Genomic DNA, 121,896 nt, shown 5'->3' with positions numbered 1-121,896 from the left:
ACTGTTTCTCATACAATCCATTTCCTTCTGTGGTTTGTGCAGGTCATCCACACAGCAACAGAGGAAAGAAAAACTATCTAAAATGAGGAAATGTGAATGTAAAGCCATAACAACTGAAAGTGGACCTAGGGGCGTGTGTCATAGCTGAAATGACTTTAAAAAAACAAAACAAAAACACAAGATTAAATTTTTTTGACTAGGTGTCAAGTTGACAATATCCCTTCTATTAACTGCTTCGAAAGAGAGGAACTTTGAGGAAGAAAACCCCTTCAGTCCTTTTTTACAACACACAAATTAATGGAAAGAGAGAAGCCAGGGACTAAGTGTCACAGTATATTAATTGTTAATGGGAGAGATCCTGCAATCATTTACTAAAACCTACTTCAAAAAAGGCCACAAACAGCAAGCCTTTGAACGAGTCTCATCTAATCTTGTTCCATGAACACTAGAGTGAAATTATACTTTCTGTGCATTATGTTTGGAGCCTGTTATTAAGGTTTAATTGCATCTCATTTCAATGTGTTGCTATATGTCAAAACATCACTAAATAAATATGATCTGACAGGTGACAAAAAGCACCAAAGATACCCATTTGCTGTTATATCATCCAAGTTAATGTTAGCCAACAGGTGCAGATGATATTTTCTACACTTGCCTTAAAATTAATTTGCATCATGGGAAGAAGGTGAAGCAAAGTATTGTTCCAGTCCATAGTGATGAGGGAATTAACAGCTGCTGACTCCAAGCACTGCAGTGTTTTGTATTTATCTTGGGACATGCTCACTTTAGAGCCCAGAACTTGAGCAATTGCTGTAGGGTGAAAGGGAAAAGATCATACATAATGAAGAGACAGTTTGCAAATAACAAAGATTTCCATTGTTGTTTCTGAGACATTCCTGATCATCTCACTGATTCAGTGATTACCATTACAAAAATCCACACTTGCCAACAAAGCTATTTTATATTCTAAAATATATAGAGGAGAACTGTGATAACTGTTGACAAACACTGATTGCTGTACTGTAGCTTCAGAATTATTCCAGGGAGAGGAGTAGTAAAAGTATGTTAATAGGTTACAAATCATACTGCCTCAATAATATATTGCTGTTCAAGGGAGCAAACTAATATTTCTTTCTAAGACGCTAGAACTTGGTACAGTTCTGAAGAAGGGACAAACGACCCATGTTAATGATGGCCTGAATTTCAGTGAGAGAAATTCTGGTATCAATGACTTTGAAAATCTTTTTAAAAGTACAAATGTTGCATGGCTGTCTGCTCTAGAAAGTACAGTCAGGTAAACACTGTGCTGATTTAAGCCTGGGGCACAACAGGTTTCCTTAAAGACAGAAAATAGCAGAAAGAGGCAGTTAGTTGCTGAGAATGTTTTTAATAAATTGTTCATTTGTATGACTTGCTTCCATTTTACAGGGAAATACATATCACCCTTGGAAATAAGTGTTAATAGAACTGAAGTTTAAAAATAATTACATTTCCTTCACTGTGTCACTAATAGCACTTGAGATTATTAAAATTGAAAACAAGTTTTATAATCTCACCAGTGATGCTGGGGTTTTTTGGTTTTATTTTTAAGTAAACTATTGGCACTTCTCTTGGTATGGCTAAATTAATTAGATTGCTGAGTTTCACTTCCTGTGTGTAGCTACTTTATGCATTCTATGCAATGGCACAACATGGTTTGGTTAAGTTTGCAAACACGGCAGATGAATGTTTCAATCAAACTTGTTTTTAGTTGAAATTTTAAAAAAAAACTTACTGATATTTAAAAAAATTAGTATTAGATTTTTAAATTTACTATCTTTTAGGGCTGTCAAGCGATTAAAAAAATTAATCACGATTAATTGCACTGTTAAACAATAACAGAATCACTTTTTGGTGATACTGTAAATGAGAAGCTGGCAGCATTATCTCCCATAAATGTAAACACACTTGTTTGTCTTAGCAATTGGCTGACAAGAAGTAGGAATGAGTGGACTCCTAGGCTGTAAAGTTTTACATTGTTTTGTTTTTGAGTGCAGTTGGGAGGGAGAAATCTGTTTTTGTAAGTTGTACTTACATTGTAAAAAGATTGCATTATGGTACTTATATGAGGTGAACTGAAAAACTATTTCTTTTGTTTATCATTTTTACAGTGCAAATATTTGTAATAAAAATATAAAAAGTGAGCTCAGTACACTTTGAATTCTGTGTTGTAATTTAAGTCAATATATTTTAAAATGTAGAAAAACATCCAAAAATAGTTAATAAATTCCAGTTGGTATTCTATTGTTTAACAGTAAAATTAATCACGATTAATCTTTTTTAGTTAATCGTGTGAGTTAACTGCGATTAATTGACAGCCATACTTTCTTCTGCTATCCACAAAATCTAAATGTTGAGCCTAAGCTACCTTCGTGCATACTTTAAGAAAAAGCTCATTTTACATTCATTCAGAGATGCATATATTCATTTTGATTTGATATGTCCATTTACATACCTAGAAAGACCTTTTCTTTTCCAATGGAATAGGTTCCACAGACGACCAATGTACGTGGGTTTAGAGTTACTGTCTCAAAGGCAGTGTTGACAGCAAACTGGATAACCTCTTGTTGAGAAGGAAAAGTATATTCAGGGCTGCAATATCTAATAAATGGAAATTGGATATGAATATGTAATAGAGCATAACACAGGCGGCATCCTACTTTATAAGTAGGCTTTGTCAGAAACTGCACACAACGACATAAGGAAGAGACAGCCAAGTTATTCGTCAATATCAATTCAACTTATTATTTACTTCTTAAAAATCATGGTGGCATATGGTAATTTTTTAAAAATTAAACTTTAATCTTTTTCAATAAATACATTTTAAGTTATTCTACGCACACTCTTTTGTATATGCACATTTAAGAACACTGCCAATATTCACGCATCTGACACAATGACTACTGAAATCTTTCCCTCTTTTGAGAACTATTTTTATAAAGCTGGATGTTTGTGTCACATACTAATTACATCCATAGCTCTTTTATTTTTTGGCATGCACATAGTTGTCATATAAGGCATTATTCATTCACAGTAATAGAATATGGGTCAGAAAATAAAAGTATTGCAACTGGGCATTAGTCATCATGTACTGAAAGAGTTTCATGTGGATGAATCAAAGAAAGGTCTAACGAAAAATTGGACAAATGACTCCAACATTTAGCAGCCTTTCATTGTTTGAATGTTTGTTTCTTGCATTAAGGGCCTGACCCATATAAAGCCAGTTTCAATTTTATAAACCTCTGCTTTTACAGGGACAAATGGCACCCACAATTGAATAACACATGATTAATTTGGCCATCTCAAATGAATATTGCAAAAACCTTTATGCCACACATAATTATTATATCTCTATTTATATAAAGTCAACAGACATTATATAAATGGCTTTTTAACAAATACCATATTTCTTTACATACCACTCATCAGAGTTAAGTGAGTATCAAAACACGTTACTCATATTATTAATTTAGATATAAAGTACTATTATTGGACACACAGTTGTTGTTGGGACAGGGAAAGAAGGATATACTAGCTTACGTGGTATCCAAGTACAGAGTGTGAATCTTTCGACTGATCAGAAGAGGACAATGCTTCATAGAAGGATCTGCCCTGAAGTCCCCAGTGTGTAGCATGACATTTCCATTGGGAAGGCAAAAAAGGATCATTGTGGCACCTGGACAACTAGGGGGAAAAAAACAATGCAACATATTCTTACTTCCAAAGTGGCATCCATTACCACACGAACTATACTGCTTTCAAGCAGTAGTGGGGATAAAGCATGGTAAATCACAGATAGCCAGCCCCACGCACTGGCAGATTGAGACCGAGAAACTCCTGCGTTCTAATGCTAGCTATGCCACCTACTTGTCTCGTGACCATAAACAAGTCACCACCTCTCAAGTGTCTCAGTTTCCCCATCTGAAAAAACTGGATGATATTAACTGCCCACAGTACTGTTGGGAGATTAATAATCTACACAGGATTTTGAAGTTGTGAAGTGCTACTTAAGTGCAAAGTTTCCAATTCCAATTCCAGTGAAGCTAAAAAAATAAACCGCTGTTTAAGTCCTATTAATAGACTACAATTTTTAGGTTAGATGGACAATGGGAGAACAACTACACCTAAACAACTAATAAAGCATGGGCTGCCTCTTGTGTTGATCAGTCTTTCAGCACGTGTGGCCCAAATGATGTTCCAGGCCCATCTTTTTATGTTTATCGGTCTCTCTGTTCCAATATGAATTTTAAAACGGCAGGCTGGGGAAAGAAGAGGCATTGTTATGATTTAGGAAAAATAGAAATTGAATAATTGTAGGTGCCATCTTCAGTGCTGTGGGAGTTGGTGCAATATTTGCTTTTTAAGTTCTTTAAAAACTTTACAGATTTTAAACCTTATCCTGTATCCCGAATTTAGTGTTGGGTAGATACCATTCCCTGTTTGCTACGATTGCAATGAGTCCATTGCTACTCATGCAGCTCCTCACCAAAGTTAGTTTGTTTTGCAGGGCAGACACTCAGACTGGGCAGCCAAAATAGGAGTATTTTGTACATGAGTCATATACAGAAGTTAAAAAAAGAGGAAGCACTGGCCACAGATCATAGCTTAGAAGACAGAGATGGTAAGTGCTCCAAAAACTTGAACTTTATACCTATAGTTTATATTCCTTTTAAAATGAATGGGGCAGGAAAAGCTGAAAAATGTCCAAATTACATAAGCTGCAAGGCTTCTTTCATTCCCAACAAGCATTTTCAAAGGACTTTGAAGAAATCTTATCTCTCAAACTATAAACAAGGCCTAAGATAAGTATTATTCAAACCAGCTGTAACAGAATTCTGCATTTAAATTTATATACTAAAAAGAGAGGACTTTAATTCCAATACACAACTAAAGTGCCAAGAGGCAAAATGATCAGAACTCAGGATTGAAAGCCAGGATCTACTGAATTCTAATCCTGATATTGCCACAGATTGTCTACATGGCCTTGGGCAGTTAAGGTCTGGCCCTGCACCACTGAATTCAATAAAAGCTTTGGCAAAGATTTCAATGGGAGCAAGATCAGGTATTTTTAGAGACGAATTTTCAAACTTTCAAATGATTTTTGTGTCCAGCTTGAGACCCCGTGGGCCTGATTTTCACTATCTGAAGCTCCCATTGTCATCAGCACATTGTAAAGTTCTTAACATCTCTGAAAATAAGGCCCAGTGCGCCTCACACTGGGCACTAAGAATCTGGACCACTTTGGAAATCCTAATCCTAAAATCTTGCTGTGCTTCTATTTTCTTACGTACTTCAGAGAGGTGTTCTAAGTATCAAATCAGGATTAATGTCTGTAAAGAAATGTGAAAATTAAAGCACTTTGTATCACTAGCATCTAGATATCTTGGTGATGAGCTCATTACAAATGCACAAAATATTTTCAGGGTAAAATTTTCAAAGGAGTCTAATTCCCATTCTTAAAAGTAACTTGGCACTTAGAAGACTAAGTCTCATTGGCATTCAATGAGATTTACCCTCCTATGTCCTTAACTCACCTTTGAAAACAACATTTATGCTCCTAAAACACTTAAGCACTTTAAAAAAATGTATCCTTAGACTTCTAGATCCACTGAAGCCAAAAAATCATGAAGGTATAAACCTTTTCTAAACAATAACTTATCTTTGACATTCACTATTTTCAAATGATATATATAATTCAGCTGCAAAGATACATACTGATTGGCATCAAGCAAGACCACTTTGATTCCATTCACTGTACACTCTGTATCCATTGGCAATGTATGGACATACTGTTCTTGCACTCGAAGTTTACTCTTCACCAAGTTGCCAGTTATCTGCAAAAGAGAAAGAGTTTAGTACTGAGGGCTGGTTCACACTACATAGTTAGGTTGACATAAGGCAGCGTATGTTGACCAGATTATGTCAGTGTCTACGTTATAGTCTTCCTCCTGCCGATGTAAGTACCCTACTACATTGACATCATAAGCCTTATATCTCTCATGGAGGTGGAGTTATGTTGGCGTAGTCGGGGCGACACAGTATCTGTGTAGACACTGCATCCCTTACATTGGCGTCTTGTCAATTTCAGGGTAGGAGAATGGACCCTGCCCCCAGCTGGGAGCCAGAGCAAGAAACCCTGGCAGCTTCCAACCCTGCTCCCAGATGGGAGCCAAGATGTGAAATTGACAAGGCTGCCTAGCTCCCAGTGGGGAGCAAGCCGAAAAGCTGGGGCAGATGGACCCGGCTCCCCAGGGGTGAGAAGCCCTGGGCAGCTTCCCATGGCTCCTGGCAGGGAGGGGAGAAGCCTCAGGAGGCTTCCACTAGGGAACAGAAGCAGGGGGCAGTGTACCGGGAGCCCAGGAGCCTGTGGGGCAGCCAGGCTCCCTATAGGGAGCTGCCAGCAGAACTGAGAGACGGGGCTCTCAGCTCCCCACACTGCCCTTCTTAGGTCGGTGGAAGCACTCCTGGTGAGGACACACACCATCAACCCAAGGAGGGTAGTGTGGACATGCACCATAGCAGTAATTACTGTGGTGGCTGTAAGTCGACCTATATTAGGTCGACTTACATTTCTAGTGTAGACATACCCTGAGACAACAAAAAGACCACATCAACCCCATGTGCTTTACCTGATAATTAATGTAGAAAGACAAAGAAAAACATCTAAATATTTCAAGGGAAAACAATTAATAGAAACCAAGTTCACTTTTTCTGTGCTTAGGTGTTATTTTTTAAAAGTCATTTTTCTAATGGTGCCAGCAAGTAAAAACCCAAGCATAAATACCACACAGTATGACTAGAGTTATGGCAAGGACCATTACAAACAGAGGTGGCATCTCTGGTGTTTAGAGCCTGAGACTTGGAGTCAGAAACCCCTAAGTTCCATTCCTGTCTCTACAACAGACTTTCTGCCTGCTTGCAGGAAAAGTAATGTTTATGCCTCCACATCCCAGTCTCTATACTTGTTTATATCAGAGGGATGGTGCGTAAGATTCTTTAAAGATATAAGCATTGTGGAATTTCTAAATATTATTTAATTTCATTAGATTATATTGTAAATATTTAGAAAGATCTCAAAGCCACAGAGCACAATGTGTGCATTATGAAAGATTATGGCTCCAACACTGGCCTGGGCTCCAGCCTCTTATAATCTGCTATATCTGGGTTACAGAAACTCCTGGCAGGGGGAGAGCCTCTAGTCCCCTTAGGTATTTCCTTGCAGCTGACTCAAGAAAGAGGCTCTAATAAGGCTTTTCTTACATCTGTCTGATCCATCACTACTATAACAGCTCTTTGGGGTTGTTAGCAACTGGGGCTAGTTACAGCAGCCTCTGGGATACTGGCCTGATACAGAATCACCTCATGAGGGAGCGAAAGGTTCCTTTACCCAGATTAGCCATGCCAAATGCTCCTCAGCCACAGCAGAGATTCTGGTTCTATATCCATAGAAACTGAACACTGTATTCTTTTGGTTTTCATTCATAGTTGCATATTGATTTGGTAATTATCAAGTAACCCTAGGAAATCTTACCTTATTACAATAGATTGGAAATGTAAATTTTTTTGTTAGGCCAGTATAATGATCGGAATGGAAATGAGTGAGGAAATAGGCTACGCAGCCTTCGATTTCTCCATACTGAAATGCATCAACTGTAAAACCAGTTCCTACAACATAAATACAACAGGAGCAAATCAATTAATATGCATCGAGTAGCTACAGCCAGTTACTGGTTAGATTCTCTTTTATTTTAAGTAGAAAATGCATTAAAAAAAAAAAAGGAGTATGTGAGAACAAATGCAGCTTGCAGACATAAGCATTATTCAAACAGAGGGAAAGAGATAGTTTCACTGATTAAAATCATAATTAAGCAAAGTAAACAATCTTCAAATACAAACATTGACATATTCCTCCTACATAAATACCTGGTGTTCATCTGTATTCAAAATGGCATTTCTGAAACGCTTACACAGTGCAAGCTTCCCAAAGCACGGACTATGTATATCACTTCCAATCTGCACCATGCCAGTTCCATACATATAACACTCTTGCTAAATGTTACTACTATTAGCAGGCAACTGACCTGGGTTCTTAAAAAAATCTCTATCTGCTGATGGTTATATATCATAGATTTGGTATTATATATTTAAATGAATTATTATTTCTCATGATAAATGAGATGTAAGGAGTCTTTCCTATTCTCTGCAAATGAGAAATCAATAATGCAAAAAAAAAAACTATCAAATTTATTGGTACACTTTTTTTTAAATTTGGTTATATATTCTAAAAATCGCCAAAAATTTTATACAGTTGCTTCCACGCCATTCAACCCATTAATATGTATCCATCTGAAAAGTACATCTCCAAGTTATTTGAAAACATTAAAGAAAATAAATTCAGAAATATTTCACATACAACTGATGTGGTTCAAAACAAAAGCTAGACAGGCAGCCAAGGAAACTGACAATTATATTGTAGATATGAGGCCTAATCCTCCAGACTGATACATGTAGAGGATCCTCAGGACTTAACTGACATCATGGGGCTCCATACAAGCTTAAGGGTCTACCTGCATGCATCAGGTTGCTGGATCAAGGTCCCGGACAGTAGGCTATATGCTTACTACATTTACTACTCCAACTCCCATCTTCCTTGTATCTTTATCCAGGATTCCAGAATCAAAAAGCACAACTAAGATGATCCTCTGTTGGTGATCTGAAATCTGTGATGTTTAAACTTTTCAAACTATTGATCAGTCTTCCTTATACTTTGAATAGTTATTTTAGGAGATTTTGGTAAATTCTGAGCTGTTTCTTTAACTTTAGAAAGTGTTTTTTAAGAACACTACTAATTAACACTGGAGAATATCATTCTAGTGTAATACTATACCTTAAACACAAAATGAAGCTCAACTGTGATTACTTTATTATAGACCAAGTACACAAGAGTGAGGAACATTTTGTTCTATAAATGGCTATTAGCCACCCTTTCTTATGGCTTAAAAATAAGTTATGTAAAAGTTACAACTGATGAATTAGACAAGACAAACATTAGTTGAGAGATTTGAAAAGATACCAACAGGATTTAGGAGCATAAGTCTCACTTTCAATGGTGCTCCTAAGTCCCTGAGATGCTTTTGAAAATCTCCCCTTTAGGCTACCTGCCCCGTAAAACATAATTTAAGTCAAAAAGTTTGTTTTTCTAGCAGTATCTTTAAAAGATTATATTTTTACAACATTATATCCTTCTTTCATTGCTGCTCACTTATAGAATGAGCCGCTGTAATATTGTAAATATCTATGGCTCTGATCCCTATTAACTTTAAAGGGGGTCCATGCAAGTGGAAATCATTAAAGGATAGGGGCCTAAAAGGTTTTCACAATGAAACAGAATAAAAAAGCCTTGTATTAAAATGGGAAAAAAAGCTATATCCACTACACAGTTCTAAATTCAACCATTACAATTAAAAGTCACAATTACTTCTCACCTGGTATCTTCTTATAAAAGGGACACTTTTTGTTTTTTATTCCTTCTTCTGTAGAAGATGATTCTCTAAATCTTTTTCTCCAATTTCGCTTCACACCAGATGTTGTATCTACACAGACTCCATTTTTATTTGAACTTTCTGTGACCGCATCTATGTCCCCCACAGATCCTTCAGCTTTCCTCTTTTGTTGTCTAGGCCTCTTTCCATTGGGAGTTATAGGACTTGAGGCTTGTGTTCCCTCACCAAAATGTTTCTTTCCTTTGTTCTCTTCTTTTGTTTTGAGTTTTAACCCAAAGAAAACACCAATGTCCATTTGTTTCAGTTCTTTGGCTGAAATAGATTTGGCTTTCATATTTGCAACAGAAACAGATGACAGTGTTGGAGAGACCGTACTGGGAAGGGGTACAGCCACTGTATTATGAAGACTTCCTTCTTCCTCTATTACTGGCTGTGAACTCTTCTGGTATAATGTAGTTCCACTTGTGTTAGTAGTCATCTTATTTCTATTGATTAGGAAGTTACTAGGTTCCTTCAAAACTTCACTTTGCCTTGACAGAAAAGATCTACCACCTTCTTCTTTGACTTTCAAGGGCAATGATGGATCACTCACAGCCAAGTCTGCATAATCCAAATGGCAAGCATTAAAATCTTTTAGCTCCAAATTACCTGTATTAGAAACAGAGGCACTGAATGTTGGCCAATCAAATTCCTTTTTAGTTTTATCATAATTAAGGGAAAGAGAGGATTGTGCAGTTAGTGCCCCTTGTGGGTGTTTTAACTGATTAGCAGCACTTCCTGAATTAGAGAACATGTTGTTCATGTGCTCCTGAGAAACAGGCTCAACACAACCATCTAAACTACTCAGTCCATTCAATTCTTCACAAGGTTTGTTTTGTATTATGAAATCACCTATTTTAAGGCAGCTATACCTGTGTACTTGCTGAAGTGGAGAACAATCCAATTTAGTAAACAACATACAGCTAGATTCTTCCTTTTTCGTGCTCTCATCTTCAGAGTTCTGGGTGTGAAATAATCTCTTTTGTGAATGTTTTACTTTCTTCTCCTCCTCCTCTTCCTCCTTCTCTGTTTCCTCTTCATTTTCCTCATCAGTATTAAGTGGAGAGTAGGAAATTTCACAGTCACTGAAGTCAGCTTCTGGAAGTAGCAGCTTTAATTGATCAGAATCATTCTGACTATCCAGATCTCCACTAGCTTCGCTTCCTTGAGAAAATGGAAAATCCAAAGACTCAAGCTGGCCATTATCATCTGCAGACTGTGTAAGCAGAAGTGTCTGTTGGGGCTTTAGAATGTTTGTGGAAGACACAGTATTTACCTTGGTTACATTTGGAGATTTTGCTTGTGTTGAACTCTGTATCACCAATGTATGATCCTCATTTAGGGCATTTCTTACATTCCTGGTCAGTTTTTCCTGCTGTGAGGTTCCATTCACAAGGCCTGAGAAACAGCTTGAGTTAGTAGCATCAGAGCATGTGAACTTTCTCTCTGGGCTATATGTTGAAGAGCTGACAAGACAATCCCCTGCTCTGCTTGTAGCAAGAATGAAATGGGTATAGCGCTTGTAGTGCGATGGAATGCTAGAAGTGCATAGTAGACCATCAGGACACTCTAAGGAAACAAACAGAATAACACACTCTTGATATCTTGTCAAAAGGCATTTTTAGCACAAACACATACAGTGATTTTTATATTAATGTTATGGCATAACTGTTAAAAGCTTTCCTTTATAAATAGAGTCGTCTGAGGCCAGAGCCAGGCCTGAGCTATTCTGAAACACATCAACCTGACATTCTACCTCATAGTTGTCAGCTGGGATACAATGAACTTTTTAAAATGCTATTGAAACTATTCACAGAAATAAGTGTTTTTATGTTCAACTTTATGAAATAGTCAGTAGCTGTCTCTCTTTTTTTGTTTAACATTGTCACTGAATGTTGAGGTCCATATCTTACTAACCTAATCCTTTTGAGAATTTTAGGATCAGTGGCTAAATCAGTGCCAAACAGCAAGATTCTACAGCTGTTACTTTAAAGCTGGAAGTAAGGTGGCACATATATCTGCCTACAGTTAAAACTATAGAAAAACTAAGGGCTCCATTTTCATAAAACAACAGTGACTTCAAACATCCCTTCAATAAAAGACAAAGATATAAGAAAAGGAGCAGCCTTTACTTTAAGTTTCCTGGCTGTGTATTTCCTGTTTTTCAAACAAAAAGAGAGATATTAAAATCACGGATTAGGTTCCCGGAAGACTTACAAGGTCTCCACACACCCATGAAAGCACTGCATATCATCACATAGAACTGTGTGTTAGAGGGTCCCAGTTCCCTTGCTCCTATTTCTCTCCCATACTAAAATAAGTCTGTGATCTCTTGTGTTCTCACAGCAGACCCAGTCAATACAGGATTGTTAAAGTACACAGACCCTGAGACTAGAGTTGAAATATATCAGCACCATGGTGTCTTTGGTAGACCGAGCATTCAAATCTTGATTTCAACTTCCAAGTTTTGTAATGTATCAGAGGGGTAGCCATGTTAGTCTGAATCTGTAAGAAGCAACAGAAAGTCCTGTGGCACCTTATAGACTAACAGACATATTGAGCATAAGCTTTCGTGGGTGAATACCCACTTCATCAGACACAATACAAAGTGGGTATTCTATACTACTAAATCTGACCTAAATTTCAAGCAACTTTCTTTGAATAACCTTTAAAATCTATTTGAATGGGCTATTTCTCCTCAACAGAGCCTTACCTTTTTCAGTGGATCCTTGAGTGTCCAAACATTCAGTAACATGCCACTGAGGTGTCTGGGCTAACAGTAAAGAGAAAGGCATCTGGCAGCTTGGGCAGTATCCATCATAAACTGGCCTTGCATTTGGCGTGGTTTGTTTTTTGTTACAAGTCCTGCTTCGCTTTATTGGCGTAGTTACACTTTCCTGGGACTGCACAATATGGTCACCTTTAGATAGATTTAAGTTCTGGTCAGGGTTTATAAGTGGTTGAATACATTTCTGTCTTGGTTCCTGTTCACTTTTCTTGGACTTGTCCTTGTTTTCAAATGCTTTTTTATTACTTCTACCTCCACTTCCTTTTGATTTGCACTTCCCATCATTTGCTTTCTGCACAGCTGTAATGTTCACTAAATTATTATTTTGATATACTGACTTTGGTTTCCGAATGGATTTGTACTCCCAAATATCTTCTTCCAACCCGTCGTTTTCAGACATGGCAAAATAGCAACACATCAAATATTTTCCTCAGCTTTACACAGTAGTGTTTCAATTTTCCTAAGTCTGAAGTTTGTTCCTTTAATACTTTTTCTTTTTAATTTCCCTAGACCTAAAGCTGAAAGGCACTTGAACTCCATTTGAAATATCACATTGGGCCACAAACTAGATAGCCATCACAGATGGATCTGAAAGGCCATGACCTCCAGTTTTAAAAGAACGCAGGGGAGGGTTGTATATTTTAATGTTCTGGTTAAATCAAATCAAAGTGGATCATAGATGTACTTATTTGTAGAAGGAGCCATTAGCTGCAGTTACTGTTATTCCACTGGAGCACTGTAGATAATCACAGCCTCTGGAAAGCCTGGTTAGGGATTGCAAATCCACATCTGACAGAGATTCCTTTCAGGGCCTTGTGGGCCTGAAAGGTGGGAGCTTGAAAACAAATGAGATTTTAATATGTATGTGGTTGTCTACAGAACAAAAGCAGTAGGAGGTGATAGACTGAGAGGCTTTATGGAGCAGATCCAACTCCTGCTGCAGTTAGTGGCAAATCTTCCATTGACTTTAAGGGGACTTGGATGAGGTCCTGCCTTTAGCCCCCTCACACATCACATTTGTAGTTTTCTGCCTCAAAGGCACCTCCGGGCTCAGATGGACAGCACCTCAGTGGAGGGGCTGAAAACTGATCCAGTGGGAGGAGACATCCCCCATCCAGGCCAAGGCTGGGGGTCTGGAACACCTAGGATGATCAGATAGCAAGTGTGAAAAATCTGGACACTACTTTTTCTGAGAGGGGATGGGGGTGTACCATTGCATATATAAAGTAAATCCCCTAATCAGGGGTGGATTAACATCCAGGCTCATGGACCCAGGGTCCTCAGCCAATTCCCCCCGGCACCAGAACCTGGGTAGAAAGAGAAGACCATGGCACTGGAACTGTGGCCCTGCCCCCTACTCTTCTTCCCTCCAAGGCCACGCCCCCTGGTCAGGCCAGAAGCTGGAGCCAGGAAGTGGCAAGAGCCACCCAGGGATCCCAAGACCCTCCACTTGTCTAAGCAGGGGCCAGAATTCCCAAGAGCAGCCCTTGGCCTGTGTACCCACCCCCCAGGCATGCTGTTGCCAGTGGGACCCAGGGGCAGGAGTTCTGGTACAGCCTGCCCCCACCACAGAGCCTGTCGACAAGCTCTGGGGGGAAAGGAGGCCCTACCAGGAGGAGGAGGGGAGCCCTGGGAAAGTCACAGGCAGGGAGGGCTCCTGCTGCTACTAACCCAGCCTCAGCAGCCACTGCACACCTGGGCTCACTGAGTGCCTGTGCAGGCTCCCGCTGGCAGGCTGCCCACACCAGCTGCTGTCTGGGCTTTGTGCCTGAGGCAGCAACCATGTGTGGCACTACTCCTCCTGTCACCTTTTGCCCGAGGCTTGCAACTGGGGGTGCTGCCCCCCCCCAGACTGCACCTATGCCACCATGGCGCTGTGCCAACCTGAGGCTACAACGCCCACGTTAACAAGTGGGCGGGCATGGCCCCCTTGGGTCTCCCCCCAGTCCTGGGACTCAGGGTGTGGGGGGCCCAACCGTTCCTGGTGCCCAGGGCCCCAATAAATCGTAATCAACCTCTGCCCCTGATGGCGGGATGTCTGGTGTCCCTGGGCACAGCCCCTCCGCCCACAGCCTGGCCCACTTCTACGGGAACAGCCGCCCCACTGCCACAGGGGCCGAAGCCCCAAAGTACTTGTCCCGACAGGGGTCAAACCTCGCACCCACCCCTGGGTTCTCCCCCTCCCACAGCCGCTGCAACAGACCTTCCACTCCCTTCCGGCAGCGTCACCCTATCCGCTGCCGCACATTCCATTACACTGTATTGCTCCGTTTTCCGCCTCTCGCAAAGGGAAGGGGGACTCAATAATAATATTCGAGATCATTTTAATCCTTGCGTTTTTCACGTTGCTTCCATCATTTTTTTTGTCAATAACTGGCTGACCAAATGCGCTGCGTCGAATCTGCTAAGACAAAACAACCACTCTAGGATTTTTTTTTGTTGTTTGAAGAATATGCTACTGGGAATATGAAGGGTGTTTTTATCTTTTCAAAAATCAAACGTTTGTTTTGCTTTAAAATATATGAATGTTATTATTTTAAATTCATGATTTTTTAAAGAAAAGTCCCCCGTTTGATGTTGTTCCTATCGTTCGAAGAAATGGAAGGTGTGGGTGTCGAATATGCTGAACGTAAAAGGCAGGTTAGTAAACACTGTCTATTCCTCGAGAGCCGGACGCGCTGGGAGACAACATGGCGGCGGGTGGCGGCCTCCCAGGGCTCCTGCCTGCCCAGACCCAGCTGGAGTATGCCCTGCTGGACGCCCTCACCGCTCAGGAGAAGGACAACCTGGTCTACCAGTACCTGAGCAAGGTGGACAGCTGGGAGCAGGACCTCAAAGTCCCCGACTTTGGAGGAGGTGGGTGATAGGCGAGGGCTGGGCCCTTCCCCAGGCGAGGGCTGGGCCCTTCCCTCGGACTGCGGGGCGGTAGGGTGGCACCCTACTATAGCGCGACATCGACAGGCAGCTCTGGGTTGTTGTCATTTCCCTTCCCCCTCCCCCCAGTTTGCCTCTGGCACGTGCCATCACGGCCCTGGGAATCGCACCCAGAGACTTCGGCCGATGTAAGAAAATCAGTTGCCAAGATTCATTCTCTGGGTGTACAGGACTCGGAGATAAGAAGCCCTGAGTTCTAACCTCACTCCTTTCTGTATTCTCCAAGAGGCGGGTGGTATGTGAGCGTCAGTGGCAGAGGACTAGATGATAGGAAACTCTGAGTATTCATCTCTCTTCTCTCTCCGTCTAGTTCTGTCTTTTTTCCTGATCATGAGCAGTTTTGCTTAACGTTGTGGCCTCCGTTTTCCTCGCTGTAGAATAAAGACAAGTCTCCAGGAATAAAAAGTTAAGCAAACACAATGGCATTGCCTTGAGATAAAAATGCACTAGACTTTAGTGTTGCCAGCTCTCACAATTTTATTGTCAGTATTTAAATGTTTGGTGTTTTTTTTTAAGCCCTAGCTGCTGGAATCAGATTATTAATTGAGAATCTTAGATTTTCATTAAAAAGTATGAATTTTTTTTCACCCTCATGGTTGCAAGAAATGTGAATCAAAGGCTCCAGTCAAAAAGTAAATAAACAGAACACCGTTAAAAATTATTTTTAACCACTCTGATGATTTTGTGGGGAGGGGTCTTCCCCATTGTTTTTAATGCTGGGGGTTGGTTATCTGGTGCATTATGTGTCTACACTTCCCTGTGTGTTTACAGTGTCCTTGACTTAATAACAGTCAAGAAATAGTAGGGTAGGTAGTATAATTATCCTCATGTTTAAGTGGGAACAGAACCCAGGAGGCTGGGTCTAAAATCCCTTGCTCTAATAACTTATCCTAACTTCTTTATTAATTCAAATAAATGTTTGTTACCTTTTTTTGACACTTGTGTATCTTTAGAGACAAAATGTAAAAAAAACAAACAAAAGAAAAACAACCCAGTGGAATTAAAATGTTTTTACTGGTATTCATGTCTTTGATACTGAAGACTTAAACTTCAATAAAATAGTAAGTGTTAAATACTGTAGCAAGAAAGACACTTATCTGTTAAATTGTTTTTCTCCAGGATCTCCTCTGATCTTCTCCCTAAATGCCCCATTTTGTGTTAGTTGCCATCCCAGTCAAAAAGGAAGCAGCTCCAAGTTTTCAAACTGTGGTGAAACATATTAAAAATTGTAGCCTTGGTTGTTTGCAAGACAGCAGATCTTAAAACATCTCTTCAAATCTTTACTTGTTCATTTGTTGTAACAAGTACTAATGGCTGGGTAAAATATCATTAGAGCACTGATACTCAGACTGAGTCTTGCAAACCACAGGTGACTATTTAATGTGTCTCCAGTGGCTCTTTGCAGCACATAATATTAAAACACTCTGTGATTTAATTATTAACCAGTCTGTTATTAACCAGTCAGGATGCTTTTGCTATGCTTATTAACCAATTGTAACTGATAGAATAATATTACTTGGCCATACATTTTGCTGTGAGAATAATATATAAAAACTAAATATTTTCCCTGTCATACTGTTTAAATATTACTATATAGTAAATGAAACAATGAATTCACTCTACTGTGTCTCTTTTGATTAACGTTGATTGCTAACTTGGCTCCTGAACTACTGCATTAGAGTTTTCGTCATTATGGTAAGGATCAGCAAGTAGATCTTTATACGTGGGCTAGTAATTTTTCAGATGCTTTTGCAAAACTGCATATGCTGGTCCCTAAATATCCTTTGGCTGACTTAAAGATAATATTAATAGCCACATAATAGTATTGTTCGCTAACCAGGAAACTGTTGGAGCGTCTGTGACTTTTATTATTTTGAATAGAAAACATAAGAAAGGCATTACTGGGTCAGACCAAGGGTCCATCTAGCCCAGTATCCTATCTTCTGCCAGTGGCCAATGCCAGATGTTTCAGGGGGAATGAACAGAACAGGACAGTTATCGAGTGATCCATCCCCTGCCATCCAGTCCCAGCATCTGGCAGTCAGAGGCTTAGCCACCTTGGCTAATAGCCATTGATGGACCTAACCCCATGAATTTACCCAGTTATACTTTTGGCATTCACGATATCTCCTGGCAACGAGTTCAACTGATTGACTGGGATTTAAAGTACTTCCTTTTGTTTGTTAAATCTGCTCCCTCTTAATTTCATTGGGTGAACCCTGGTTCTTGTGTTGCATGAAGGGATAAATAACACTTCCTTATTCACTTCCTCCACACCATTCATGATTTTTATAGGGTTTTTTTTTTCCTATCCCGCCTTAGTCATCTCTTTTTCAAGGTGAACAGTCCTAGTCTTTTTAATCTCTCTTCACGTGGAAGATGATCCATGCCCCTAATCTCTCGCTCGCGCTCTCTCTCTCTTTTTTTTTTTTAAACTGTTCTCTGTACCTTTTCCAATTCTAATACATTTTTTGAGCTGGAACAACCAGAATTGGACCCAATATTCAAGGTGTGGACATACCATGGATTTTTATGATATTTACTTTCTTATTTTCTATCCCTTTCCTGTTTTTTCTATAATAGATTTAAGGACTGCTTCAGGATTTTTCCCAAATCCTAAAGGACGATGTCATATTCGTGCCCTGATGTTCTATTTACAGTATTTAAATGAAAACCGCTTCATGCCTGTCCATCTGATACCAAACTAAAGCAAAATTCTTTACTTTGATCTCCATGGCAGATATTCAAGATACCATTATTGTCAATGGGAGCTCTCATGTAGTGAGGGCAACTGTCAAACCATCTTTTGTTCAGCTTTGAGAGGAGACTTTAGTCCTGTATAATTTAAGCTCCAATTTTAGGTTGTTCTTTTTCCCCCCATTTCCACGTTTTCCCTCTGTTGTATGTGTTGAGACAATTTGACAGATTATCCCCAGATCTTTCTCAGATCTTAGATTAGGAACTGGGCTACCTTAAAAGAAAATAAGAATAAAGAAGTTTTTTAGCAGTTTAATTATTTATAAAACGACCTGTTTCCATCTCTAGTATATCTCATACGGTACCCATATTTTGTCCTTGTTGATCACTGTGACCACCTCACTGAATCCTTCCTGAGCTTCCCCTGTTACATTGCATCAAGTTCTTGTTCTCAGTTTAACGACAGTTCACAACTTTTCCTCTCCCTACTTGTCTTTGATCTTTTTTTATGTTGTTTACACCCCACGTACCAAGTCAGAGATACCAGCCTCACATGCTGGTGTGTCAGGTTCTCACAGGTATGCTTCTGTACCGTTTTCAATGTTGCCTTTTATGCATCAAAGCTTAAATAGCTTAAATACTGCAAGAGGGTTTACCTACACAGAGCCATACTGACTCAGTGGGGTTTTCTGGGGTTAGAGGGGTCCATCCGTATAGTAGGGTTTCCAACTTTCGAATTGCACGAAACCAAACACCCTTGCCCCGCCCCTCCATCGCTTGCTGTTCCCCACCCTCACTCAGTTTCACTGGGCTGGGGCATGGGATTGGGATGCAGAAGGGGGTGAAGGCTCCAGCTGGGGGTGCAGGCTCTGGGGTGGGGCCAGGAATTAGGGGTTCTGGGGTGAGAGGGGTCTCTGGACTGGGGGTTAGGTGCGGGATGAGATGCAGGCTCTGAGAGGGAGTTTGGGTGTGAGGGGGTTTCGACCTGGGGTAAGAGGGTGGGGTCTGGGAGGCAGTTTGGCTGTGGGACGGAGCTCAGGGCTGGGGCAGAGCTGGTGCTGGGGGCGGGGTCAGCACTTCCTTCATCACACCTGCGCCTAGGGGCCTGGAGGGACATGCCAGCTGCTTCCAGGGAGCCACTCAGAGCTGGGCAGGACTTTTAATAGCCCTGAGCCACCAGGGTCCCGTTTCGACCAGCACCGGACACCTGGCAACCTTACCATATGGAGGAGTTTGCAGGGTTGAGGCCTAAATGTATAAAATGGAAAAAAGCAGCATTGGATAGGTTAAAATTAAATTATCCGTCCTGGGAGTGCATTTGATTTGTGACTAATGAGGCAATATGAGCTGCTAGCTAGATTTAGGATTCTTGGATTCCATTCTCAGCTCTGCCACTTATGTGCAAGCTCATCTTCGACTAGTCACTCGTAGGTAAATTCTGCTCCCCTGTGCTTTTTGTCAGGGCCTGAAAAGCAGCACAAATAAATAGCAGATGTTTTCTATTTCATGCATATTTGTATCCAATTCATGAAAGATACTTTAACTCCAGTGAGAGCAGGAGAAATGCCATAAAGTATAAATCTCGTTCTGTTGCAGGATTTTTAATAATCTAGTAGTGTAAATAGACTATTCGTAACTTATGTGAATAAGTGCCATTAATGTTACCAGTGCTGTAAATATGTATCTAAGCCCCAGTCTTTCTCTTAGTGAAGTAAAAGACATAACTTCTGTTGACTTCAATAGCAAAATTGTCCTCGGGCCTATGGGCTGAGGAGAGTCTAGTCTGTTGAAACAGTCATAAAACGGAATTTTCAGAAGTGCCGAAGTGGCTTGGGAACACAAGTCTCATTCAAAAATATAATAGAATTTATTTTCTTAAATCACTTCAGCTCTCTTGAAAATCCCACCCACATATTGATCTTTAGTATTTTCAAAAGAAGCGTTTTCTACTGTTTAGAGCATATGATTGTGAGATAGGATTTCTATTCCTAGCTTTGTTACTGACTTCCAATCTCACCTTGTGAAGTCACTTTCTATTGGAATAGTAGTTCTTTTATTATTGGAAATGAGTATGCAAACAGGTATTTATAGCTGTAATTTAATATTGTTACAGTAAATTTAAGAGGGAACAAAAACAGAAACATAACACAGGTTATTGAAATATTCTTTCAGTAAGAGATTTTACATCTTTATAAGACATTAAGAACAAAGTTCAGCAGGGTACTTAATTTACTAACATCAATTATTTATAATGTTCCTTGCATTGATGTAAATACAGATATGTTATCTATATGACTTTCTCATGGGGTTGAGTTTTGCAAATCCTCTGGCTTATATTCAGTTCACTGCTGAAGGAGAAGTAACATTCAAGTCTATCTTGTTTATTCCCACCACAGCTCCACGGGGCTTATTTGATGAATATGGATCCAAAAAGAGTGATTACATTAAGTTGTATGTCACTGATGATTTCCATGATATGATGCCTAAATATCTTAAACTTTGTCAAGGGTGTTGTGGACTCTGATGATCTTCCTCTCAATGTATCCTGTGGAACCCGCCAGCAGCATAAATTGCTAAAGGTTATTAGGAAGAAACTGATTCATAAAACTCTTGACATGATCAGGAAGATTGCTTAAGAAAAATACAGTGATACATTTTGGAAAGAGTTTGGTACTAACATAAAACTTGGAGTAATTGAGGATCATTCCAACCACCTGTTCAGAAAAAAATGTTTCTAAGGTTTATCTGTGATTATCATTAGCTTAAGTTAGATTTCTAACTGTACACTGTTCTAATGTTCCTTTTAAATAATTAATTATAAAAAAATACAGATCATGAAAACATGTTTACCATCTCTAAGATTTTTGGCTTGCCTTTCTGTTTGCATAGAAAGATATGTTTTTAAATTTTACTGAAGTACCAAGAATGTTGAACACTGTCATCTGTTCTTTCATTCTTTAATTAACTGAGTGCCTCTGTTTTCTAAATTCCAGATTTAGAGTGGCTGAACACTGAAGGGCCCATTTCTCTGTACCAGGACCTCTGTGGAAAAGTGGTGGTTTTGGATTTCTTCACTTACTGCTGCATCAACTGCATACACCTGCTGCCTGACCTCCATGCGTTAGAGCACAAATACTGTGATAAAGGTATCAGCACTTTAGTTTGCTTGGAATAAAATTTCCTGGCAGTGTTACAGATGGAGTAGCTGAGTCACTTCGTTGCTGGTTACTAAACACTTGGCAAGACTTCAGTGATGTCTAAAAGTACCTTCTAATCTATGGTAGCCTAAAAATAGGAGGACTGTATATAATCTCACAACACTTCTAAAAGGGGTTAAATTTGGCAGTTGTTGCATCTGTGTGTTTAGAAAAGCAAAATTAATACATAAAAGTCCAAGTCTGCTACTCTCATAAATAGGGCTGTTTGTAGAATAAGGTACTACTCAATGTGAGTAAGGGTGCAAGAACTGGGCCCTGAATTTCTAGACGTATGTGATCCGCTGAATTTGCTTTCAAGGCTTCATAGGTTAAAAAGAAAAAAAAATGATTTTTTTGTAGGTGAGGTTCCCTACCTGCTCTGATCAGAGTGTACGTACGTTGTGTATGATCTACACTTACACATTTCCTGGGGTTTGGTTTTATTAGTAACTGCAATAACAATAAAACAGAAACCCGAGCTAAAGTTTTCCCCCAAGTTCGGCTGTTCCTATGGTTTTTCCTGCAGGACCTCCTCATCTCCACTTCTATCCTCTTTGATCCAGAGACCCATTTCAATTCTTATAAGAACATAAGAACGACCATACTGGGTCAGACCAAAGGTCCATCTAGCCCAATATCTGTCTGCCGGCAGTGGCCAATGCCAGGTGCCCCAGAGGGAGTGAACCTAACAGGTAATGATCGAGTGCTCTCTCTCATGCCATCCATCTCCATCCTCTGACGAACAGAGGCTAGGGACACCATTCCTTACCCATCCTGGCTAATAGCCATTTATGGACCTAACCACCATGAATGTATCCAGTTCTCTTTTAAACACTGTTATAGTCCAGCCTTCACAACCTCCTCAGGTAAGGAGTTCCACAGGTTGACTGTGTGCTGAGTGAAGAAGAACTTCCTTATGGGAATGAGTAAATAACTTTTCCTTATCCACTTTCTCCACATCACTCATGATTTTATATACCTCTATCATATCCCCCCTTAGTCTCCTCTTTTCCAAGCTGAAGAGTCCTAACCTCTTTAATCTTTCCTCATATGGGACTCTCTCCAAACCCCTAATCATTTTAGTTGCCCTTTTCTGAACCTTTTCTAGTGCTAGAATATCATTTTTGAAGTGAGGAGACCACATCTGTACACAGTATTTGAGATGTGGACGTACCATGGATTTATATAAGGGCAATAATATATTCTCAGTCTTATTCTCTATCTCCTTTTTAATGATTCCTAACATCCTGTTTGCTTTTTTGACTGCCTCTGCACACTGCGTGGACATCTTCAGAGAACTATCCACGATGGCTCCAAGATCTTTTTCCTGACCTGTTGTAGCTAAATTAGCTCCCATCATATTGTATGTGTAGTTGGGGTTATTTTTTCCAATGTGCATTACTTTACATTTATCCACATTAAATTTCATTTGCCATTTTGTTGCCCAATCGCTTAGTTTTGTGAGATCTTTTTGAAGTTCTTCACAGTCTGCTTTGGTCTTAACTATCTTGAGTAGTTTAGTATCATCTGCAAACTTTGCCGCCTCACTGTTTACCCCTTTCTCCAGATCATTTATGAATAAATTGAATAAATTTAATTCTTCCTCCTTAAATTCTGGTTGGAGACAAAATCTGCCTATCTTTCATGACTAGGGTAGACAGGTAATATCTTTTATTGGACCAACTTCTGTTTGGTGGGAGAGACAAGCTTTCGAGCTACATAGATGGGTAGTAATTGCCCACCATCTTTATGCAAAATTCTGATCTGACATCAGGCTGAGTCAGAAGAGGAGAATTGCATTCTTATGCAGGGTCCTAAATGCTTCTAACCTGTAATGGACACTTTATGACATATTGGAAAGTTATTTTCTTCTGATGAGATGAGAGGGATTGAAACTAATTTCATTCTTCAACTCTTTGTTACAAACCATGATGATTTGTTATGTTTTAACCCTCCCATGCACTTCTCTTATTAGCTGTCTTGTTGATATATAACTTTATTGCATTGTTTACTTCAGTTAGAGCTACTAAAACTTCGCTAGTTTTGCATAAAGTACTGTTATTTATATGCTGTAATAAATAGCCCTTTTTAAGAGACTTAAAAAGAGAAGTTCCATGTCCTGAAGAGTGTATAGCTTATTTTGGAGAAATACAATACTTGGGACAATGGTTGAGATGCAAGAAGTTGTGCAGAAGTTGCCAGTGAGGAAATACTGTAACCGCAATTTGTGAGAGAAGCAAACTTTAGGTGGGACAGGGGAAGTGATTGACACACAGAAAATGGACTGTACCGGAGTGGCAGGAAAGGTTTAAGCAAAAAGCGCTATGTATTTGTGTGAATAGTATATCTTTTCTTCTTTTGCTTCTAGCCTTAGTTTTATCTATATGGCATTGACTCTTAGAGTTCCACTCTATTCCAGTCTGTCTTGAAGCAGTTCCTTGGAAACTCTGCAGCTAATCAAATCGTTTTGAATGAAATCCATCAATCCATCTAGTTTTTGTGTCTTCCAACTCTTCTGTTACCCTCCACTCCTAAGTTGAACACCCTGTTTCCTATATATTCTTCTGATCTTCTTTTCACATGCCTAAAACATCTACGCTTTTCTGTAACTGATACCACCTTCACACTTGCCCTAATCATTCTGAATGTGATTCATCTTTGTAACTCCAAGTATCTGTCATTTCCATTGTATTCAAGATCTGCTCCTGTCACTTCCTCTGTGCGTTCAGAGCCATTCAAAAGTGCAGGCCTAATTAGTGTCTTGTAGACCTGACTTTTCAATTGATAGGCATTCTTTATTGCAGATCATCTCTCTCCATTTCTTTCCTATTCTGCTTATTATAAGTTCATTGTTAAGTTCACCATTATCCTGTACGCTTGAAGCTAGGTACTTGTACTGCTGTACCTTTGTTAGTGCCTGGCCTCCCCAGACGTAGTTTCATTGTTTTCTTGCAAGGTATCATGAGATCTACAGACCATATATTCTCTTTCATTTTTGCTGATTTTCATGCCATTTCTTTCAAGAGTGCCCTCTGAATTCTTTCAGTCTTCCACTTCCTCTTTGCTCTCCTCCATGAGCACTACATCATCTGCAAAAAGCATGCACCAAGGTGCCCCTTTTTTAATGTTTTCTGTAAGTGCATCAGGCATCAATGTGAATAAAAAAAAGGCTTAAGTACCGAGTCTTGATGTTCTCTGACTCTTAGTCAAAACTGTTTACTTTGTCTTCTCACTGTGGTAACAGGACCGTCAGACATGTTCTGAAAGAGTCTGATACAGCCTTCCTGTATCTGATTCATTCTCATGCATCACTGGGATGACTTCTCTCAGAACGTGGTCTTAAGTCTTCTCAGGATCAATGAATGCTGTGTGCAGGGTTTTCCTCGTCTCTCCATATTTTTCCACAAGCAGTCTTATTGCAAAGATAGCATCCAGTGTTGACTTGCCTGACATGAGTCAAATCTGATTGTCCTGACCTCGAGTTCTCTTTGAAGTCTTTTATCAATAACTTTTTCCCAGAACTTCATCATGTGGCTCGTGAGTTTAATGCTGCAGTAGTTACTACATTCTTGTATGTAGCCTTTTCTCTTAAATATTGGTAGTAATTTAATATTTTTGTTCATGCATCTTCTTAGTCCTCGTGATGCTATGAAACAGTTTTGTCAATATGTTCAGACCTACTTGCCCCAAGCACTTGGATACATCTAACTGGTATGCTACTGGGGCTGAGAGGTCTCATGTTTCATATTGCTCAATGCCTCTGCAACTCCTATGATTGGTGCCACCAGATTCTGTCTTGATTTTATCGTTTGGCATGCTTCTCAGATTCTCTTCATTCATAATCGGTTTCAAGTTATTTTTCTACTGTTCATTAATCTGTTTCTCATTGATCAACGTATTGCCACTTTCATCTTTAGTGACTTTGATCTCACTGATGTCTTCAGTTTTCTTATTGCAGATCTTTGCCATTCTGTGTATTTTTCTAAACCCTCCTTCATTTCAAGATGGCTATATATGCCTCCCATGGCTTTAGGCTTAGTGGCTACCACCCCTTTTTTTGTTGTCTTTTTGGATGTTTTACATTGCTGAAAATCCTGCTGTTGGAGCCTCATTTGTCAAAGTTTAAAACACTTCTTATTTTCTGTCACAGCCTCTTGAACTTCTCATTCCACCACCAGATCTCACTGGGGAAAAAAGGCTTTTGCTTTTGTTTCACAAATAGGCTTTTTGCGTGTTCTTAAATTTTGCTTGCAATATGATTCCACCATTAATTCTGTTTGGTAAAATTATATTAAATATTTGAAATTCATGGCTTTATATTAGCATGCTAGGGTCCTTAGCACTCGGCTGAATGCCAAGTTGGGGAATTTTTCTGTTTTGTTTTTTTCTGATTATAATACATTTCCTAGCACTGTGCCTATCACAGTGAATGTTGGTGCTACTACAATATAAACAATACAGTACTCAAGGTGAGAGATTTCTTAAGTCAGAGAACAAGGGGTTTAGTAGTGGTGACAGTGAAGGGTGTGTGTGTGTGTGTGTGTGTGTGTATCAAACAGGAAAGTGACTCAAGACTTAGTGATCACTTGGATAAGGAGATAAGAACCAAGAGAAATGTCACAGTTTGTGAACCTGGAGAGATGAATGTTCAGTAGAATAAGGCTGGAGAAAGAAGGAAAATAAAATAGGTTAGTTATTCCAACTTATGTAAAATATCCATCTAACATAAAAATGCAGTAAAAAGTGTGAAGAAAGCTTGGTTTTAAAATAGAAGTTTTTTAACAGATGTTTTGTTTTCCAAATCTATATATATCAGGCTTTAAAAGCATATATCACTTAAAGTTCAGGAGGTTTTAAACTCCATTGTGTCCCTACAGCCAGCCAGCCACCCGCCCACTCTCAACTACTCCCCTCCGAGCTCTTAGGATGAGCACAACTCCTTTCATGCTTTACCTTCTAGTGGAAAACCTGAGTCAGGAGTTCGATATGATCTCAGTTTTAGCTTTCTCTTCTAGAAAATAAAACTTTAACAATGCACACCTGCAAGTGTAACTGTTGAACTTAGAAAGCAGGTGTGTGCTTCAAAAAGAAGAAAAAAAAAGTTTTACAAGGCCTTCTTTGGCCATACTGTTCTCCTTTCACCAGAAACCTGGGATATTTTTTAAGTTACACTGTTTCAGTATGTTTCCTAAAATAATCTAAGATTGACTGCAGGCTAACCAAATTGTTGAATGCAATGATTGGGCCTTCAGGGATTAAGGAATTGGGGAATGGGTCTGAAATAGGAGTTCAGGAAGAGCTCTAGACAGCTTCAAGAAGTCAGAGTTGGACACGAAAAGATTTTTTAAAACAATGAAAAAATTTGAGGCAGATGGTACGGTGTGTTTCTACTTTTCTCCTAAATTCTTTTTAAACATTCCCTCTGAAAAGATATGTCCAGTAAAATGGAAATAATATTTTAAGAAGAATGCTAAGATAGGATTAGGGTATTGATGTAGTGCTTCGATGGGCTGATGTTCAGTGTATAAGAAGAACCTTAGAAATGTAGATATAATACCATACATGCCTAAGAGTCCCAAACCACTTTGCAAACTATACACATACAGCATCACTGAAATGATGGAGGATGTCAGCCTGGTGGACAACTTGTTTCGCAGTAGAAAGGGTAGGGGAAGTTTTGGCCAGACACTAGGAGAAACTTCTGTTCTGTCAAAAAGAGATTGCTTCTGATTACTATTAACCAGGTGTGGGTTATTCCAGAGTTTGCAGCCTTGACACCCCAATAGACATTCCTGGGGCACATCCTGCTCTTTTAAAACGCATGTATCAGCAACTTCAACACAATTCTTATCAGGAAGGATGCGGCGTCAAGCTGCCTTTTCTGAGGTACCCAAAACTCCCCCCCGCGCCCCCTGCCTTGGTCATGCTGAGATTGCTGAATGACCAATTTACAGCTTGCTGACTAGGCTGCCTTTAACAATAAGCCATAGTGGTTTCAGGCACTTTACTGGTTTGCCAAAGTCTCCTCGTACACCACCCCAGAGCCTGCACCTCACTCCCCCACCGCAGCACGGAGCCCCCTCCTGCTCCCTGAACTCATGTCTGGCCCCAGCCCAGAGCCCGCACCCCCCACACACACACACCTGTGACGGTGCTGTCCATGGGAGCCAGCTGAGGTCACTCAATCAGGGTGAACTGCAAACAAAACAGAGCAGACAAACCCCAAATGCTGTTGGTTATTTCAATACTTAGATTTACCAACCAGCACAAAACAGCTTCTATAGTACCTCACTGGTTACTTAGAAATCCAAACAACGCAGTTTCCTTTAAGTGCCCAGCCTCAGGCCTCCGTCCAGACACACCTGTCAGATATGATGATGATTCCTGAAAATCTTATCTCATCATTTAAAAGAAAAGGTTCTTCCAATCCCAAAGGATCAGCCACATAATCAGGTTCAATTATAACTTAGATCTTACCCAAAATACACGCTACAGCCAATTCTTATTAACTAAGCTAAAATTTATTTAAAAAGAAAAAAGAGAGAGTTGATTAAAAGATCAATATACATACAGACTTGAATTCAATTCTTGAGGTTCAGATGCATAGCAGAGATGAGCTTGTAGTTGCCAAAAGTCCTTTTAGAAATAGTCCATAGGTTATAGTCCAATTTCCATATTCACGATGGCTCCAGTCAGTGACTGGGGATCTCAATCCTTGTGGCTTAAGATTTCCCCCTCTTGAAATCCAAAGCAGATCTGAGATGAAGAAGGATCGTGTCCCAGGCTTCTTATACAATAGGCTTAACTCCTTCTCCCAAACATCCTGGCAATTAGCAGAGAGTAATTTATCCGTTAAACAGTTCAGATACAGGTTACCACAACCTTCAAAGAGACACATAAACAATAATACTATTTCACTCAAGTATCATCTTAAATGTTAATATTCCTTTTTTGATCTTTGAATTAAAACTATAGCAATAGACAAGACTTGTTTGCTTACATCACAAGACCTGAGCAAACATCTGCCCTTCTACCTCTAACAATGCAGACTTGCTCCAGTCCTTAAAGTTCACCCATGGGTCAGGTCAGTCGTTGAGTTGAGTTAACTCTTTCTGGCCCTGTCACCTTTCAGTGAGTTATTAGATTACACTCATAACATCACAACACCCCAACCCCAATTTTGTGAGCATTCATGGCCCGCCATACGATGTCTGTTCCCAGATGTGGCCCTTGGGCCATAAAGTTTGCCCACTCCTGAGATAGGCAGACCGGAAGCGAGAAACTTGCTGTCCGAAGGGGAGCAGTGATGACTAGGGATATTGGGTTAGGGGAAGGAGAGCTGTTCCCAGAGAAGGGATGGAAAAGGTGACACAACAGCGAGGGTGGGAGGGCTGCTGCAGGTTGGAGGTGAGAATGAGAAGAAATAGCTGAATATATCTGTCTCCCATTCCTTATTTTGTAAGACTGAAAATACTTGGTGTTTCTGTGGCTTAATGTATGATTTGGATATTTGAAGTCACACTGCCTTTTCCCTTCTGCTTTACTATGTACTGGAAACGTGCCTTAATGGCATGGGAGTATCTTTTTCCTAATTATTGTATTGTACACTAACTTCAGAGTATTTTTTGACATTCTAACATTTATTTTACGATCGCATGGTGCCAGTACCATCTTAGAGTACAACAGTATGATGCCAGAATGATGGAACTTTAGCAGTATGCTGCTGTGACATGAGATGCCTGAACACAAGAAGCTGTTGTTTTAGGATGATCAGAAATATCAAATCTGTCTACATGCACATACACACTTTTATTATCTGGCCCCTCAATAGGTTTGTTTCATAATAAAGTTCACTTTGCATTGGTCTAAATGCTACCCAGGATTTTTATCTGATATGTTCTTGCTCGTATCTGCAGCAGCACTATTTCTGTTTTCCAAGTGGCATTCAGTCTGTTATTTTAAACCCTGGGGCGTATTTAGTTCATGTTATCGGTAGACCAGAAATTGCCTGTTGGATTTCTATAAGAAGAAATACTTTTTAATATTCAAAAACAGGTTGGCAGAGGCCCAAATTTGTGTTTTTGTATAATCCTTGAAACCAAGGTTTTAATCGGGGATATATTAAAATGGCAACACATTCATCAATTCACACAATAATGTGCACAATTTAGATTAAATTTGCTTTTAAAAAAAATCATCTCCTCTGGGCTCACATATTGTAGGTTATATTTAAATCCAATGCAGATTAAAAATCATTAAAATAACTAACTTCCTTAGGTTCCTACCACAAAACCAGCAAATTACGTCATTTAAAATCATGAAGGCAGGAACTGTGTAGCAAAAATAGCAACTTTAGCTTGGCAGCCATCTTTATAGAGCAAATCCAGTGAGCAGTAGCAGTAAAAAATGCATTGTAGCAGAAAATTACTTTTCCTTGAACAGGAGACAGAAAACCATATTGTATTTCTATATGCTGAGTTCATTTTTTGTAGCTAGAAGGGAAGGAATTGCCTTTTATATCTCATAGTACATTAAAAAGGGGGAGCAGTTATGTTCTCTCATTATTTATATGGCACCATAATTGTCCATGACACTGTAGAGTGGATGGGATGTGCTCAGTTGTTACCAGAATCATTCTTCAAAGAGAGAGACCCTACAAAATAATACAAAATGTACTAAAGAGTGGAATTTTAATGCTTTGCATGCTAAATGGGTCCTTAGAATGTTTGAATTAGGAAGTGGGGCGAGCTGGATGTACATTAACCATAATTCCAGATGTTTTGAATGCTGGGAAGAAAACATGAGATTAGTATTTACTTTAGGGGGAATTCTGTGCCACTGTGCAATGCAGAATTTTGCAGAAATTAATGTGAACGCAGAATTTCTTCCTCCTCTCCCCCCTCCCCCAAAATGGGCCGCAGAGATGTTGGCCGCGACTAGGGGCCCCTGGACATGGCAGACCCCAGCTCATAAATAAAAGACAAGGCCAGGGGAAGTGGATGAGAATGGGAGGGTTTCCAGCAGTTGCCGTTCCCAGCACGTCCTGAAGGAAGGTGACCATGGCGTGCAGGAAACTCCCTGCAAACCCAGGACCCAGCATCAGGCTGTTTCTCCCTCTGGATCCCCTGGATTCTAGGAGAGTAGGATCTGTGAATGTCTTGGCTGGAGGCAGCCTGCAGCTGAGCTCTGGAGCATAGAGGATATGAGTGTCTGGGCTGGGGAGGGGGCCCCTGCAGCTGGCCTCTGGGGGGTAGGTGGTGAGAGTGTGTGTGTGGGCTAGCGGGGTGACCCTGCAATTGTGCTCTGTGGAGGAAGGAGAGAGTGTGTGTGTCGGGGGGGCTGCAGTTGGGCTCTGGGGAGGGGGTGTGAGTGTCTGGGCTGGGGTGTTGGCCTTGCAGTTGAGCTCTGGAGGGTGTGTGTGTCTCTGGCCCCCCAGCTGGGATCGGGGGTGAGGGGGGCAGAGAAGCAGGAACTGGGTTGTCATAGGGGTTTCTTTAACTCTTTACTGCTAGGGACGGGTTTGTGTGTCTATTGTTGCAGACACACCTGCTGACAGGTACTGTGAAAAAAATTACCAAAATAATTGAAACTGGCATGGTTAGATAATGTTATTTTGACAAAATGTGCAGCGTATTGCAGAATTTTTAATTTTTTTTTATGCAGAATTCCCCCGGGAGTAAGTGTTGGAAGAGACAAAGGAAATGGTTAGGACGGCAGCTTAGGTAGGAGTGTATAGTGAAGCAGTGAGCGGATACAAAGATGATGGGGAGTTGCAGACACTGTAGAAACTTTCAACATGAGGAGGAGGAGAAGCTTGAAGTTTATTGGCTCACGCTTTTCCTCTACATAAAGATACTTAAGAAATGTAGGAGACAAGGCCAGAGCCGTACGAAAAGTTGATGATTTTGGCAGCTTTGTTTAAGATTCACTAGAGCAGGGCAGCCCATAGGAGGAGATGTTGCAGTTTTCGAGCCAGAATAGAAGGGCACTGACTGCTATTTTGACAATAAGACTAAAGAAGACAAGATGAATTTGAGATGTTATAGAGGAAATAGTGGCAAGATTTGACAAGGACATGAATGTAAGATGTAACAGGAAGGAGAACGATCAAAGATTGCACCATGGTTGTGGGTAACAGGAAGGATGGTATTGCTGGCAGGAAAAATGAGGAAGAGAATGAGTTTGAGAGAAAAGAGTAACTTCCTTTAATTCAGTGGTTCTCAAACTTTTGTACTGGTGACCCCTTTCACACAGCAAGCCTCTGAGTGCGACCCCCTCCCTTTCTAAATTAAAAACATTTTTAAATATATTTAACACCATTATAAATGCAGGAGGCAAAGCGTGGTTTGGGATGGAAGCTGACAGCTCTTGACCCCCCCCATGTAATAACCTCACGACCCCCTGAGGGGTCCCGCCCTCCAGTTTGAGACATACTGGACCAAATTCACTGTTGGTGTAATTTCATTGACTTAATTAAACTTGCTCCCATTTATGTCGGTAGTGAATTTGTTCATTAGATTGAAGGTGGTGGCAAGACATCGAAGAAGAGTGATCACAGAGGGCAGATGGAGATGTAGAACTGGACAGAGATCACAGATGGATAAATATTTGAGAATAATTATTGTAGAGGTAATAGCTGAATCAGTAAAAGCTGATCACATAAGTTAAGGATATAAGTGTAGAGGAAGAAAAGGCAAGGACCTAGAATGGAAACCTGTAGAATTTCAGCTAAGACACCTTTAGTAATACTCTTTTTTGCTACTGATACTGAATTGTACCTAATTTTGATTTCTATCGAAATGACAGTGCTATTCTGTTGAGAGTATTATTAATGGAAACTCTGTAAATTTCTTGTAGATATTACAATGTTTGAGTGAGAATTTGTCCAACATTATTTTTTAACCACAACCTAAAATACAAAACAATTCAAAGCTCTTTTATTCTACTACATGAGGGCTCTGAAGTGCATTGCAGAAATCAAATTGAAAGGAAAATCCGATAGTTGCCACTGTCTTAAAAAACTTGTTTTTAGGATTCAGTTTATTAATACAAGGCATGTTGTGTATTTACAGTTTCATTTATGATGATATTCTGTCAACACTGTATGACAGAAGGGAAAGGAAACATTCTTTGGAGATTTTCCATATGGGATGCTGAAAGGTTGGCTTAACTTGTGTAAAGATTTTAAAAAATCAGTCTGTCATTATAAAGTCTAAACTAAGCTTGTTTTTTTCACAAGGAAAGATTGATTTAATCCTTAGCATACGTATTTCAGTGTCTTGGACCTACAGCGCTATATACAGAAAGTCAGTTTTCAGACATTATCTGAAAGTCTCATTGCTTAGTGGTTTTAAACAGTTCTGTGTTTTTCCACATCTTAAAATTATTACATTAATTTGTGATTATTCAAACAGTTTTTTAAAAAGACTGACAACTACACAAGCGTTCACCTTTGCAGAAATTACTTTAACACAGTAAAGAGCAGTACTTTGATTTAATGCCTAGTTTATCTGTATTATTTTCCGGTTTGTTTCATATTGATTAACATACTGTACAAATTATACACAGGCTAATTGTAAAGATTTCCTAGGCATACACTGTATTAAAAGTGGCCTGGAAGAATTGATCAGACACACAGTTATCTATGAATATTTGAAGACTATGTTCAGTACTCAAGAGTTTTTAGTATGGTACAAAAAGGGTTATAATGGAGTAAGCAGTTGAAATCACAAAAAGGAAAACTAGGCTGAAAAAACTCCTAATGATAAGATCTGTTGTACTGTTGAATAGTCACCTATGATAAGTGTGGGAAACCCTATTATATGAGACATTTAAAGTAAGACTGGACAACGTACTAGAAAACATCTGAAGAATGGCTATATTGGATCAGGCCAGTGGTCTGTCCAGCCCCATATCCTGTCTTCTGACAGTAGCCAATGCCAGATGCTTCAGAGGGAATGAATAGAACAGGGCACTTATCGAGTCCATCCATCCCCATTGAAGGAAACTACCTTGCAATGGCAAGTAGAAGGAGTAGGGCTCTGATTCTGAAATCAGATCTGTGCAGTTAGACACTTACCCAGTAGGACTTCCCATGAGCGTATATCAACACTGCAGCTGGGAGCACCCAGCTCAGGTAGACAGATATGCTAGCCCTGTACTACCTAGCACACTAAAAATAACTCTGTGGATGTTGTCTCAGGGCAGTGGCTTGGGCTGGCCACCCTAGTTCAATCCCTAGCAGTCTGATGGGCTTGGACTGAAGCGGCTAGCCCAAGTCACCGCCTGCTACAACATCCACACTTACTTTTAGTATAGTAGTTTGAGCAGAGCTAGCACAAGAGTTTGCTTACCCAGGCAGGGAGGCACGCTCCCAGTTGCAGTGTTTACATTGCTACTGACTTCAGTATACGCGGACTAAAAACTTAAAAATGTGTGTCAGTGGAGTCCACTAAATTCCCTTCTCCCACCTACCCAGAAACATGTACTTTACAAAATATTCCCCACTGCCATGTACTCTTTCATTATTTACTATCACTCCACCTGATTTACCACCACTGCATAATGCAGTTATACTATAAGAAGCAGAGTGACATCTATATTCAGGTTGAATAAACATTTCTATTCAGAGAGAGAGTTTTTGTTTCCTTAACACTTTCCCTTTTACCTGTTAGGCTGAAATTTTGGCAGGTGTTCAGGGTTCAAGAACTTCTTAAAATCTGAGCCAAAATTTTCAACTATTTTCCAGAATGAAATATTTTTTTCATTATTTTTAAAAAAAACATGCAAGCTTAGAAACGTGAAATCTTGGCAGGGTGTTGATGTCTTGGTCGCTAATGTGCCTTTGGGTGACCTGGTGATTTGTCAATGGTATAAGAGTTTAAAAACATGTTTGTGTGTTTTGTGCATGCGCAAGCATGCTTGATTGATTGTTACACAGTATATTCACAAGGAGAGAGAGAGAGAGAGAGGAGATGCGGGAAGGGCAAAAGCCTTTCAGCTTCTGTTTTTCCCCCACCCCACCCCATCCATGGCTCCCACCCAAGCACTATAGGAGGTCTTCATACTCTTGAGCTATAATCCCAGTCGGACAAATTTACTCAGGTCCTTCAGATTAGGAGTCCCATCTGGTGAACCACAGAGAATTCACCTGAGAAGCAAGCTGCTTAGTAATCGAAGTTGGTAGCTCTGCTCTTGAGGTGACTTCATTTGCCACTTTCTCCCTCTCCCTGCTCCTGTTTATACATGGCTAGGAGTGTGGATAAGGAGAGCCTTGAATCTGAAGGCTCAGCACAGAGACGCTCGACTTCCTGAATGCTACTATCTCCTAAAGGAATAATACAAATTGGCAGTGGTGTGCCTGGAATCTCTGGTGTAATAAACTTTTTCTGTATGCATGGTAAAAAGAAAAGTTGACATCAGATGAAGAAAAGAATACAAAAAAATTGTCAATTCTCTTGAATTTGACCCTTCGTGCTGCACTCTGGCGAGGGATGGGTGGATGGGGAGTGTACTGTGCACAGCCTGCAATGGAGCAGGGAGTGGCTCCTAGAATGGACAGTGGGGACTGGTCAGTGCCCCAGGGTAGGGGGTTCCCTGATCCTCCACTGCAAAACAGCACACCCAGAGCCCTCCACCGGCAATCAAGTTGGAGAGGATAGCTCAATGCACGGTGGTTCCCAATACTTCCCAGTGCAAAATAGCAGCATGCACATACTCCACTGCCTGCAAGGCAGATGCTGAGGAAAGGAGGAGGAAGCCTTCCAGCTGTGCCTCTGCTGCTCTCCCAACCCCAGCTTCCCCTCCTCCCCCCAAAAATCCGTCTCCCCAAACTCTTCCTACACATGCTCTCCATGCAGGCTCTATCAGGGAGGCCAAGTGAATGGAGTTGTTTGCCCTGGAGCTGCACTGAAGGGCTAGGGTTCGAAGGGGAGTGGAAAGATGCAGTTTGAGGGGGACAGTGCCCCTACATGCCCCCCAATCTCTTCTCTTTGGATGTGACATCACAACGTGACCAATGTTGCTCTTATGTGGTGGATATGTTGCTGTTACTAAGTGGACAATTCACAGGAGGGAAAAGTCTTCCATGGGGAAATGTTACTCGTAAACGGCGGTTGCTCTTACAAGATGTTGCTGCAAATTAGCATCTACTGTACTTGAATACTGAGGTTGAGAGATTCCAGATGTTATTTATGGTTCCAGAACACTTACACTATCCAGAAGCATGAGTGATCTTGGAAAAGTACTGGCAATATTATGCTTTGCTAAGGTTTTCCATTGTATTAAAAATTCTGATTTCTTATCAAGTGGTAGCTTTATACAACTGCCTAGTTGATGTAGCTTTGCTCCATTCAAGAAAAGGAATGGGAGATTAAATGGGATTATAGCTGTGAGCAGCTCAATCTGGGAAACGGACTAATTCCAGAATTTAGTGTGGGATGTGGTTCAGACAATCTGATCTGTTCCTCTCAGATCTGTAAGGTTAGGAAGAACAGAGCTTATGAATTATTTATGTATAACATAAAAATATAGTTATAGCTAATAGCACTCTAGGACTTTGCTAGGAAAGATTAGGAAATATCATTATGTCACATACACAGTTAAATTTCTTTAATATAACAGCATAATCTCTCCCCAAAACACAATATAAAACCTTAACTAGGATGTACCACTGTCCCACAAACTAAATACTACAGATAGTACTGTGCTTTCATTTCTTTTATGTTATATATATATATATATATATATATAAAGTTGTGTCCTGCAATTTAAAAGAAATGATACATAATAAAGGTACGCAATGAATCTTGGACACTAATATCGATTAATCCTTCTGAGACAGTTCTGGTTTCTCCTTGCCAAAATATGATAAATAGAAAATTAAATAGTCTCTGCTTTGTTCCTTGGAAGATTGCTAAAAGGAGAAGTGAAGCTTCTTCCTCTTACTTTCTGGCAGGAGAGGAGCAGCGTCCATAAGTGCCAAGCATAATAAAACTAAGTAAATTTTAACCTTTGTCACGAAAAGGAAATTAACTAGAAATTAAGAATTGCTTTGAATTTTATGAAAGCAGAGAAAAAGTAGTCAAGGAACTTGAGGAAGGTGACTAGCTGATTGTTTCCATCTTATTTATGGATGCCCTAGGTTGGCTGCTGGTATACATTACTTGAATTATAATAATACTATTCACTTATATGGAACCTTTTCTCTTAGGCTATCAAGGCTGTTATCCTCTCTTTTTCTTATGGGGAAAATCAGAGCAGTTTGGGTTTTTTAGCTGATTTCTATGACTCTGTTAATCCTCCCTAAAATGAAATACGTGAAAAGTTTCATATCTGGCTTGTTGTAATGTGCTTCTAATGTTTTTGTTGAAACATTGAATGCTGTAGTAACTCAATCTCCCATTATTTCATGATAACTTTCAAATAATTATTTATATTCTACTTACTAGTTCCAGATTTCTGTGGTAAGTTTGATTACCAGTTTTAGAATGTAGTTTTCCATTACTGTATTTTTCTAAAGGAGAAAAGCTGTGCAGTAGAATTAAATGTAATATGTTGATGAGACGGATGCTTGAGAAAATTTTAAATTTCAGTGGAACCATTAGCATCTCCATATTATTACTTGTGAAGGGGTCCAAGCAAATCAAGAACATTTTTGATGCACTAAATCTTAACCAGCTTGGGAAATAATAGCATCTAAACTTTACTGAAATCTTACTTGTAAACCACAGTACTTAGTATTAATGGATAGGTTGTGCAGCCATTATTGTATTCAGCTGTGATCTTTATTTTATTTAACTTATATCACACTTCTTTCACTTTGTAATGAAATCAGACATGTCGTGATTTAGCATTGTACTTTGTTTTTAATCTCTTATTCAAACTCTTATTTGGATGCAGGCATGTTTCAATGCAAGACTCTTTTATTTTTTCTTTCAGATGGTCTTCTTGTTGTTGGTGTCCATTCAGCGAAGTTTCCAAACGAAAAGGTTCTCAATAACATTAAAAGTGCTGTTCTTAGATATAACATTACTCACCCTGTTGTAAATGATGCTGATGCAACACTTTGGCATGAGCTGGAAGTGTCTTGCTGGCCAACTCTGGTCATTCTTGGGCCTCGTGGAAATATGCTGTTTTCTCTTGTTGGAGAGGGACACAAAGATCAATTATTTTTATTTACTTCTATTGCTCTAAAGTTCTACAAAGAGAAAGGACAAATCACAGATCACAAAATTGGAATAAAATTGTACAAAGACTCTCTACCTTCTTCTCCCTTGCTGTTTCCTGGCAAAGTGACTGTAGACAATTCAGGAGATAGACTCGTGATAGCAGATACCGGACATCACAGGATTTTGGTTGTCAGGAAAAATGGGCAAATCCTACACACCATTGGAGGTAAGATTTACAGAAATTTCTCAGAATCATGTTATTTTAGAGCATAGGCTCTTCAGAGAAGTCTGTGCATTCTTTGTGTTCAGCGCTCAGCATATTGTAGACATTTGAAACTAATTACTGATTTTTTTTCAACTATTTTGTTTAAGCATTTTGCTTAAAACTCCCCTTTAAATATTTTTTTGGATAGTAAAATAACTTTTAGAACAAATCTATGTGAGAGACTCCATGAATACACTTGTATTCATGTTTCTAATTGCCTCATGTTTCTAATTGTTTCAGTAATTTTGACATTTTTATATTAATTTCAACATGCAGTATAGATAGCAGAGTATAGAATCTGCACAGACAATGACTAGTTATAGATCGCTTTGTGTACATGGTGCTGTACATCTACAAAGCAGGTACTGTGTCGCTCCTTCCCTGACACCATAAAGACAGAATCCGCTGCAAGGGGGTGGGTGAGCCAGGGAGATGAGGCGAGACACGAACACCTCACTCAGTCCACTGACAATGCAATGCTGACGAACCCTTTCTTATTAGTGGGATCCTGGGGCCAGCTGCTAACTAGGGATTCCCTAGGAGCATTGCTCTTTAACAATCTAATGACGTGTCTGCAACAAATTAATTGAAGTCTTGTACTGTTGTATAGGAACCTGAAAGTCTAGAAATTGACAAGAAACAATTGTCAAAGCAAGAATGCAAAAGTGAGAATTAAACTATATATTTAAATTTATTTGCTAAGATAGCCTGGGTAGCAAAGGCACTTTTTAATGTCTCTTTAAAAGTGTTCGGCTTTCTCTTTTGTTCACCACACAGACCTAATCATTCTTCTGCACCACTTATATGCTTTTTTTGTTATAATCTTACACAAAAAAAAGTGAGTAGTGATTGCATCTCATAGGTTCTTTGGTCATAACTATATTAAGCATATTCCTGTTATAACAGCCCAATTATAAGCCATCCTGCTGACAACCACTATTGACAAATTTTGCTATGGGTCTGATGCGAAACCCTTAAAGTTAAGGGAAAGTTTCCAATTAACATCAGTGAGTTTTGGACAAGGCCCTCTGTGTGTATATATGGATTATTTCAGTTCATCTGCCATTTAATAACACCTGCTTCATTGTAGGATGTTTCAGTTATTAAAACAATGCCAGCAATACTACAGTTTTTAAAACAGGAACCTTATTAGTTGAATGACAGCAGATTAAGTATGCAGAACATAATTGTTCAAGTAAAAAATCTAATCAGGACACCAGCGTTAGCACCTTCCACAGCAGCAGAGGTGTTATGTGAATTCTTATGGCATCTCTAACTGCAAAGTATTCCTTAATATGATGTTGGGTTAGCCATTCACTAGTGATTCAAAGGGGAGAGTACTGTGTATTTAATTAGTAAGACCACTTGTCACATCCTGCGCAGTCCCCGAGAGGTCTTGCATCCAAGTACTTTTTGAGCTTGATTTTGCATAACTAATTAAATTTGACATTGTCACATCCTGTATTTGCTATCTGTAAACCCTAGACTGTCATCTTGCAATTTATATGTAAAAGTTAATAGTGATTTGTGTATTTCAGTGACTCAGTAAAAGAGCTGTGGGCAGAAAACAATGTAGCGAAGACTATAATTCAGTAATAAGAGTTGGTATCTACTGAGGTGAAAATAACTTAATTTGCGTCATAGATCGTGATGCAAACTTAATAGTTCATAAGTCTAAATATCTTCCTGTGACAGCTGCAGCTAATTCATTTTACAATATACTCTGTCCCTCATTGTAAGATATGATGCTTACATTTACAGTTCTTTATGTAGATCCTGATGGTCTTCTCTCTCCTTGTCGTGCTGTCTAGAAGGCTAACTAGATCCATTCTTCATGCTGCCCTTTACATGCAGTTCCATACCTGTTTTTTGCTAATAATTTTCGATCAAGAACTGTTTTTGCTAGCTGAACATTACTTTGCTTTAAAGCTTATCCAGAACACTAAATAACTGAAGTAAATAAAAGTAATGAAGTTAAAATGTTTGCAGCTAATTTGCTTTGATGTAACCAGGGCTAAAATACTGAGTGGTGGATTTTCTGAAATTGTGTCTGTCTTAGTCCAAGAAAAGAGGAGCAATTTAGAATCGCAATAAAAGACTTCTGTTGTTAATGTTGCTTGAACGGAGAACCCATGTATGGCTAGAACTGGAGAGAAAAAATGTCAGGATATAGAATTGTGTCATTGCTGTTGCACAGCAAGGTGATTCTGAAATGAAACTATACAGAATAGTTCTAAAAAATAACTGAGCTGTATGCAGAGCTGCAAAAGCACCTTCTGGAAAATGCTTAAATCTGTAAAATAATTGTAGATGTGCTTGCTTACTATTTTCCTTTTTTGTGATGTGAAATCTTATTCTCTTCATTGGTTTGTTTCATGTTTAGGACCAAACAGTGGGAGAAAAGATGGAAGATTTTCAGAGGCAGCATTCAATTCCCCACAGGGGGTGGCTATAAAGAATAACATTATTTATGTTGCTGATACAGAAAACCATCTGATTAGAAAGGTAAAATTTTCATTTAAAAGCAAGTTAAAGGATAACAGTGCAAGTTCTGTTCCCAGTTGCACAGATGAAAATTGACATCAAAGAAATTATTCACAAATTCTGCTGTGTAACTGAGAGTATAATTTGCCCCAGTATTTTTGCCCAATTTGTTTTTAAAGGAATGATGTTCACTTTTGCTATATTTAAATACTTAAAAACTCTTAATGACAGCAATGTAATACTTTCCTAATGGAAAATGTGCAATAATAATTGAAATATTGTGTGCCATGAAATTTTTTATAGTAAAACGATGCATACATGATGATTTGTCCTGACAAATCCCTGATTTGCGTAATGAATATGGAAATTGTTTTCCCTTCATTTCAAGTTAAAACTCTAACATCAGATTCTTATGTACAGTACAAGTACTGTGGCGCTGTGGTAGAGTGAGTCTCATAGTTTTTGTATAGGTATACAATAAAGTAACAAGCCACAAGTAATCATTTACGTTATAATAAATCTCGGATTCTCAATATAGACTCATAGACTCTAGGACTGGAAGGGACCTTGAGAGGTCATCGAGTCCAGACCCCTGCCCTCATGGCAGAATCAAATACTGTCTAGACCATCCCTAATAGATATTTATCTAACCTACTCTTAAATATCTCCAGAGATGGAGATTCCACAACTTCCCTAGGCAATCTATTCCAGTGTTTAACTACCCTGACAGTTAGGAACTTTTTCCTAATGTCCAACCTAAATCTCCCTTGCTGCAGTTTAAGTCCATTGCTTCTTGTTCTATCATTGGAGGCTAAGGTGAACAAGTTTTCTCCCTCCTCCTGATGACACCCTTTTAGATACCTGAAAACTGATATCATGTCCCCTCTCAGTCTTCTCTTTTCCAAACTAAACAAACCCAATTCCTTCAGCCTTTCTTCATAGGTCATGTTCTCAAGACCTTTAATCATTCTTGTTGCTCTTCTCTGGACCCTCTCCAATTTCTCCACATCTTTCTTGAAATGCGGTGCCCAGAACTGGACACAATACTCCAGTTGAGGCCTAACCAGCGCAGAGTAAAGCGAAAGAATGACTTCTCGTGTCTTCTTTACAACACACCTGTTAATGCATCCCAGAATCACGTTTGCTTTTTTTGCAACAGTATCACACTGTTGACTCATATTAAGCTTGTGGTCTACTATGACCCCTAGATCTCTTTCTGCCATACTCCTTCCTAGGCAGTCTCTTCCCATTCTGTATGTGTGAAACTGATTGTTCCTTCCTAAGTGGAGCACTTTGCATTTATCTTTATTGAACTTCATCCTGTTTACCTCAGACCATTTCTCCAATTTGTCCAGATCATTTTGAATTTTGACCCTGTCCTCCAAAGCAGTTGCAATCCCTCCCAGTTTGGTATCGTCCGCAAACTTAATAAGCGTACTTTCTATGCCAACATCTAAATCGTTGATGAAGATATTGAACAGAGCCGGTCCCAAAACAGACCCCTGCGGAACCCCACTTGTTATACCTTTCAAGCAGGATTGGGAGCCATTAATAACTACTCTCTGAGTACGGTTATCCAGCCAGTTATGCACCCACCTTATAGTAGCCCCATCTAAATTGTTCTTTCCTAGTTTATCTATAAGAATATCATGCGAGACCGTATCAAATTCCTTACTAAAGTCTAGGTATATCACATCCACCGCTTCTCCCTTATCCACAAGGCTCGTTATCCTATCAAAGAATGTTATCAGATTAGTTTGACACGATTTGTTCTTTACAAATCCATGCTGGCTATTCCCTATCACCTTACCACCTTCCAAGTGTTTGCAGATGATTTCTTTAATTACCTGCTCCATTATCTTCCCTGGCACAGAAGTTAAACTAACTGGTCTGTAGTTTCCTGAGTTGTTTTTATTTCCTTTTTTATAGATGGGCACTATATTTGCCCCCTTCCAGTCTTCTGGAATCTCCCCCATCTCCCATGATTTCCCAAAGATAATAGCTAGAGGCTCAGATACCTCGTCTATTAACTCCTTGAGTATTCTAGGATGCATTTCATCAGGCCCTGGTGACTTGCAGGCATCTAACTTTTCTAAGTGATTTTTTACTTGCTCTTTTTTATTTTATCTTCTAAATCTACCCTCTTCCCGTAAGCATTCACTATATTAGACATTCCTTCAGACTTCTCAGTGAAGACCGAAACAAAGTCGTCATTAAGCATCTCTGCCATTTCCAAGTCTCCCGTTACTGTTTCCCCCTCCTCACTGAGCAGTGGGCCTACCCTGTCCTTGGTCTTCCTCTTGCTTCTAATGTATTGATAAAAAGTCTTCTTGTTTCCCTTTATTCCCATAGCTAGTTTGAGCTCATTTTGTGCCTTTGCCTTTCTAATCTTGCCTCTGCATTCCTGTGTTATTTGCCTATATTTGTCCTTTGTGATCTGACCTAGTTTCCATTTTTTATATGACGCCTTTTTATTTTGTAGGTCACGCAAGATCTCGTGGTTAAGCCAAGGTGGTCTTTTGCCACATTTTCTATCTTTCCTAACCATCGGAATAGCTTGCTTTTGGGCCCTTAATAGCGTCCCTTTGAAAAACTGCCAATTCTCCTCAGTTGTTTTTCCCCTCAGTCTTGATTCCCATGAGACCTTACCTATCAGCTCTCTGAGCTTACCAAAATCCGCCTTCCTGAAATCCATTGTCTCTATTTTGCTGTACTCCCTTCTACCCTTCCTTAGAATTGCAAACTCTATGATTTCATGATCACTTTCACCCAAGCTTCCTTCTACTTTCAAATTCTCAACAAGTTCCTCCCTATTTGTTAAAATCAAGTCTAGAACAGCTTCCCCCCTAGTAGCTTTTTCAACTTTCTGCAATAAAAAGTTGTCTGCAATGCAGTCCAGGAACTTATTGGATAGTCTGTGCCCCGCGGTGTTATTTTCCCAACATATATCTGGATAGTTGAAGTCCCCCATCACCATCAAATCTTGGGCTTTGGATGATTTTGTTAGTTGTTTGAAAAAAGCCTCATCCACCTCTTCCACCTGATTAGGTGGCCTGTAGTAGACTCCCAGCACGACATCACCCGTGTTTTTTACCCCTTTTAGCCTAACCCAGAGACTCTCAACACTTCCATCTCCTATGTCCATCTCCACCTCAGTCCAAGTGTGTACATTTTTAATATATAAGGCAACACCTCCTCCCTTTTTCCCCTGTCTATCCTTCCTGAGCAAACTATACCCATCCACACCAACATTCCAGTCGTGTGTATTATCCCACCAAGTCTCAGTAATGCCAACAATGTCATAGTTGTATTTATTTATTAGCACTTCCAGTTCTTCCTGCTTATTACCCATACTTCTTGCATTTGTATATAGGCATCTAAGATACTGGTTTGATCTTGCCTCCCAGCTTTGCCCTGACCCTCCTTTCTCTCTGCCATTATATCCCGTGCTCCCTCCTGTTTCCAACCCATCTCCCAGGTCTTGTTCCCCACTTACCTGTGGGCTTTGCTCACCTGTCCCCGTCGAACCTAGTTTAAAGCCCTCCTTACTAGGTTAGCCAGTCTGTGCGCAAATAAGGCCTTTCCCCTCCTAGAAAGGTGAACGCCATCTGTGCCTAGCAGTCCTTCCTCGAATAGCATCCCGTGGTCCAGGAAGCCAAAGCCCTCCTGGTGACACCATCTTCGCAGCCAGGCATTCACCTCCACGATGCATCTGTATCTGCCCGGGCCCCTACCTTCGACAGGAAGAATCGAAGAGAATACCACCTGCGCTCCAAACTCCTTAACCCGTACTCCCAGAGCCCTGTAGTCACTCTTGATCTGCTCAGTGTCACACCTCACAGTATCATTTGTGCCCACATGGATGAGTGGCATGGGGTAGTAGTCAGAAGGCCGGATAATCCTCGACAATGGCTCTGTAACATCTCGGATACGGGCCTCTGGCAGGCAGCATACCTCCCGGGATGAACGGTCAGGGCGACAGATGGGTGTCTCCGTCCCCCTCAGCAGAGAGTCTCCAACCACCACTACCCTACGTTTCTTATTATCAGTGGTGGCAGCAGACCTCCCAGCCTTAGGGGTACGAGGCTTCCCCTTCTTAACTGTTGGGGGTGATTCCTTCTCTCCTGTATCAAGAAGAGCATAACGGTTATCTATTACCACAGCAGGAGGGTTTGCAGCAGGGGTGGAGCACTGCCTGCTGCCAGAAGTAACCAGCTGCCAGTGTCCACCCTGAGCCATCTCCTCCTCCACTGGTGTGTCAGTAGTCCTGTGAACTGGGACAGCTACGTCAGCTGTCTCCACATGGATACTGTCCAGGAATTGCTCGTGGATACGGATGTTCCTCAGCCTAGCCACCTCCTTCTGTAGCTCTCCCACCTGCTGCCTGAGAGATTCCACCAGTAGGCACCTTGCACATTGGATGCCACCCCCAGCCTGGATATCAGTAAGTGGAAATTGCAAGTTACAGTCTTTGCAAGCCCACACCAGAATCTGGGTAAAAGCATCCATGCTTTGGTGCTCTGTCTGGCTACAGGCGCAGGTGGAGGAGACAGAAGCAGTGCTGCCACAGGTGTTGCGGGTCCTCCTCCTCACCATCGTAAGCCTCCCTCTGTCAATCTCTCTCAAAGTCCCATCTGCAGCTTCCTGTCCACTCTGCTCTGCTTTAAACAGAAAGGTTTTGGATGTGGCTTGGTTTATAGGTTCAGGGGACCAATGGGTCACAGATGAGACGGACAAGGGACCCCCACTCCCTTCCTACTCCCCTTCCAAACTCCCTTGCGAAACTCCCTGTTAGCAGCTCCTGGTCGCTAAGCTCCCTGGTCACTTGTGCACAGCTTTATGAAGCCCTGGCCTGAGTGAATGCCCCGCCCACTGGTTAAGGCTCAGCCAATTACCAGAGGCTTCTAGCTTTCAAACCTTCCTTGGTAGCTCCGCCTCCAACTGCCAGCTAAGCACACGGTCCTGTGAATTTATAGACTCAGATCTCCCCCCGGTTCTTAAGTGAAGGGTTATGCTGTTGTAAATGCAATCTTCCTTAAATTTGTGGTTTGGATCTTGGATTTGACCTGTGATTGAGTATGTCTACACGACGAGATTATTCCGATTTTACATAAACCAGTTTTGTAAAACAGATTGTATAAAGTCGAGTGCATGTGGCCACACTAAGCACATTAATTCGGCGGTGTGCGTCCATGTACCGAGGCTAATGTCGATTTCCAGAGCGTTGCACTGTGGGTAGCTATCCTGTAGCTATCCCATAGTTCCTGCAGTCTCCCGCGCCCATTGGAATTCTGGGTTGAGATCCCAATGCAAAAAACAGTGTCGCAGGTGATTCTGGGTAAATGTCGTCACTCAATTCTTCCTCCGTGAAAGCAACGGCAGACAATCATTTTGCGCCCTTCTTCCCTGGATTGCCGTGGCAGACGCCATAGCATGGCAACCATGGAGCCCGTTTTGCCTTTTGTCACTGTCACCATATGTGTACTGGATGCTGCTGACAGATGCGGTACTGCAGTGCTACAAAGCAGCATTCATTTACCTTTGCAAGCTAGCTGACGGTTACCATCCCTATTGCACCGTCTGCCATGCCATTGTAAATTGGCTATGAGATGGCAGTTATCAGTCATTCTGTACTGTCTGCTGCTGTCATGGGTGCTCCTGGCTGGCCTTGCTGAGGTCAGCCGGGTGCGCATGGACAAAAATGGGAATGACTCCCCAGGTCATTCCCTTCTTCATGTTTTGTCTAAAAATAGAGTCAGTTCTGCGTAGAATGTGGGGCAAGTGTACTAGAGAACCAGAGAGCACAGCCGCTCCGTGTCAGAGCCCCAGAGATCCCGCAGAAATGATGAACTGCATGCCATTCTAGGGGGTACCCCTGCAACAACCCCACCCGTTGCTTCCCTCCTCCCCCAACCCTCCTGGGCTACCGTGGCAGTGTCCCCCCATTTGTGTGATGAAGTAATAAAGAATGCAGGAATAAGAAACACTGACTTTTTAGTGAGATAAAATGAGAGGGAGGCAGCCTCCAGCTGCTATGATAGTCCAGGCAGTACAGAATCTTTTCTTTAGGCATGAAAGGGGGGGGGGGGGACTGATAGAGCTGAGCCTCCAGTTGATGATGAGGACGGTTACCAGCCTTTCTGTACCATCTCCCGGGAATGACTGGGAGTCATTCCCATTTTTACCCAGGTGCCCCCGGCCAACCTCACCGAGGCCAGCCAGGAGCACTCACGGGCTGATGATTACAATGGCAGACGGTACAATAAGACTGCTGTCCACCAGGAAAGGGACGCTGCTGTTCAGCGCTGCAGCACCCCGTCTACCAGCAGCATGCAGTAGACATAGGATGATATTGGAAAAGAAGTGCGAAACTTTTTTTTCCCTTTTCTTTCGGGGGGGGGAAGGGTGTAAATTGACAACATATACCCTGAACCACCCGGGACATTGTTTTTGACCCTTCAGGCACTGGGAGCTCAGCCAAGAATGCAAATGCTTTTTGGAGACTGTGGGATAGCTGGAGTCCTCAGTACCCCCTCCCTCCCTCCATGAGCGTCCATTTGATTCTTTGGCTTTCCATTATGCTTGTCACACAGCACTGTGCTGTGGCCTCTGTCTATCATAGCCTGGAGATTTTTTCAAATGCTTTGGCATTTCGTCTTTTGTAACAGAGGTGTGATAGAACAGATTTGTCTCCCCACACAGCGATCAGATCCAGTATCTCCCGTACGGTCCATGCTGGAGCTCTTTTTGGATTTGGGACTTCATCGCCACCTGTGCTGATCAGCGCTCCACACTGGGCAAACAGGAAATGAAATTCAAAAGTTCGCGGGGCTCTTCCTGTCTACCTGGCCAGTGCATCCGAGTTCAGATTGCTTTTCAGAACGGTCACAATGGTGCACTGTGGCCAATGCAGAGGCCAATACCGTCGATTTGCAGCCTCACTAATCCTAATCCGACATGGCAATACCGATTTCAGCGCTACCCTTCTCGTCGGGGAAGAGTACAGAAACTGGTTTAAAGAGCCCTTTATATCGATATAAAGGGCCTTGTTGTGTGGACGGGTGCAGGGTTAAACCGGTTTAACGCTGCTAAATTCGGTTTAAACGCGTAGTGTAGACCAGGCCATTGATTCAGAAGACCCAGGAGTTGAAGTTCATGGGAGCAACAAGATGAAATCTTACTGATGAAAGCAGTTTCTACATACTATAGAAACTTATTGCTTTAGCACATAGTTATTCCTAGATAATTAACCATTGCCCTTTTTCTAAAGGGGAACCTCGATAGTATAGTCTTTAAAGAACTGAGGTAATCAAAAGCTGTTTTTATGTGCTTTCAGTTGTTTTTGATGCTTGCAAAAGGCAAATGTAAAAGTGGAATTATTGGTACAGATGTGGTGTTATATTGCATATAGACAGACTCTTCTTTATTCCTTTTTTACATAATCATCAGGATTAATTAATGTCAAATTGGAGGAAGATTGAATCAGAAAATCCTTTCTGAAAATTGAAAATGAACGCAGGAGGAGAGAAAGGGATTGGAAGGCAGAAATGAAACAGAACATTCTTTTTCATAAGAATAGGCATAAATTAAGCTTTGTCTACACTAGCAGTTTGGTCGCTCAGGGGTGTGAAAAATCACCCGCCTGACTGATATAAGTTTCACCAACAAAAGCGCTGGTCTGGACAGCTCTCTCCCGCCGGCATAGAGCCGAGAGCTCCTACACAGGAGACCTTATAGCGGCACAGCTGCAGTGGTATAGCTGTGCTGCTGTAAGATCTGTAGTGTAGACATAGCCTGAGTTGCACATCTTATTAAGTAAATTGTAGAGAATCATTTGCTTTGTGCACGTTATGATACATGGTATGTTTTTGTGTGTATATAATTTTTTTAAAACACATTGTTTTATTTTAAAATAAAATTCTAACATAGGTATCCATTGTTTACCCATGCACTTTTCTAAAGAAGATTGATGTGTTTCTTTAGTTGCTTTGACTTAATCATGACAGGTCATTTTACCATTTTGGTGCAGATGGAACATAAGTTAAGGCTTTTCAATAAGTCTCCTAATTTTAGCAAAGTGTTAATTGTCTTGTAAAATACCTGACACTCAAATTGGCAATCAATTTCTGTCTGTAGGCAACTTGTTACATAGCAGACTTTCTGCTTTAGGATAAGTCTACTCTGGAGCTAGATCTGTAATTCCTAGCTTGTGTAGACATATCAACTCTAGCCCTGATCAAACTAGCTTGTTAAAAACTAGAAGTGAAGCCTCCATGGCATGAGTAGTGCATTGGGCTAACCACCCATGAGAGTGGTCCGATCTGAAACCCTAGGCACATACTTGGAGTGGCTAGCCCATTCTATTACTCACAGAACCACAGCTGTACTTCTACTTTTAGTGTGCTCACTTGATGAGAGCTAGCACGGGTGTGTTTACTCAACTGGGAAATTACATCTCCAGCTACAGTGTAGATATAGCCTTAGACATTTAGGTCAGTTAGCTAAGGAATAAGTCAATATCACCGTGTATGAAATCATTATATGTATTACTTTTTTCCCTTCTAGATTGACCTTGAATTAGAGATGGTGAACACTGTAGCAGGCATTGGAATACAAGGCACAGACAAGGAGGGTGGAGCAAAAGGAGAGGAGCAGCCCATCAGCTCACCGTGGGATGTGATCTTTGGAAGTTCAGGTATTGTATCAATTGAGCTTGAAATTTTGCACATTTAAATTTTTTTTTTTTTACTAATTGTCTAATTCTTAGATGTAAAATCAATCCGTTTTCATAATCATGCCTAATGAATGATGGCTTCATACATACAGATTCCACCATTTTCCGCAGGTATCAAATCCATGATTTTTAGCATAAAAACATAAAACTCTGCTACCTGAAGAGAACTTTGTGACTTGTAGGCTGAATAATCCCTGGGATCAGACACTAGAGGGAGTCATAATCACTATTAGCCAGGATGGGTAAGGAATGGTGTCCTTAGCCTCTGTTTGTCAGAGGGTGGAGCTGGATGGCTGGAGAGAGATCACTTGATCATTACATGTTAGGCTCTCACTCCCTGTGGAGGATCTGGCATTGGCAACTGTCGGTAGACAGGATACTGGGCTGGATGGACCTTTGGTCTGACCCAGTATGGCCGTTCTTATGTTCTTAATCTGGCCAAAAATGAAAGCTCTACACAACTGATAAGACCAAAAAAAAAAACTCCACTTCCCACAGATATATAACTTTCTTTCCCAGTAAGGTTGATACACATTTGAGTTTGACATCACATAACTGTAATTTAATATTTTACTTTTTCACTCAGTGTCTATTCCAACATGATTTAGCAGCAGCTGTTTCAAGATCCATAACAATTAGAAACCAATATTTCATACCACCTTAAAGTTTGGAACCTCAGTATTCAGTTGGTATAAAAAGTTGACTTCTAACTCCAGCATTTCTTCTAAATAAGCCTGTAAAATAATGTCAGAACTTGAAGGTGTAGGCAAACAAGAATGTGACGTGAATGGTATGAGTTGAGTCTGATATCTCTAATTAGAAGTACTTTGGTGGGCGCAGTACAAATACTTTCAGGACAGTAAAGTTTTCTATGTACTAACATTGGGTCAGATATCCCAGAAAAACAATCTGAGTGTGACTTTAAAGAACTTAAATCTGTATAATGGAGAGTAGCACCACCAGTGGACTTGGTTATTGGGAAGCGTGACAGGTAACTGCACCCATATGTATTATTAGCATTTTTTAGCCTGTCCTGTATTAGTGCTACATGATCTTTCTTTTCTGTGTGGTTTCTATCCAAAGAGTTTTCCCCATATAATTAGGGTTCATCAATAACCTGCCTACAAAAGGTCCAGTCACTAATGTGAAAGGAATTCCTTGCCTTGGAAAGTGTGGTGTAGCTAGAGGTGGTCTTCTGAACTTTATCCTGACTGGTTATGCCATTCTGTTTTATTTCTGTGACGTGATGTAATGAGTAGCCAATTGTCTTGATTATATGGGTATCGTCTTTTGTGGGACCATACGACACCCTGAACTGCGACAAACAGATATGTACAGACTCGAACTGTGCAGTGTGTAACTTAAGCTGCTTAGTGGAGCCGTTTGAAATATCCAGTAGGCAAGTGTATATTTTGCTTATAATTTATTTCATGGTTCTGGCCTCTGTTTCTATCAGGTGCCAACAAAATCTGTTTATTTTCTGTTTTTTAAAGATAGCATTGATTGTTAAATGAGGCATTAACTGATGGGCTCTTTGTGAGAGACAAGAATAGAAATTGTGGATAACAGCCTAGGCATCTGACACATTAAAAATATAGTGCCTGATTTTCCACTGCCTTTCACCTTCTGATTTGATAGCGTTTTACTTTCACATTTCACAAATATAAATGACTGCACATAATGAAAGGCGGTAGAGAATCAGGTCTACATGGTATTTAGCTTCATGACAGGTTGATTCTTGATACAGTTGCCAGATTTTTATATATGCCAGATTTTGTAAATGCTCTTACCTCAAAACTTGTGTAGATTTTTCAAACTGAATTAGGTCCTAGCAATCAATTGTCCTCTTATATGCATATTTACTAGACTTAAATCAATACTCTCTCTTTTTATTTGTTTACCTTTTTAAAAAATGTTTAGTGCTTCTCTAGTGCCAGCTAGACAGCCCTGGAGACTGAAATCTTCTAGCTATACACAGAACAGTCACAGCAGGGACATCAGTAGGGCCTGCTTTCTGGATGTTCTACCTTGACCCTGACCTCGAGATCCATCTCTGTTGCTGAAAGCATAGTCCTTTCTAGGCCCCTCTGGTCTTCTGGTGTCTCTGTTGAAGCCACTGAGTACCAATTGTGATGTTTTTGGGTACGTATTCTCTAGAAACTGGTCAGTGACCACAAACTCATTTTGCTTAACGGAGGCTATTGAAAAGCCTTTCAGCTCGTAATAATTTTTATCCATCACCAGCTGGGCCCAAATTTGTACCAAGATCCAAAGACAATGTTCTGCATTACATTTCCAGTCCCCCTTAATGAGTGCCATTTGTATGACTTCAGTTCTTACTGACTGATATCCAACAATTCAGAGTTGGCAGGATAGTTTGATAATTTAGAGTATATTTGCCTGTTTAGATGCTAGTGTGCATTACAGTCCTATCACTTATACTAATGTATCTATGTAAAGGACATTCAGATTTATCTTATATGGTGTTCAGAAAATATTACTATTGTAACCATAATATTTTAAAATGTGAAATAAGATGAAATGTGTCACACTAAAGCTTTTGTGGAACCACAAGGTAATGTAAACAGCTTCCCTTTAATAGTGGTAAAATATGTGATTTGATATGTTAGAATATATATATTCATAATTCAAGTAATGCTATATAAAATACAATTTTGTAGGAAATTTTCAATATTCTGGGCAAAGAAACAGAGGTTCCATTTCCAGGCAGAGATTCAGCTGTCCTGTTGATGTTCAGTGTGCTGTGTTAAGATAAGCAGAACTGATGTTCACAGTGCATTGGGAATTGATGTATTAATGTCTATGTTGTGGATTTGGTGGTTTAAATAAGGGACCGGATTTTGAAAAGTCACTTCTCTGCATGTCCAAATGCCAACGAGATTGTACCATCTCTAATTTGCATGTGCAGCAAGTATCTGCAGGCAAGCTGGGGGTTACATGAGCAAATCAAGGTTGATGAAATATGAATTGTTTCATTTGACTTGTGTTGCTAACTGGCATAGTGTATGTAATAAAGATTACCTATAGCACACATTTTCACTTTCCTGCATGGCCTCTCCTCTCTAAGTAGGATGTACCTAACTTAAACTAGTATGTACATAACATAACTATGCCCCAGATGCACAAGGAATTTTTTTTTCAGAGCATATATGTATACAGATTTCATAGGATTTTAAACAAGAGACAGTTGTAAGTCTCTTTTTATATGCCAAAAGCCATGATATTCAGGGTATGAAAGGCAGGCGAAAAGAGGCTTATATGCTTAAGCTCTGTATATATTATACTAGACACTTACAATATAAAAAAACTTGTGCTGACCTTTTTCAAAGTCTCAAAGAAAAAGGTTACATCTTAAAAGTGAACCGCCTTTTCCATATCAGTTTGTTGTCTTAAGAGATTAATTCTTCTCTGTAAAGTAATTTATAGCGTGCATTAGTATATTAAAAGACTTCTATACTAAGTTTTTTTTTTAATTGCTTGTGTGTTTCGCTAGAGAACAGAAACAATTTCAAATATTTTGTATTGATTTAAAAATGCCATTGTTTATATTGACATATCACTGGTGCTCTTACAACATTAGATCAATTAGTGGTCAGTTCTGTTTCAAAATGTTCATCACAAAGACATGAAGTATATGGTTGTGTGTAGTTATAACATTTCACAATGTTTGGATTCCAGGTGATCTAGAGTCTGATCCAAAGTCCGAGGGACTTTGGATCAGGCCCTTACTGTGGAATTGTGGCTTGATAATTCAGGAAAGGGGTCTTATATCAAATATATGGATCATAGATTGTAGCCTTAGGTTTTTAAGTAAAGCATTTCACAAAATTTGTTCTGAAATCTGTTTAAATTCTATGTGCTTGCTGTTATTTTGCAATATATCAAGAAGCAAACTTCTAAATTCAAATGTGAAAAGCTATGTAGTAGATGGTCTGGTCATCGTAGAAAACACTGCAGAATTTTTATTTAGAGGGACAAACCATTCAAACAATCAGACAATCAAAAGAAATTGAAATGGATACACTAATGGGTATTATTCTAGGATCACCGATATGGTCTGTGTGTCAGTACTTGATCGATTTATGCAGGACCTGGAAGGAAGGTGCATTGAACACAATCAGACACTAAAAGCATTAAAATGGCCCTGGATAAAGCAAATCACTTGATACTTGGACCACATTTCATCAAGGATCTCAGTGTCCTGTTTATCAGGCCTCACAACATCCCTATGAGATTAGTTAGCTTTTTGTATACCCATTTTACAGTTGGCAAAAACTGAGGCAAAGAGGTTAAGTGACTGCTGAGCCACCAGAAGAAAACTGAAACAAATATATCTTTTTAAGGTAGAGAGTTTATGAAGACAAGACAGAAAACAGTTGATAAAATCCTGTTTTTATTTCTGATTCCATTGCTGTGTCCATTGAAATGTTGTCTTAGTCTGCTTTATAATTCTTCAGTGGACCTCATGGGTTAAATCCTGGCCCCACTGAAGTCAATGACAAAACTCCCATTGACTTAAATGGGGTAGTATTTCACCCCATTTTTTCATATGGATGGGTATGCCTTTAAAAATGTATTAATTTGTGTGTACTTTTGAAGCTCTCTTCTATTTTTATTCAGTGGCTGTTGAAAGCAAGTGATACTTAAATGCACAGTTGATCTAAGTGCGAAATGTTCTTGATAGCTGCATTCTTACTGGAAGGAACGGAACTGTGACCCATGTTTAGTGACATAGCTGTGTGCGTTAGATTCCAAAATCCAATCTTGAACTACATGATTTGCATCTATTTATAGAAACACCAAGTGTTGACCGCACTTTCAGCAAACTACTTGGAAGTTTGTACTTTCTTCAAACTGCTGTAAATTTTATATGGATCAAATTGAAATGAAACTGCAGTATTTTATTAAAGTAGTACACATTCTATTACCTTTAAAAGGCAGAGAAATGTAAGATTTTTCCATATTTCTGTTAACGGCTTATTTACAAAAATTGCATTCCAGGGGAGATGCTATAATTTTTCTCAATTATTCTTGATGATTCACCCATAATTCCACACAATGATAATAATTGAATGCTATTTAACAGATGCTCCTTGATTTCCCGGATCATCAAGGCACAGAAAAAGCTCTGAACTTTGGCTCTTTGTTATCACAGAGTTTGACTATTTTAGGCTCTCTAAACGCACATTTCTCGTGACCTCATTACACAATGTGTGTTCTAATTTACAGAAGATCTTGTAATAGAAATATAATTGGAATGTAACAGTAGGGGCTACAGATGTACTTGTGAATGAGATCCCAAAATTCCCAGATATGTATTTGTAAAGGAAAACTTAAGGGTCTTTCTGTCAGATACTTCGAAGAACAAAATTTAAAAATTGTTCAATAGTTGAGGACAGGGCTGGGCAAATGAGTGGAAGGTGACACGGGGATTTTATTTCCCATATCAAAAGTACTTAAGGAGAAAAGGTCTTTTGAGAAAGTGGAATAAAAAAGTCACAGCAAAACATCATGCCATGCACAAGTAGAGTAGCCAGGAAATTTTTCACTGTTTTGGAAAGATTTCATAGTGTGTAATTTCCTTGGACATATTATCTGAATGTATGGAACAGCTGTCTTCAGCCTTGCTTACAAAACTCACAGAAGGAAAGAATAAATAGCTATAATGAGAACTTTCACATGTCCTAAACAAGTTGTGTCCTGGGTTCTCCACCCCATCCTGCAAGTGTAATAATTCCTACATTGGCAATGTTTTTCCATTTAGGCATCTGAAGAGAAACTAATCGAGGAGAAACTTGGCACAGAGTTAATAAAGTTTTGTGTGGTCAAGTAGTCAGCTACTCTTATACACTTCGTAACAACTGCACAGCAATCAATTTAAGCTATTAACTTCTATTTACAGTTCTTTATCAAGCCAAAAGAATGGTGTTTAGGGGATAAGATTGATGTTTAAGGGGTTATTAAAATACCTTAGGTTCCATTAATAATTTAAATGTACATAATAGAAATATGTTACAAGAAAAACGTAGGTGTTTTAATATTACAAAACTGCCTTTTACTAGAAAAAAGATCTTTTGAACAGAAATAACAAGGAAACACTTCATTCCATAGCGTGTAATGACTTGTAAAGGCAAATTTCCAGTGACAAATTTATAAAACTTAATTTGATAGCTGTAATTTCTAATAATTTAGATTTCTCTGAATTTTGACAAAGTGGATGATTATGATCCTTTCTGATAGTAAAATGAAACATTGGTTCTAGCAAAGTTGTAAACATAACGAACGGTAAATTTAATATTTCCCAATCTGCAAAATTTGCAATGTACTTTGTAAAATATTATATTTGTACATGTAATGATGATTGCATATTCTGTTTTCCACAGTCAGTAACTTTGTTCTGTTAAGCATATTCAGACTGTGATTAAAAAACCTAACCAGTGGGCATTAATAAATTGATTGTGAATTAGATTCCTAAGCACTGTTTGAAGTTCTGGATTTTTTTCTGTACTGTGAATGCCAGATGCATAGCTGCCAAAAATAAACATGCGTGACAACTCCTAGAGAGATTTTAAGTCATCTTCTGTTGTTCTAATTTGATGGTAAAAGTTCTTTGGAATACTAACTATCTAGTTTAAGGGGAAATTGTTGTTATTGCTGCTCAATAATTTTAATATATTTTTAAAATAGTATCAAACAAGATATGTAAGATTGCTTAGCTGTCTATCTTTGATTTTTTCTATAGTACCCATCACTGTAATATCAAAGCACTGAAGTGTTGAGCTAGATCTGCATATTAGGGTGACCACGTAGCAAGTGTGAAAAATCGGGATGGGGGTGGGGAGTAATAAGTGCCTATATAAGAAAAAGTCCCCAAAATCAGGACATCTGGTCACCCTACTGCATATTGATGTTAATAGCGGGCTTAATCAAGGATTCTGCTCTTCACCCTTTCCACGTTTGAGGAAGCAGTGTTAGGTTTCTATTTTGTTTTTTAATCCACTTTGGTTATGCTAGTAAAGATTTTAGTGAAAATTAATATTGCATTATATGTTCCTGTTGTAATCTTCATCCTCTCTGGTCCCATCTGCAACCCTTGTTTGACTTTCCTTGCTGTTTTATGTCTAACTTTGATTGAAAGTTCATCAAGTCAAGGATTTGTCTTAATTTTTTTTTCTTCCAGTGGGCCATATGCACCTGTGGAGATGTGTAAACATAGGTTGCCATGAAATTTAAGAAAAGGAATTGTATTTTGTACATGCAGCAAAGCTTTGTGCTCTTTCTGCACCTGCACTTAACTAACAAAGAACACTCCAAGAACTGTGCAGTTTCACACACACAGATGTTTTGTGTGTGATAAAACAGTATGTAGTGATTTTGCTGTTTTATCATGCGAAAAAAGCACAGGAATTTTAACTTTCCTAAAATACAGCGAAGAAAAAATCAAAAAGCACAAAATCCCCACCTACTCATAATGGTAGAGACTCAAGCTGTGGCCATCTTTCCTGGATTTACTCTCTCTGGATCTGAATCAGGCTGAGGGATGATCTAAGGAATATTTTTTTTCTTCAGTGAGATAATCCAGTCATTTGTAGGTGTTGGGTGAAATCCTGGCCCTATTGAAGTTAACAGCCAAACTCCCAGTGACTTCAGTGGGGCCATGATTTCACCCATTGTGCCCATCTACATATACTTAAACATGAGTGCGGTCTGCTGCATGAAAGTTATTCTTTCTTGCCTCTTATATGTTGGCAAGGGATGTGTGCACTGACAGATTTCTACCCTATTTTTTAAAAAAAAATAAAATGAGTAGATGGGAAGAATATTTTCCATCTTCAGTCTAGTTAGGAAATGTTAGTGCTGTCATCCAAGAGACATGACTTTGATTCCCAGCCTCTTTATCTCCAGACTGGAAGTAGGCATGCAGTCCCAGGACAGTGGAGAGTGGAGATTTGCTACAATCCTGGGAATCTGATCCTTTCTGACAGAGATCGTTGTTGACTAGTTATAAAATAAATCCTTTCCAGTCTTCCTTGCTGAAAAAATTGTGGTTATAACACAGGCCCCAATCCAGTAATCACTTATTCATGGGCTTAACTTTACTAAGTGATTTAGTCAATAGTAGTGCATGCTTAAGGTTAAGTATGTTCATGAATGTTTGCAAGATCAGGGCCATAGACCCTTAACAGTAAGGATATAGAGGAGAGGAAAATGGAGGATCCCAGAAACTCCAGAAGTAAAGTGGAGATCTGCTTGGGGGAAAGTGCAATTTGAAACTGTGTTGGTATAATTTTCTTTTTTTGCAAAACAAATCCTGTCTCATGAGATAATGCATCAAAAGCTCTAATTTGTTAGTGAATCTTTATAATACAAGTATATCACATTAACAAGAAAAACTTCTGCTTTGATATTACAAACAGCACTAGAGATAAAACTATGCATTCCCAAATAAGGAGAAACCTTCCAAGATAGATTGGAATGTAGTGTTTAATTGTGTAATCATAAAAGAATTACTTTGTTCTTTTTATTGGGTAATTATTTTATAATAAAGCCTTTGAAAATAAATAAATCCTCACCATAAAAGGATTATAAGGAGTACTTGGTATTATCACATTAACTGCAGTGAGAGTAAAGTCTAGTTCAGCATTTGGTTTCCTCCCTGCTTTTGTCGGTGTCTTCTTTCTATGTACTCTCCTGGTTTTGTTGTTTTTTCTAAATTGCTTCCTCTTTAAAGTAGAACACTTTCTGTCAGTCGTGTAAGAAGAGTAAACTTTTGTAATATGTCTGTCAGAGAGCCCTGTATAACAAACTAAGTGACTTACTTTTAAAAATACCCACAGATATGCTACGACTGATGTTAATTGTTTTGCTTTTCTATGATAATTTTGAGACTAGAGATCTTTTCTTGTTTTTCATAATCCAAACCATTTGTTCTGTTGCCATGTCCTGTTTCCTGTTGTTGTTGTTGTTGTTGTTTTTGTTTTTGTTATTGTTAATCTAATAGTTGTCCTAGGAAGAACTACTTGACTTGCATGACTACAGTTGTTGAGTGTTTTTCATAGTTCTTCTGTCTCCATTCTTTGGGGAGAGAAGGACATTTCTCTATACCAATATTTCATATATTTAATAAAACTTAAATACTGATTCTTTGTTTCTCAGCAACACATTTAGTGAGTTTTACAGGCATATAATTTGAAAAGAAAGTTTAGATTTTATTATGTTTATACCACTTTTCAACCTTTAGTTTTCATTGAGTAGAAATGCCTATATTTGAACAATATTAGAATTAGACTTTATAGATTGGATTTTCATAAGCTGTCAGTGTTGGCCTTACTGCTTTCACTGAAATCTATGGGAGCTTTTGAAATCCTGAGTGCTTTTAAAAAAGCAAGTGGATATTCTGTATCTGATATTCCCCGATGCACACTGGAGGAGAGTGGGAAGAGGGAGGTGGAGCCTTGGCTCCATCATCAAGTCACCAGCCAGTACAGCAGAGCTAGTGTTGGGGGTGTAGCCAGCAGCAAATTATAACCTTCCATAGAGGCCTAATTTGTTCCTTGTGCTGCTCCTGTGGTGGCACAAGTACATGCCACCCCATACACAGGGCTTGTGCCAAAACCAGAGATCTAGCTCTATATAAACAGACTATCTGACTCTAAATCATGGCTGCCTGCTGTATTCTCCAGAACCTGTGATCAGACACTTTAAATGTAGCCTTGCTGTGGTTCAGGAGCTAAATGTAAAATTGCATATTTACTGTTTAGTAATGGCATGTGGCACTTTACAAAGCACCTTCTCTAAGCACTTCACAGACTGTAATTGTTTTGCATCAACTCTGACATATTTTTCAGATGGAGAAACTGAAGTACAGTGGTGTTAAGGCATCCCAGTAATTCACTTGCAGGGCTAAGCGAAAAGAACCTGTGAGAGCTGTCTACCAAATTTGGCTCTAGTTATTAGAAATCATTCCCACTTGCCACAGTACACTTGTCCATACAACAGTCTCATTAAAATATTATAGGGCAAAAATAGACATTGAAAGTTATATTATGCAGCAGCCAGGCTTTTTAAATGATATAGTGGTTACTCAGTGTTGGCTGTGTTTTCTCTCTCAACTGGTTAACTGATCTAGATAGAACAGTGGTAGAAATTACTTTTAAGATGCCTTCATATTCTACAATAATTACAATATATTCCTCTTCCACTTGAAACTAGAAATTAGGAAATAAGACTCTCAAAAACAAGCTATGATCAAAGATGATGGCAGAGGCAGACTTCTCTTAAGAATTCTCTGTGCTTTGTTTTTTTCAACTGTTCGGCAGATCTTCTCACTCACCAACAGCTTATAGATGGATGTGCATGTTAACTTTATTTCTGGAACTTTTGCTTGAATAAAAATGCTGAGTATGTGGAGGAGCAGGAGAGATTCAGTGGCCTTCTCTTTGATCAAAGTCTTGGAAACTCCTATCTTGATCCCAGCAGAGGAGAGGCATTAAGAGTGCATTACTTTTTTGGTTTTGGTATAGGCCAGGAATTTTCTTAGGATGGCTCACCAGTGTCAGAACACTGTTTTTGAAGTTAGAAAAATACATAATTTTTTCTCCCCTGATGTTGCAACTGTAATCTCAGCCTCATGGAAGTTTCTCCTTTAATGAAAAAGTGGATTTAGAGTTGGAAGGACAATTTGGTGTTCTAGGTGTGACATGCAGACTTAAAATATTGTGTAGCTTTCTTGGGTTGCTTTTGTTTTGGGAAGGTTAATCTGGTCTAACTCTCAGAATTTAGGACATGTAACTTTTCTGCAATGCAATTTGAAATGTAGATAATATATTATTTAAATTCAGAGGTTAGAGAATCTAAACGTCTGGTTGCCCTATTAACGTGCCTGTAAGAGCAGAGCTAGGGAACCCAAAGTTACTGGATATTTGTGAGTTTGTGTTAGTGATTACGAGCTTTGAAATTAATTAAAAAAAATTTTAAATGTAAGAATTCCGGTATTTGATTTAATGCGTTTTTTTCAGCTCTTTTGAAGGTCTGTTAATCAATGTGATTTGCAGTGTTTTAATAGCTAACTGGTTTTGAAAAACAAAAATTCTTAGTGCAATATGTGACTACCTATGACAGTTGTGTGCAATACATTTAGACGGATCCCATTCTTAATTAGTACTTTTATTAGGAAGATGATAGATCGTGTGCTTTAATGCCATAGTCTTTATATTGGTCAATTTTTGTCCTTTGAATTCTGTTCTTTTTGTGTAGAAACATGCGTTTAGATAGTACTTTTCTGTATGTGTTCTTCTAGGCCTTTGATTGCTCGCATTTATAATCCATTCATTGTGTTGACTTAATGGTAGAAATGTAATGTGTTGTAAAATGAGGTGCATCCATTTAATCTAATCTTTAAATCTTCGTCATATTTTACTGGAAAATAAATAACAGCTGAGCAAATTTAATGTCTAATTTTATAAATGTGTTGATAATCAATAGCTTTATAGTATATAAATATTTGGCAAAATGATAGGCACAATATACATTTTGTAAAAGCAAGTTTTACAAAATTAGGAAATTAAGAACCACTTATCTCAACAGCAAGTTTGTCTTATTATGTAAGTGAAGAGAATGAGGCATATAAGCAGGGCGGTATGGGAGTGCGGGGGGGAAATGTGGGCAGTGGCTGTGCTTAACAGACCTGCTTTTGGAAAAAATAGCAAATTTCAGTCTCCAGTATTGATCTGCACTTCCGAAAGCACCAAGTTCAGTTGGCTCTGATCCTTGACTACTATGAGTGATCCCATTCATTTCAGTGAGACTGCTCATGGTAGTAAACTGAAAGTTGTGCATATTTGCAAAATTGGAGGCCTTAGAGTTTAAAGCTAAACTAAATGAACAAATAATGAATATAAAATATAAGTGAGAGGCTATATCTCTTCACTATTTATCTCCTAAATCCTACAAAAAGCAGCGTTCAATGATCACTTCTCATTTTCTCGCTAGCTCGGCTCTTCAATGTCTTTGCCATTATCTGGTTTGTTATTCAGTATCAGAATGACTGCTGACTTCATTCCCTAGTAGAAGTGGTATCTTTAACAAAGATTAAAAGGTACAACTTTTTCTCCCATAGTAAAGCTACAGAAGAATAACGGCTAAGTAACTGAAAGTAATTCAATTTTTCATGACCAAGGTACTTCCTTTTTGCAAATATTGCCCAACGTCCATTCTATGATATTTATACTCATGTTTGGTAAAGTTTCAGGGACCCATGAAGATGGTGTTCTATGGATAGCCATGGCAGGTACTCATCAAGTCTGGGCGCTCATGTTGGAATGCGGAAAACTCCCAAAAGGAAGGTACGCCACTGTAGTGATAGATATTAACTATTGATGAACAAGAGCCTTAAAACTTCAAGGAGACTTATCCTCTTAGAAAACATTTATGAATATATATAATTTAAATGTTGTTTTACTTTGCATTATGCTAAAGTATTTAAGTATTAATTATAAACTAAGGTGAAATACAAGTTAAAATAAAAGCAGTTCAAATACCATTCTTTTGGTAACTTATATTTACCAGACAGAAACTGTATAAGAATTCTATCTGAACTATTTCAGACTTGTCTTTGAACCTGGACACATGTTTTTTCTTTAGTGATTTAAAGAAAGGAACCTGCCTTCGATTTGCTGGGAGTGGGAATGAAGAGAACCGAAACAATGCATACCCCCATAAGGCAGCCTTTGCCCAGCCTTCAGGTCTTTCTCTGGCTTCTGAAGAACCCTGGAACTGTATTTTTGTAGCAGATAGTGAGAGCAGCACCGTGCGAACAATCTCACTGAAAGATGGAGCAGTGAAACATCTTGTAGGGGGAGAGAGAGATCCATTGGTAATAGACTAACACACAACTTCAATGTTCTCTGCACCAGCCTACCAATATTCCTCAAGCCTGATCTGGAGGAACCACTTGTAGGGGCAAGAGGGTAGTTCTGTCTCCAGGCTCTTTCATTTCTTAATTTCACTGTTTAGTGTGCCAACACAAGTTTTGTAATGCAGATTGTTGGTCAACAATAACTGAACTGACCAACTCATTCACAAAATCCACTGAATAACCATGCGTGGCAGTGATTGCTATTGAAATAGGCTGGCTTCACGCTGGTGGCCTAGAATGCAAAGGCTCCACATCCATATTCAGTCCCTCTAAATGCTCCATTTGCCATGAGCGCATTTTTAAAAAATAGCCAGTTAATTTCCATTTAATTACGGTGATTTGCACTGTCTACTGCCTTATATCAACATTGCATAACCAACTAATTGTACAAATTTAATCAATGCACTCTTTTAGAATTTATTTGCCTTTGGTGATGTTGATGAAGCAGGAATAAATGCAAAGTTGCAGCACCCCCTTGGAGTAACTTGGGACAAGAAAAGGAAACTGCTTTATGTAGCAGATTCCTATAATCATAAGGTAAGTCAGTATAATGTATTATGCAAAACTGAATTTATGTGACTCATTTCACCACCAGCATCAGAGTCAGATAGCATCAGAAAAGCATGTCTCTGTGGTTCAGTAACATAAAATTGTATTTTGTATACCTGAGGAAGTAAATGACATACTTTTTTTTTTCTTGTTTTCGATCTTGGACTTCTATCTGGTCACCTGGGTTACTGTGTGTCTAGACTTGTGTACTGATGGGCAGATACACTGGCTGGGGAAGGTAAAATAAAGCTCCAAACAACAGTCCAAGGCCCTTTCCTCAGGGCTGGTTTTATTAACACAAAAAGGTACAAAAGAAGAGCAGAGCAATTCAGAATGCTTGGTCACAGCCACCAGAGATCTTTTCAGCTTTGAGCAATTTGGAAAGGGGATATGCCCTCATCCATATAGCCTCCCATATTTCTGAGAGATAGAAAGGGTTGGTGGGTACTCTCATTGGCTCATTCATGGGCCAGTCATGAGGTGAGATAAAGATTGTGATGTGTAGATGTTTTATATCCGTATTTCTGTGAGTGTTGTAATTCTGCATTGATTAGATTATTTACTCAGCTAAAACAAATTATTTACCCTGGCCAGGTCTACACAACTCTGTGTTGGTTAGGGTTGTGATTCCCCCCTCCTCCCCTTCTCCCCGACTGTGTCTATACTACGATAGTTTGCCAGTGTAGCTATACTAGCAAACCTCTTCTACTATAGACTAACCCTAAATCTCTTTCAAGAAAGGTTAGACTCTATGAATAGAGGATGAAATCCTGAAGTCAGTGGATGTTTTGCCATTGACTTCACTAGGGCAAGGATTTCATCCTGTGTATAAAGTGCCTTAATGTTTAGATTTAAAGTGATTGAATGCTTGTTAGAAGAATTTTAAAGCTAGAGGATTTGATACATAAAACAAAGGAATTGTCTTTGGTAGGAGGCTTAGATTTTTAGCAGCTGAATTGGATAATATATTTTGGAAAACGTTTTCATTAAATTATCCAATTCTCGTTAAAAATTCTTATTACATTAGAAATGTATTTTTTCACATACAAGAGCAGACAACTTTTATCAAAATATCTTCCTCTATGGTTATAATTTTTAATTATTACATTGTTTTGCATGAAAGACAAGTTGAGAGATAATATCTTTTATTGGGCCAACGTCTGTTGATGAGAGAAACCAGCTTTCAAGCTTGCACACCAACAGAAGTTGGTCCAGTGAGAGATGTTACTTCACCCACCTTGTCTCTCTAATATCCTGGGACCAACACAGCTACAACAAGACTGCATGCAATTGTTTAGCATGAACAGTTGTGCCCTTAAATAAAAAAATGACAATTTAAGAGTAGCAAAATGTTACTTAGAGTAGCAAAAAATGCTGAATCCAGTAATTATTTTCTTGATGTGCTTTTAATCCTGAGTTTACCTAAAGCATGTTAAATTATTTATTCTTAATATTTCATAATAAAATAATCCTGGATAGTAATAAATTATTCCTGAAATTATATGGGTTTTTTGTTTGTTTTTTTTCACTTAAGCTGAAGAGTCAAGTATCTAATGTTACTCAATAATTCTCTCATTTACAGTAGTAGATATTAAAGTAAAAGACTCTTTTCTTAAAAAGTAGAAAAGTAAATATTTGGTATGTATTTTTCTTCAATACTTTAAAACAAAAATGTAATTTATTTGTTCTTTTAAAAACTGTTCAAGAGCCAGGAGCAAAGTAATTTGACAGGTTTCGTTTTTATATTTAATGGGAAACATGCCATTCAGCAGCATACGGATGTAGATACCACATTGATAGATGTTTTAGAAATACCTAAATGATGAGAGAGAGCACTGAATGAAGACCAAAAGAAGGGAAGTTCTCCTGCAGGGAAGCATGGGAGGTTAACAGAAGAAAGAAGCAGTTGGGACATATATTAAAAACAATATAAATACCCACCAGATTTTGAATTATGAGGCAGTAATTCCATCCTTGGATTCTGGTTTTTACATAACCACTCAAACATCTCTCTTATAGTTTACATTGCCGACCCATGAAATAGAACTGTAGCCCTGTACTCTATTTCATAGCTGACTGATTTCTTGTTTTCTACATTTAGGGCATGTATTTAGTTCACTCAAGACTACTTTCTTTGAATTATGGCATAAATCTTTCAGTAATAAATAGCTAAAATCATGCTTTAAGAAGGGAAACAACTAGTTCCCCAGGCTCCTATTGAAAAGCTGAAAGTTTGAAGGGACTTGACAACCCTGTGATTAAATAAGCTCAGTCAATCTTTCTCCCTTCCCCTATTTTACATAGAATTAGATAAAATGCCTTTTAACCAGTGAGTTCTGGTACCCAACTCATAAATTTTCAAGAAAGTGACTTTTTCATGTCTAATTATGGTAATGAAACTACAGATGATTGTTTGAAGTGATACATGTTTGTATAATTTTTATTATCCTACATCTTAATTATCTGCGAGGCTGAAATGGTATTTACTGCTTATCTTACTGCTAAATAGATTATTCTACGATTCCATTATTTTAATGTTTTTTAAATATTTACCGAGGTTCTGTTTAAAATTACATAGTATGATTAAGTCAGTGCTGTAAATTAAAAAAGAAAATAAAAATAGCAACAAAAATTAAATACCGAACGTTATGAATTACAGATGAAGTATTAGCATTAATTCTTTTTTAGTCATGGCTTTCAGTCTCTTCCCTTCTGCTTTCTTTTATTTTTCATGTTGCTAAGAACTAGGGCTGTCAAGCAATTAAACAAATTAATCGTAATTAATCTGATGGCACTGTTAAAGAATAATCAAATACCATTTATTTATATATTTTTGGATGTTTTCTAAATTTTCAAATATATTGATTTCAGTTACCACATAGAATACAAAGTGTACAGTTTTAACTTTTATTATCTTTATTACAAATATTTGCACAGTAAAAAACAAAAGAAATTGTATTCTTCAGTTCACCTAATACAAGTACTGTAGTGCAGTCTCTTTATCATGAAAGTTGATCTTACAAACGTAGAATTATATTAAAAAAAAATTACACTCAGAAATAAAATAATGTAAAACTTTAGAGCCCACAACTTCAGTCAGTCCTACTTCTTGTTCAGCCAATCACTCTGACAAACAAGTTTGTTTACATTTGCAGGAGATAATGCTGTCTGCTTCTTGTTTACAATGTCACAGGTGTTCGCGTGGCACTGTTATAGCTGGCGTTGCAAGATATTTACATGTCAGATGCTCTGAAGAAGCATGTCCCTTCATGCTTCAACCACCCTTCCAGAGGACATGCTCCCATGCCGATGACTGGTTCTGCTCAATAACAATCTGCACGTTCATTTTCATCATCTGAGTCAGATGCCACTAGCAGAAGGTTGATTTTATTTTTTGGTGGTTCAGTTCTGTAGTTGTCACATCAGAGTGTTATTCTTTTAAGACTTCTGAAAGCATTCCTCTCAGATTTTGGAAGGCACTTCAGATTCTTAAACCTTGGGTCAAGTGCTGTAACTGTCTTTAGAAATTTCACATTGGTACCTTCTTTGCATTTTGTCAAATCTGCAGTGAAAGTGTTCTTAAAATGAACAACTTATGCTGGATCATCATCTGAGATTGCTATAACATGAAATATATGGCAGAATGCGGGTAAAACAGAGCAGGAGACATACAATTCTCCTGCAAGGAGTTCAGTCACAAATATAATTAACACTTTTCTTTTTTTAAATGAGCATCATCAACATGGAACCATGTCCGCCGGAATGGTGACCAAAGCATGAAGGGCCATACGAATGTTTAGCGTACTTGGCATGTAAATACCTTGCAGTGCCGACTACACAAGTGCCATGCAAACGCCTTTCAGGTGACATTGTAAATAAGAAGTGGACAGCATTATGTCCTGTAAATGTAAACAAACTTGTTTGTCTTAGTGATTGGCTGAACAAGAAGTAGGATTGAGTGGACTTGTAGGCTCTAAAGTTTTACATTGTTTTGTTTTTTGAGTTCAGTTATGTAACCAAAAAAAATCTGCATTTGTAAGTAGCACTTTCACAATAAACAGATTGCACTTCAGTACTAGTCTAAGGAGAATTTAAAAATACTATTTCTTTATCATTTATACAGTGCAAATATTTGTAATAAAAATATAAAATGAGCACTGTACACTTTGTATTTTGTGTTGTAATTTCAATCAATATGTTTGAAAATGTAGAAAACATCCAAATGTATTTAATCAATTTCAATTGGTATTCTTTTGTTTAACAGGTTGATTAAAAGAGATTAATAGGTCAATTTTTTTAATTGCGATTAATTTTTTTGAATTAATCGCATGAGTTAACTGCAATTAATCGACAGCCCAACTAAGAACCCATTCATACTAGACTGGGAACAGAGTTAAAGAACTATTTTTAAATTTAGTTTAAGATGCATATCAGTTAAACCAATTATTAAAACAATTTGGGTGGCTGAACTATGTTACAGTTAAGATTTTCTTGTTTTTTTTGTTTTGTTTTTTAAACTGTGTTTGACCTACAAATTCTTTAACTCACTTCACAGGAATAACAGGGAGTCCTTTTTTTTTTAATCTAATTTATATTAAATTAAAACAAAATGTGTGAAAATAAAACAGATGATGTGTTTGTGTAGTTCCTACCACTGCTCCTGATTCGGGCCTTTGACTGCTCCCACAATATTAAAAAAAAAAAAAAAATTTAAATCATATCCTACGTTTGTCACACAAACTTTCAAATGCTTTGCCATTCAGACCGAAGCATGTCACTTGTTCTTCATTTCTTGCTGCAGGAAAACTAATACAATGGGAAGGAAGAGTCATTGTTTTTTATTATTCAGTTTTTTCAGATTGTTACTATTGTTTAGTATTTATATTACATTAGCACGCAAAGGCCCTATTGTGCTTGTGTGTGTGTGTGGATATAGATACGGTCCTAGCCCAGAAAATCTAACAGTCCCAAGTACCAAAGTCTTAGCACGTTTTTAACCTCTCAGAAATCCTACTGAACTTAAAACTTGCATGATGTAAAGCTTAAGTATATGTAGAAAACTTTGCAGGATTGGGGCCTAAGAAGCAAGTGGCATTTGAAAAAGGCACAGGGTGAGGGAATAAAACCAAAAATATCAAATTTTCATATACATTTGCAACTTTTATTAATAAATACAATGTGTATGAACAATCCCCAACTGTATGTAAACTAATTATTAAAACAGATTTTAGTATTATGTATGCTAGTGGTTCACAAGGTATGTTTAGAATCATAGTGAATTTTTACAGTGGAAGTATGTGTAGGTTCATAATTGATTAGAGATCCATTTAATAATAATAATTATTAATAAACTTCCTAGAATTCCTGTGCTTGCACAGCTAATTACAAATTGATACTATAGTTAAATTAGCAAGATATGAGTTTGGTTACTTTTAGTGTTGGTTAGGCTGCCTGTTCTAGAAAAAGTGTGATTAACTTATTTACTATTTATATGTCTGCATATATATTTCTAGCTTTATTTTCAGGAAAAGGGAAATTGGCCAATAATTTCAAAAGTGACTGATGAATTTGGGGACTTCAGTTTTTAGGTATCCAACCTGAGACACCTAGAAGTGTCTCAGTTTTCAAAGTGCTAAGCTTCCACCTTCAGAAAGTCTTTATCTTTTTTTATGGTGTGTCAAGTTGGGCACTTAATAATTAAGGTAGCCAAAATTGTTGGTGTCTCCTGAAAACAGTAGCCAGAAGAGTTTGTTATAATTCTGATAACTTTTCAACATTTTCATTTTGTTTTCCTTAGATTAAGTTTGTAGATCCCAAAATGAAGAATTGCGCTACACTGGCAGGTACAGGAGAAGCAAGTAATGTTGTTGGTTCCAGCCTCATGCAGACGACTTTCAATGAACCAGGAGGATTATGTGTTGAAGAGAATGGCCGTCTGCTTTATATTGCTGACACAAATAATCATCAAATTAAAGTGCTGGATTTAGAAACAAAAATTATTTCCATGGCAAGTAAAACATACTAAAGGTTTTTGACACAAGATTTTGTAAATTACTACTATAGGTTTTTACTTACTATATTGGCTCACAGTGATTTTGGGTGGTATAAAATAGCATAGTTGATGAATTTATTCAGTGCAGTAAACATATACCCGTAATATTTGTGATAGTCTGACAAACAGAAAAGCTGTTTACTTTAAGGATATCCTGTTAGACTTAAAATAAATATTCCATCTCTGCTAGGAGTTCGGGAAGTGCATAGAGAAAGAAATCGATAAACTTGCATGCAAGAGTTAGAATACAGAAACTTCAGCCCTCAAGAAATAGTCTCTGTTGGCCCAATACTGCAAGATGATGATCACCTAATCAACAACCACATTAATACAGAATTAATACGAGTTAAGATTGCTCAGCAACTTGCCAGATCAAGTCCCAAAAAAAAGGGCTGGTGAGACCCTCTTAGTGGTATTGTTACATGTACATTTGCCAGTGTCTGTAGTGCTGCAGTTATTTTTCCGACTTCTAATGAAGGCAAAAGGCATATGGAACAGTAGGAATGCAAAACACAGCACGACAAAGTTTACTTGCAACAAAGACCTTGAGAACGGTAGCATGCTGTTTTTATTGCATGTGTCCATCAATGAGGAAGCAAAATAGCTCACCACTCTCTCGTATAAACACGTGTATTGCTCATAAATATGTGTTTGTCTTATTAAATTGGATTTTTTCCAAATCCAGTACTGCCTTTAATCTTGCATGAGCAAATACAGAATTTTGTGTGCTCCTGATTTCTTCATAAATAAGTGCTCAAGTTAAGGCCCCGTTCAAAACTGGACTTCACCTTGTTTGCTTATTACAAATAAGGAAAAATAGATGTGAATGAATTTCTCTGTCTGTTCATATCATCATATATAGCTGAGTAGCTATGGCGATTTAGGTACACTGACACAAAGGCTAAACTCTCTTCCTCAGAACAGTGAAATGTATTTAAATGAATTTGGTAACATCTACATTTTTAATGTGTTTAATGTTCAATGCTTCCTGTATGACAGTGCTTCTCAATCAGGGGATACCTCAGCTCACGTAGATCAGTGTTTCTCAACTTAGGTTTGCAGCCCCCTACAAGGTCATGGGGTGGGGTTAGGGTGGTCACAGGTACAAGGCCAGCATTAGGGAGTGACAGCAGGGCAGTTGCAAAAGACCCCACACCATAGGGGCTCCCACAAAGCCAAATTACGTCCTTCAGCCCCATTGCCTGGGGCTTGGACTTCAGAGAAGGCTTATAAGTGAAAAACTGGCTCAATTATCACACTGAAATACAAGTACAATATTTATATTCCAGTTGATTCATTTTGTAATCATATGGTAAAAATGAGAAAATAAGCAATGTTTCAGTAATAGTGTGCTGTGACACTTTTGTAAATTTCTGTCTCATTTTGTAAGCAAGTCGTTTCTAAGGGTTTTAAGTTTTTGGGGGTACGCAAGGCAAGTCAGACTGCTGAAAGGGGTATAGTAGTCGGGAAAGATTGTGAACCACTCCTATATAAGATAATCATGTCTTGGACTACATAATCTCCAGTCAGAGACCAAGAATTTTATTATCTCAGGGTAGTTTATTACTAAGTTAACAGAAAGCACTCTTGGGTTATTATTAAACTGGTATCTGTAATGAAATTATTCAAATTTGAAATGAGAGAAGACAAAAAAATAGATGAGGGTGTTGATATTGCTTTAAGGTAAATTCTTTGGATTTTTTAAAAAAATAAAATTTCTCTTGGCATTTCCCCTTCCCTCGCCTATCAGCGCAGAATTTCTGTATGCTGGCTAAGGGGGGTTCCAGTTCTATACAGTAAATATATTGAAATGTATAAATCTTTATTTCAGTACAAATTCTTTGTTCACACTCTAGCTGTGGTTTTTGGTGCTATGAATTCATAATTGCAAGATCCTCTGCAGTCTTATACCATAAAGCAAGCCTTCAAATAGAAATACTTGTTAATATTTCTTTGACAGCTGCCTATCCTGCGCACTGAAATATTTGATGATGTAGATCATCCATTCATTCAAAACAACAAGACGGCAAACATCCTCAAGCTGCCTAAATCTGCACCGAACATCCAACTTCCTTCATTGACTGTAATCCCTGGCCAGACCCTTCAGTTTTTATTAAGGTTAAGCCTTCCTGCAAATACGAAGCTGACTGAAGAAGCACCCAGTTCCTGGTTTCTCACAGCAGAAGGTAAAGTGACTGTATTTTTAGAAAGACTGCATATATTGCAGCCTTGGAAAGTTCTACTAGCTCACTCCTCCAGAGTGAATAACGTATTTGATGGACAAGTAAAATATCAAGTATTGTTTATTATCAACAATCAGAGCCCATCCCTTTATGTTCTTTAGATAGTTGCCCTCCCGTTATCTTCTGGGAATGGGCTGCTCCACCCTCATCATCTGTCTTTTGGGAGGCTGACAGCAAAATCAATTAAGAATTTTTTGCAGGAAAGCTGATGTATACCATTGAAGGAAGTCACATTTTATCCTGAGCGAGAATTTATTTTTAAGTTAAGCCAAAATTTGAACCTGATTCACCATACTACATAGACACACATACAGAGCAAGGCACACAGTTAGAATAGTATTGTTATTCATGCACTGGAAACAAGGTGAAATGCTTTCTGTTCCTGGCTCTTCTACTGACTTGCTTCATTCAGTGTAATCTCTCTGTGCCTCAGTTGCCTCTCTGTAAAATGGGATGAATAATACTTCCTTGCTTCACAACAGTGCTGTGAATGTAAGCTCATTGTCTCCTAGGTGCTCAGTTATTATATTTATATTCCATTCATAAGCACCATAGAAGAGTGTATTAAAATGTGTTATGTACATTCATGATAGGTAGTACGATACAGTTGTTCATGCTAAGGCCTAGCTCAAATACTAGTAGTTTCCTACATGTATGCCTTTTTCTACTAAATACAGTACATTTTCCATCTCACTGTCATTTCTAATGTAGCTGAAGAAAATTGCTAAAGGAAAATGATGTACCCATTAGCCTGAAAGTTTGAAAAATTAAGAAGCTTATCTCACCTGGAATTAACTTAAATATACATCTGAAAATGGGTGGATGTTTTTAATACAGGCATAATACAAAACTAAAAAATACATCCTCCAAAACTTATGTAAAGTATCCCTTGATAACATTTCTGTCTCTTTGCTAGTTGTTAGTATGTTCAACTTTTATTCATAACAAAGGCCATATGTTGGACTAATCTAAGAATGGCACTGTACCTATTGGGTTCCGGGCTAAGAATGGCACTGTACCTATTGGGTTCCGGGCTAAGAATGGCACTGTACCTATTGGGTTCCGGGCTAAGAATGGCACTGTACCTATTGGGTTCCAGGCTAAGAATGGCACTGTACCTGTTGGGTTTCTGGGAACGGGGCGGGCAGAAGCCTGCGCATTGCTAACAGATCCCGCCTAAGGGGAGGATCTAAGAATGCCACTGTAGTGGGTTGGTTGCCTGCTCCTGCCCTGAGGGGTTTAAAAAGTGGTCTGGGAGGGCTTGAAAGCTGCAGCTCTAAAAGCTGGGCTGATTGGGAAAGCGGCCGCAATTGGGCCACACCCTAATCAGACCACAGCTGGCCTGTATAAAAAGGCCAGGGAAGCCAGGAGCAAAGTGTCCCCCTCTGCCTGTAGAGGGAGAAGGGCCTGGCTGCAGGGATCCAAACACAGGTACCTGAGTGGAGCAGGGCTGGGGAAAGGCAGAGGAGCTGGGGAGCTCATGCCTGGAAAGCCCCAGGCTGCAGCCTAGCATAAGGCCAAGAGATACTGGGGATTGCAGGGGGCAGCCCAAGGGGTAAGCAAAGGCAGCAGGTCCAAACCCCTTTGCCTATGATGAGTGGCTGATACTTCAGTCTGCCCCAGTGAATGGGGGCTAGATGGAGACTGGGCAGTAGCCAAAACTGAGGCAAAGTGGGGATAGTGGGTTGGGGGTTCCCCAGGGAGAGGAGACCCAGATTGGTGGGGTGCTGTTCCCTGGCAGTACCCCACCAAGTTAAAAGAGGCACTGGGGTCCAGGGAGGGACACGGGACCAGAGGACAGGCGGATCACTGGCCTGCAGAGGGCGCTCCTGACTGGAAAAAGAGCTAATTCCCAAGGACAACCAGCAGGAGGCGCCTCAGGGGTGAGTCCGCTCATCTACAAGCACAAATGCTCCTCATTGTTTGATTGATTTTTGCTGGGCACAACTTGCAGTAGCAGTTGAAACAAAAGAATCTCCACAATCAACTGGGAAATTGGTGTGTGAGCATTTTAAGGAAGAAGCAACTGGTAGTGTCTTCTTATCTAATGTTATATCCTTCAGGTGAACACCAGCCAGCATTTTCCATCAGAAGAACTGTCATGTTACCCCCAATTGAGAGTGCCAAGTCTGTGCCTAGATGTGTGTGTGTGTGTGTGTGTCTCTCTCTCTCTGCATTCCTTTAATAACACATGCTTCTCTCTATACTTCTAGAATTTTGGAAACTAATGCACATATGCCTTCTCAGTGCTGGATCTTTGCTCTTTTTTCATTCCCCACCCTTAACATATCTCATCTCTAGGATTCTTTTGAGTGTTGAATTTAGAAATTACATAAGTACTTTAATGGTAGAAAAAAATGTGGGTTTAAAAAGTTCTACTAGAAGCCTTAAACTTCTACGATCCCCCTTTGCAAAAATCACCCATTGTTACCATACCCAAACAGGGGTTACTATGGGCCTATGGACCTATGGGCCTAAATTAGTACCATACCATAGGCCCATAGTACGGTACCTATGGTACTATGGTACTAAATTAGTACCATATCATAGGCCCATAGTACGGTACCTATGGTACTATGGTACTAAATTAGTACCATACCCTAGGCCCATGGTACTATGGGCCTAAATTGAACTGTCACCATAGAATATTGTACTCAGAAAACATTGCTCTGTACTTAAATGAACACCATATTGCCTTTCTCGAAAAGTGAGTTCGTGATCTTTGTGCACTTAACCAGGAACATTTTTTTTTTCTCCTAGATGTTTTAAAAAATAGCACAACTACCCACTGGTAATCTCCAGGTGTCTAGAGAATAAGTGATGCCCTCAGAAAAGGCTGTATTCTACATATAATTAGGTGAACTCCTCACCCTTTGTGCCAGAAAAGTATATTGAAAGGCTTACCAGTCTGTTCTTCCCAAGCATCACTAAACAGAAAAAGGGAAATTTTTTAAAAGTTAACAATGTTGTTGTTTAATCTTATTTCTCCATTTCTAAGGCCAGGTTTTCAAAGGTCCAGATTACATTTGTTCCTGCAGTGGATTGCATGTGCGAAATCTAAAGACAGTTTTTGGCCCTTTAAAATTGTCTTCACTCATCTGCAACCTGAATTGAACAGTGTTTAATTTTTTGAACTAAGGGGACTGATATATTTTTAGGAGATGTTAGAGAACTGTATTTATATTCTATGTAGTTTGAGGGTTAGTAAAAATGTAGAATGTAAGCAGTCATTTTAAGCTCATAAATCTAACAGGTATTGGGGGGGGGGGTTGAAGTTGTAGTTATTTTATGAAAAATGGCAAAAGAATACTTTATCCATCTCACTTATGGCAAGACATAAATTGAAGCAGCAAGTTAGCCGTATTCTCATTTTCCATTTCTATATTGTTATATACTCTTAAATATTTAAACACACAGGAATTTCATGTCTCAGCCAGCCTAAACATTATTAACTTCCAGTAAGCCATTTATAAAGCCAACACTTCTTTTTGAAAATGTTTCATAAGAATCTAAAGTTTTATGTACTTTAGGGACATTCAGTCATCTGTCTTGAGTATTAGGTCTCTGATATATGTGCATAGCTTCCTGTTAACTTAACGGAGAAATTTGAATATCAGCTTACAAAGCATATTGCAAATTCTTTGCGCATACCTAAGATAGTCAGGTGCCACCCATATATTTAAATCCAAGCTTTATACAATAAAAAGTATTTGTGAATTCATTTTCAATTTTCTAGCAGACTGGTAGAATCCAGGGAAGTTTCCACTACTGTTGCATGTGAGAAAATATGATATGTTGTCCTAAACTAAAATAATGCACAAATTGATGCCTTGTGAGATTTAACTTTGTGTATAAAAGTCAGTGACACCATGTTTTTCTTTTCCAGGTAATGAGTGGCTACTTCAGGGACAGAATCCATCTGGAGAAATTGAGGACATTTCCCATCAACCTCTCATCTCCTTGCAGTTACCCAGTAGCTGCCTGTCATCCGAAGCTGTACTGTCTATCAAAGTGTGCCTCTATTACTGTAGCAAAGACAGCAGTGCCTGTATGATGAAAGGAATCTCATTCAGTCAGCTTTTACAGATAGCTGATACAAACCAAGGTAGCACAGCTCAAGTAGAGCTGACATATGCATTTTAACTAAACCAAAAACCCAACAGATGCACACTCTAGTTTTACTTTCTAACATTTTTATAGCCAAAAAAAAATAATAGATTTTTTTCCTCGTCTTCCAATAGAATATGAAGAGTTCTAAAGCATAATATGCTTTGTAAGATGAAGCAGAAATGCCTAGTGCTGAATCAAGAAAAATTGTAATGGTATCTTGGTCCCTTTATTTCTTTTTGTTGTTGTGTGAGCAGTAACATCCTTAGACTTTGTCTGTTGACTGTTGTGAATAGATTGGGCCTAGGCAATTTTAAGCCATGAGCAACAATTTTAAGAGTCCATTTTTGAAGGACCAGTATTACATTGTGATATTACTGGTATTCTTTTGCACTGCATACTGTAGCAACGTCAACATTTATTTGGGGAAGAACAACTGCAACTTTCCTTTTTTTTACACCCTCTGTTTTTAATAGAATGTTAAAAACTTGATTTTTGTTTCTGCAGATCATAAAAGAATTATTTTTCTTATTTTATGATGGAAAGCATTTAAAACATGTAATATATTTTGAAAACGCAGGGCTGTTTGTTTTTGTGCAAATCAAGTCTGTTTCTTGAAACGAGATATTTATGCCTTATTTGAAGAGCGCAATTGTGTGGAAAAACTTTTGGGAAATGAACTGTTTGAGGTCACATAGAAATGTTACATAACAATGTTAAACCACAAATGTGCCTATATAAAATTGGCATGCAGGAGTTTTTCTAATTAGTGTTTCCATTTGTATTTTAGAGAGTAGAGTGTAAATAATATTTGTGACTCTAACTTGCAACCATTAAATGTCAACTATTTCTCTCAAATGAATAGTTTTCCTTTCATGTTTTTACAACTCCTCTGTGAATAGTATAAGGTTCCTAATTCTGCAAATACTTGTGCTCCTGGGTAACTTTATACACTTAGGGCCTGATCCAAAGGTCTTTGAAGTCAATGGGAGTCTTTCTGTTGATTTCAGTGGGCTTTGAATCAGAACGTTGTGTTCAGTAGGGCGACTTATATGGTAATTAACTCGTGCATGTGTTTGGAGGATCTGAGGCCTTGGCTACACTGGAGAGTTGCAGCGCTGATAGTGGCTTTACAGTGCTGCAACTTACTCCCCGTCCACACTGGCAAGGCACATACAGCGCTGTATCTCCCTGGCTACAGCGCTGATTGTACTCCACATGGACGAGAGGAATAAAGAGAACAGCACTGCTGCTGCTGCAGCGCTGGAGTGCCAGTGTAAACAGCAGTTAATCTTACTATGCTGTAACTGACCTCCGGAACCTTCCCATAATGTTTTTAACTAAAAACTCTTTGTTTTGTTGTGATGCCTCTCTTTGTTTTGTTGTGAACTCAGGGCTCCGGGAGCTGCTTATCTAAAACACAAACACTGCCACTGTTTGCTCGAGCAGAGGCAGGTAGGGAATGTCCACAGCTAGTGTTTGCTTGAGGAGAGAAACAGCACCGCGGAGGGGAGGGAGTCTGTCGGAGCAGCTGCTTATCTGGTCTGAAGGCTATTTGCATCTAAGAGTGAATGAGAGAGGGGTGGGGGAAGTGGTCAGAATTTGCAAGGCAGGGAGCTGACACAGTGTCGGCTCCAAAAATCCACACTCTCTCCCCCCCCACGCTCCCTGTCACACTCCACCCCACCCCCCCTCTTTTGAAAAGCACGTTGCAGCCACTTGAACTCTGGGATAGCTGCCCACAATGCACCACTCCCAATACTGCTGCAAATGTGGCCACACTGCAGCGCTGGTAGCTGTCAGCGTGGCCACATTGCAGTGCTTTCCCTACACAGGTGTACGAAGACAGCTTTAACTCCCAGCGCTGTACAGCTGCAAGTGTAGCCAAACCCTCAGCCTTCATTAGCAATCAGTACTAGTCTTCTCTTCCAACAATGATACTGTAATACAAAATTCTGTTTGCTTCAAGCAAGATTCCTCAGGCGAGTAAATATCCTTCGTTTTCTTCACTATCAATTGTCACGGTAAATGGCATAAGTAGATTTCTTTACATGGATTGGATGGACTCCTGTTGACTTCAGTGGTATTTGCCTCCGGCACAATACTCTAATCACAAGGTTTAATTCTGATAAGAGGAAAAAACCCCAACAAAATAGACTTCGGCTTTCTAATGTGCAACATGAATTTGCACATAGTTTTAGAATAATAACTGTTATAAAGTATATTTTAGTATGTGTAAGTGAATGATATTTTTAATAGCCCATTCTCCTAAAATAGTCAGAATAGTTCATAGCACCTGTTAGTAAATGGCTGAGATAATTTGTTGAAGGTCTTTCCTGCTCTGAAACTGACTAAAATGTTGCTTGTGAACTCTGAGACTTTTGTTTTAAGGGAACAATAGAGAGTGGCTGGCTTTTCCTTCCCTCTTAAAATCAAATGTCAGCATATCTGTGATCTGGAAGCTCTCTATTAATACTCCATCAGCAGTGCTAGGGTTTGAACATTAATCTTTTAAGCAGCCGCCTTCACCTATGCTTTCAGGTTCTTTAGGACAAGCCAATGAGCCTAAGTGTTATTTTAGTGTTTGAAATAGACAGAAAAATTGGCTTCTGGGTCTACTTGCTGTTTGCAAATGATATTTGCAGGGTTAAGGAAAAGATATTAAGAATTTACCAGTCCTTATAGTTATATAACAAAAGCTGTGCTCTTTTTAAAATATATATTTATATATAATTTACATAAAAATCTTGGATAATAGCCAGGAAACCTGAGTTCTACTTCCATCTAGTTCATAAATTTTTTTTGTCACCTACAGATAAAACCAAGTATGAGCTTCAGTAGTTAGAAATGACACATCAGACTATTTCTGTTGTCTTGAGTATATCATTCAGCCAAATTGGACTGTTCTCTGAATTTTAAGATAATTAATTCATATTTGTCCATTCGAGTTGGTCAGGATAATAAAAATGTGAGCCAGTCGTTTTCCTAGATTAAAAAAATTTGTACAGAATTAACCAGTCTGTTATCCTAAAGTGTCACTTTTTTGAGCTTCTTGCTTTAGAAAAATTATCTGTGTGTAGCTCTTATTTTATTTAAATGTAATGCATCAGAGCTTTCAATATAGTATTACAGGTATTATTCTCTGCCTAAAGGTGCATGTATAAATTGATTAAAGGGCCATACCCTGATTTTTAAAGCTTCCACTTCTTTTTCAGCTATTACTAATTTAAAACATCTCTCTTTCCAATATGCATTTATTGGGAAGAGAGATTACTAAACCACTGGGATTACCGGCACAGGCACATAAATTTGAGGTCTAGGATCAGGGCATAACAGATCTTTGAACACTTTCATCATGGTCGACTTTAAGTTATCCTAGTTTTGGGAAGCAGCTTACATATTAGCAATAGAGGCTAGGAGTTGTTGTGTTTTATTCAGAACAGTTTACTTCTTTCTGTAGAGGAGAAGTGTGCAGATTGCAGCTGTGGGTGGAATCTCAGTGCAAATTGTAGGGGAAGGGAATTTAAAGGCAGTGTAAGTATAAGAAAACAGGCCAGAGCCAAGAGTCTTTGATTAAATTTATGACTATTTGCTCACCTCATTGCACTCCACAAATTATCTGTGCAAATAAATTGTACCCATTCCATTTTTTGCTTGCCACAAAGCTGGAAATCGTCCTTAACTACATCATTGAGATAGTTTCACACCAAAAATAGAAAACGTATTCCCCCCAGACGCAGAGGATGCACTCTTGTCTCAAGCAAGCACTTCTCACCTATTCCTTTAAAGGAAAAACTTCATTTTTCTCCCAGAAATGCTACATATTGTGCATACTGATCCCTGCACCCACAATTTCCTTTGTCCCTGCTTCAGTTCAATTTGTAGCTCAGAGAAACTTGCACTCACTTTAATTACTGTAATGCAAATTTTTGTATGTCTGTGATATCTGTAGGAAGTTAGAAATTTTGCTTAGAGCAGCCAGAAGGCTAAGAAGGATGGTCTAAGGTTAGGGACTCAAGTTAGAGAGACTTGGAGTCAGTTCCTATGTGACTTTGGGCAAGTCACTTGATCCACTCTGTGCTTCAGTCCCCCATTTATAAAGAGCAAGGAGAGAGGCCACAGCCAAGGATGTGGCTCAGACTTCTGTTTTTTAAACCATCAGTGAACAATGGACATCCATCCATTTCACCCCACAGATCAAAGACAATGACTTCACTCTGATCTCAGTTACAATCATGCAAATGCAGTCAGTGGAGCAATTATGGATTTCACATGCATTTTTTACCTCTCTTCACTGGAGTTACTCTGGATTTATACTAGTGTTACTACCATCAAAATCTGCCCTATTACCTCTGACCTACCAAAGGAAGATCTCCAAAGTTGCTTCAAAACCTCAACCTCCCACAAAGCATCCCAATACACTAGACAAGGTTATGCTGAATAAGTCTTGATTTTATAAAATAAACACTTCAGTCGCTTGGTTTCCAAAATATACCTTTTTTCTTTTACTATTTTGTTGCTGTGTTGGTTTCATTATTACCAAGGGTTGACACTTGTGTCACAGTTGGGAAGTTTGAAAACCCTGGCTGTGAGTTGGGGAATGTTGACACAACCATTGCTATTCATTGTTTGGTGCATGTCTTCTTTGCTGGCCTGCTTTTCTCGAGTATACCAGAGACTGTTTTATCCTACCCAAGGCCCCAGCGCTAAGCAAAAGCATTGCAAACCAAGCGACTGAAGGGTTTATTTTATAAAATCAAGACTTATTCAGCATCTATGATGTATCTATGATGGTGAGCTTAAAAAAAAACACTTGTAAAAATACACTGGTAAGTCTGCTTCATTGAAATGTTCTGCACTTAACATTTTGCAAAGGAATGCACCCATCTAGCCATGCAAAATGTTTCTCTTTTCTGTTTAGCCTGTTTAAGCTACAACATTTCTGTGAAACCTGACAATGGCCAATAAATCACGATGATTTAAAACTGGGTTGGGGATATTTAACATTTAAAGAAAAGAGAACTCATTTTTTCAGTTTTTTTTTGTAAACAATCATCTGTGGTTTTAAACCACACAAATCAAGAGTACACTGTTGGGCTGTGATTTACAAATTAAAATATCATCTCGTAATGATAGCAAAGTGGAAGGAGCAGAACTGCTGCTTATGTTGATGTAGCTTCCACTTTAAACTGGATTTATAGAAATAAAAACATTCTTGGCCTGATCCTCTGCTGTTCTATATCAACGTAGGTCCCTCGAAGCCAACAGACTGAGATCTGTTCCTCTGTGTTTTTAATATGGAAACGTGCATGATGATTGTAAAACTCAATGGGTTAAATCCTGGCTCTCTGGAAGTTAGTGGCAAAAATCCTATTGACTTCCGTGGGGCCAGGATTTCACCCCTGGATATTGGAAGTTTTTTTTTAAGTGATGGGGTTGCGTATATATAAAATATAAATTATGGTAACTATTAAAGGCCAGATCCTGAAATGGCATAAAACAATATAACTTCATTGAGGATCTGGCTCTAAGAAGCGTGTCATATTTTAGCAATGTTGAAGACCAGATTTTCACATCTAAACACCTTGATAAATGTCCCTTAAGTCTTTCTTTTTGATTTGTTCTTCCCTGAGTATAAAAAGTTCAGAATTCCTTTTGGGACATTGATGTTAGAATAGAGTAGTATTTGTTGTCACATCTGCTATTCCAAATATAATGCAGCCAGACCCCTTTTTAAATGTACATATTACAAGATAGTTATGTATTAATTGGTACAGAACCTCGGGAGAATTGAATTAAGGGATCTCCATCTGCAACCAGATGTGTAAGCTCCTTACACTTAGCGTTGTGTGTTTGAATTTTCTAACATCTTTTTAAAAAAACACTGTAATCCTAAAAATTATCTTTTTTAAATACAAAGCAAATGTACTGTCATATCCTGGAAGAAAAGCAATTGCTATAGTAGATGTGGTGGCTTCAGAGATGAACTCTGATGGATAGACAAACAATGATTATAGATAAGCGTGAATTTTCTCTGGCTGTTTTCATTAAGATCTGGTGCCTCCTCTAAAGCTTTGTAAAGCATTTTCATGGAAAAATAAATGAATATATATATTTTCTTTCTAAAGCGCAGCTTGCTTGATACTTTTCTCACTGAGGTGGACATGGAAACAATGAGACACATATTGTTTGCCATAGTATGATTACGTGCAGAAGCTGCAACTTTATTAAAAGCATCAATCAGTGTGGATTTTAGCTGGGTTCTACAAACAAGGGCAAATAGGAGGGCAATGCCCCCTCTATGCCCTCAGGCCTGCCCAGGGACACTGGCTGGAAGTCAAAGTTGCATCCCACTTCCCTCAATGCAGGAGGTAGGAGAAATTAGGTGAGGGAAGCCACATGTTGGACAAGACATAGCGACGTACTCCCTCGCCCTCCATTCAGCATTTTGGAGAACCAGCTTTGGGGGTTTAAAATACATGGTCACAACTGTGGTCAGTAACCACATGGGCTTCTTGAGCATGGCTATGTATAAGTCTGTCTTGGTGCCTGAGTTAATGCAGTCCTCTCTCAGTTGGAATTGGGTTTTTAGGACCATTGATGAGGGCCAGAACAGGGGTGACGATCTCATCTATTGTGAGTCATGGAACACTTATGTATTTAGCACTATAGCAATATCTTCTTTTTCTCTTATATGCTAAAGGTATTGGAAAATGATAACCATGCTCTCAATTAAGTCTCTCCACACTTTTAATATCCTAAGCAGTTGCAAATGTTGGATTAACCAGACCACATGGGATCATTCACACTCCCGATAGCCACCCAAGAGAGCATATATATGAGGGCTACCTAATTTACTAGAGCAAAACAAACCCCATAAAATCAAGGAACAATTAGATAAGAATGTAAAGATTGCAATAGTAAAATTATCAGTGTTTAGCCAATCTTTAACCTCAAATATGCACACCAGGTAAACTCCTACATTAGAACTACAAGGTTATTTTTGGTCTTCAAAACTTAAAACTTCTGTTGCAATGACAGTAATTTTGAAAATCAGTGCACTAAGGTACCACGTGTCGGTCATTCTTGAACGTTGTCTGTGTATCACATGCCAAGGCAAGGGCAATAAGTCAGGTTTAACATCTTATTTATATCCCAGGGCTTGGCAAGGCAAATTACTCCCTTTGTGAAGATCTGAACTCAAAATATGAGAACTCATGTAAATACTGAGCACTTCAAAGGTACAGTCACTTTTCTCCCTTTCTTGCAGGTGTGTGTAAGTAGTTTGCTGGATCCGGGCTTACTATATTTACTAATGATTTGGGAGAGGGGAACCTCTAACCTTTATAGATAATTACAGCAAGCAAGCAAAAACTAGGCAGTATTATTTCTTTTTGAGAAGCAACAATTTAGCTCTTACTTGCAAAGTGCTGCTGTCTGCGGAAAAAGTTATGAGTAGGAGCAGTTTTGCAAGCTGCTGTGCTGGGCACTCCATTAGACTTGAATGAACATTGGCGCTGCTCAGAACCTAGAAAGTTCATTTTAGGGCTGTAACAATGCCAAGAAAGCTATGAGCATATTAATAAAAAGAATAGAAGTTTACATTACATTAGCACAGAGGTGGCCAACAGGTGGCTCCGGAGCCACATGTGGCTTTTCAGAGGTTAATATGCGGCTCCTTGCATAGGCACCGACTCCAGGGCTGGAGCTACAGGCGCCAACTTTCCAATGTGCTACAGGATGCTCACTGCTCAACCCTTGGCTCTGCCCCAGGCCCACTCCACTCCTTCCCCCAAGGCTCCCGCCCCTTCCCCTGAGCAGGGCTGGCGCCAGGCACCAGTGCAGCAAGCAGGTGTTTGAGGCGGCATGTCCAGGTCTTCAGCGGAAATTCAGCAGCTTTAAGTCCCTCTCAGAGGGAAGGGCCTGCCACCAAATTGCCACTGAAGAATGAAGCAGTGCAGTGGAGCTGCCACCGAAGTGCCGCCCATTGCGATCGCAGCTTCTTTTTTTTTTTTTTCCCCTTTTCCAGCAATAACCCTGGAGCTGGCCCTGCCCTGAGTCTTCTGCGCCCTTGCTCCCCCCCCTCCCTCCCCTGAGCCTCCTGCCCACCACAAAACAGCTGATTGCAGCAGGCAGGAGCCGCAGAGATGGGGGGTTAGGTGCTGATCAGCGGTGCTGCTGGTGGGTGGGAGACACTGGGGGGAGGGGGGACTGCTGATGTGTTACTATGGCTCTTTGGCAATGCACATTGGTAAATTCCGGCTCCTTCTCAGGCTCAAGTTGGCCACCCCGTGTTAGCATAATTCACTTGTTTCTTGTTTTTAACTAATAAGTGTTTAACTTCAGCCAATGTAGAAAATTCTTCAGACATCTAGAAAATAAGCAAAGTTATACTAAAGCAAGCTTTTTAATGAACTAAGGTATGATTCTGACCTGGCAGCTTGACAATGCGTTTGCAATGCAATTATATGCCAGAGAAGTAGCTAATAATATTTCATCTTTTTTCAGTTTAATCCTTTCCACTGTAAACTAAAGAAAACTAATTTGGGGTGGGGGGAGGAATTCACAGTGAAGCTTCAATTTGTGTGTGGGTGTGGAATATTTGAAAGTTACATCTCAGCACCAAAGTCTCAGGCAATCTCCTTCAAAGAGAAGAAAATTCAGCTGGAGGTTGGGACTACATAAACTAAACATTTTGAGGCCAGATTGTCAGGTGGTCTAAATCAGTTCCATTGAAGTCAATGGAGCAACGCTGATTTTTACCAGCCAAAGATCTGGCCCAAAAGTCTACCTGTCTCATATTTTCAATAAAGAATACAGTAGATTGAGGCATTTTCATCTATTTGCAACTGACATATTTCAATCAATACTTAAAAGGACATTTTGAGTAAATTTGATAATTTTATATTTTAAAAAGTGCATAATTTATAATGATCAGTTGGGGGTTAAAAATAAATTCACATCCCTACAAATCTTCATCTTTTCTATTCAGTATTTATTGCTGGTTTCACATGAAGCTGAAATTGGTGTGGTTTAGTTGTTTGTGCTCTGGAATTTTCAGTGGCATCACTGGCTGACATTTTCACATGTAGATGTCTAAAGTAAGACATGTGCATGAAAGTGGACTGATTTTTTCAGAGATGTTGAGCACCCACCAAAGTCAGTGACTGACCCTTTTCAGAGAGTTGGGCTTAGCCTTGCCTGTGATGGATCAACTACTGCCTTCGACCCTTGCTGATTCAGATCAGGTAGCGCAGCTGGGGAAGAGGCGTGATTTCTACAAAGGGCTGAGCTCTCAGTTCGGGAGGAGAAGGGTAAGAAGGACATAACTGACTGTGAGTGGCCTTGAAAGGAAAGGGTAGCTGAGGAGAAGGATGGTCCCATGGCATGGCAGGCCTAGGAAAAAGCCTCAGCAGCATGACATGAAGGTAGATTGATAGTAAGGATCCACCCTGGGAGAACCTGGGGGAAGGACTTCAGCAAAGAAGACCTGTGGTCAGCAGCTGAGGTAGTATCTGGGTCATTAATGAGACAGTCCAGAGGGTCAGCATCCGAAGAAGCGGGTGGTAGCCCACGAAAGCTTATGCTCAAATAAATTTGTTAGTCTCTAAGGTGCCACAAGTACTCCTGTTCTTTTTGCGGATACAGACTAACACGGCTGCTACTCTGAAACCACTCTATGAGAGAGCAGGGTGGAACGGTTGCCCAGAAGGGATGCAAGAACCCCTTGTTTTATGTTTTCTTTAGACCAGAGACTGCTTCTCGACAGAACCTCCCTGAAGGAAAGCAGGACTGTTGGCAGGACGAAGAAGGAAATGGAAATGGAATTGCTTCCACAGTGGGCCACAAAGGTGGGTGTGGAAGGTGGGAACAACGCACTGACTCTAGGTGCTAAATTATAGATCTAGGTGCCTTTAGTGCTCTACTTAATCCATGCATTCAGATGTGTCTAATTAGCCCATAATTAACAGCTGAGAATCATTCACTCATACAACAGATGTTGGAACATGCTTTTAAAAATTTTCATTTTTAAATAACAAAATTCGGCTACTAGGGGCTCAAGAATCTGACTTATAGTCAGAAAAGCAAAAGTGTTTCAGGTTAAAGGCAAACTGTGATGCTGAAAAGTATGGGTCCCTTTATAGTGCTTTTATGATATATAAAGAGAGTGTCAAACTTTTTTTTTTTTAATATATTCAAAATAACAAGTCCTGACTTCCCTGATTTTGCTGGAAGACTGGCACTTAACTTCAAGAATTGTCCAGGAAAATGAGGACTCAGGATCTGATGATGTTTTTTTCTCATATAAAAATCAATCAGAAACAAAACTTTTTGAGACTGTCTCTCTAGACCTTTTAAGGAAAAGTACAAAAAATAACTATAGGGCCTCATCATACCACCTTGATCTGAATGCAGCTGATCCCATGTGTCTGCAGGTGTGTTCATGGCTACAAGAATGGTGGGGGAAGGGTTCCTCTGGATTAGCACATGAGAATGAGGTGGGGCAGGGAGAGAACATGGCAGTTTTGTTATGTTTGGGGCCTTCTGCTACCTTTATGGGTAGGATCAGAGAGCATTTGGCTCTTAGAAGTATTGTTTTATCCTCTCTGTAGAATCATTGCTGCATTTTGTTCCAACCAAAACCCAATCTTTGGCACTGGGTGTTCTGGTTTTACCGTATTCTAAACAAGTGGAAACTAACTTGCACATATTCTCACTGTGCATGTTTACTGGCTGGTACCTCTTAATGGAGATCAGTTATTTCCATAGAAGTCTGTAACTCGAACAAAACATCTTTTAAAAAAAAATAAGGGGGAAGGGATTTAAAAGCAGGAATAATCTATTAATTCTGTGAAATCTTGCTTCCATCACTGCAGCTGTAGGCTCTCTCCCAACGGTGCATGTGCAAAACTCCCAGAAGTTTCAGCGATACACAAAATAAACAAAAAGATGCCTCCCAAACTGGTGGGCTTAAATCATTAGTCCAGTAATTCTGCAAGGATCTAGGGCAGTGGTTCTTAAACTTTTGTACTGGTGACCCCTTTCACATGGCAAGCCTGTGTGTGTGACCTCCCCCCACCCCCCGTATAAATTAAAAACACTTTTTTATATATTTAACACCATTATAAATGCTGGAGGCAAAGCGGGGTTTGGGCTGGAGGTTTACAGCTCGTGACCCCCCAGGTAATAACTTTGCGACCCCCCGAGGGGTCCCGACCCCCAGTTTGAGAACCCCTGATCTAAGGAGTTCAGTTGCATGAACATCCTCCAGATTCAGCCCATAGAGGGAACTAGATATTTCATCTTGCCTTTTAAGATCTGTTTGATCACACGCTGGAAAAAAATGTCACGATTATCCAGGAAGGTGGGAGTGTTAGGTTTGTTTAGTTTGTTCCTGTGGATAAGGAGGAAGTTTTGCTATTAATCCACTTTTAAACAGCATAGGACATGCATGCACACTGGGTCTGATCCTCTTCTGGGGTACAGCCACTTTGTTTCATGCTGCCAGCCAATTCAGGGCAAACAGCCAAGTTAGTTGCTCAGAGGAGAGTCCCCAAAGCATAGCAGGATCCTCTAGGCTAGTGACATACTAGGGACAGCATAGAAGCTACTACGCCACCTCCCTACCTGCTTGGATGGGCTGGGAGAAAGTGGTACAGCGAGGATGACCCTATGGAACAGTTGGCTTTTATAAAGGCCCATTGGGACTATTGTCAGCCAGCGCAACTCAGAACCAGCATCAGGCTTCATTGTTGCATCAGGAATCAGCCCACGCCCAGATAGCAAAGGATTTTAAGGGGGCACAAAGGCAAGCTTTGCACACACCCCTCGTGAGTTGTGCTGTGTGATCCTCAGGTATGGCCATAAGGCTGAGCCAGTCTGTAGGACCTTTTATAGAAATGTTTTGGGCCCACGCAGGGAGAGTTGCACAAAAGGATTACATGCATGTCTTAGACTGTTTAAGGTGCTTGGACATTGTGGTGGTGATTCTGTTCTACTTAAGTTCTTATCCTGCCCTTGTCACCGTAGTATGTGAGCCCCTTCCTGTAGTGCGTTAAATAACATGACTAACGTGTGTCATACCTGGTCTGTTCTTTCTCTCATCCTCTCCCCCTGGGGAGAATTGCATGTGCAATGAAGTGTTTTATAGGTTTGTGGGTTATTTTTAATACATGTACCTGCAGCTGTAGGTATATATTAGGGAAGACAAAATCAAAGATGCTCATCTGACACTTGGAGCAGAAGATGGTGAGGCTTGTGTGTTGGTTCTCCTTCGAATGATTGCTCATATCGATTCCAATTAGGTGTATGTGTGCTGCATGCACAGCCATTGGAAAGTTTTTTCCCCTAGCAACACCCATAGGGTCGGCTGTGGAGCCCCCTGGAGTAGTGCCTTCATGGCACTCAATATATGACCCCCTAAATTCCTTATTACCGTCCGTGACAGTCGTTGGAACTGTGGCATCTTGCTTAGCTAGTTCTCCATGTTTCCCTTGCTTGTTTTATAGTAGTTGTTATAATAGTTGTTCTAACATTTCTTTAATTCTTGTAGTTTATTTTTGTTGTAGTTAGTAGCAGTTGTGCTGGGGGGGTTACCCTCCGTCCCGACCGCTTTTTCTTGGGAGGGCTTTCATGCCCGAGTCACAGGGATTCAAGTATTGCTCCAAGCCCATGCCAATGAGTGACCCCCACAACTCTTGTCTGAAGTGTCTAGGGGAGGCTTATCAAGCCGATAGGTGCAGGATTTGCAAGGGGTTTCATCATAGGACCAAAAAGGAACGCAACTTTCGCCTCAGAACTGTCTTACACGGTTTTCCACAAGGATAAGGTGCAACTCAAATTGCCCCCAGCCTTCTCCTTAAGGTGGTGTCGAACTTCCACACTAGCCAGGACATTTTTCTACCTGTCTACCCTGAAGCCTTCTACCTGAAGCCTCATGCTAGTCCCCAGGAGCAGCAGCTACATTCCCTCGATGTCTGGAGAGCCCTAGCTTTCTACATCGAGCGCACTAAGCCATTCAGAAAATCAAAACAGCTATTCGTAGCAGTGGCGGACTGGATGAAAGGCCTCCTGGTCTCATCTCAAAGAATGTCCTCATGGATCAAGTCCTGCATCCACCCTTGCTATGAGCTGGCCGGGGTGCCGATTCCAGCTCTTACCGTACACTCCACTGGGGCCCAGGCCTGGTCAATGGCGTTCCTAGTCCAGGTATCGATCCAAGAAATTTGCAGTGCAGCAACTTGGTCCTTGGTACATACCTTCCGCTCACACTACGCCATCGTCCAGCACACCAGGGATGATGCGTCTTTCAGTAGAGCGGTGCTACAATCAGCATTCCTTAACTACAACCCCACCGCCTAGGTAAGGCTTGGGAGTCACCTAATTGGAATCGATATGAGCAAGCACTCAAAGAAGAGGAAACAGTTATTCACCTCTTGTAACTGTTGTTCTTCGAGATGTGTTGCTCATATCCATTCCAAACCTGCCCATACCCCTCTGTCAGAGTAGCCGGCAAGAAAGAACTGAGGGGGGTGCCGAGATGTCAGGTTCATATATTGAGCACCATGAAGGCTCTACTCAAGGGGGCTCCACAGCCGACCCGACGGATGCTGCTAGGGGAAAAACTTTCCGACAGCCGTGCACACAGCGTGGGCATACCTAATTAGAATGGATATGAGCAACACATCTCGACAAACAACAGTTACGAGAGCTGAGTAACCTTTTCTTCTTAGTTCTTTTGCAGATTTCTGTCACAGTCTCAAACTGGCCCTCAGAAAGCTCTGTCTCCTGCACAGATGAAAGTTCCATTGGGCCTGAGGATCCAATGTTCTGGATCCTGGAACGTCAGATGGCATTTTATATATACTGGTTCCAGGCCATCAAGCGGCTATATGAGACCTTAGCTGCAGCGAGGAATTCAGGAGCACTCTCTAGTGCAGTGTAAATGCCTGGAAACATAAATAAACTTTGCTCTCAGTGGAACTTCTGCAGCCATGTATAAATCTTCCCCTAGCTGCTTTGTTCTTACAGAAATTCTTTCGGATTAAACATATGACGTCCTAACTTTATTTGCTCTCATTTTACTGGATGTAATTTCTGAAGATTCATTCCAATATGGGTGAGATTCAGACTGCAGTGTTTCATTAAATCTGCTGCTACTCTTCCAAGCCTTCCTGGGTTTTTTTGCCCCTCACCTTTAAGGTAACATAGGAGCAACTGAAACACCTGCACTTTTTTTTTCTTTTTGCTTAAAATAGAGGCAACTTAAAAACAAAAGCACATCTTAATGTCAGGAAGTCAGTACCCCAACCCATAGAATTCAATAGCAAAAATTCTTATGTTATCTTGGTCAAACGGTAGGCACATGTCCAGTTGAGTTTGACCCTGGAATTTAAATGGGATTTGAGGGTGCTCAGAACTTTGCACAGTGGGGTTCTGTGTTAGCATCCCAATAAAATGGACTTTAGTTCAACGTTATTAGGTCTGGTTGAAATTTTTATCATGAAAACTTTTCCCACTGGAAAATGTAGTTTAATCAAAATTCTCCATGGGAAATTTTCCAACTGCATTTTTCGGTTTCTCCTTGGGGAGAATTTTTTTTTAAAATGTGTCAAGTAAACATTTCAAAGTGAGATATTTTGTGTTTCACAATTCATTTTGATCAAAAATGTCAACATTTTTAGTTTTAAAATGTCAAATTGTTTCCAATACCAATTCTTTGTGAAATGTTTAATTCTGGGAAATCTTGGATGGTTGGATACAACAAAGAGAGAGGGGCAGCAGTGTCATAAGCAGCGGTCACAACACACATGTAACCAAAGCATATCTTTTCATTTGCTGTTAGAGATATTGCACAAATTTGAGTGTTGGGCCATTATAACCATGCTTTGTGAGTGAATAATCCTAGACAGATGATGATGATCTATTAGTGAACTGGTTTTAGAGACCATGTTCATTCTAAATTCTATTCAGTGACCCCAGTCCTGCAAATTCTTATGCATGTGCTGAAGTACACTACGATGACTAATCCTGTTGACTTCAATGGGACTCTTCACGGGAGTAAAATTACTGGCATGTGTAAATATTTGCAGGATCAGCATCTTGGTTTGTCCAATGCTTAGCATAATGGTGCCCTAGTCCTAATTTGAGGCCTTTGGCTGCTACAGTTATAGAAGTAAATTATAATTGTGGATTCCTACTCCCATGCCCATGATGGATTTAAAAATAAATGTGACAGCCTTGTTTAAAAGCTTTCCATGCAGAAAATGGCTTGACTGCAGACCACCCCCACTCCCGGAGAATTGACAACCCCTTTCTAAGCAGGCATGTTTGACAACAGATGTATGATTTATATTTAAATAACCCTGTCACACAAAGCTTTTTATCAAGGTGGGTTTTTTTGTTTTGTTTTGTTTTTAACTTATCTCATATTTGAAAATCTGCATTGCACTTTCTTTCATTTTTTATGAAAGCCTTCTGCAGTTTGAACATTCTTCGGATTCACTATTCAGATGATCTTTATTCATAATGCAAAACAAAGAAATAAAAAGGTAAAATGTGCAAACGAGTTTGCAGTAGTATGGAGGGAAATATTGTGTTCTAAAGGCAGGCAAATTTGAGGCCAACATCCAAAGGAGGGCCTCTGTGGCTCATCTCGGGTCTCCTGTTATTTTAACCCACCAGCTTTAGTGCTGATAAAACCGCCTTATTATGCAAATGTTAGCTATATCAAAGTTTATTTACAGAGCTGCTTAAAACAGCCATTTTCAGTGCTGTAGTTAACATCTATTGTCAAGGTTTTTATGAGCTGTCATACAAAGATTCTCTGTCCTGTTCCAAGTCATTTCCTCTCTGTATAATCTTTCCTCTAAAGCACTATGACTGACTCCCAGTTTTAACTTTTTATTTAATTTTGATATGCATGAACACTTGCCTGTAAGGTTGCACATACTGCAATAAACATGATTTAAAAAAAAAAAGTAAATGTCATAAACGGAATTAAAATTTGATAATTGAATTAAAAATCAAATAGGAAGCGTAGTCTAATGATTACCTACAAAAGAAGTACCTCACCACTGGAAAACATGGGAAAGATTTAGATTTATCAATTTGTAAGGCGAGCTTCTAAAAGTGGCCACTGACTTTTTTTTTTTTTTTTTTGGAGTGCCAATTTTTGGGTGCCCAACTTCAGATACTTTAAAGGGGCCTAATTTCTGGAGGATGAGTGCTTAGCGTTTTCTGAAAATCGGGCCCTTTTCATTTTCATTCCAAACCATTGAAGCAACAAATTGCTTATCATTTTTTACAAGTTAGGCCAGGGTTCTCTTTTAATGTGTCTAACATACCTGCGACCCACCTTTAAACTTACAGCAGCTTTGAAAGTCTGTACCTTGCCCAGGCTTTTAACAGTAAGATGCTTTACCTGTTTTTGTGTATAATGCCTCGTTAAAAAGAACGTATTTAAATATCAGTTAAATGGCAGATCCCATTGCCAGGGATACCAGCACCATATACAGGTTTGGTAATAGTGGAACAGTTCCAGGAACTGTAATTCTCAAATCTTCTTTAAAAATCCATGTTTGCTAGACAGGCTACTTAATTGCACAGGTCAAAATTTTCAAGAAAGAGTGCTTAAAATTGGACTTCCAAGTCCAGATTCAGGCATCTAGAATGGGATTTTTAGAGCCTTCTGCACTGGCCTAACTCTGCTCCCACTGAAGTCAAGAAAACTTTCATCACTAACTTCAATGATTGCAGAACTGGGCCAGTGCCAAGAGTGTTTGAAAATCCTGTTGCTGCATAAGGACCCCGGGGTGAAATCCTGACTGCCCTGGAGTCAAAGGGAGCCACGCCATTGGCAAACTCAATGACACAGTAGGGCCAAACTTTCACCCCTGATTTTCAAATGTGCGGAATTCAGTGGGAGCTGCTGGTTGCTCAGCACTTCTGAAAATCGGGCCTATGATTAAGCTGCCTAAAAAAGGATGTAGCTTTAGGCCCCCTTTTTTCAAAATCTTGGCCATTCATTAATACATAATAGATTTTCATCTCTATATTTAGTTCTACTAGGTACAGTTTTCAACTTTAAGCATGTACTTAAATCCCGTTGACATTTCATGCATCTCAGCCCAGTGACTTAACCATAAGACCATCTTTCCCTGCCGTCCGAGATTCTTCTTACACTCTTAAATGCTTGCCTTGATGTTACTGTGCAACACATTTCTATTGATAATATGGTGATATATAGTCTAATATTTAAGAAAAAAGTAAATTTTGCATGATTGGGTCAAATACCCATTTCTTTTGCCATCTGAGCTCATCACACTTGGAAAACTCAATCTGTAGTTGCATTGGTTCAGCTTTTCTTTAGATTGTTTTAACCTGATATCCAAAAACAAAGCAGTAAATTAGTTGAATCTGTCAGCTGGAATTCTATGGGCTTAGCTGAAACTTGGCATGCCATTTTGCCAGCTCGGATTTGAGATTTGTGATGACTATTTGGCTGATTATTTCTTTCTGTGCTTTTTTTATTTTCAGTGCTTTAAATGTACTTTCCATTACAATAGCTAGGCACAGCAGAGCCCCATCTTAATAGCTTTTCTAATGTATCCTTTTTGCCTAAATATTCTAAGACACATGAAACATTTTCTGTTCAACTGTCAATTTGCTGTTTGTGTCAGACAAACCCTATTTTTAATGTAAGTTTTCATGTTAAGTAGATTACAAGCCAGAAAATTCACTTAGCCCAAACTAGAGCAAAGAAAACACTAATAAATGTATAGTGGTAAACAATCCTGAATGGGCAGGCACCTACTCTAGATGATCTAATAAGTCTTTTCCATCCTGGGTTCTGTAACTCCAAGATCTTTGAAACCTGGTTTTCTTCAAGTGTCTCAATTCAAACTCTGAAAATGCAACCCATATAAGATGACACAGTTTTATCAGTGTGCAACCTTGGAATCCCCTTGCTGCATGACCAAGTGTTGTGTTGTTTTAAAACTGTCAAACAGGTTTTCCAGTGTTGCTTTGCCTTTTCCTTTTAAGAAAAATGGTGCCCTCAATGCTTCTTCTGAGGTGTTTTCTGCTTGCCCGTTAGGTTTGAAATATCAGCTCCACAATTCCTTGGAAGTTGCTCATGTCTTTGGACGACCTGAATTGTCACATGAAAACATTGCCTGACTTGGAGCTTTATTCTGCTCCCACGGCAGAGTAGGGGGAGACGCTCACTCATGAGGGCCAAAAGGTGCTAGGTGATTCTAAGGCCACTATCCTTTCCCTATTCGCTTGAAGGTGGCTGAGAGGATGCTAGAGAAGATGGAGCACAGGTCTGAGTCGATATGGCAGTCCCTACATTGCAATGACATGAGAACAACAGACACGGGGGGGTTAACTTGCATTTCTTTCACAAAGTGGTGTCTCGCTACAGAGAGAGGTAAAGAAAAAGTAGGATTTGGAAACCACCTTTCTATCTTGGCATTGCCTTCGGAACAGGGATGCTAATTGCTGACGGGGCAACAGGATGTAAGCACCGTCTCACAGTCCCCAAAGCTGGCCCCTTCAAAACACAATCGTGATGATTGGCAAGGCAATGTATGAAGCCTTAAACTGCTTATCACATGCTACTTGCTCTGCAGCTGCATATGGGACATTGGTCCCTAGGGTGCTCCATGAGACCCCTTCAGCAGCACAGAATTCAGTTTTTTTAAATGATGTTTATTCTGTGGAAGGTCCCTTGATTATTCCATAGCTTGAAACTGATAAAACAAGAATTAAGCAACTCTCTCCCTGTCATAACCTACCATTCAACAACACTAGTCTCGGCTGACATACTGTTATGGATGAAATGTTAGCTCGCAAGCACAGAGATTTAAAAAGGGGAAATTAAAAGCCACCTCGTTTGATTAACCTTTGTGGCCTGCATTTGAAAATAAATGATGAAGCAGCTCACTTTCATGTAATGCCAGAGATAACGTTCATCGGACAGCCTGGAGCTGTGTCATTTACTTAGCGTGAAAGTCACTTACACATGATAGTCTCTCCGGCCATTTTTAATTATTTACACATACACCCGCGCCCTAATGACTCTTAGCATTTCTACCAGTCAACATACGCAAGGTAGCACAAAAGTCAATGCCGGGTAACCACCAGGCTGTTACCTACCAGTTGTTCTGCAACCTCAGTTCTACAGGCTTGAAATGCTTTAATTTAGACCATGGCTATAGTAAATCCCTGATCTCCACATACCTTTCATCTTTCTCTGGTTGTGGGCACTTTCAACTGAACTGAATTGTCCTAAGCAGGTTAGTTAATGATAGTACCTTTCCCCCCCTAAAACAGGGATGCACATTAAAGAGTCAGAATCTATTTTAGAGCTATTGAAAATGTGGAAAATTAAGCAAAGAACCAAGCTATCCTCCTCTAAATTATAGATTATTGTCCGATTCTGTTCTCAGTTATGCTAGTGCAAATCCATTAATTTCAATGCAGGTTCTCTTGGTTGACTGGCAGCAAAATCTGGCTAGAGAGTTTGATTCTCCCCACATTACTTCCGGTGAGTAACACGTTACACCACAAACAGTCCCATCTTTTCTAGCATGCTAAATTTTCACACAACAGACCTTGTGTGCAAATGGGAAACTGCACTCTGATTTTCTCATATTTTGTTTGCACTGCAGTTGGACATACACATGCACACACGTTCACTCCGAGTGTGGCTCAAATGCCCAGCTACATGCTGGTGTGCGCACCGTGTTTGGAAAGCTAGTTGTCTGTATCTATTATTTTACACTGCACATTTTATTTTATCTGGGTGTATTTCCGTGGGTGTTTTGTACAATTTTTCAATGCTCTGGGCAGACCCTACAAGAACGCCAACCAGCTTCTAAGGCCATCCTGACAAATTAATCTTCTGATAACTTGTGTGCAGCATCCTCCTGGCAGTGGATAGGAGAAGCCAAGAAAAACTTAAATGATAGTGTGGTAGTGAGGAGATTGTTAACATAATAAACCTTTACACTTGCATGGCTAGATCCTCAGCTTCAGTAAATTGGGAGAGCTTCTTTGAAGTCAATGCTGATTTATACTAGTGAGCTGAACCATATGCTGTAGTGCCTTTCAGCTGAGGATCTCAAAGTACTTAATAAAGATGGGTACTATCCTCACCATTTTAGAAATGTTGATGTTGGGTCATGGAGAAATTGTAGGCCTTTCTGGAGTTACCAAGCAAACCAGTGGGAGAGCCAGGTGTCCCTTGTTCTAACCATTGCACGACACTTCCTTTTGTAAAGGTGGGCCTTGGACCAAGCAGTTCCCATGTTGTTAGCACTTGCCTTTGTTAGTAATGCAAAGGGGTTAAAAATGAGGAGCTTTCTGCTTTGACATGTTGTGGGTGAACTAATGGGCACTGTGGTATTGGCTGCATCCTGCACTGCTCGTTCCAGATGCTGTACCCTGAGCCAGTGCTGTCGGTGTTTGTAAGACATGCCGAGCGTGTTACATAACTCGGTCTGACTGACAAAATAGCAAAGGGGTGAGGTACTGGCTGCAAAATCTAAGCTTTGTTAATAAACTAGATGTGTGATAATTTTCCTGCACTAAGGATTGAAGGGGACTAGGTGACTTGGGGGCAAATCAAACTCATAAAATAATAATGCCCATTGTTGTGTTGAAATCCCATTCCCACTAGCTTTGCCTCAGCCTCGCCTGGAATGAAGTCAGTGATAATTCACTCATTTCCAGTAAGTGGGATAGTCCTCTGTACTCCAGCTGTAATTAAAGAGAGTTCGTTTTTTTAAAAGTCTATGGTGCAATCTTATGTCTATATAGCCTCACTTGGTGGTGTACAGCACCTTCTACTTCTAGGTTGCTGGTTCAAATCCAGCCCAGGTCAATAGTAATAGAAACTAGTTATGATCCGAAAGCTGTTTCATTTGCCAGTTTGTTGGGTCTCTCTTCAATTCCCAAAAGATAAGTGACCATTGTAAAAGCTATCACCATGACCTAGAAGAATAACCCCGTAAGGTGGTGTCTCCAGGGAAGATGAAGGCAACTTGATGGAAGATAGAGAGGCTGAACTGTTTGGCATATGAATGGAGGACTTCATTCTCCTGAGCTGCAGAGCATGCATTGAAGTAATTCCAAATACTGTGCCTTTAAAAAAAAAAACGGCTCTGCTTAATCTGTTCGGTATGCTACAGCCAAGCCTGCTATCTAAAGATTCATTGCATCTGTGGCTAAGCCAATGTGGGTGGAATTGAAATCCTTTTGAAAAGTCATGTCCAACTTTCCATTCATTATTTGTTCCATCTAAGTACTACAATAAGCCACGTATGCATGTATTAATTAGGCTGGCACTCTGCAATTTTTCTGTGTTTGTTTTTAAACAATCAAGCCAGAATTTCCCAGGAGTACACTCTGCAACAAGCCTGTTAACACCTCCTTCACATGTGAATGTCAAAGTGGCCGATTATGGCAACCACAAACCTGACGATAAAGATTACAGCAAGGGAATAATGGGCTCTAAAAATATCTATTGTCTTTGATCAAGGAGTGCAGAGAAGTCTGTAAGCGACAGGTCCATAGAATAGATGGCTTACACAGTCTCCTGGCAGTGGGCGATGAAGTGCATAAATAGTAACTCTGCTCTGTTCAGGTTTCTATAACAGTAAAATTGGCATAAATGTTGAAATTTCTAGTATTCGCTGCGGGTGTTCTTCTAAAATTGAGTTAGGCTCCAGAGTTTCATAGACAGCCATCTATAAATAAGCTTGAAAGGGGTATCCCCTCCCTAGCAGCAGGAAAGGCTACAGGACAAGATGGAATTCCAGCTGAAGTACTGACACAAGGAGGACAGGTTGTACAGGTGTTCAGGCACCATGTTTGGCTGGCCTGTTGGAGGGAAAGAGGGACGCCACAGGACATTGAAGGATACCAGCTTCATAATGTCATGTTAAAAACAAAGGAGATCTGAGTGATTGCAACAACTCCAGAGGACTCTTTCTCCTTAGTGGTTCTGGTAAGGCATTCTCATGGGGCATTCACACAGGTCATGGTCAAATAACTGCATGTTTTTACTGAACGTGTATATGCAGAGAGTCAGTGCGGCTTCCGTGCCAGTAGATCAACTATCAACATGGTCTTTGCACTAAGGCAACTGCAAGAAAAGTGTCAAGAACAAGGAAACCTCTCCACATAGATCTTGCAAAGCTTTCACTCTGTTTAACAGAAAGGGACTTTTCCAGTTGCTAGAGAGACTTTGCTGTCCCCAGTCCTCCACAGTCTGATTGTCTCCTTCCATGATGCCATGAAGGCTACAGTCCAGGTTGATTGCCTCCTGTGGATCCCCCCAGCAAGGAGGGATTGCTAGGTGGTGGACAGCAAGTGGTACGTTCAGCTAAATAATTGGCACGAGCATATAGACAAGACTAAGTCTCTGGGTGCAGCTCACTAACTGAGGTTTACAGTAGTGCTAATACTAAACATCCAGGGTAGCGTAATGTTCTACATTAAGCAATACACAGAGAGTAACATGAGAGAATTTGTTAGTTATTAGCGGGGGGACAGGGATAAAGTAAGTTTTCAGGAAAAATTTGCTCGCAAGATCCCTGCAATGCCTTTGGAACTAAAGACAAAGGTTTCCTTCTTGTATAACCCCATGATAGGTTTCATACAAAAGCTAGAGATCAACAGATACAGGCTGGAGTAAACCTGCTTACTATTCTCTTTATTCGCTTGAGTCCCCCCTTATTCTGAGAGAGAGTAAACTGAACCCCTTTCATGACAGGGAAGACCAGGTGCAGTACAAGTGGCCCTGCAACGCAATGCAGAAAGCTTCACATCCCTTGGGGTATGTCTTCACTACCCGCCGGATCGGCGGGTAGCGATCGATCCAGCGGGGATCGATTTATCACATCTAGTCTAGTCTAGACGTGATAAATCGACCCCCGAGCACTCTCCTGTCGACTCCTGTACTCCAGCGCCACGAGAGGTGCAGGCAGAGTCGACGGGGGAGCGGCAGCAGTCGACTCACTGCGGTGAAGACACCACGGTAAGTCGATCTAAGTACGTCGGCTTCGGCTACATTATTCACGTAGCTGAAATTGCATAACTTAGCTCGATTTCTGCCCCCTCCCCCCAGTGTAGACCAGGGCTAAGAATAGAAGATGTACTCAATTAATGGACAGTCGAGCTTCTGAGTGATTTGTGTCCAAAAGTCTGGACGTTAAAGAGGTTTGGGGCCAGAACCTTAGCTGGTGAAAATTGGCAAGGCTACATGGACTCCAGTGAAGCCATGTTGATTTACACCAGCTGAAGATCTGGCCCTGATTTAAACTTCTATGACTTTTGAGTTGGGCACGGCCTGATGATGTTGCTACTTTGCACTTCTACAGCCAAGTGGAGCCCTTGGGCATAAAAAGGGCAGCTCTGGTTTAGTAGACGTACTATGGAGATGGGAATGCACAGAGCTGGGGTTTGAGCTTGCAGAAACCAAACTGTGACCTATCTCGCCTTTTATGCGAAGCCTCAGTGTTGATTATTGTTTCAGCCTGTCTCTAAATAGTGTTTTCCATCATGTGTTTCAAACAAATTCTCCACTGTCACTGGAAATAATAACCTCTTAAAAGTGTTCCCTCCTTTCTCTCCCTGTTGTAGGGTGACCAGCCCCTTTAGGAGGTAGTGGTCCAGCTCTCACCTTCCCCCTGACTTCACTCAGCTCTTCTCCCCAGGGGAAAAATATCACAGCCACAAGGATAGGTAGGCTGTGTGGCTAAATCAGTCCCAAACCTAGGGATAAAAGCAAAGCCTCCAAAGAGATAAAGGAGCAAGGAGTGAGCAGACAGCTTGAGAGAGGCCTGCCTGCCATGGGGAAAGGACAGATTTAAAAGGTGCTGGCTCAGAGAAGCTGATTCAGGGCCACAGTCAGTCTGAGTTGTTGACACAGGCCCTAGAAAGAGGATTGGGGACATGTGAACCAAGGAGAACTTTTTGCCTTAATCACAGCACAGACTCCCAAGGAGGGCTATGGAGCTCCTGGTTTAAAGGGGAACAAGAGGATCTGTAGTCCAATAAGACTGCACAAGGGTCTGATTCTTATTGCAAGAACCTCAAGGGAGCTGAGGGTGGAATACCTGAAAAACCACATCTTGCCACCAGGGGGCATGATGTGGGACTGCCCCCATCACACACCCCATCCTTTCATTGAGGTGCTCAGGTTGCAACAACAATAAAAGTTACTTACAAACAAGGGTGGACCTGACTTCTTCAGACCTAGCTTTGCACTCGATGGCAACACACTCCCTGTGTAAATGTTCCAGTGTTTAGATCTGGGGCTCCAATTCAGCCCTTTATAAAGAGAAATGGCAATTCCAAGCTTTGGATCTTCGATTTCAAATGCTCCCAGATGGGTGGGTTTAAGGTCCAGTTTGTCCCGTTATAGTAACAGGGACCCATTCACTGCGTCTGGATTTTTGTCAGGGTTTTAAAACCGCTAGTTTAGAGCCTTTTGGAGTTGGGCCTCTAGATCAGGCCTGTGTCTAGTTCAAGCATATTATGAAAACATTCTTAGCAATAAAGACATGACTTAAGAGCGACTGTTTTTGGTTTCTGCTGGAGAAAAATATTAATATCAAATAACCACAAACATTTCAATTCCCTATAATTTAATTTCCCTGATAGGAACAATAGTTTATGAGCCATCCAAGTGTGGATGGTAACAGATGCTTGCTCTTTATTTTTTTAATGTGTGATTCCTTCATCACAGGCATACTGCAGTTTTCCTTACCTCTCACATATAGTATTCCTCCAGTTTGCACCGTGTTCCATTAAAAACTGACACCTACTGGCCCACTCTGGGTTGCAAAGGAGACATACAGCCAGCTGGAGCAGTCTCTTGTGGATTCTCCCAGAGCTGTGGACTGGCCAGGTGGTGTACAGTTGGCCATCCTGTTTCTGTGCTCCCCATAACCCTTTCTGTGCCTGGTGGAGAGGGCATGGCAAGGCAAAAGTGGGTGTGGCCCAAGTGCCTTTATGCTCTGGCTATACCAGGTTTGAGTCGGTGGGTGGCAAACCTAGAGAAAAACCTGACACTGACAATGCTGGGTCAGATCCAGCTTCTGCAGACCGAAAAGCTGGTGTACTACTGCCTTTCCCTTCCCCACCTCCAGGCCTTGGGCCCACTGTATATAAAAGCAAACTATTCACTTTAGAGATGGCAAATTCCAGCTCTTAAACTAGTTTGGTCAGGATAACTCTAGTCGTACAATTATGCAACACCCTTAATAATAATAATAATACTGTACTAATTACTACCTAGCTCTTAAACAAAAACAACAAGGAGTCTGGTGGCACCTTAAAGACTAACAGATTTATTTGGGCATAAGCTTCCGTGGGTAAAAAATCCACTTCTTCAGATGCATGGAATGAAAATTACAGATACAGGCATAAATATATATTGGCGCATGAAGCGATGTACAGCATTTCATCAGTAGCTCTCAAAGCCCTTTACGAAGGTAGTCAGTGGCATTATCACCATCTTGTACACTGGGCAAGGCACTTCATTTCTCTGTGACTCAGTTTCCCCAACCCACACTGCAGGTCAGAGCCAGGAACAGAACCCCGATCCAGGCCAGTGCTCTATCTGCTTGATTTTAGAGAAGGCAGATCAATGTTTGTACGCACCCCCAATTCATACAAACTCTTGAACTGTAAACCTATAAAATACTATGTTGCACATTTTTTAAACCACTACTCCATTGATCCTCTACTGCAGCCCATCATCCATCTAATAGGGATACACTTATGTTGTAAACCTAGTTTTAGAATTGTTTTCAAAATCATTGACTACAAATGAAATTGTAACACATTCTACACACGCGCTAGAGTGAAATAGTAATGTACTGGCCTGACCTGAGAAGTAGGCTCATATGAACTCGATGTTTCTTGTTTGGCTGAAGGTGAGGGTCTCTGACACACAAGGGGAAAGTAAGTAGGGAAGATACTGGATTTGCTACCCATGTAGGGTGGATAAGGCAGATTGGCTTTTCAGCCTTATAGTATATGGACCAGGAGGGAGGGCAGGAAGTGCTGTTTCTGGACTGTGCCGGGTGCCATGCTGTGGTTTCTTAACAAGTAGTGGGCAACTGGGATGGAGAAGCAACCTGTCTATGGTATGTAGGTGGTTAGAAAGCATTGTTCTAAGTATGCCTGGCTAAATAGTGAGTGAACTGGAAGACAGTCCAGGGCTGGATCTGTGAACTAGAGGTGATAAGGGTAATGGTAACTTGTAGCTCATGCTGGCAAGTGTCTGATGCCGGGAGACTGGAAACGTTTGAGGCTGTGCAGGGAGACAAGGGCAGCGATGTGATGTTTCCACACGTCTACTTTTCTTTTGGAGACGTCAGGGGAGTTACACTGTTGTAAAACTCCAGTAATGTGGTGGTGAATCAGCCCCCTAGAAGTGCAGGCCTCTCAAATGCATATTGTTTATGAAGGCTTAGAAAGCAAACAATGCCTGAGGTTGTGTGGTAAAGACCCGTGACTGTTATTCGTTCATTGTAGGTTTGGATTCAAGTCCATGAAAGTGAGTTTAATGTTACGTGTTTCTGGAGACATTGGTTCATTATAAGATCATCCCAAACCAGCCAATTCTGTTCAAGGAAGGCAGAGGTTTGAACACCTTTTACCTTGAAATGCAGAACTAAGGGGCTTCATGCAACTTGTGGCCATCAATGATGTTTTCTCCTGAGGTAGGTGTGGGTATTGGACCTTCTTAGAATGGAATGGTTATATGCCCAGGACACTATGGGAAAAAACCACAAGTTCCACAACTTTGCAGCTGACGATCAGCTTTGCATGGGGACACTGCCTGGCTGAGGGAGGAGACTAAGGTAAAGCAATGTGCTCTAGCAGACTGGGGGACTTGGGTTCTAGTCCTGGCTATTACTGCTGCGTAACCCTGGGCAAATCACCTCACCTCTTTGTTTCCCTTCCCAGGGCCTGTCTCTCACATGTGCCTGTACAGTGCTTAGACAATTGATGATGATTGGACTCTGAGGGTCTCCAGTGACACAGTTTAACAGGGACAGAGATCTGGGGAATGGGAAGGGGTTCAGCCATTTCACAGCATGAGTCCAGTTTTAGCTCTTAGGAATAAGTTGACCACAAGACTTGCAGGAAGGAAGGACAGAGACAGGCCAAGGGGCATGACTGGCAGGCTGGAGGCAGATCAGGAATGATTAAGCCTATGCCTGTTGTGTGTCCTTTTGCGAGCCCCATTGCCTAGAACACCAAACGCGCATTCCCCAGACTGTTTACCAGTAAGCACTAAAACCCTTTGGTTAGCAAATGGCTCAGCTGTCTCCCAGGCTAGAGAAAGTGAATGGAATTAGAAAAGAAGAAAGCATGATTGGAATCTTGTCCTTCACAGAGCCCCAAGTGAGGTGGAGGGGGGTGGGAGGTGGTGTATTTTTTTCCACATCGTCCGTTTGTGTCAGCAGGGTCACAGCACACACCAGCGCTGATTGTTTACTTTGGTTGAGGTAGATCAGCGACAGCGTGCTTCTCTTTGTTTAAGGTTGCTAAGTTATAAAACCACAAGTTCCACAACGGCCCAGCAGATGACTAAGCTCGGCTGGCTCTTGGAAGAAGCAGTACACTACAGTCATCGCTGGGGCTTACAAGGGTGCCAGTGTGATCCTAAAAGGCACAGTAGATATGGACAAGCCAACACTGTCCATGCATGGGCGTAGTGGGAAATATGTCACTGTGTGGACATGCTGAGCTGTTTTAGATGCATCCTGTTTATAGGCAGATGCATGCAGACATAGATGAAGCCTTTGAGTCACAACCCACGTTCCTGCACTTTCCTGTCTTTGTGTTGCATAAAGATTGATTCAAGGTTGATTTTTCATTATATAACCCCTGGGGATTTGCATGATTTTTGTCATTAGAAATATCAGACACTCACTTTCCCCTCTGGGCTAGAAGACCCTGGAGATCTTTGGACCCCAATGCCGATGTGACACATGGCTGTTGCTCTGACTCCCCCAGGGGAGTGGAGTGGGGATATGCTGTGTCTGTAAGAAACACCCTGTTCAAGATCTGTAGTGAAATACTCTCCCGCACGAGATGGCTGGTTCCTTCGCTGCCTTTCAGGGGATCACTAGTACTAGACTTACCTTGGTATAAAGCGTTTCAGATTAAATCACATCATCTTTATAACCATCTGACGGAAATGACCTTTGCGGAATACTTGCTATTTCTGTAGCTGTGGCAACACTGGGCATTCAAATTCCTTTTATTACTTTCTTTGATATCTACAATATCCTTTATTTATCTGCTTTACACCCAGGTATTCTCTGCCTAGCTTATTTAATATACAGTGACTAATTACACCATAGTAACACGCTTGTAAAGAACCCAATGGAAGGTCTGATCTTTGTTGAATCTGAATATTTCCTATGCTGTCAGCCATTGATTAGGGCACAAACAAGGCTCTGTCAACCCCGTCTCTCATGCCGTTTGCTGCAGTCACTCCCTTGTTGTCATAGGTGGTGGGTATAGCTTCCCCTGAAACAGCCGTCGCCGCTGGATGCTGGGTAGCAGATTTTGGTCAGTTTGCATGAGCTGGGCTTCTGATGGAGGGAGTTTTTATTATGTGCCATGCAGGTTCCAGGGCGGCTGACCGTATCTGCTACTCAGCTCCCTGGAGAGACTCCAGAGAGATTACTGATGAACCCAGGAAGCTGAGTAACACATACCTCGTCCTCAGCCGCCCGGTACCTGCAGGGCACATACAAAATGCTGAGGTGCTTTGGGAAGAGCTTTTGTTTTTCCCGTGGGGCAGCTCGGTGTCTTGGCTGGGGTGGTTCAGGCTGGCCTGGGGCTCATCAGCTGCAGGGGGCTTGGGGCTCCTCTGGCCATGGGGGTGGGATCTCGGGGCTCTGGCCATTGGGGGGGGCCTCAGGCAAAAGGGTAGTGCCAGGGCTAGTCTCCCCTAAGGGAGGGTTCATCTGCTGTCCATGCATTGTGTTTCTACTGCTTAACTTAGTTTTACAAGGAAACGTTGTTGGCCTATCGCTCAGTCCCCAACCTGAAGAACTGGTGGACTGCTTTGTATCTGGTCCCTGCCCTTTGACCTTATCCAGCTTGAGTGCTTAGCAGATTTTAAACCTTAAAACCCTCACCAACATAGCTCTTTGGGCCATGAGGACATGAAAGCCTTCCCACCTCATCATGGTATAGTTTGCAGGGATGGGATCTTTGGTGGTGGCTCTAAAAACAAACGTCAAAAGTCAGATCTTACAAATCTTTGTCATTCTCTCTGCATTTGTGAATGATTGAAAGGTTCAGTATCCCTGCAAATCTTCATGAGAATCAGCCAAGTAAGCATTTGCCTCCCCTCAACATGTAATGGTTAATGGTTTAATCTAATTGCTATCTATTACTTCTCCAGGGAGGTCTCTCAGCAGTGTAAGATACGCATCCAGCTGAGATGAGCTTAAGTCAGTTGTCTTATCAGGTGGCGTGGAGCTACTGTCCTGTCTGGGGATCAGCAGAGCCCAATTACAGTCGCATCCAGTGTGGTGTATGGGGCAGATATGTGGCAAGTCCTGTTACTGATAAGGGACTTGAATAATCGGTTATGTTTTGTTTCTAGTCCGCAAACTCCTCCATTACCTAGTATTACAGAGGCATAATTACATCTCTGCTCATAAACTAGTTGATGACAAACTTAGTAGGTGCATCTATTTTATATGACTAAACTGCACATCTGTATGGACAAAACAGATAACTTTATTTGCAAATGCTGATTTGCACAGACAAACTGGCATTTTCATTCATCATGAATCAATTTGTTCATTCAAGGAATCGCTTGATTTGTGAACACACATATTTGGCCATTACAGTTAATGTGTAATATACCAAATACACTGTAACTGTGCCATGAAACTGTAAGTGTGCTCCAGATACTCTCTAGACTGTCTCTCTCTGTACAGAGCAGTAAGAGGGAATGAGGATCCATTTCACATCCAACATGGGATACCCAGACCTTGGGTTCAGGCACGTAGGAGGGCTACTTTTGCCAGTGAGCAGGCAGCGGGTAAGAAGGGGTGGAAATGGGCAGAGGCTTGGAATAGTATGAGCCAATGTGGAAGCGTGTTATTTAGTGCCGCTGGCGGGGCTGTCCCTAGCGGAGTGCAGGGCCCGGGGTGGAAGTGACAGATTTGACTCTTCCAGGACCGACTGTGCCAGTCAATCACACCGGCCCGCAGGGCCCCGCAAAGTGCAGGGCCTGGAGTGGGGGTGGGGAGCCTGGGGTGGAAGTGATGGATTCGTCTCTTCTGGGACCGACTGTGCTGGCCAATCACACCAAAGTGTGGGGCCCCCAAAGCATGGGGACTGGAGCAGTCACCCCGATTTGCCCTACCCAGGGGACAGCTCTGGCTGCTGGTATGTGCTAGCTATAAACTGCTACTCTCAGAAGGAAGCAGGGAAGGAATTGTGGCCCAGTAGTGCCTCTCTGATATACAAGAAACCCATAGATCACCACACCTACCTTCACAGCTCCAGTAACTACCTCAAACGCACCAAGAAATCTGTTCTCTGCAGCCAGATACTCAGATACCAGAGAACATGCTCCAAAGAGAAAGTCCGGGATGTACCCTTTAACACCCTTAAAACTGTTTTCAGCAAATACAGACACTCCACCAGAGAAGTAGATTGCATCATGGAATGGGCCACCCAGATACCCTGAGAGACAATATAGAAATAAAACCCCCTCCGACCACACACCTCAAGTTGTCACCTACCACCCCACACTGGAACCCATACAGAGTATCAGGAAACAATTACAACTCATATTAAATGGAAACCTCATCCTGAAGGAAACCTTTCCTGAACCCCTCTTCTGGCCTTCAATCAACCCTCCAACCTCGCCAAGCTCATCATCAGAAGTAAGCTCCACACAGACCAGGACCCACCACGGAAAGTGGCACCAAACCATGCCAGAACAAGTGATGCAAAATGTGTAGACAAATTTCCACTGCTACAATAATCTACGCCCCCCCAGAACACACCTTTCAAGAACCATGGGTCCTACACATGCTTATCACAACATGTGATGTATCTCGTCCAGTGCACTAAATGCCTCAACAACAAGTACGAGGGTGAAACCAGACAATCACTATCATCTCAAATTAACTCACACAGGAAAATGATATAAAGTATCAGAGGTGTAGCCGTGTTAGTCTGGATCTGTAAAAGTAGCAAAGAGTCCTGTGGCACCTTATAGACTAACAGACTGTTTTGTGAAAAGTCTTCACCCACAGGTGATGTGGTGTTTTTGTCTTCTATCATTTTCCTAGCAAAGAGTCCTGTGGCACCTTATAAACTAACAGACGTATTGGAGCATGAGCTTTCATGGGTGAATACCCACTTCATCGGATGCATGTAGACATGGTATTCACCCATGAAAGCTCATGCTCCAGTATGTCTGTTAGTCTATAAGGTGCCACAGGACTCTTTGCTAGGAAAATGATAGAAGACAAAAACACCACATCACCTGTGGGTGAAGACTTTTCACAAAACAATCACTCCATAACTGACCTATCAATCCTCACTCTCAAAGGAAACCTGCACATCACCTTCAAAAGACGAGCCTGGGAGCTTAAATTCATAACTTTGCTAGACATTAAAAATCATGGACTGAAATGAGATTTATGGTTTATTACAACAATCTATGACCCACTAAGCCACCCCAGGCCACCATGACTGGAGAGGTGTTAACGGACCACTTCACCTCGAATGTTCCCTTGAAATATTTGTTAACTACTTATGCTGAACTATCGGTGACACTCTGAGCACATTTCCCAGACCTGAAGAAGAGCTCAGTGTAAGCTCAAAAGCTTGTCTCTCTGACCAACAGAAATTGGTCCAATAAAAGATATTACCTCACTCACCTTGTCTCTGCACTGAACTTCAGCCTGACAGCTTCTTTCTGAAACCTAATGGGAGAAATATTCAGACTTTCAGATGTGTTTATGTATAGGTGTGACGTATGTATGAAAACCAGAACCAGTTGGTGGTCAGAACTTTTATAAATGCAATCCTTTTGCATAGTGCAATGTGATTATTTCATTTACTTCACTAGCATGAGATATGCAACTAAAGTAAACATGATACACCGTGAGATTACTCTGATTTTGGCTTGATATTCTGTAAGTGGGGTCCTCTGGGAAACATGATATTCCTTCCTCTTTGCAGAACGGGTAATAACTTACTCCTTAGAGGACAGAAAACTTACGTTAAAATCTATTTCAAAACACTGTCTAATCTTGGGGCACTATCTAGGATGGTCTTTTGGTTCAAGTTCAGGTCCTCTGGATGCTCTAAAAGGAGAATGCCTTGCTTGTTGACGTAGTATACAACGTATTGTGCGCTTTTAAAAGAATACTATAACCAGCTATTTGAGAGCCAGAGCTGGCCCTCATTTTTGTACTGAAAATTCATATGAGCTATTTCTCATTTTCTTTACTAACCTAGGATCCGTTATGCCTGTATTTTCGCTCTCATTTCTCTTAACCAATGTAGAGCATCTGCTCAACTCAGAGAGTTCATGTTCATTTAGATCACAGTATCATAGTGAGAGCCATGCACTCCGAGCCCTGCATAGGCCCTTCCCCATTGTAGACAACAGGATTTCCTGCAGGAACTGGAGTCCATCTTCACTCAACTCATTGCAAGATTGGGGTCTTGACCTTATTCCAGTACAATTGATTTGTTGCTCTACCTGGCATACATGTATGTTCTTCACTAAGAAACTAGTTTAAATGTAGCTCTGGTCAAAAATCCAAGTTTTAAATAAAACCCTACAAGGGAAAATTTATCACTCTTCTTCCAGCTTTTATTTCTGATTTTTGATTCTTTATGGTGCTGGTTGAAACTTTTCAAATTTTGATGAAATTCAAAATGTCAATTAAAAAATATTTCAAATATCCTTTAAAAAAAACGTTATTATTATTAGTTCCACACCCCATTTGTTTTTAACAAGCTACTTAAATGGCAAAAGAAGGGCAAAGGAGATGTCAGATGCTCCAGCTATGGGTGGAGGTCACTGCATTGATCAGTCTTGGGTATATACTGTGCCTACAACATGATTATGTCCTAGGAACCAAGAAAGCAAGTAAGCATATGGTAAAGTGTACTCCGAATGGATCCTGTGTTCCAGGTTTGGCCAGCTTTATTACCTGCTAGATCACTCCCAAGGTCTTTAATAGGGCTGTCAAGTGATTTAAAAAAAATGAATTGTGCAATTAATCACTCTGTTAAACAGTAATAGAATACCATTTATTTTAATATTTTTGGATGTTTTCTACATTTTCAAATATTTTGATTTCAATTACAACACAGAATGCAAAGTGTACAGTGCTCACTTTATATTTATTTTTTATTACAAATATTTGCACGGTCAAAAAGAAAAAAGAAATAGTATTTTACAGTTCACCTAATATAAGTAATGTAGTGCAATCTCTTTATTATGAAAGTTGAACTTACAAATGTAGAATTATGTACAAAAAATATAACTGCACTCAAAAATAGAACAATGTAAAACTTTAGCGCCTACAAGTCCACTCAGTCCTACTTCTTGTTCAGCAAATCACTCAGACAAACAAGTTTGTTTACATTTGCAGGAGATAATTCTGCCTGCTTCTGGTTTACAATGTCACCTGAAAATGAGAACAGGCATTCACATGGCACTGTTGTAGCCAGCGTCGCAAGATATTTATGTGTCAGAGGCAGTAAAGATTCACTTTTTATTTATTAATTAACCCAGAGTATATATTAATACCTCAGGGGTGGGTGGGGAGCAAACAGCTGTGCATATCGCTCTATCAGTGTTATAGAGGGCGAACAATTTATCAGTTTATCCTGTATAAGCTTTATAAGCTGTTTTCAGTGAAGCCTGCAGCTTTTAGGAGACGTGGTTCAGACTTGGGTCTGTGTTTGCAGCAGGCAAACGTGTCTGGCTCAAACAAGACACGGTTCTGGAGTTCCAGACTGGTAGGGAAAATGGGCTCAGAGGTAGTGTCAGCGCACCAGATGGCAGTCCCAAGGGGGTTTCTGGGATCCAACCCTTCACAGGTACCTTCTTTGTATTTTGTGAAATCTGCCATGGAAGTGTTCTTAAATTGAACAACATGTCCTGTACCGTCATCCGAGACTCCCAAAACATGAAATACATGTCCGAATGCAGGTAAAACAGAGCAGGAGACATACTATTCTCCCCCAAGGAGTTCAGTCACAAATTTAATTAATGCATTAGTTTTTTTAATGAGCATCATTGGCATGGAAGCATGTCTTCTGGAATGGTGGCCAAAGCACGAAAGGGCATATGAATGCTTAGCATACCTGACCCGTAAATACCTAGCAATGCTGGCTACAACAGTGCCATGTGAATGTTTGTTCTCACTTTCAGGTGACACTGTAAATAAGAAGCAGGCAGCAGTATCTCCTGTAAATGTGAACAAACTTGTTTGTCTTAGCGATTGGCTGAACAAGAAGTAGGACTGAGTGGACTTGTAGGCTCTAAAATTTTACTTAGTTTTGTGTTTGAGTGCAGCTATGTAACAAAAAAAAATCTACATTTGTAAGTTATACTTTCACGATAAAGAGATTGCACTACAGTACATGTATGAAGTGAATTGAAAAATACCGTTTCATTTATCATTTTTACAGTGCAAATATTTGTAATAAAAATAAGAATATAAAGTGAGCATTGTACACTTTGTATTCTGTGTTGTAAACTGAAATTAAATATTTGAAAAGGTAGAAAAACATCAAAAAATATTTAATACATTTCAGTTGGTATTCTATTGTTTAACAGTGCAATTAAAACTGAGATAAATCTCAATTTTTTTAATCATGATTAATTTTTTTGAGTTAATCACATGAGTTAACTGCAATTAATTGACAGTCTTGGTCTTTAGCCTTTTATTTTCAGATCTCTTTTTGTGCTATTTCCTTTCATACAATATCTTCAATGGTGTGTTTATTATCATCACCCTGGTAGGAAACATAACACTATCCAATAGCATATAAAGTATGTTATGTTCTCAAGCCGCATTTTGAGTAACATTTGTTTTCATACCAGAAAAACCTGAGCAATGAACTTGGAATTAAGCCACATGATGGTGTTGAATTTCCAGCAGTGTGTTAATTGTCATGTGGTCTTCTCCCCCAGCCTTTAATATTACGAGCTGCAAAAAATAAAAATACATTTCTTTAATCCAGTGAAAGCCTTTTAATAATCCTTCTGAGCTGTATCATCATTAATATTATTATGTGCGAAGGCAACAAGACTGCTCTAGGTGAGGGAACAAGCCTTGTCTTTTCAGCGTTGCTTAGGCAGCAGCTCCTTTTCTTTGGTTATTCAGTTCAGCATATTAAACTGTTCTTCAGATATGGCAGGAATAGGAAAGAGAATTAAATCTTAGACAGAAGCTACATTCTGCTAGCCAGTATAAATCTGGAGCCCCTGTGATTCGGGCCCATTGACCGCAGTGGAGCTGCACTCTGTCTACACCAGTGCAGAGAAGAATAGAATTTGGCTCATTGTTACCAAGGATTTATTTCAAAGTAGCACAAATTTATTTTAGTGATTTCTTGACACTCACACAATCTAACTCAGCCAACATTCTCTAAAAGAATGTTACAACCAGGAAAATGTCTGTCTAGTAAGACCCAATGACCTGTGAGCCACAGATAGTGGTGGGACCCCATTGACAGAACGAGGCAGAGACGGAGACAATGTACTGTTGACGCTATCTCTAATTTCTATGGGCCCAGTCCTGCACGCTGAACTCCCACTGAAGTCAAGTCCTGAGTGTCGTCTATGTGCTGAGCTGGCTAAACTGAACTGTCCTAAAATGTTCCTGTTCTTCAGTGTGTTTGAAAGATTCAGACTGTAAATATGTTTGCTACCTAGTTAGGACCAAATCACGCCAGGCAACGGCAGTGTGGGCTAGTGGATCATAGGGCTATGTACTAAGGCAGGAGACCTTGATTCTAGTCCCTGTTATGCCACTGACCTTCACCGAGTGAAATCACTTCACTTATCTGTGTCTTTGATTCCGCATGTGAGCGTCAAAGCAAGTGGGGACACGGATCCAACTGATTAGGGGTTGCATGAGCCCTGTCATTGAACTTCCAGTCCCACACCGTGAGTTTTGAACCAGATCCATTCTCAGAGCATTGGAGAAAGTCACAGAACAGGAGGAAGGGACATAGACATTATTTTGCCCAAAACGCTTCCCCTTATCTAGTGGCATTGCCATCATACTATCTCTAATGCTAATTAATAATTATATACACAAACGTGTATTTTAAAAAAGATACTTCTGGTTGCAAAGTACAGCATGCAAAATTTAGGACAAGCTTGTGCTACTTGAATGCAGGCCGCTTGTGAGCATGCATTATAATGCATTCTTTATTTACACAATCACATGCTATTTTTTCCCACAGGACCCCTGCCTCCAAGGTGCAATGACAACTATGGGAAGAAAAGCTAAAAGGTGGAATGTGGCAACAATCTTCCTTCCAGCTGAGGGCTTGAAGCCAGCCTGAATAGCCCCAAAATGTTCTGGGCTCCTAAGAAACTGAGGCTGCAAACTAACGCTCGTACCTCCATGGGATAGAGCCCCAGGTGACAGCAGTGGCAACACCATCTACCCTTCCTTAGAGTGAATCTCATCTAGGACGTGAAAGCTACGTCTAGTGCACTAAGCCTTGAGTGAAGTCATTCGGTGGGAGTGGAAGTGACCTCACTGTGGGAGGGTTCCATGGTGCATATGACCCAGTTACAGGAGCAAGTTCTACCATAGCAAGCAAGGACTGCAGGAGTGAGTAGTTTATCCCCGAGGTCATCCTAGGAACGCAGGAATTGCCATACGAGATCAGAGTGGGCCATCTAGTCAGGTGTCCTTAAAGGTTTTTAAGGCCCGGCTTGACAAAGCCCTGGCTGGGATGATTTTGTTGGTGTTGGTCCTGATTTGAGCAGGGGGTTGGACTAGATGGCCTCCTGAGGTCTCTTCCAACCCTAATCTTCTTCGATTCCAGGATCCTCTTTTAAATAGTGCCCACTACCAGTTGTCAGAGAAAGGTGCAAGAAACCCTGAAGTAACAGGACAACTTGCCCCCAAGGAATGTTACCTCCTAACTCCATCATTTACAGGGTGGCTTGTGCCCTGAAGCATGAGGGTTTATATCCCTTCTATTTTGGGAGCATTTAGTCCTTTTTAGTGCAATTCTGGATATTCTCATTCGCCCATATAAATGTCCATCTTCGAATTCTGCTAAGCCCTTGGCCTCAGTGATATCTTGTGGCAATGGGTTCTTGCCTTTTAAAAATAAACCTGAAAATACATGAAAATCTATCATTTCAAGGGGCCCGATCTTGTTTGGCTTTTGAGAGCAATGGTATGACATTCAGATCCACTCGGTGCTGAATGTTCTGCTGGACAGAAGCTGTTAGAAGCTTCCATTGACAAAAAGGATTGTGTTCTGTACACGTGATACTGTTTTACTTATGTGTAACTGTAATTAAGAGACAAAGTGAGCCTAGCTATAATCAAATCACTCCCTAAAGGAAAGAGAAAGGAATTTCCACTTTGAGAGAGAATGGGATGGAGATGGAATACTTTGGATGTGGGACAGCCGGGGTGAGAACAGATGGCATTTCTACTTGAAGGTATATGACGTGTAACAGTGTGTGCTCACACACACATGTACTTTCTTGATGTATTTACTCACCTATTCAATAGCATTATTTTTCTAGAGCATTAGCTGACATGCAAGCATAACGGAATGGAGAGGCATCCTTTTTTGTGATTTTTTTTTCAATGTGCTGTAGCTGTGCTGATATGGGACGTTGCTGTACAGTAAGCTTGTGCGCTGTAGTGTTATGCCCTGGCTAGCCGTGCAGTAACTTGTAGACCAGGCCAGAGAATCACAGAATGGAAGCAGCAGTTTCCTTCCTTAATGTGTAAGTGGTGACCTGTGGAAGAGAAAAGTGGAATTGCATCATGTTGGCTTCTGATGTGTATTTGTTTTGTTAATCTTAAGGTTTATTTTAATATGAAAGTCAGCGGAAAGCAAGCAGACGATGCTGCTGAGTGTGTGTAGAAACAAATGGCACCTACAGATGAAACCACTCTGCACGCCTTTAATAAAGAGTCCCAACTTACAGCCACAGCTAGTGTAAAAGCTAGTGTAAAACAGCACTTATAGCATTACGCAGTAGGGCCACAAAATCAGATGTATAAAACTGGAATGAGGATGGATGGTTTCATGCTTGAAAATACGCATCAAGAGATGTGGATTCAGCTCTGCCACAGACTTCCTGTGTGACCTTGGGCAAGTCACTTACCCTCTCTATGCCTCAATTTTCCCATCTGTTTTTTAAAAAGCCAGACCTCCCCCTCCACATTTGTCTACCTCACAGATTAAATTCAGTCATGTTTCGAGGTGCTCCAATGCTGTGATGATGGGAGCCATAGAAAAGCTACAAATAAATACATCAACCAATCAGCTAGATCCATATTTAAACACCAAATCAGGCTGCCTGAAGTGCTGAGCACCTGCAACACAGCTTCAGGTGAAGTCCCTGGTTTTCGTACAATTCCCCTGGAGCTGAACACAAACCCGTTCTGAAAGAAAACATCATATAAAATTCTATTGTGTGAATATCAGGGGTTTGAATCTCACCCCCCGAGCAACAGAATAAATGGACAATTCACAATTGCGTTGGTGACTGTGTGGTTGTAGCCGTATTGGCCCAGGACCTGAAGGAGAGCTCTGTATAGCTTGAAAACTTGTATATTTCACCAACAGAAGTTGGTCTAATAAAAGATATTACCTCACCTACCTTGTCTGAAGTCACAGGAACAATTTGCCCTGGAAAGAAGGTGCGGGGTCGGGGGGGAGGGGAATCTAGCTCTATCCAAAGTTTGTGATCTAACTCCTGCTCTTAGTTATACTGATAACACTGCTTTACAGCCAAAATGCTTCTGAAATAAATGTAGTCCAACTTTACTAATTCTGGGTCACCGAGAACGAAAATGATGCTTAAAATTGTCGATTGGCTCTAGTTTTCAAGATATGCTATTGGGTCAGTATATACGACCCTTAACTTGGGAATGGCGGAGGATATGTGAGTTATAAAGGGAAGGGATCTCAATTTAAACCAGAAATGACTAAAATACATCTTTGACTGGATCTATGAATAAATCTATGACTAGGTTTGGACAGTACTTGCTTTTTAGGCAAAACAATGAATGATGCAATCTGAAGCTGGTATTGCATCATACATGATATGAATTGCATCATGTTATTCCTAGAAGTCATGGATGATGCAATCATAACGAAGCTTACATCACTCTGCTGAATAAATTGCCCTATATCATCTCTAGAAATGATACAGTGTCGTGCTCTCTTATTTGTCAGTGTTTGATTTTGCAAAGGGACACATTTCTGTTTAGCCAAAGTGAGCAGAGATGCCTCGTACTTATGTGAACAGTGCAGATAACGTCTGCTATGTTTGTGGTGAAATGACTTTTGCATCAAAAAAGTGCAGTATAACCACTATGGTTAAGAAAACCTATCACCTTTCTTTTGGCTGCAAAATTGGAGATCAGGACAAGAGGTGGGCCCCACACATATGCTGCAACACTTGTGCAACAAATCTTCACCAGTGGTTGAACAGGAAAAGGAAATCTATGCCTTTTGCAGTGCCAATGATTTGGAGAGAGCCAACACATCATACCAGCAATTGTTACTTCTGCATGGTGCCTCCAGTTGGGAAAGATGTGTCAAAGAAGAAAAAGTGGACTGTTATCCAAACATTCCATCAGCTATACGCCCAGTACCCCACAGAGAAGGACTGCCGGTTCCTGATGCACCAGAATCATTCTCACTTGAGTCAGACGGGGAAGAGGAAGAGGATGAAACTTCTGGTCCTGAACCATCAATGTCACAGGACCCACATTTTCTCCCATCCTCCTCCTCTGAACCACACCTCATAACACAAGGTGAACTGAATGACCTTGTCAGGGATTTGGAACTATCCAAGAGTAAGGCAGAGCTGTTGGGCTCCAAACTACAGCAGTGGAATCTCCTGGCAGGCTATCAGGGCAAATGGAGCCCATCAATGCTTGCAGACTATTGCTGGACAGTGACAAGAGATGCTCCATTGAATGAATACAAGAGACAAGCCAAGAAGCACCGAGTAGACACTGAATAGGACTAAACTATGTACATAATAGTTTTTTGCCTTTTGTTTCATAATAAATTTTATTTATATAACCCTTTTGCTGATTTTTAAAGTGTTACATAAACAGGACAGGTGAAATATTATCATGTAAAACAACCATAAACACATGAAAAGACCTAGGTTTACAATTTATGATTAAAACTCTACTATCTACACAATATACATAGACATAAAATGTAAAAACTTAAATATCTTAGAAACAGTAGCCAATCAGTTGTTTTAATTGTCGTATTTGAATTCAGCACCTCAAAATGCATAATAAATATCACATTTTATCTCTGAAGCAGACGACTTCTCAAAAATTATAGACCAATGTAATCAAATGTAGAATAACCTTTTGTTTTCCACATTTATATTGGTGAACCCGCCAGCCAAATATAGCCCACAGTTATTGTGGAAATTCTCAGAGAGCTGTGAGTGCTCTAAATCCATGCAAATCAGCTCGCTTATGTAAGTGCCTAAATATGAATGTAAGTGTCTGTTGTTAGGCAGTGAACTGAGTTTTGAAAAGCTGAGCCTTTTTAAAGCACAACCAGCATAGCAATTTCCCTGCTTTTAGTGGCACGACTGGTTTAATAATATTTCATACTTAAAAAAAAAAAGTACTTTCTGCCCAGAATCATAGTGTCAATAGCTTTACAAAACTCAGTGCACACAGTGAGTCAGAGGCAGATTTGGGAATAAAACCCCTTGCCAAGTTTTTTGGAAGTAATGAGTAATTTTTGGGTGCCCAAAAAGACAATTTAAAGGGCCATCAGCTCTCTTTAGAGCTGTCTCGTGTTGGGCACCAAAAACAACTGGTCATTTCTGAAAATCTTAATCTATGCCTTTTAGTCCTTTGCTCTAAGCAATAGACAATGCTGCCTCCATAAGTAGTGGCAAATTTATGGGGAAAGTACTCAAGGGAGCATTGGCCTGCTAAACCCAGGGTTGTGAGTTCAGTCCTTGATGGGGCCATTTAGGGGGTCTGGGGATTGGTCCTGCTTTGAGCAGGGGGTTGGACTAGATGACCTCCTGAGGTCCCTTCCAACCCTGATATTCTATGATTCTGTGAAATCTTGGTCCCGTTGAAGTCAGTGGGATTTTTGCAATTGAAGTTAATGGGCCAGAATTTCCCTCCCAGTATTCAAATCAAATATCCAAATTAATTTTGTTTTTGTTTTTTTAAAAAACTGCATTTTTGTTTTAATACCATGCCAGTGAGACGTAGTTTAAATAATCATTAGAACATTTATCTGTTATGCAAATCATGATCTAAATATGATGAGGTACTATTAGTACTGGTTCTCATAAATCAGATCTCCATTTAAGAGAGCACTCTGGGGTCCTGTACATATTGAATTATGCATTACAATGTTTAAAAAGCTCAATCAAACAACTAGGGTATGTCACTTTAGCTTTACAGAATGGACTGTAGTTCTGATAGTGGTCTATTACGTAATTAATAAATGCTGCTCAGTAAATGAACAGTTAAATGGTGAATGTACGTTGTTAAGGGGAAAGCGGGAGGATCAGAGGTGATTTCCTGTCACCCCATGTTTTCCTCTCACACTCTCTGCAATTATGTTTTTCTAAGAATCCTGCCAGTTCTAAGCTACTGTGGGATGCTAATTAAGCCTGCTGAATTAAACTCTGATTCCATCTCATTTTTCCAAGGATGGAAATAATTGAGTTTCCTGAATCAGAGCACAACATTTGTCGTACGTAAAAGAATCCAATTCCTCAGAAGAAAGACACAAAGAAAGGGGAGAGGAAGTTTCCCATTCTCTTCCTCCCCCCAGTTTTTGGGTCATAACTTTCCCAGAGAGCAGCAGAGTAGAACTGAACAGAAATAGCTTCTGATCAACAGCAGTGGTAAAACCCCCTAAGGTTTTGTAAGTTTCACTCAGTTACTGTTTAGAACCTTAGGAGCAGGGGAAGATGCACAGACTTGATTTGCTGCTGCAGGAGGGAGCCTTACCTTCCTCAAAATGACAGTGTGAAATTGACAAGATCTGGTCAGTTTCTATGGTGCTGATCACAGCTCTGCTGAGAGAAACTAACCAGATTCTTAGAAGTCACAAAAATGTTTCACAAACTAGACCTCTTCCTCCCCACAGAAATATACAATCCAAAGGCTGCAGAACAATGCGTTCAGTATTAACAGCTCCAAGCATTCAAAAATCTTGAGTCAGGTCCACTTGAGACTGACTTAAAAATCATTAGGGTTTTCATTTTAAAAAAATAACACATTTAGAATTCTTTTCTGAGCCATTAGGGACCATGTTTTCAAGTTTTTCTCTGCAACCATGAAGGCTTGAAACTTCAACAAAAAATGTAAAATGTGATTCTCACATAATGCTAGGAGTGGTGGCTTTAAGAAAAACAGACGCTTCCAACACCAGGGAATAAAATCATGAGCGCTGGCAAAATGACATTTCAGTCACCTTGGTTTTGTTGCTTTCCATCTCTTCTCCTTTTGTCTGTAATTGCCAAGACTGAAAAAGTCTTCAGGCACTGACCTTTTCTTCACGCTTGTCTGTGAAAAGCGCCATGCAATGCTGGCACCATACAAATAAAAAATACTAATAACTGTATTGATTGCATGCTGCTGCTACCGACATTCAACTATTCACCAGAGCAAGTGTGAACTGAATTTCTCTCCCTGAAAACCATTTCGTTGTACCTGGGACCTTAAAGGCTGTGTGATCTAAAGGTTAGAACAGGGGATTGGGAATTAGGACTTCTGAATACGAATCCCAGCCCTAAAACTGACTGTGTGTGTGACCTTGCTAAAGTTGGTTAGCTCCTCTTTGCCCAACTATTAGTATGAACTTAAGTATGTGCCATGTTACTACTCCTCAGTAGAATGAGATGTTGTGAAGTTTGCTTAATGTTTGCAGTGCCCTCAGATAAGAGTGCTATATGGATGGAAAGCATTATGATATTTATGCATAAACACCAAGGTAGGTAAATTTTGTGATATTTAATTAATGTGTGTAGTGCCTTCAGCTAAAAAGCACTAGGTGGATGGAACATTGATTTGGGTAAATTCTGTTCAGGAAACCAAAATTCAAGGCTTAGCATCATGGGGAAAAAAGCATATGTTTCAAATATCAGATACACAATTCAACTAGGAGACAGGGATTTGTGGGTTGCTTTCTTAGTGCTCGTATATTTTGCAATCCGCACCCCTCTAATAAAGAAAAAAAACCATTTTTTGGCTGACATAAAATGCCATATACCATAAATAAACTGTATATGGAAGATGGTTTTATGAGTAGGCCAGTGAAGAATCTTGAGTATCTGTGTTTCATTGGTTTTATTTTCTGTTCAATAATTTTGAATGAGATCAGAGTCCCGAGTTCAAAGATGGACCTGCCATAGCAGTGTACAAGAGCTAAATAGCATTGAGTATGAGATATCTCACCTTCTCTTTTCCCAGAATTGCAGGGGTGACCAGGGTCAATGGGAGAAAATGAATATGGTAAATACGGAGAAACAGAACAAAAAGGAGAATTATTGATAATTTTACTTGCATTATGGTGGGGCCTGCAGCAGGCCTCGAACTGGGACTAGGTGCTATACAAACACACAGTAAGAGACAGACCCTGCCCCAAAGTCTTTAAAGGTGATATAGCCAACACGGTGAAAGGGTGGGAGGAGAAACAAAGGCCCAGAGTGATGGTTACTTGTCCAAGTTTCTATTGCACGGCAGTGGCAGAGCAAGGACTAAGAAAAGGATGATTGTAGTTTAGTATCCTGTGGGCTGTAATACTTTGGTCTAATTTCAGTTGTTGCGTTTAGTGTGCAGGTGCTGGATGGAGCTAGTGGTCTGTGATATACAGGAGATCATCTAGTCTGGTCTGCTGGTCCCTTCTGGCCTTAAACTCTATGGCCTATTCTATTGTTCCATCTATTGGACCATGAGCCACTTACCACTGGATTTTATCTGTGCATCCTACCACCTCCCCTCTCTGTCTTTGCAGTGAGGCAGAGAACCAAGGTTCTGACCACTTGTGGTCTTTATCATCATCCATCGTGAAGTGCTCGCTCTGGTGTCTTGTCGTCATTCCATCTTTAGTATTTATATTCTAGCTTCCTAAAAGTGTGCTGCAATTTCAACTGGATAATTCCTTTCTTAAACTGCTGTACAGTGCAGCTATGCATGATGTAAATATTTGTCCTATTTCAGTCCATAAAATAGCTGCATTGCATTGTGGTGATGTTCCTGGATGCTGCATGCCATTTCTGATCCTTCCTCATTGAAGGCACTGTTTACATATCAGCTTATCATTATTTGAAATTAATAGGCCATTTTACCGGCTTGTGATACATAAAAGAGGAAAATACCTCTGCTTCCTACAGTGTAGCAGTTGGACGGAATGTAATGGATTTATTACTGCTGGGAGAACAATCCACTTAGATATAATGGTATAAAACCAGATGGTTCCTTTGTTACCCATACTAGTCTATAAATTCTCTGATAGTTTGTTTCTATTATTCTAAGCTGAAAAGGACTTCAAAAAACCCCTCACATGTCAGTTGACAAGAAAGTTGGGAAAACACAATAACGGGTGCCAAACTTTATTCCCCTCCAAACAGATAAGCTGTAAAAAAAACAGGAAGTCAGGGATCTATTTTTAAAGGCTTCTAGCAGTTCATGTCCTAAAAGCAGCAGCCCAGTCAGTGAGGGGGATGGGGAGGGGGAGAGCTTTCACTTTCCCTAGCTATGTGAGAAAGGGCTCAATCCAAAACTCATTGAAGCCAATGGGATCCTTTCCATTGACTTCGGTGAGCTTTGGTTCAGGCCCTAAAATTTAGCTTTTTAGCTGCTTTGTGCAAAATTGTGGGAAAATTCACCACTGAGGTAAACTTTGGCCATTCTCCTGCTAGCCCCGCCCTGTTTGTCAGATCTAGCAATTTAGCCCCGCCCAGTCTGTCAGATCTTGCTTATCAAACCACTGATCCCCCACTTTTGCTCTGTCAATGACAGCAGCTAGTGGCACCTACTTATCTTTTCCATCAAGCAGCTCTGGGCTTTTCTCTCACACCATCCTCCTGGCAAAAATTCTCTGTGAAAATTCACAAAGTGACGACATTATCTTCTTTTAAATCTCTGCTATGGTGAGGCAAGTTGCAAGCTGAGACTTCTGCTTTCATGATAACCTCTGTTAGTCTCATTGTTACCTCATCCTCCCCACCCTACCTCTGCCCACAGTTATCTGTATAGTCATCCTGTTTTGTCATCCTGATCGTGCATTCTCTAGGACAAAGATTGTCTTCTTTGTTACTAGTCACCACGGTTGTTCCATGTCTACACAAATGACCAACCAAAATTCTGACATGCAAAGATTCAGTTATGTAGATGATCTTTGCATTGCCACCCAATCAGAAAGATTTGAGGACAATGAGCATATTCTAACTGGTTATCAGAATATACTTAGAAAATACTAATGTACTTGGTTCCTGTACCTAGTTTCAGCCTTCCGTCATCAGGCCAAGCAAAATCTCTAGATATCCTGCGATGGTACAGTCCTTGAACACTATGAACATCTGGTGTGCCTTGGAGACACATTAGACAAAACACTGACATTCAAGGAGCATATTAAGAAGCTGAAAAAGAAAGTGAACTCCAGGAATTGTATGCTCCGGAAACTGGTTAACACAAAATGGGGCACAGACCCCCAAACACTCTGAGCAACCAATCTTGCCCTGTGTTACTAAGCTGCAGAGTACTGTGCCCCAGTATGGTCACACTCGAGCCATGCACACAAAACTGATACGGAACTCAATCAGTCCTGTAGGATCACCACAGAGACTTTGAAACCAACTCCCATACTGTCACTATACTGCCTCATGGAGATTGCACCACCATCAATGAGGCAGCAGGATACCTTCAGTAAAAAGGAGAGAAAAATAGGTGTATGATCTAAGACATCATCTGCATGGACACATTCCACCATCCAAGAGGCTGAAATCCAGGAAGAGCTTTGCTTTTGAAAACCCCTTACCCCAAAATACCACAGGAAGGCTACAGAGTAGCAAAATGGTGGAAAATGCCAATTATTTTGGAGAAATTGGTTTGTTGAGAACAACTCCCGCAAGGCAGTGATCACACAAGCAAGAACTGGGATGGCAAAGACTGGTGACAATATGACCAAGTGAAACTGAGGAATGGCCTCTAATGTAACTGTGGAGAGACTAGGCAAACACTTGAATACTGCCTGATGCAGTGTCCCCATCAACATCCTACATGTCATGACCTTCAGGTCTCAAACCCAGGTCCACATGGTCCCTGGAGGGTCATCATGCTCCAACCCTCCATCCAATGGCTACTGACATCAGCTTGAACCTGGATGCCTGGATTCCCAGTTCATATAGGAAGCTCCACCCTGGGACCTGATGGTGGCTCCTGATTGGCCTGCTCCACCTACTTAAGTCAGAAAAAGTAACAGGAAGTCATCTGTACAACCAGGCTCCACCCTGCTTCAGACTGCTCACCCAGCGCTATATGCTTGTGTCTCCTGATTCCTGTACCTGACTGTTGGTTCTTGACTTCGGCTGCTGAGCTTCTGGATTGGAATCCTAGCAGGCATTGGGACCTGTCCACCCATCCTACAGTAATCACTAGGCCCAGCCACCTATGTCTCCCCCGCCCTGACACTCTACTTCCAAGAAACTATTTGAGATTAGTGACAACACCATGTCTTGGCTGTGGTTTGAAGCCACAAACGATGATGATCTCTACAGTACCTAGCACCACTGGACTCTAGGCTTTGATTGAAATTCCTGAGCCCTACTATATCATTATTACCTCTGTTTATTATATGGTTGGGTTTCTGCTGACATGGCT

The 121,896-nt window shown here is 40.2% G+C and overlaps 2 protein-coding genes across 2 annotated transcripts; one reads left to right on the top strand and one right to left on the bottom strand.

The window, feature by feature from the left end:
• Positions 1-598: 598 nt before the first annotated feature.
• Positions 599-14,664, bottom strand: DCLRE1A (DNA cross-link repair 1A). The gene is made up of 8 exons (XM_050960773.1): positions 14,573-14,664; positions 12,295-13,511; positions 9,525-11,150; positions 7,571-7,704; positions 5,755-5,873; positions 3,580-3,723; positions 2,495-2,640; positions 599-810 (listed from the first exon to the last, which is right to left on the bottom strand). The coding sequence occupies exons 2-8, from the start codon at positions 12,785-12,787 to the stop codon at positions 599-601; spliced, it is 2,874 nt and encodes a 957-aa protein (XP_050816730.1). The 5' UTR covers positions 12,788-13,511; positions 14,573-14,664.
• Positions 14,665-15,026: 362 nt separating this feature from the next.
• NHLRC2 (NHL repeat containing 2) lies at positions 15,027-75,595 on the top strand. Its single transcript, XM_050958979.1, has 11 exons — positions 15,027-15,225; positions 20,994-21,146; positions 37,137-37,592; positions 40,015-40,136; positions 48,681-48,810; positions 61,115-61,214; positions 61,513-61,744; positions 62,201-62,323; positions 68,133-68,342; positions 70,348-70,573; positions 74,517-75,595. The coding sequence occupies exons 1-11, from the start codon at positions 15,060-15,062 to the stop codon at positions 74,771-74,773; spliced, it is 2,175 nt and encodes a 724-aa protein (XP_050814936.1). The 5' UTR covers positions 15,027-15,059; the 3' UTR covers positions 74,774-75,595.
• Positions 75,596-121,896: the final 46,301 nt, after the last annotated feature.

The sequence above is a fragment of the Gopherus flavomarginatus genome, chromosome 6 (genome assembly GCF_025201925.1).
Source record: "Gopherus flavomarginatus isolate rGopFla2 chromosome 6, rGopFla2.mat.asm, whole genome shotgun sequence".
Taxonomy (NCBI): Eukaryota; Metazoa; Chordata; order Testudines; family Testudinidae; genus Gopherus; species Gopherus flavomarginatus.
This window is presented reverse-complemented; position numbering and strand designations above follow the sequence as displayed.

What these genes read in the sequence shown, in the direction of transcription:
- NHLRC2 (XM_050958979.1), top strand. Translation starts at nt 15,060, where the DNA reads ATGGCGGCGGGTGGCGGCCTCCCAGGGCTCCTGCCTGCCCAGACCCAG. An exon ending in GCACAAATACTGTGATAAAG is followed by an intron (nt 21,147 to 37,136) that starts GTATCAGCACTT and finishes TTTTTCTTTCAG; the next exon opens with ATGGTCTTCTTGTTGTTGGT. An exon ending in AAAACCATCTGATTAGAAAG is followed by an intron (nt 40,137 to 48,680) that starts GTAAAATTTTCA and finishes TTTCCCTTCTAG; the next exon opens with ATTGACCTTGAATTAGAGAT.
- DCLRE1A (XM_050960773.1), bottom strand. Translation starts at nt 12,787, where the DNA reads ATGTGTTGCTATTTTGCCATGTCTGAAAACGACGGGTTGGAAGAAGAT. An exon ending in ACTCTGTACTTGGATACCAC is followed by an intron (nt 2,641 to 3,579) that starts GTAAGCTAGTAT and finishes TCCATTTATTAG; the next exon opens with ATATTGCAGCCCTGAATATA. An exon ending in AAAAGAAAAGGTCTTTCTAG is followed by an intron (nt 811 to 2,494) that starts GTATGTAAATGG and finishes TTCACCCTACAG; the next exon opens with CAATTGCTCAAGTTCTGGGC.